Below are 126,086 nucleotides of genomic sequence, written 5' to 3' on the forward strand. Positions count from 1 at the left end.
GCCACCTAAGCCAAAAGGAAGATAAACTGAAGAACCAGAACACAGAAAGGGAAGAAGGGGGATGGTGGCAGAAGTTACTTTGAGAGAGAGATGTATCTTTTCCAAACATTTTATCTCTGCCTGTTACTTAATCAAGATTGGGTTCTTTGGGAAGAGGGTACGACTGGCCAGGGGAGACCAGGATACCATGAGTGGTAGCTTCCAGGCATCTGTCTACCAACACATGGGAAGGAAGCATGTCCCTCAAAGAAAGCCAGGATGCTGGCACCAGAAAAAAGGTGAAGGATGCTGAGCATGGAGAGGACAGAGATGTCTCTTCTCTCTCTGGGACTGTATCTTGTCACCTGTAAAATGGGGAAAACTGGCTACATTGTGAAAATTTAATGAGATAAAACAGCACAGTGTGGCTTATGGGAAGTCCCTAATATATAATAATTTTAAATAATTGTAGCTAAATAATTTTAGCTTATCATCTTAATTTTTGATTCAGCTCTCTCTGAATTTTACATCCTAGCACAGATCAATGATCTTGCAAGTCCAACCACACCATTTTGCAGTTCTGAACCTCTGCCTAAAGAAAGCAGTGGATATTTATAAGTTCGACACATCCCTTCCCTCTAGAGTAATAAAAAATAAACCTAGTTTTGCATAAGTCTTTTTCTGTCGGCTGGGTCTCTGGAGGAAGTGAGCCCCATGGACAATCCATTTGAAGTCAAGGTTAATAGGGCCATGATACTAAAGATGTGGTATTAAAGATCTCCCTCTGGTACTGCATTCTTTATCATGCATGGCCAATTGCCCACTAAGGAAGATATTGCAGCCAGAGCAATTTTATCCCAAAAGCATGTCATTTTGTTTTTATTCCCACTGACAAGCACATACCTCTTTAAAAAATAAAATAAAATAAAATAAATAAATAGATAAATAAATAAATAGCAAATAAATAAATAAAAAAGAAAGAAAGTGACTATTGGTCAAAGTTACATTTTGCCCACACACTTTTCAACTCTTGGGATTTTATATTCCAGTCTGGATATGGGCACTAACCAAGACATTGCCAAATTACATGTTTTTGCTTAGTTTTGACATCTTCTTTCCATCAAACTAGATATTTCTGTGGCTTTGCAATTTTTCTGCACCAAAAGCATGAAATTTGACCAGTTACTTACTGATAGAGTTATGGAAAGATGAAGCTGTGGCAGATTACAAGTTTCAAAATCCATCTCTGGTTAATTTGTTTGAAATAATTGACTATAGGATATGGTAGATATCAATTATATGACAAACATTTTAGGTTTTGTTTAATGTTAAAATTAAAGTGATAATGCTGGCCTTAGCATATTAATTAATGACTTTGGTTTTCATCCTAAAAACAAAGGGAACACATTAATCTTTTGCAGAAGATAAAGTGACCAGATTTGTGTTTTAACAGGTCTCTGTAGCTATTGAAAATGGACTGGAGAAGATGAGTTGGAGTAAGAAGAGACTAACAGAATCAGATAAAAATGTGCCATGTTACTATGAGCAGGAGATGAGGCAGCCTCAACCAATATGGTACAGAGAGAAGAAAATCGCTTGAGAGAATGGATTAAACTGGGTGGTTAGCACAGATAGAGCTGAATCAAAAATTAAGGTAGTAAGCTAAATAATTTTACACACAAAAAGGCAGAGCTGCATTCACAATTAGTCTCTTCGGACTGAATATTACAGTCAAATTATAACAATTGGTGCTGCAATCACTTCCTTTGTGTTTGTACCCAAGGTTAAGAACGTCAGCATCCAGAGGCCCAAATTCTTAATGTTTTTAGATGATAAAGTTTATTCAAGGTAGACTATCTGTGTTGAATAATTTAGCCTTCTACAAATTTCAAGAAAATATCTGTTGTCCTTCTTCTCCACCACAGACACACTTTAATTGAACATTAAGCATATTTATTAGAGAAACATTCTCTTTGTGCTTTTTCTCCCAAGATAGATGATGGTCTTATTCAGAGTTATAAGTGTCGGAATAAAGAATGCCCATGAGGTTGAATTGTACGGTGTTACAGTAAAGTGAAATAAACATTCTCAAAAACATGATTATGACTTACAAACAAACAAAAACCAACAAACCAATTTCTGTCGAGGAATTATGCTTTTGGGACAGAAACTTCCCTTTAAATTTGAACAGCTGCATGCAGATAAAGAATATGAAAAAGGCGCAACACACCAATTATGAAAACATGACTACACTTTAAGAGGACACAGACTTTTTCCCATCCATCTTAAATCTCAGAAGCTCTAGACCGAGACAGGAATGAGTGCTCTTGTTGCTAAAATCACTCTGATTTGCTTCTTGTTAAACAATTCACTCAGCAACATTACAGATTAGCACACACAAAAAAATTCTTTGTAGGTGAAAAATTGTTTGGAAAAGGACACCTTATTAGCCACGCTATCTACTTACAAATAAAAGCCGATTTTTGGCTCTAATCAATGAAAAGAAGTGTAATTGGCAGATATCTGGGGCTTACTAACTTGATTTTAGGCTAGGGGGTCCCAGAACCAGGGAGCTCCTGAAGAGGGCCATGTCACAGGAACTACCCAGTCTGAGCTTCTCCTCAGTCTGAGATGTACCATGGCCACTGCTTGCCTCATGTTTACAGGACTCAGATTCTTCAGGGAAAGTTGAGCCCAAGTGGTAGAGTCTTCTTCCCCAGCTGTGTTCTCACCTCCCAAAGCCCCACACAATGGAAAATCCCTCAGGAGGAGGCAGTCACAGAGAGAAGTGGAGGCCAGGAGGCCTCCAAATGATCAGTGTCATACAGGGCTCCTGTCCACTCTATGGCCACCTCTCAAGTTGTTCTTTCCTAGGTTCATTCTTAAATTTTATAGACTTATCCAAAACAGGTATGAATTCAGATCCTACCAATTTAATATTACAAGAACTCACCCAGGGAAAGGAACAGAGTTTATCAGTAATGTTGAAAAAGGAAAAGGAAGTTTTTAATAAATAAAAGGTATCAATAAAATGGAAGACTGTTTAACTACTTAATTAATTGTTTGGTGACCCAGATGAATTTAATCATAGTCAAACCATCTAAGTAGGTGAGCTACTGGGGCTGAAATTTTGGCTTTCTCTCTCTCTCTGTCTCTTTTTCTTTTTTTTTTTTTTTTTTAGAGAGGGTCTTGCTCCGTCATCCAGGCTGGAGTGCAGTGACATGATCAAAGCTCACTGCAGCCTCCAAATCTCAGGCTCCAGCAATCCTCTCATCTCATCCTCTCAGATAGTCGGGACTGCAGGTACATGCCACCTTATCTGCAATTTTTTAATTTTTAACTTTTGTAGAGACAGGGGCTCGTTATGTTGTCCTGGCTCAAACTTCTAGCCTCAAGGTATCTTTCCATCAAAGCCACCCACAGTGCTGGGATTACTGGCATGAGCCCCTGTGCCTGGCCTTTCTTTGTTAAAATTTGCCTCTAAGTGGCAGACCTTGAAATGTATTTCGAAACTGCTGTGAACAATTAAGTTTTATTTAAAAAAAAAAAAAGTAAGAAGGAACCCGATTATTCAGACCTTGCACTAATTCAGGCTTTCCTTCCTACCAACCAGCCCCTTTTAAGATGGTCTCATGAGTGCGCATCTTCATCAATGTTTCAACAAAAATGACTACCTACATCTGCACAACAGTTTTCAAAATATTTTCAGGTCATAATGCTCTTATCTGGCCCCATCCACATCCTGCTGATTGGTCCATTTTACAGAGAGCCAATTGGTCTGTTTTACAGAGAGCTGATTGGTCCGTTTTGACAGGGTGCTGATTGGTGGGTTTACAATCCCTGAGCTAGACACAAAAGATCTCTACATCCCCACTAGATTAGCTAGATACAGAGTGTCAATTGGTGTATTTACAAACCCTGAGATAGACACATAGTGCTGATTGGTGCATTTACAAACCTTGAGCTAGATAGTGGGCTGACTGGTACTTTCACAATCCCTTAGCTAGACATAAAGATTCTCCAAGTCCCCACCAGATTAGCTAGACACAGAGCTCTGATTGGTGCATTTACAAACCTTGAGCTAGACACAGAGTGTCGATGGGTGCATTCACAATCCCTTAGCTAGACAAAAAGATTCTCCAAATCCCCACCAGATTAGCTAGATACAGAGTGCCAACTGGTGCATCCACAAACAAACCCTGAGCTAGACACAGGGTGCTGACTGGTGTGTTCGCAAGCCTTGAGCTGGACACAGACTGCTGATTGGTGCACTCACAATCCCTTAGCTAGACACAAAGGTTCTCCAAGTCCCAACTAGACTCAGGAGCCCAGCTGGCCTCACCCAGTGCATCTTACACTGGGGCCAGAGGTGGAGCTGCCCACCAGTCCCTCACTATGCACCCACACTCCTCAGCCCTTGGGTGGTTGATGGGACCGGGCTCCATGGAGTAGGGGGTGGTGCTCGTCAGGGGGGCTCAGGCCATGCAGGAGCCCATGGCAGTTGGGGGAGACTCAGGCATGGTGGGCTGCAGTCCCAAGCCCTGCCCCATGGGGAGACAGTTAAGGCCCAGTGAGAAATCGAGCACAGCACTGGTGGGTCAGCACTGTTGTGGGACCTGGTGCACCCTCCATAGCTGCTGTCCTGGGTACTAAGTCCCTCACTGCCCGGGGCCGGCAGGGCTGGCCAGCCACTCCAAGTGCGGGGAACACCAAGTCCACACCCACACAGAACTCTAGCTGGCCCACAAGCACTGCATGCAGCCCTGGCTCCCGCCCATGCCTCTCCCTCCACACCTCCCTGCAAGCCAAGTGAGCAAGCTCCAGCCTTGGCCAGCCCAGAGAAGGGCACCAATGGTGCAGTGGCAGGCTGAAGAGCTCCTCAAGCATGGCCAGAATGGGCACCAAGGCCGAGGAGGCATCAAGAGTGAGTGAGGGCTGCGAGGGCTGCCAGCATGCTGTCACCTCTCAATCCACCCTCTAAACAGACACCCCAACTGCTGTTGGGAATTTGTCTGATGACCGCTCTAGGTACTTCCTGCTGCATAGGGGCAATGAAGGGGCCCTGCAGTTGTAGTGTCCTCTAGAGAGGAGTTCTCTAGGCCAGTAAAAGTGCCAGAGGGTCAGTCCAGGGGTCCTCAGTAGAAGTTGTTAGTTGAACTCATTTGAGGTTCCATTTGTAAGGCCATCTGTAGCTTGATGTCCTCAATTCTAGAGGAAATAAATTTGACAAGGTTAAAAATACAGGGCCCAAAGTTGAGTAACAGCAAGATGGCTTCCATGGGACCTAGAAAGGGGAGAAGCCATGTTGCCCAACTCCAGAGGTTGGTATAAGAGTTTCAAAGGCGTTGTCTGATTTCAGAAGCCTTTTCCTGTAAATGCCAGGCAGCATCTCGTACTATCCCTGACTGGTTAGTGTAAAAACAGCACTCTTCCCCTAAGTAGGTGCAGAGTCTTCCTTTCTCAGCAGTGAGGAGGTCTAGGCCTCAGCAGTTTTGGAGAGTTGCTGTTGCCAAAGAGTCTATTTGGGATTGTAAAGTAAGAATAGATTTCATATAAGGTGTAAGGAAGGGATCCAGTTTCACCTTTCTACATATGGCTAGCCAGCTTTCCCAGCACCAATTATTAAATAGGGAATCCTTTCCCCATTGCTTGTTTTTCTCAGGTTTGTCAAAGATCAGATAGTTGTAGATATGTGGCATTATTTCTGAGGGCTCTGTGCTGTTCCATTGATCTATATCGGTGATATGGTACCATTACCATGCTCTTTTGGTTTCTGTAGCCTTGTATACTTTGAAGTCAGGTAGCATGATGCCTCCAGCTTCATTCTTTTGGCTTAGGATTGATTTGGCAATGTGGGCTCTTTTTTGGTTCCATATGAACTTTAAAGTAGTTTTTTCCAATTCTGTGAAGAAAGTCATTGGTAGCTTGTTGGAGAAGCCATTGAATCCATAAATTACCTTGGGCAATATGGCCATTTTCATGATATTGGTTTTTCCCACCCATGAGCATGGAATGTTCTTCCGTTTGTTTCTATCCTCTTATTTCATTGAGCAGTGGTTTATAGTTCTCCTTGAAGAGGTCCTTCACGTCCCTGGTAAGTTGTATTCCCAAATATTTTATTCTCTTTGAAGCAACTGAGAATGGGAGTTCACTCATGATTTGGCTCTCTGTTGGTCTGCTATTGGTGTATAAGAATGCTTGTGATTTTTGTACATTGATTTTGTATCCCGAGACTTTGCTGAAGTTGCTTATCAGCTTAAGGAGATGTTGGGCTGAGACAGTGGGGTTTTCTAGATATACAATCATGTCATCTGCAAACAGGGACAATTTGATTTCCTGTTTTCCTAATTGAATACCCTTGATTTCCTTCTCCTGCCTAATTGCCCTGACCAGAACTTCCAACACTATGTTGAATAGGAATGGTGAGAGAGGGCATCCCTGTCTTGTGCCAGTTTTCAAAGGGAATGCTTCCAGTTTTTGCCCATTCAGTATGACACTGGCTGTGGGTTTGTCATAGATAGCTCTTATGATTCTGAGATACGTCCCATCAATACCTAATTTATTGAGAATTTTTAGCATGAAGGGTTGTTCAATTTTGTCAATGTCTTTTCTATATATATTGAGATAATAATGCGCTTTTTGTCTTTGGTTCTGTTTATATGCTGGATTAAAAATTAATTCAAGATGGATTAAAGACTTAAATGTTAAACCTAAAACCATAGAAACCTTAGAAGAAAACCTAGGTATTACCATTCAGGACATAGGCATGGGCAAGGACTTCATGTCTAAAACACCAAAAGCAATGGCAACAAAAGCCAAAATTGAAAAATGGGATCTAATTAAACTTAACAGCTTCTGCACAGCAAAAGAAACTACCATCAGAGTGAACAGGCAACCTACAAAATGGGAGAAAACTTTCACAACCTACTCATCTGACAAAGGGCTAACATCCAGAATCTACAATGAACTCGAACAAATTTACAAGAATAAAGCAAACAACCCCATCAAAAAAGGGGCAAAGGACATGAACAGACACTTCTCAAAAGAAGACATTTATGCAGCCAAAAGACAAATGAAAAAATGCTCATCATTCCTGGTCATCAGAGAAATGCAAATCAAAACCAAAATGAGATACCATCTCACACCAGTTAGAGTGGCAATCATTAAAAAGTCAGGAAACAACAGGTGCTGGAGAGGATGTGGAGAAATAGGAACAATTTTACAGTGTTGGTGGGACTGTAAACTAGTTCAACCATTGTGGAAGTCAGTGTGGCGATTCCTCAGGGATCTAGAACTAGAAATACCATTTGACCCAGCCATCCCATTACTGGGTATATACCCAAAGGACTATAAATCATGCTGCTATAAAGACACATGCACACGTATGTTTATTGCAGCACTATTCACAATAGCAAAGACTGGAACCAACCCAAATGTCCAATAATGATAGACTGCATTAAGAAAATGTGGCACATATACACCATGGAATACTGTGCAGCCATAAAGAATGATGAGTTCGTGTCCTTTGTAGGGACATGGATGAAATTGGAAATCATCATTCTCAGTAAACTATTGCAAGGACAAAAAACCAAACACCACATATTCTCACTCATAGATGGGAACTGAACAATGAGAACACATGGACACAGGAAGGGGAACATCACACTCTGGGGACTGTTGTGGGGTTGGGGGAGGGGGGAGGGGAGAGGGCTTGTATTAGGAGATATACCTAAGGCTAAATGACGAGTTAATGGGTGCAGCACACGAGCATGGCACATGTACACATATGTAACTAACCTGCACATTGTGCACATGTACCCTAAAACTTACAGTATAATAATAATAAAAAATTTAAAAAAAATAGAAAAGGAAATTATCGGAAATAAAGAATATGTTTTTCTGCTTCAAAAAAACAAGAATAGATTTCGTTATTTCTTGCATACTGTCTGAGAAATCCTTTGAGAGTGTGTGGTAGTAGGATAACGAAGTAGGTAAACTGGATATTCCAGTTCCTGTAGCAGTAGCCATTCTTAACCCTATAAGTAGGGGTATCAGTGGTATGGCTCTGCACTGACAGACCTGAGCTTTGAGGGGTACCGATAAGGTCTGATTTCCTGGGGCAATGTTAATGTTGGGACTTAGAAAGACTAAGGTGCAGGTGCCTGTCAAGTTAGTGGGGAGGCAGATATAGGTCATTGTTCCACATAAGAAGAATATGCCTTGTCTGGGTAGACAGAACTTTGCTCTGGCTTTTAAAGGAATAGGGTACACTGCTTTTTTCTTTACTATTTCTTTCTCTCTCTTTCTCTCTTTGACTCCTTCTTTGTCTCTTCCCCTCTTTTTAAGTCCCTCTTTGACTTTCTGTGTCTGTCCTTCTTTCTCTCTAACTCCTTCTCTTTGTCTCTCTGCTTCTTCCTCTGTCTCTTTCTCTGACTTTCTTTTTCTCTCCTTCTTGCTGGTCTTTCCCTACCTCTGCCAGTTGCTTATGCTGCTGTTCTCCCCTCTTCTTCCCATTTTGATGGCTGTGGCCATGTAAGAGTGCCACCTCCTTGTGTTTTTGCATTGCATGTAATAACTCCATGATTTCCTTGTGGTATTTAATGGGGGTTCCCCCAGAGGTTAGGAACTCCCTCTCTTTCCATATTGCAGCATGGGCATGCAGGATTAGATAAGCATATTTGTTATCTATATACACATTTATTCTTTTTCCCTTTCCCAGTTCTAAGGCTTGGTTAAGTGCCACTAGTTCTGCTAACTGGGCACTGGTCCCCAGGGAAAGAGGCTTACTTTCAGGTATGGATACATCACTAACTATGGCATAACCAGCCCTTTGTATCCCATTCTCCACAAATGAACTTCCATTGGTACATAGGTTAAGGTCAGGATTAGTTAAGGGGACTTCTAAGAGATCATCTCAGGTGGCATAAGTCTGGACTACAATTTGTTGGCAGTCATGCTCGATTGGTTCCCCATCCTCTGGGAGAAAAGTGTCAGGGTTGAGCGCCATGCACATGTGTATTTGAAGCACCAGTCCCTCAAGGAGTAGTGCCTGGTATCTAAGTAGGTTGTTGTCTGATAGCCACAGACTTCCTTTGGCACTTAGTATACCATTTACATCATGAGTAGTCCAGACACTGAGATCCTTTCCTTGTATTATTTTGATAGCCTCTGACACTAAGATAGCCACTGCTGCAACTACCCTTAAGCAGTGAGGGCAGCCTTTTGCTACTACATCAATTTCCTTACTTAGGTATTCCACTGGTTGTGGGGTGGTCCCACGAGTCTGAGTAAGGACTCCAAGAGCTATCCCAGCTCTCTCTGTGAAGTATAAAGAGAAGTTTTGTCCTGAAGGCTTAAAGCTGGAGCTTGTACAAGGGCCTGCTTTAAGGTTTTGAAGGCTGTTTCTGCCTCTGGTTCCCATTCTACTAGATGAGCATTTGCCTTCTGGGTTTCCTTGATTAGAGTATAGAGGGGCCTGGCTATCTTATTGCATCTGGGGATACATAGTCAATAAAAGCCGGTAATTCCAAGGAACCCTGGCAAATGTTTTAACGTTTTAGGGTGAGGATAAGCCAGTATAGGCTGTATCCATTCCTTGCTGAGGGCCCTGGTCCCTCTGGCTAAGATTTGGTCTGGATATTTGACCTGCTGTAGGCAAAGCTGGGCCTTCAACCTAGACACCTTGTACCCTTGATTAGCTAGAAAGTTCAAGAGATCTAGAGTAGCCTGCTGGCATGAGGCTTCCAAACCCATAGCCAAAATAAGTCATCCACGTACCAAAGGACCAGAGTGCCTGGACTTGAGAAGTGGCCTAGATCTTGGGCCAGTGCCTGATCAAACAGGTGAGGGCTATCCCTAAACCCTTCGGGTAAGACCGTCCATGTTAAGTTGGGACATGTGGTCTGTGGGATCCTCAAAGGCAAAGAGGAACTGGGAGTCAGAGCACAGGAGAATACAGAAGAAGGCATCCTTGAGGTCCAGAACCATGAAACATTCTGCTCCCCCTGGTATTTGAGAGCTGGGTATAGGGGTTGGGTACAACTGGATATAGAGGAATTACTGCCTCATTGATGAGTCTAAGATCTTACACTAGTCTCCACTGACGGTTCGGTTTTTGTACTCCTAGAATTGGGGTGTTGCAGGGATGGCTGCATTTCCTTACTGAGCCTTGAGCTTTCAAATGTTTAACAATATTCTGTAATCCTTTATTAGCTTCAGGCCCTAAGGGATGTTGTCTTTGATAAGGAAAAGTGGTGGGATCTTTCAACCTGATTTGGACTGTGTGGGCATTTTTTGCCCTTCCAAATTGTCCTTCCACTGCCCAGACTTCAGGGTTGATTCCCTCCTCAAGTAGGGGACAACAAACGGGTAACTTGTTCCCCATATTCATGTAGATAATAGCTCCAGCCTTGGCTAATATATCCCTCCCTAATAAGGGTGTGGGACTTTCAGGCATAACAAGAAAGGCATGTGAAAAGAGCAAAGTCTCCCAATTCCAACTCAGGAGATGGGAGAAATACCTGTTAACAGGCTGTCCCAGGATTCCTTGGATGGTAATGGACCTTGAGGACAGTCGTCCAGGACAGGAGATTAACACTGAGAAGGCCGTGCCAGTGCCCAGGAGTAAGTCAATTTCCAGGCCCTCAATAGTTAAACATACCCGGGGCTCAGTGAGGGTGATGATGAGCTGGCGCTTGCCCCAGGCACCCTCAGTCCTGTTGTTGGATCATCCGGTTGGGGGCTTCTGACCCGGGAAACTTTTGTCCTCTGGGGCAGTGCACCTTCCAGTGATTCCCTCAGCATAGGGGACATGGATGAGGGGGCAGCTTGTTTCTCACTGGACAATCTTTTTTAAAGTGTCCTAGCAAGCCACACTGATAACAAGCCCTACTGGTGACTGACCTGCTCCATTTTCTGTCCTCTCTGAACCACCAAGGTTTGTTTATCTCAGGGCCAGGACTAAGGCTGCAGCCCCTCTCTGATCTCGCTTTTCCTTTTGGGCCTGTTCCTCTTGGTCCCTATTATAGAACAATGAGGTTGCCAGGTTTCATAGTGCCTCTAGATTTTGTTCAGGGCCCAGGGCTTGCTTTTGGAGCTTTCTGCTGATATCTGTGGCTGATTGGGTAATAAATTTATCTTTTAGAATCAATTGACCCTTGAGGGATTCAGGTGAGAGGGGAGTATATATTCTTAAGGCCTCCCGTAGCTGCTAGAGGAAGGCAGAAGTATTTTCTTCCCTTCCCTGAGTTATGGTGGACATCATTGAATAATTCATGGGTTTTTTTCTAATTCTCCTTAGTCCCTCTAGAACACAGGTCAGCAGATGTTTACGACTCCAGTCCCCATGATCTGAGTCAAGGTCCCAGTGGGGATCCATACTGGGGATTGCTTGCTGACCAGTAGGGAATTTGTTCCTTTCTTTGGCTGTCATTCTTTCATTTGCTGACTAAGATACCAGGTATCTCCAAACTCTCGGGCTGCAGCTAAAGCCACATTGTTTTCATTAAAGGCCAGGGTTTGATCTAAGGGTAGCATGACATCTCTTCAAGCAAGGTCAAAGGTTTGCCCTAGACTCTGTAGGACATCTATGTACCTATCAGGATCATCTGAAAACGTCCCCAGGTCTGCCCTGGTCTGCTTTAAATCAGAGAGGGAGAAGGGGACATGCACCCAGGTTTGGCCAAATTTCCCTCCCCCTACAGCTTGAAGGGGACATAACCGATAGCCCGGAGGGGTGTGCGGTCCTTTGGAGATTTCTTTGCTTTTTTCCTTCTGGTCAGGGGAGATTAGAGGAGGATTATCACTAATAGGAAGGGGAGCTATAGGGAGGCTAGGATATAGGGGTAAGCTGAGAGGTCCTCCTGTGGGATGTAAATTGTAAGCTTTGCATAGTTGTGTATTCTCCCTCAATGAAAAGAAAGCTTGGACATAAGGTACTTCACTCCATTTGCCTTCCATCTTACAGAAAAGGTCAAGCTGCAGGATAGTACTGTAATTTCTATTTCCCCCAGGTGGCCATTTTTCCCCATCAGAGAGAGAATATTGGGGCCAAGCCATAGTGCAGAAAAACATGAGCTACCTCTTTTTCAGGGTTTATGGGTTAAATTGGTCCCAATGGCTTAGGATGCATTTCAAGGGTGAGCCTGTTGATGCCTGAGTGTTTCCCACCTGAAAGACAAAACCGCCTGTGGTTTTGGCTTGTTTTGTTTCTCCCCCTGCCCTAGAACCCACAACGGTCCCTGGACCCTGCTGATCAGAATACTTGCACTCACCAATGCAGCAACAGAAACCACCCCTGCCCAAGAACACACAATGCTCCCTGGACCCTACTGGTCAGAATAGTTGTGCTCACCAATGCAGCAGCAGAAACACTAGTTTTCCTCCCAGACCACATGGAGGACCGAGGAAGGTCGGTCCTTACCGACTCATTCTCGAAAACCTGCACCCTTGCCTGTCCTCCTAGACCACAAAGAGGACTGACCGAGAAAAATTGGATTTAGTGGCCCCTACCGACACATTCTCAAAAACCTGTTAGAGTCCTAAGCATTCACCTGTTGGTATTGGGACTTTACCCCTGTCCTATAAAGACGTTATGCCCCAAAAATGAAGTGGAGGGCCATACCCTGAGGGAGGGAAGGGATCTCCAGGGTTGGAAGAGTGATACCTTTTGTCCTCACTTACATGAATAGGAAGGATACAACTTCTGAGGCTCCCCATATCCTAGCTTCAGGAATAGCTTTGGTTAGGCCTATTAGTCTGAGAAGGGATCCTAAAATTCCAGGTAGTCCGCACTATGATGGGGCTTTGGGCAAAAATTATGTCTTTCTGATTGGTGAGGCTGGGTGCCTAAAGAAAGTAACAGAGTCCTGGAGTTTATACTAGAAGTCATTCTTATAGGAGAAACTAGAAAAGCACCAGAGACAGGTAACAATTTTTAGAAGCACGACTAACTTCAGAGAAGAGAGGCAAGAGGAAGTTTGTGTGGCAAGCATTTGGACCCAGGGGGCAAGGGTCAGGATAGATAAGATAGATGGGTGAGTCTCGCTTGGGTGACATGCCTTTGAGAGTTCCGCTTATGGCTGCGGGTCAACCAACGTGTTGTCGGGACCCCAGAGCTGCATGGCTTTCCTCTCTGTTGACCCTCGGCTCAGCCCAGAAGTACAGAAACAGCAGAAGCATGTTCTAGGCAGACCAACACTCCCAACTCCAAAGAGTTGGGGGTTGCTGGAGAGCCCTTTTCCAGAAAGCCTGACACCTGTGTCTTTAGTCTGGTGGCCGCACTAGTCACTTTTAGCTGGCTGACAGGTGCCTGGCATTTAGCCCTTGAATTCTAAGGAAAATAGGACAGAATAGCAAGCAAAAGAGGTCTGATGGTAGTCACTGCTTGGTGACAGGCGATAGTCCCTTGGTGGTCGCCAAAATGTGTCTGGAATTGGTGGGTTCTTGGTCTCACTGACTTCAAGAATGAAGTCGTGGACACTGGTGGTGAGTGTTACAGCTCATCAAGGCAGCATGTCCAGAGTTTGTTCCTTCTGATGTTCAGATGTATTCGGAGTTTCTTCCTTCTGGTGTGTTCTTGGTCTCGCTGGCTGAGGAGTGAAGCTGCAGACTTTTGTGGTGAGTGTTATAGCTCTTAAGGCAGCATGTCTGGAGTTGTTCTTTCCTCCTGGTGGGTTCATTGTCTCGCTGGCTTCAGGAGTGAAGCTGCAGACCTTCGCAGTGAGTGTTACAGCTCATAAAGGCAGTGTGGACCCAAAGAGTGAGCAGTAGCAAGATTTATTACAAAGAGCGAAAGAACAAAGCTTCCACAGTGTGGAAGGGGACCCGAGCAGGTTGCCACTGCAGGCTCAGGCAGCCTACTTTTATTCTCTTATCTGGCCCCACCCACATCCTGCTGATTGGTCCATTTTAGAGAAAGCCGATTGGTCTGTTTTACAGAGGGCTGATTGGTCTCTTTTGACAGGTAATTGGTGCATTTACAATCCCTGATTGGTGCGTTTACAATCCCTGAGCTAGACACAAACCTTCTCCACCTCCCCACTAGGTTAGCTAGATACGGAGTGTCAATTGGTGTATTTGAAAACCCTGAGTTAGACACAGAGTGTTGATTGGTGTATTTACAAACCTTCAGCTAGATACAGAGTGCCTACCGGTGCATTCACAATCTCTTAGCTAGACATAAGCATTCTCCAAGTCCCCACCAGATTAGCTAGACACAGAGCTCTGATTGGTGCATTTACAAACCTTGAGCTAGACACAGAGTGCCCACTGGTGCATTCACAATCCCTTAGCTCCACATAAAGATTCTCCAAGTCCCCACCAGTTTAGCTAGATACAGAGGGCCTGTTGGTGCATCCACAAACCCTGAGCTAGACACAGGGTGCTGATTGGTGTGTTCACAAACCTTGAGCTAGACACAGACTGCTGATTGGTGCACTCACAATCCCTTGGCTAGACACAAAGGTTCTCCAAGTCCCCACTAGACTCAGGAGCCCAGCTGGCCTCACCCAGTGGATTTCACACCAGGAGGCAGGTGGAGTGCCCGACAGTCCCTCACCATGTGCCCGCACTCCTCAGCCCTTGGGCTGTCAATGGGACCGGGTGCCATGGAACAGGGGGTGGGGTACATCTGGAAGGTTCAGGCCCTGCAGGAACCCATGGTGGGGAGGTGGGGGATGCAGGGGCGGGAGCCATTGCAGGGGGATGGGTCTGTGGGGACAGCGGCTTGGAGGGCAGTTTGGGGGCAAACTGGGGTGGCGGATGGGGTAGGGACCCCCGGGATGTTGGGGGTAGGGGTCGGGAGACTCAGTCATGGCAGGCTGCAGGTCTGGAGCCCTGCCCCGCAGGGAGGCAGCTAAGGCCGGGCAAGAAATCCATGGCAGTGCCGGTGGGCCAGCACTGCTGGGGGACCCGATGCACCCTCGCAGTGGCTGGCCTGGGTGCTAAGCCCCTCACTGCCTGGGGCCGGCAGGGCCGGCCAGAGGTTCCAAATGCAGGCCCGACAAGCCCATGCCCACCTGGAACTCTAGCTGGCCAGCAAACGCCCTGCGCAGCCCCGGTTCCCCCCCGTCCCCCCTTCCCCCTCCCCTCCCCGTGCCTCCTTCTCCATACTTCCCCACAAGCGGAGGGAGCCGGCTCCAGCCTCGGCCAGCCCAGAGAAGGGCTTCCATGGTGCAGCGGCTGACTGAAGGGCTCCTCAAGCATGGCCAGAATGAGCGCTGGGGCTGGGGAGGCACCGAGAGTGAGCGAGGGCTGCGAGGGCTGCCAGCACGCTGTCACCTCTCACTAAGACAGAGATTCCCAAGTTTTTCCAGATCACAGCTCCCCTAGTAGCTCTGTAATTTTTTCGTGGCACATGCAGGTCAAAAGAAATACCCCAAAATTTGTTTATGAATTGGGTCCAAATAATTTACCAATTATTTATGTCCTGAAAACACCTTGGCCACTTCAGGAAAAAATAACACAGACGGACTGAAATAAAAATACATTTACTTTATTTTCAAATGATTACAATTTTTTTTTTTTTTTTGAGATGGAGTCTGGCTCTGTTGCCCAGGATGCAGTGTAGTTGTGTAATCTTGGCTCAGTGCAAGCTCCACCTCCCAGGTTCACACCATTCTCCTGCCTCAGCCTCCCGAGTAGCTGGGACCACAGGTACCCACCACCACGCATGGCTTTTTTTTTTTTTTTTCTGTATTTTTAGTGCAGACGGGGTTTCACCGTGTTGGCCAGGATGGTCTCGATCTCCTGACCTCATGATCCACCCACCTCGGCCTCCCAAAGTGCTGGGATTACAGACATGAGACACCACACCCGGCCACAATTTCTTAGTAATGTGAGGTGTGTGCCTGTTGGGCCCTGAACAATTACTCAGACCTTGGACTCAGATTGGATACTGCCATTGTCATTTTCTATTTCACACTGATTTTTTTCACAATGCATCTTTTTTATCATAGCAACTATCTGAAACTCAGATAGTGTGCAAAACCATCAAAACCAGTGCTTTTGCACAGTATCTGACAGATGTTAATGAGCTTCCTTCAAAAGGCTAAACTATCTTGCAGTGTTCCGATGTGTTCACTGAGGCACCTCAGAGAGCCTTAGCACACAATTTGAGAACCATGGCATAAAAGTCACCATGCTATGCCTAGATATGGCTGTTGTGGAGGAGTAATGCCTTCTAACCTCCCTGGCAGCCACTTCCTCTGTCCTTCCCAGGCTCCTGTGTCATGCCAGGAGGACAAAGGGCTGATGATTTGACCAGCAATTTCCCGGCTACCATTCCCCACTCAGGAGGAACTGAGCTTCCCAACATGAAGCAAAACCCAACCCATTTAAAAAGTAAAGTTGATGATGGTAGGCTCCTGTATGTTTTCTGAAATTACCTATATTCCTCTTATCCTGTGCTCACAGGCGTATGACATAGATAAGACTGAAAACTGGATTGAATTGTGAGGAAAGAACAAGTTTCCCCAGCTCCCAAGCATGTTCCATCAGAATACCAAAAACTATATGTAAATCTTAAACAGCAGGATGTGGAGGAGAATCCATTCAAATTAGAGTCGAATGTTATGAAGACATCCCAGGATCCTCCTGGGGAAAGAGATCTGAACCATCAGGCATCTGCAGAACTGCTTGGTGGCGAGGTAGTGTTGAGGCATTTCAGTGTGGTTAGTGCTACACATAGCCTCCATGCAGATAGGTGAGAAGCCTGATTGTCTTTGACTAAGACTGAATTTGGTTCCACTTCAAACTCTTATTCTACTGCATGGTAGAAATGAAATAGCAGGCAGTTCAGGCTTTCCCATGATGTTACACAAAACAATGTGAAATTGCTGCTATTTGATCATTTCTAAACTATAAAAATCACAACTACATATGGCCCAGCTGATAATTTATCTCCATCACTCCCAGGGTTTGTGACAGTCATAATCCCAGGGGCCACCTGGTTTCCATCACCACCCACTCTGTTGTGCCTCTGAGATGCCCTTGCTCTCCTATGCTCTCCATCATTGGTCCACAAAGACCTCATCTGCCTTAGCCCCATCAGCCAGGGATTCCTGAGGCTGGAGTGAATCATCTCAGCATTTCCCACATCTCCCTTGGGTGCTGCTATGAAAGGTCTGTGGCAGGAATGCGGCACAGTCCCCTTTCTCAGTGACATTTGCCAACAGCCAAACTCTCGAGGCCCCTAGTCTCTCTTCTCTCCCGCTCTCTGGAGTGAGAAGAACCAGCTCTTCCAACTTTATTTACATCTTCCAAATCAAATGCTTCTGGCATCAACTTAGTACCTGAACTGTAAGGGTCAGGGTTTTAAGCTCCTGCATCTCAAACCTTTGGTGTGGGAACAGGAAACATGAGTGTCCCTTTATAGTCCCCAGCATCCCTCCTTTTAGACAGCACATATCTCCCAGTGTAGCTCCAATGGGAGAAAGCCCTTGGGGTGAAAATAGTGAGGAAATCAGGACCCGCACATCACCTTGGTGTGCAGTGGGTGTCTGGCTCCTCTCATGCCTGGGTCTTGTCCAGGTGTGTGGGATGCACCTGACAGGGAAAGTCCTGACCTCAAATTTCCAAGCTGTGTAACCCTGGGCAAGCCACTGACCTCTCTCCAAACATCAGTTTCCTCGGGCCCTCAGAGTTAGAAAACATACTGCCAGCAGGCCCAAGGCTCATCCTGTATGGTCAAATACAGTCAAGCAGAGAGAGAAAAGTCTTCCAGATTCAACAAAAATGCAACAACTTCCTGTTGCATTAGGAGTAGCAAGACTGGATGGCTTTCTAAAAGCTTAGAGATATTATTTTTGAAGCTATCTGTGTATACTTTATTCCCTTTCATATATCCCCTTCTGGCTGACCCAAATGAAAAAAGATATGAAACTCATTTCTGGCCCATCTCTTGCCTGATCAGATGGAATGTGTGGTGATACACCCATTTTTCCACTCAGTTGTATTCCTGTTTATTCCTGTGAACACATGGTCTCTGTAATTGACAATAATTTTTTTCTTTGGGATATTTACCTTCGTTTTATGGGCCAGCCCAGACTCTTGGATGGATCCGTTTCCCACTGAATTACCAGAAAAGGGCATAATGTGATTGGGAGAACTACGTGGAAGAAAGCTCAGTTCCCAGGCCCTCACACAAGGGACTCTGTGCTCCCATCTATGTCAGAGCCTGGGGGCTGTGAGGAGATTGAAACAGAACATCCTGTCCGCTCCACCAACATTCTTTCCCCACCAAGCAGTGGCATTTTCTTTTCTGTTCTCACACAATTCAGACTAGGTGGAGTAGCCTGTACGGCATGACTGGAATGACCCTACTGAGCAGAAGTGTTCCCCTTCTCCCTTGACAAAACTGTGGGCTGAGAGAGAGCCTGCCTGATAGCCCCCTGCTTTGGAGGTGTTTCTGTGGTGGTCCTTTTAAAAAGGTGTATTTGGGGCATGGGTTGAAACACCAAGGGGGCATGGGTTGAAACACCAAGCAAGTATAAATCACAGGCTTCACACACTTGGCTTTTGGGAGGCAGGTCAGCTCCAAGCTGCAGCAGCTGAGAAAGAATACATAGGGGTCCTTGAGGACAGAGAGCTTTGTCGATGACCAGCCTTAGGGCGTAGGAGAAAGAGAAAGGCTGGAGCAGCCACAACCACTTCTCTGTGCCCAGCAGTGTAGCCACCCGCCTAACAATGCTCCAGCCATGCAGAATGGGCCTGCCTCCTCTCTGCCCTGTCCTGAGGATGGAGATAACTCTGACCTGGAGTTCCTACGACCTCGCTTCCTAAATGTGTGACCCTAGATAAGTTGCTTAACCTCTACCAGAACCTCAATTTCATCATCTGTAAAACAAGAATAATCAACCCACCTACCTCATAGGGTTGTTTTGATATTTAAATGAGACAAAGCCCATGTCTAAGGGTTTTCTGATTCATAAAACATCACAGGCATATAAGGATTGTTCTCCTGACTTCTCCTAGGATCTTTTGAAAGAGACCTTCAATAAGAGGCCTTCAGTAAGTTCTCTAAGTTCAACCTGTACTATGCAGAATCCTGGACAAAAGGCCATCTGCCCTCTGTTTGAATCCTTTCTATTATGGGAAACTTACTACCTTTCTTTGAAGAAAAACTCACTACCACAAAGCCCTACGACTTGAGCTTCCTCTGGTTAAATCACAGCCATCTCACATGAGCTCCAGAGTAAATGGGAAGGCAGAACTTGACTCATCCAGAAATAGCAGAAAGATCATCATGTAGATTGGGTTGTTCAGCTATTTACAGATATTTGTGAAAAACCTGAAGTCAAAGTCATTCCTCTTCCCTTTTGAAGGTTAAGTGTGTTTGTTTTTGTTTTCATGACTGGAAATACATTAAAATTGGATTAGGAGCAATGTTCAGAAAAATTCACAGATGCTCAGTGCAGTGTATTCATTATATAAACATGCAGTGAAATATTTGTCCCAAGACTATTTTACTTTGTCCCCTTAGAAAGATTTCCTGTGACTTGCATAAATGTGGAAGAAAGCTTCTTCATTTCTTTTTAGCCAGGATAGTTTGATGACATTTTCAAATGTCAGGGAGACTCCTAACTTAAATCTGACCTACAAAGGGCGACTGAGAAGAGTGACGTGTGCCCCCAAAGCCAAAAACTTTGTATAGTTTTAATTTCAGTACAGAGGTAAATCGGCTTTTGCTTTTGGATTTAAGATTTGGCAAGCACGTGAAATTAAATATCACTTAGGGGGACTTTTTACAGTGGGAAGCTAGGAAATTACGAGTGTTAGTGCTTACAGTTTTAATCTGCAATTAGCATAAACATGCAAAGGTCACCCTAAAGAGATGCTTGCCCCTGTGATCTGTAGGGGTAGCTGTCAGAAGTAGAAAGAAATGGCGCACAGAGTTTTGCAAACAAATGTGTGGTGGGAATTCAGATTTCCTTGTACATGTTGCATCTGTGGCCTAGAAGATATCAGACACATGGCCTAGCAGAAATCAAGGGTGAGAAATCACCAGCCCACAGAGAAGATATCACTAACCTTGAGGCTAACAGAAGTAAATGACAATTGTGGCAGCAGCTGTTGGTCACCAACTCGACAGTGATTACCTCCTTCTTCTTTGTTAACAGAAAATGATTTCTGTTCAGGAACTGAGCAGCAGGTAGTTTTTAGAATCTGGACTCCACTGAAGTTTCAAGGTATAAACCTTGATTAGTCTGTGTCCAAAATTGTAGTTCTGTGCCCCTTGTTAGTGATTGGTTTAGGATGAGGCATGTGGCACAATTCTGGTCAATGAGAAGTCTGCTAGAGGTACTTCTAGAAGAGTTTTCCTTACTCTTAAAAAGGAAGAAACCAAAGAGACTTTCTGTTTCTGTCATTTGGATGTTGCTGGGAGAAAATATGATGCTTGGAGCTGTTGTAGCCATTTTGCAACCATGAGGGGAGGACCCTGAGGCAAAGGCAACGTGCTTAGGGTAACAGAATAGGAACATTGACAAATCTAGACTCCTGTATTAGGTTGAGCTGCTAAACCAATCAATGCCAGTACTGCCTCTCTGTAGACTTATTACCTGGTCACTCAGAGATGAGACTACGGAGTCAGACTTTCTAGGTTCAAATTCCAACTTTACCACTTACCAGCTGTGTGAGTGTGACTTTGGACTTCTCTGTGCCTGATATTTATGATTTGTATACCTACCCTGTAGTATTCTTGTTATAATTAAATGAATTAATATGTGGAGAATGCTAGAACCATACCTGATCACTCAAACATTTAACATTTTTCATCATTTAAGTCATTTTGAGTTGCATCTTCTAGTTGTTGCTTTTGAAAGTATCCTATGAAACACAGCAACTTTCAGTTAATTTTTTTCCTGTCAAAAAGTTAGGAAACTAACAACAAAAAGACAAACCATCCCTTAAACAATGGAAAAAGGACTTGAGTGGATATTTTCCCAAAGAAGATAGACCATGGCCCACAAACACATGAAAACATGCTCAGCATCATTCATCATTAGGGAAATGCAAATAAAAATGAGGCACAACTGCACAACCATTAGGATGGCAATAATTTTTTAAAAAGAAAACAGAAAACAGCAAGTATTGGGGAGGATGTGGAGAAAATGGAATTTGTCTATTGCTGGTGGGAATGTAATATGGTTCAGCTACTGCAGGAAACAGTTGGTGGTTCCTCAGATGACTCAACACAGAATTATCACAGGACCCTGCAATTCCACTCCCAGGCATCTGTACCCAAAAGAATTGAAAACAGGGATGCAAGTACATGCATACACATGTTGATAGCAGCACACTAGCCAAAAGGTGGAAGCAAACCACATGTCCATTGATGGATGAGTGGATAAATAAATTGTGATATATACATACAGTGGAATAACATTCAGCCATAATAAATTAGAAAAAAATGATGAGAAATGAGAAAAATATCCCATTTACAAAAGCAACCAAAATCATAGAATACTCAGAATCAAACACAGAAGAAATACAAAATGGCCTAAGGACACGGAAGAAGACATGAAATGAAGGGAAACCTCACACATGTGAATGAGAAGTCTCAGGCCTGACAAGATATCAATTATTTCCCAGTCACCCTGTGAATTTAGTCAATCTTTGATTTTTTAACTTAGAAAACTGATTTTTAAATTCTACTCAAAGAATACATTTGTAAAAGTGACTAAATTAATTTTTTTAAAGGAGTCAGGTGTGGTGGTGTGAGCCTGTAGTCCCAGCTACTCTGGAGCCTGAGCTGAGATAGAAGGGTTGCTTGAGCCCAGAAGTTTAAGACCAGCCTGGACAACAGAGTGAGACCCCATTTAAAAAATTAAAGGGGATAGCTCTTACTAGATAGTAAGACATATTTTTAAATTACTCTAATTTAGGAATTTGATACCAACATAGGAATGAGAAAATTGATTACTGAACCATAAATCAGAATTTATCATATACTGATTGGTATTTGCAATCGGCAGGAAAAGGAAAGATTAATTAAATAGTCTGGGAACAACTGCCTTGAAACTAATATACTAAAAGAAACTCCATGTGGATTAAATACAAAAATAAAACCACAATAGAACTCAAAGAAAATATAAGAAAATATTTTCCCGTTTACCGGAACTCATCCACATGGTTCAATTCAACTGCAGGGGAGGTTTGAAAATGTGTGTGGTTTTTTGGGAGGCACTCACTGTTATTGTCATAGATACATAACCTATTTCTAGGGATGAGGGAAAGGACAAAACAAAGGATTGAAACTGAAGGGCTTTCTGCCTATCCTTATGTTTATCAAAAAATTCCAATACCCAAAATACACCATCCCACAGTTATAATTGGTTGCATAGGCAAAGCTTCTCTTTCTCGTTTGTTGATCCTAATATATCTCTATAAGGACCACATCTTAGCTGATACTCCAGCTGCATATTGGAATTACATCTGTTCTCATTCTCATATTCATAATGAAGCTTGATTAATAAATTGCAAGGGCTAACTCTGGAGCTATTGGTTCAAAATTCCTTGCTAGTGAGGAAAACAAAAGAACAAATGTATTTTAAGAATAGATCCACCATAATAACATGCTGATGGTCAAAACTGATCAGGTGGTCTGGATGAAGCCTCACACCTTCCTACACTTTGCAAAAGAAGTAGCAGGTAAGGAAGGACTAGCCTGAGCTCCTGTTCAGCCCTGGGGAGGAAGCAGGTATGGTGGAGCTGGCAATGTGGTCATTCCTGCTGTGCTCAGCCATTTTGCTTGAACTTGAAACAGAAGTGCTAAACTCATGGTGTGCAAGTTCATCCATCCTCTGCTTTTGTCCTCCTTGGAGGCTTTCAGTGGCACACATTGGGGGAAAAGAAAGGTGCTTGTTCTCTTCTCAGTTGTACAGGGCAGCTGATCAGTGTCTGCAAGACTTCTTCAACAAAGAATATATTTCAGACCTTCTTATTGCTTGCTTACTTAATTTAACAGATGTCAGTTGTGACACACACATATGACTTTCTCCCTAGGCAATGGATTATGGCAAATTTCATTTTATGCCTGGCATGAAAGCCATGCAATATTGGGTATTGAAAGGGCTTTTTTTTGAGAGAGAGACAGAAAGAGGGGAAAAACCGTTCTGCCTTAAAATCCCTAATAACGCAAGAAAACCAATTTCCACAAAGGCATTGTCCTGGAAAGCTTTGTTGGTTTATGTTGCTACCTAATGGGAATGTGTCAGATTACACAAGGGCTGTTGTGTCAGGTCACACACCCTGTCACAATGAACACACTGGTGGTGTGTGGGTGGGAATGCAATTTATGGGGATGCCTGTGCCGGATGAGATGTTATCTTCACATTCTGTGTCTACTTCTAGTTATTTAACCTTGGGCAAGTCTCTCAACACCTCTTAACTCAAGGATCCTCACCTAAAGGAGAGTTCTGGATGCCAGCTTTGTGAGATTGTTGACAGAACTAGGAAAAGGTGTACTTAACTGGGCTAGGTGGCTCATGCCTGCAATCCCAATGCTTTAGGAGGCTGAAGCAGGAGGATCACTTGGGGCCAGGAGTTAGAGACCAGCCTGGGCAAGATGGCAATATCTCATTTCTTCAAAATAATAATTAAAAAATTAGCTGGGTGTGGTGGTGTGAGCATGTATTATATGCCATACCTGGATAACAGAGGGACTCTGTCAGGAAAGAAAAGAAAAGAAAAAAGAGAAGAGAGGAGGAGGAAGGAAGGAGAGAAAGGAAGGAAGGAATGAAGGGAGGGAGGCAGGGAGGGAGGGAAGGGAAGGGAAGGGAAGATGGAAGGAAAGAAAGAAGGAAAGAAGGAATATATTTTAAACTGAGGCATAGCCCAGGGCTTGTCAACTCAGGGTCCTGTGAGTCGATGTAATAAAATCATGAAGCTCTACATATTTTGTTTTTCTTCTTTTGGTATAAGCTTCGGTTTCAGAGGTATGTTTTTTGACACAAGTAAAACTTCCAGCATGGAAATAAACTGCAGTCAACGGCTCCCCGGAAAGTCGGAGAGGTGATAGGAAACTGCATTGAACTGGACTGCATTGAACTGGTTTGACTGGCTGCATTGATAGGCTGCATTGAACTGGACAACACTTATCTGATCTCAGGTGGATGACTGCTGTCAGCCCAGAATGGCCAGGATGTGTGGCAAGATTTTTCTGTTTATCAAAATCGACCAACCACTTGGGATATACTGCTTGTAAATGGTTTTTATCCTGCTTGTAAATTTTTTAAACACTACAGGGGCTAAACAAATCATCCCTGGGGACCAAGTTCAGCTTGCGGATCTCAGCTTGCACTCTGCTGTTCATTGCTATAGTCTTGCAAGTAGGTGGGTGCTAGGTGTGGAGCCTACTCTATCTGGGGTACTCTATATGTGGGGAAGGGGGGCTCAATGCTCCATGTCTGTGGGGAGGTTAGTGGGAATCTAGAGACAGAATCAGGATTGGGGACCTGAATTACTATGTTACTGGCCTGACGCCAGAGGCTCAGCCTGGTAGAGGTCTATGTAAGGCCTTCCCTGGTCGTCAATCCTCCTTCCTCGCCACCATGTCTTTCTCTCCTCTTCCTTGAGACAGCTCTCCCTGAAGCCTCCAGGCGTCCCTTGTGAGATCCCCCCAAGAGCTAAACAGTTCCTGGAGACCACTGAGAAGACTGCCAGAATGAGAGTCAGACTTGTGGATACACACTTGCTGTTTGGCCTTGAGCAGGAACCTCCATCCCTCTGAGTCTTTGTTTCCTCATTTGTAAAGTGAGGAGGAAGAGAAAAGCCTTTCCCAGCTTCGTCAGGATGGCACCTGGGTAGAGATCATAGAGATGATGCATGAGGCATGCTTTGTGAACTTGAAAGTGCTGAGCAGTACTTGGTCATTTTAAAACAATGACGTCTTTGAATAATTCTTAAATCCTGGTACAGAATTAAGAAAGGATCATCTATTCAATTAGTCAACTATTTGTTCCAGAAATATGTACTGAGCCTTCATTATGTGCCAGGTACTTCTAAGCAATGACTAAGACAGACATGGATTGCCTGTTGTGAAATGTCAATTCTAGAGTAGGAGGCAGAGAATACGGAAGAAAGGAGGGAAGGAGGAAGAAAGGAAAGGAGGATGTGAGAAGGAAAGGAAGAAAAGGAGGGAAGGACAGAAGAAATGAGGGAGGGGGGAGGAAACGCAGGAAGGAGGGCAGAAGGGGTGGAGGGAGGGATGGAGTGAAGGAAAGAAGGCAGCTTAAAATTGGCCATGATGAGTATTTATACTACTAACATTGAAAAACCCAGTTTCTTCAGGGCTGATGATCGGTTGTGTCATTCAACCCATTCTGCACTGACCACCATTTGACTTTGCTACTAATAAATAAGCAAAATATATTTCCCCACCCCTTGATGTGGGGTCTGGCCATATCAGTTGCTTTGGCTGAAAGACTGAGATGAATGGGAGTGACAGGGAACTCGTTATGAGATTTCTGTTTTAAAGGCTTTCCACATTTGCCATTGTCATCTGCCATTGTTTGCCACCAGAGGAGAATGAGAGACACACACTCCAGAGCCAGCCTAGCTAAGCCATGCCTAGGTCAGCCAAAAAGAAGCTGACCTGCAGACACGTGAGCAATTATAAATGATCATTGCTTTATCCTGCGGAGTCTTGAGGAGGTGTTTGCACAGCAACAGCTGAATGATGCAGGGCCTTACTGTGTGTCCCACAGTGTAGTTTGGCTTTTCCTCATTTGGTGTAAGTAGGGACTTCAATTACTTCTAAATGCTTTCCAAATGGTTGATTACTATTTATTTTGGTAGTACTGAAAGTGCCTTTGCAAAAATTGTATCCGTGAGAAAAATTATAACAGTAAGCTGAGCTAACTAGTTACACGTAGTTAGAGAGGCATGACTGGGGCAAGAGAGAGATCTTCCCCCTCCTACTAGGAATGTTAGGTGATGGTTTGAGAGCTATCACACTGTTTCTGAAAAAAAGATACTTTGGGGGTCTAGGCACGGCGGTTCACACCTATAATCCCAACACTTTGGGAGGTGGAGACCAACAGAGAGCTTGACCCCAGGAATTCAAGGCCAGCCTAAGCAACAAGGCAAATCCTGTCTCTACCAAAAATACAGAAATTAGCCAGGTGTGGCAGCACACACCTGTAGTCCTGGCTACTCAGGAGGCTAAGGTGGGAGGATCAATTGAGCCCTGGAGGTTGAGGTTGCAGTGAACCATGATTGCCCCACTGCACGACATCTGGGGTGACTGAGTAAGACCTTGACTCAAAAGAAAAAAAAAAAAAAAAAAGCTTTTGTTACCATAGGTAGTTAGGCAGACATGAGCAGGGAAGGAGATGGCCCTCTTCACCAGGAATGTCAGGCGACCATAAGGTGATAGTGAGGTGATTGTTAAACTGTCTCTAAAATAATAATTAGTTGCAGCTGGCACCAGGGAAAGTCAGTCTCCCAATAGATAGAAAACACCTGAAACTGATGATCAGCAGCTTCCTGATTAGAGCTCAGGAGTTGGGTGAGTGAACTCAAGCACGCACACTAAGAGGCAAAATGGTGGAATGAACTGGTATATGACCTTCCTTAGGGAATACTCAACCGGTAAGGGAAAAATGTTTCAAGGCAGCCTGCATACAACTTTAGTAAACACACTGCACATGTGGCCCCTACTAAGTGCTGGCAGGCCACTCAAAGGGAAGTATCAGGGGAGAAGGGCACAATCACCCCAGAAGCATAAAAACCCAAGTCAAAGGTCAAACCTTGCACTTGATCTCTCAAGTCACCCGCTTGCCCCTCTTCCAAGTCTACTTCACTTCCTTTCATTCTTGCTCTAAAACTTCTTAATAAACTTTCACTCCTTCCCTTAAACTTGCCTCAGTTTCTCCCTATGCCTTATTCCCTTTGGTTGAATTATTTCTTCTGAAGAAGGTAAGAATTGAGGTTGCTGCAGTCTTGTATGGATTCACCACTGCTAACAGTTAAAATGGTAAATTTTATGTTGTGTATATTTTATCACAATAAAAATTACCAAATAAGAGATAATTGGCTATTTAAACATAAATAATAACCATGTATTATTGGGGTTATGACTTATATAAATTGGAAAACAAACACAATAACATAAAGGCTGGTGGGGGAGAAATAGAAGTATACTCATCTAAGGATGTCATACCACATATGAAGAGGTATAATATCACTCAAAAGTATATTGTGATAAGAAAAGATGTATGCTACCACTAAAATAACAAAACAAAGAGTTATAGCTAATAACTCTATAAAGGAGATAAAATAGATCATAAAAATACTCAACTAATTCAAATCAATCCAGTTAATCTAAATTAATCCAATTAATCTAAAATAAGACAGAGAGGGAGGAAAAAAGGAACAAAGAACAGGTGGAACAAATAAGAAACAAATGCCAATGTGATAGAGTGAAAGTTAGCCATTACAGATGAAAAGTTTAAATAAAAATAGTCCAAATAGCCCCATTAAAAGGCAGACTGTCAGACTGGATAAAAATGCAAGAAAACTTTGTGCTGCCTGCAAGAGATGCACTTTAAAATATAAAGACACAAATGGGTTAAAAGTGAAAAAAAACATTTTTTTTTCTTGAGGCCAGTCTGTTAAACTCCTGCACTCAGGATCCACCTGCCTCAGCCTCCCAAAGTACTGGGATTACAGGCATGAGCCACGGGGCCTGGCCAAATAGTCTTATGTTTTGACAAGGGTATGCTATTGCTGACACTGGTCAAGAGGAAGCTGGAGGGGCTGAGCAGTTTTCTGAGAGACAAAACCCAACGCTGTGTGTGAGTTTTCAGCCATTACAAAGGCCTTATCATAGGGTTTGTTCCATGGGTGCTCCCCACCCAGCCTCGGTGCACAGAGCACACAGTATCCTAAGGGAGTTGTATCCAAGACTCAGTTCCCCCCGCACTTATGTTCTTACACATACCTGCATTCCCAGCCCAGATACTTCCTTGCAGAGGTCCCTGGATCAGGGGGGTCCTGGCAGAGGTCTTTCTTGGCTGCCTCTACTGGAGACCAACTTTTTGAGGGTAACCTGAACAACATGCTTTTCTCTGTTCTTCTTCTTCTTGTTGTTCTTGTTGTTGTTGTTGTTCTTCTTCTTCTTCTTCGTCTTCCTCTTCTCTTCTTCCCTCCCCCACGCCTCCCCCTCCCCCACCCCCCACTCCCCTCCCCTCCCCCTCCCATTCTTCCTCTTCCTCTTCTTCTTCTGGAGACGGAGTCTCATGCTGTCGCTTAGGATGGAGTGAAGTGGCGCGATCTCGGCTCACTGCAACAACCTCCACCTCCGTGGTTCTCAGTGTTAATTATCTTCCACTGCTAGCCGTCCCCAAACTCCCACCCTTCACCACAGGGTGCATAAATTCCCAGCAAGAACGAAATAGCAGGAGGCTCATGTTTGGCAGCCCCTCTCCCTAAGCCAGGAGATGATCACCCCCATACCCCAAACTCCCCTCCTCTGAGCTGCTCCATGGGGGAAAACATGGAACATTCTGGGAGCTGCCACTTATTCCTTTTTTGCTTCTTGCTTATACTACTGCACAAGTGAATAAAGTCTTGATGGTCTCTTTTTTTTTTTTTTCTTTTTCTTTTAAGTTTGGCCGTTTTCTTAACTGACCACGTTAAAACCTGGCAGCTCAGCTCTCTCTCCAGCTCAGCCCTTGACAGAGGCTATATTAATATACTAAAAGAAGTCAATCTTAGAGTGAAAAATGTTACTGTAGTCATTTCATCATGACAAATTGGTCAGTTAATGAAAATGTGACAATCCTAAGTGTTTATGTACTTCATAACAATGCTTCAAAATTCGTGAGGCAAAAACTAATAGACTGCAAGGAGAAATAAACACATCCATAATTGTAGTTGGGAATTTCAATAATCCTTTCTCGATAATTAATAGAACAAGTAGACAGAAAATCAGCAAGGGTATAATAGATTTGAACAATACTATCAAACAACTCCTAATTGACATTTTTACAACACTCCATCCAATGGAGGCAGAATACATATTATTTTCAAGTACACATGGGCCATTTACAAAGACCAACTACATTCTGAGCCATAAAACCATTCTCAATATACGTAAAAAGATTCAAGTCATACAAATATGTTCTTTGACTACAGTGAAATTAAATTAGAAATCAATAGAAGAGGGATAACTGAAAAATACCTAAATATCTGGAAACTAAATAACATGCTTCTAAATAACTCATAGTTCAAAGAAGAAATCAAAAGGGAAATTACACAATATTCTGAAGTGAATGAAAATGACAATACAGTATATCAGAATGCATAGGATGCCACTAATATTTGGCACCTAATACTAATACTAATACTAATGGAACTGTATAACACCAAATACCTATTTTACCAAAAAAAAAAAAAAAAAATGATTCCAGACAATGACCTCAGGATCCACATCAAGAAATAAATAATAAAAACAAGAGTTCACATTAAACTCAAAGGAAGCAGACAGTAAGAAATAATAAAGATCAAAAGAGAAATCAATAAAATAGAAGACAAAAATAGAGAAAATCAACAAAAACAAAGTTGGTTTCTTGACAAGAAAAATAAAATGGAGCTGGGCACAGTGGCTCATGTCTGAAATCCCAACGCTTTGGAAGGCCAGGGCAGGTGGATCACCTGAGGTCAGGAGATCTAGATGAGCCTTACCAATATGGTGAAACACCATCTCTACTGAAAAATGCAAAAATTAGCTGGGCTTGGTGGTGCACACCTGTAATCCCAGCTACTCAGGATGTTGACGCAGGAGAATCGCCTGAACCCAGGAGGCAGAAGTTGCCCCATTGAGCCGAGATCGACCCATTGTACTGCAGCCTGGGCAACAAGACTGAATCTCCATCTCAGAAAGGAAAAACAAAAACAAAGCAAAAGAAAATGGATAAGTCTCAAGACAGACTGATTAGGAAAAAGGAGAGATCAAAATTTTTCATATTAGGAATGAGAGAATAGGTACCACTAGTTTCTAAGATATTAAAAAGTATAAAAAGGGAATATCACTTTTAAAATTTTATGCCCATAAATTTTACAATGGAAATGAAATTAACAAATTTCCTAAAACACATAAAATATCAAAGCTCAGTCACAAAGAAACAGATAATAGCCTTATATTAAAAAAAAAAATCAATATAGGGTGTGCACAGTGGCTCATGCCTGTAATCCCAACACACTGGGAGGCTGAGACAGGCGGATCATCTGAGGTCAGAAGTTCGAGACCAGCCTGAGTAACATGGCAAAACCCTGTCTCTACTAAAAATTCAAAAACAATTAGCTGGGCATGGTGGCACACACCTATAATCCCAGCTGCAAGGGAGACTGAGGCAGGAGAATTGCTTGAACCCAGGAGACAGAGGTTGCAGTGAGCTGAGATCGCACCACTGGGCTCCAGCCTAGGTGACAGAGAGAGATTCCACCTCAGAACATAAATAAATGTACAAATAAAAATAAATTTAAAAATTTTCAATTTGTAGTTAGAAATCTTCCCACAAAGGAAATTCGAGACCCAGATAGCTTTGCCAGCGAATTCTCCCAAATATTTAACGAAGAAATAATACCAATTCTATACAAACTATCCCAGAGAATTTATGAGATGGGGAATACTTGTAAGAGACCAGAATTACCATGACACAAAAACCTTACTAAGATGTAACAAAAAAGCAAACTATAGGCCAAGATCCTTCATGAATATAGAAGAAAAAAATTAAAATTTTAGCAAGCTGAGTTCAAAATATGTAAAAAGGATACAATATCATGATAAATTGGGATTTTACTTCCCAGGAATTCAGAATGATTTTACACTGAAAATAAATCAATACAATTCTCCATGTTAGCAAAGAGATAAATCACATGATCATCTCAAAAGACACAGAAAAAGCAGGTGATGAAAATCTAACATGTATTATTAAATAAAAACTTTCAGCAAACTAAGCATAGAAAAGCACTTCGTCAAACTGATAAAGGGCATCTGTGATGGTTAATACTGAGTGTTAACTTGACTAGCTTGAAGGATGCAAAGTATTGTTCCTGGGTGTGTCTGTGAGAGTGTTGCCAAAGGAGATTAACATTGGAGTCAGTAGACTGGGAGAGGCAGACCCACCCTCATTCTGGGTGGGCACAATCGAATCAGCGGCCAGCACAGCTAGTATAAAGCAGGCAGAAGAACATGGAAGAACTAGACTTGCTGAGTCTTCCGGCTTTCATCTTTCTCCTGTGCTGGATGCTTCCTGCCCTCAAGCATCGGAGTGCATGTTTTTCAGCTTTGGGAGTCTCAGGCTTAATGCCAGTGGTTTGCTAAGGGCTCTGAGGCCTTCGGCCACAGACTGAAGGTGGCACTGTTGGCTTCCCTACTTTTGAGGTTTTGGGGCTTGGACTGGCTTTCTTGCTCATCAGCTTGTAGACGGCCTATCATGGGACTTCACCTTGTGATCAGGTGAGTCAGTACTCCTTAATAAACTCCCTTTCATACACACATCTCTCCTATTAGTTCTGCCCCTCTGGAGACTCTTGAATAATACAGCATCTATGAAAAATCTATAGCTAAAAACATACTTCATGATAAAAGACTGAATGCATTTCGTCTGTGATCAGGACTAAGACAAGGATGTCTGCTCTCACCACTTGTATTCAACCTTGTGCTGGAGATACTGGAACATATAATCAGACATGAAAAAAATGCATCCAGAATGGAAGAAATAAAACTATCTTTATATATAGCCAACATGACCATCTATGTAGAAAATCTAACAGAAACACAAAAAAGTTAGAAGTAACAATTGGTTTTAGCTAAGGTTTTAGGATAAAATATCAATAAAAAATCAATTGTATTTCTATAGACTAGCAAAGAACAATCACAAGTTGAAATTTTAAAAATACTTTGAATAACGTAAAACTATGAAATACATAGGGATAAATCTGACATAAAATGTGAAAGACCTGTACACTATAAATTATAATACATTGCCAAGAGAAATTAAAGACCTATATAAATGGATAGATAGACCATGTTTATGTATTAAAAGACTCATTATTATGAATATGCCAATTATCTCCAAATTATGGTTTTGATGGACTCACAATCAAAACCCTAGCAGACATTTTATAGAAACTGACAAGCTGACTCTATGATTTATGTGGAAATGAAAAGGACCTATACTAGACAAAAGAATAAACAATTTGGGAAAAGAAGAACTAAGCAGATTAACACTATCTCACTTCAAGACTTATTACTAAGCTATGGTAACCAAAATAGTGGGTATTGACATCACAATAGACAAGGGATATCATTAAAAAATATAGAGAGCCCAGAAAGAGACCTACATATATATGGAGTGTGTGTGTGTCTGTGTGTGCATGTGTGTGTGTGTGTTTACAAAGTGCAAATGTAATTAAGTGGAGAAAGGACAGTCTTTTCAACAAATGGTGCTAGAATAATTGGTTACCATATGCAAAGTCCATACTTCACACTATACCTAGAAATGAACTGAAAAATGGGTCACAGGCCTAAGTTAGAAACCAAAAACGATAACATTTCTAAAAGAAAATCTTTGTGACTTTGCATTGGGCAAAGATTTCTTAGCTATAACACCAAAAGCATGATCCATAAAAGAAGAAACTGATAAATTGGATTTCATCAAAATTTAAAACTTCTGTTCTTCAGATGATGCTATTAAGAGAACGAGAAAACAAGCCAAACTGGGAGAAAATATTTGCACAGACTGTGTCTGATAACAGCCTTCATCCAGAATGTTTAAGTACTCTCAAAACTGAGTTAGAAAAACAGTAAAACAATGGGCAAAATACTTGAACAGACACTTCCACAAAGAAGATACAGGGATGCGAAATAAGCATATGAAAAGATGTTCAAAATCATTAGTAGTTAGGAAAATACAAATTAAAAGCACTATGTGCCTGCTAGAATAGCTAAATTTAAAAAGATTGACAATACCAAATGTTGTCAAGGAGGTGGAGGAATTGGAACTGATATACTGTTGGAAACAAAAAATGGAAAACTGTTTGGCAGTATCCTTAGGTTCTCATCACAGTATTGGGCACAGAGATCAGATGTTAAACCCCCAGAAGTTAAGCAGCCTTCTCATAAAAGTGGCAAAGTGTGTTGAGTGAGTTATGCTACAAATAAAGAAAATAGTCCTAAAAGGTTAATATGTTGGAGATGAAAAAGAATCAAGCTAGTTCAACATCTATATTGTCTTTAGATAAAAATGGCTATTGAGGGGGTGGGAAACGAATAAAATAGTAACTCAATTCCAAAAAAAAAAAAGTCAGACGTATTTCTGCTACATGATCCAGCACTTGCACATCCAAGAGAACTAAAAGCGTATCATAAAATGACTCATATATAAATGTTTATAGCAGCTTTATTTGTAAAAGTCCCACACTGAAAACAACCCAAATGTCCATAACAGGTAACTAGGTAAAGAAACGTTGGTGTATTCATACAAACGTTGGTGTATTCATACAAAAAAAAGAAGGGTCTATGGATACATATAACAACATGAATGAATGTTAAAGTAATTATGCTGAATAAAAGAAGCCACACCAAAACAAACTACTTATTGTATTATTACATTTGCGTATCCCTCTAGAAAATTAAAACCAATCTGTGTGACAGAAAAGAGATCAGTGGTTGCCTGAGAAGAGGGTACATAGAGAGAGACAGGAAGGAGAGATTACAAAGGAGCACAAAGATACCTTTTGGGGTGATGTTTATGTTCACTGTATTGATCGGCTTCATGGGTATATACATACGTCAAAATTTATCCAATTGTACACTAGATATATATGCTGCTTATTTTATGTCACTTATACTTCAAAATGCTGTTAAAACCGTCACCAAATTAGGTATGGAAGGAATGTTCCTCAACAGAAAAAACAGAATATTTGACAAGCCCACAGCCAACATCATACCCGATGGTAAAAAGCAGAAAGCTTTCCTTCTGTGATCAGGAACAAGGGTGCCCACACTCACCACTTCTATTGTGCATAGTACTACAAGTGCTACCTAGAGCAGTTAGGCAAGAAAAAGAAATTTAAAAAGTCCAAATCAGAAAGGAAGAAGCAAAATTGTCTCTGTAGATGACATGACCTTGTATATAGAAACTCCACCAAAAAACTGTTAGACCTAAAAAAATAATTCAGTAAAGTTTCAGAATACCAAAATCAACATTAAAAATGAATTGCACTTCTTTTATTATTATTATTATTATTATTATTATTATACTTTAAGTTTTAGGGTACATGTGCACAACGTGCAGGTTTGTTACATATGTATGCATGTGCCATGTTGGTGTGCTGCACCCATTAACTCCAACAATGATAGACTGGGTTAAGAAAATGTGGCACATATACACCATGGAATAGTATGCAGCCATAAAAAATGATGAGTTCATGTCCTTTGTAGAGACATGGATGAAGCTGGAAACCATCATTCTCAGCAAACTATCACAAGGACAAAAACCCCAACACCACATCTGAAAAAGAAAGAAAGAAAACAATCCTACTTACAATAGCATCAAGCACAATAAAAATACTTAGGAATACATTTAATCAAGAAGTTTAAATATCAGTATATAAAACACTGAGAAAATAAAGTGAAGATGACATAAATAAAAAGAAAGATATCACATGTTCATGTATCAGAATTAATATTTTAAAATGTCCATACTACCCAAGGTGATCTATAGGTTCACTGCAAACACTATCAAAATTCCAATGGCAGCATTCTTCACAGATAGAGAAAAAATAATTCTAAGATTCATAGGGAACCACAAAAAAACCTGAACACAGCAATCTTGACAAAGAAGAGCAAAGCTGGAGGCATCACATTTCCTGATTTCAAACTACGTTACAAAGCTATATTAACCTAAGATTATGGTACTGGCATAAAAACAAACACATAGACTATTAGAACATCATGTGTTTGAATGGTACAGGTCTACTTTATGTGAATTTTCTTCTGTTTCTGCCACATCTGAGACAGCAAGGCCAATCCTCCTCTTCCTTTTCTTCCTCAGTTCTGCCCAATAGGAAGACAAGGATCATGAAGACCTCTCTGCTTTGACTTAAGGAATAGTAAATATATTTTCTTTTCCTTATGATTTTCTTAATAAACCTGTCTTTTCTATAGTTTACTTTAGCGTAAGAATACAGTATATAATACATATACAACATACATGTTAATTAACTGTTTATGTTATTGGTAAGGCTACCGGTCAATAGTAGACTATTAGTAGTTAAGTTTTTGGAGAATCAAGTTTTATGCAAGAGCTGGTCAAAGTGGAACACGCCTGTAGTCCTAGCTACTCAGGAGCCTCAGGCAGAAGGATCCCTAAAACCCAGTAATTCAAGGCCAATCTGGGCAACATAGTGAGACCCCATGTCTTAAGAAAAAGTTACATGCTGATTTGTGACTATGCAGGGGTCAGTGCTCAAATTCCATGCTGTTCAAGGGTCAACAGTATATTATATGCAGAATATAAGAGAGTTGAACTCATCAAAACATACAGTACAATGGCAGTTGCCAGGGAATGGGGGTGGGGGAAATGGGTAGATTTTGACCAAAGGGCACAAACTTTCAGTTATAAGATGAGCAATTGCTGAGAATCTGATGTATAGCATGGGTGATAATGTATGTATTAATTAATTTGATTGTAGTAATTATACAATGTATTAGGTTGGTGCAACCTAATTGCATGTGCACAACTAATTGCACCAACCTAATTTAGGTATATCAAATAATTACATTGTACACCTTGAGTATATACAATCTTCATCCATTAAATAAATAAAAATAAAAATGGTCAGATGAGTTTAATAATTAAGGATCTGAAAGAGGAAAAAGTCAGTTAAAATTTTGCTTGTAGTTACAGAATAGAGCCAAATATGTGAAATTTCCTTGTTCAATTAAAAATCACTGAAAAACTAACACTAATATGAATGTATGCTAATTGTGCAATGGTTTTGTACAGTATGGTAATCTGCAAGTTCAAATGCTACACAAGTATTCAAAAAATTATTGTGAAAATGTTTATAGTCTCATGCTAAGTGAGTAAAGGAGACTGAAAAATTATGCCTGAACCTATGGGTGACAACTTTCCTTCTCACTATTAAAACTTGTTTCCAGCAATAATTTGTAATAAAATAGGAATGGAAACATTTTAAGGCTGTTAATTTTTAATCAATGACTTAAAGACAGTCACTTTTTTTTTTTTTTTTTTTTCTAAATGATTCAAAACCTAAACAGGTGGTATGGAGGAAAGCCCTGCACTTTTTGAGGAGTTTGAATAATCAGGCAATTGACCGAATCAAACAAATTAATCTCTAGGGAGAGGTTGAAAATCCCTTCTCCAAAATGCTTGAAACCAGAAGTGTTTTGGATTTGGCGGGGTTTTTTTGTTTGTTTGTTTTTGATTTTGATTTTGGTTTTGGAATATTTGCATATATATATAATGAGATATCTGGGAGTGAGACCCAAATCTAAACATGGAATTCATTTATGTTTCATATATACATTAGGCACACAGTCTGAAAGTAATTTTATACAGCACTTTAAATAATTTTGTGTATGAAACAATGTTTTTGTACACTGAACCATCTGAAAGCAAAGGTTTCACTATCTCATGTTAGCACTGAAAAACTTTCAGATTCAGGGGCATTTTTGGATTTGGGATTTTTGTATTAGGATGCACATCCTGTACTGATTTTAAAAGAAGGCTTTCCTGGGAATGATGCAGCCCAATAGAAAAGGCAACTGCCATTAAAATCAAAAAGCTAGATTGAAATATTATCAGAATAAGTTGCCACATCACTGATTATTCACTAAAACAGTTCTATTCAAAAGGCCCAATTTTTGTAGATTCCTGAAGTAGGACTTGACACTAGGTATCACAAATTTACAAACTTACCACTTCAGCGTTTTAAAACTTTCTTACCAGGATCCCTGGTCTTCCGGGTGCCATGGCAACTCCAACTAGGAAAAAAAAAAAAAAAAAAAAGAAATTCCCCTCAGCTGGAAACTCTGTTCATGTCATTCCTGAGCCCCCCTAGGTGTCTAATGTAGATTATATAAGCTACAGTTGACAAATGCATTTTGCATTTGTTCCACAAACCCTGCTGAACACCCGTTTTGTAGGAGGTTCCACATGCTGGGCAAAGAAGAATGAATATAACACAGTCTCTGCCCTGGAAGAATTTACAAAGAAATAGTGGTACTACAGGTGCTGTGGAACAGCAAAGAGTATGTAAGTGTTAGCTTAATGGTATCTTTCTAACATCAAACTTTTTTATGTCTTCTGTTTTCACACTCTCATTGCAAAAAACTCAAATAATTCAGAAAAGAATAAAGAAGAAAATTTAAGACTCTTTGAAATCCTACCATCAAGTAATAAGCATTGCTAACATTTGATGAGTATCTTTCTTAAGCATTCATGTATTAAAAAAATGAGAATTATACTCTAAATGCTATTTTTATAAACTCAGTGCTATGTTTCAACATTCCTTTTCCTAATCAGGAGCATGCAGTAGATCTCATGAGATGTTGCATCTTTTTTTTAACGTGATGTCAGCTATTATCATTTATATGCATTGGCCTGACATAAAATTCTGCAGAATCTAACTCAGGCAACCTACGTTCATTCACCTCTACCTTATCTTGTAGGTGCTGCCTCTTGTCCCAGTGTGGAAGGAACCCTGACCTTGCAATTGAAAGGCCTTTCTTCTGGTGCTGACCATGTTCTGACTCTCGGCCATCCCTTAAACCTCCCTAAATTCCAATGTTCTCTTCCGTAAAATGAGGGTTGTAAATATTTGCCCTGCCTGCCTTCTTCCTACCGGCTATTCCCTCTACCAAAAACTGGGCTACTTGACCTCCAGGAATCTACAGGCCAGTGGGGGATACAGGTAAGAAAAAACAAAATTGCAAAACACTGTCAAGGGCTACCTCTACCCTAATACCCTAACAGTTTGTTCTCAACTCAGTATCTAGAGTGACTCCTTAAATACATAAATCAAATCTTGCCACTTGTATTAGTGTGTTCTCATGCTGCTAATAAAGACTGGATGATTTATAAAGAAACAGAGGTTTAATGGACTCACAGTTCCACCTGGCTGGGGAGGCCTCACAATCATGGTGGAAGGCAAAGGAGGAGCAAAGGCATTTCTTACATGGTGGCAGGCAAGACATTGTGTGCCGGGGAACTTCCCTTTATAAAACCATCATATCCCATGAGACTCATTCACTATCACGAGAACAGCATGGCAACCACCACCCACCCCCACCATGATTCAATTACCTCCCACCAGATCCCTCTCATGACATGTGGGGATTACGGAAGCTACATTTCAAGATGAGATTTAGGTGGAGACACAGCCAAACAATATCAATACTGCTCTATTCAAAAATATTTCAGTGGCTAAGAACTCATTCGGAGTTAAAAACAATGTCCTCACTATGATCTCTGAGGGCCTTTGTGATCTGGCCACCCATTACCAATCTGTCCTCACTCCTGCCACTGTGTTCTTCCCTCACTCCACTTCAGCCACACCAAAAAATCAACAGACTTGCTGTTCCTTAAGATCACTAGGCATGCTTTTCCCTCAGACCCTATGCACTAGCTGTCCCCACTGTCTGCAATGCTCTTCCCCAAGATATCAGTATGATTTCCTACTTGACCTCTTTCAAGTATTTGCTCATTTGTAACTTTCTGAGTAAGGCCTGCTGCCACCATTCTATTTAAAATGGAAATCTCACTCTGCTGAAGCCATGTGGATCTCCCTTGCCACCTTGCTCTATTACTACTTGTTAACCTTGCATATGTGTCACTGCTTATTCTCCTTATCATCTTTCTCCTTCACTAGAACATACGCGCTATAAGGGCAAACATTTTTATATGCTTTGTTTCCTGATATTTCTGTCTAGAACAATGTCTAGTGTAGTAGATGCCAAACAAATGCTTGTTGAATTAACTGGATAGAGCTGAACAGAGAACGGGAGGTGGGAAGACTGCCTCATCACACAACTCTGGAGGCATCCTTCACATTGTAGTCCACGTGATGGCATCTCCTTGAATTGTGCAACTACACAGGCTTCACAGCTGTGCGGCAACCCCAACAACAACCATGGAAGTACTTTGTCAAAGAGTATGAATTATTAAATAAAAATATTTTTTCTAGTAATGAAAAAATGTGAAAACAAAAAAAGGAAAAAAAATCATCTCAAATTCTTCAACCTAGTGATAATATCTTCATTAATATTTGCTGAACATCCTTTGGACACTTCTGTACTGATATATATACGTAACAATCTTCATTTTGCATAAGTGACATCGTACCATAAATGCTATACTGATATCTACTTTTGTTTTTACCCAATAGTATGTTACAATCAGCTCTCTTTGTCAGTAAATACAAATCCATATCCTCTCTATAAACCAGGGGTCTGCAAATTAAGGCTCACAAGCCAATTCCACCTGGGTTTTTTTTTTTTTTTTTTGTAAATAAACAAAGTTTTATCAGAACATGAATGTGCTGATTCCTTTATGTACTATCTATCACCATTTCTGGGCTACAATAGCAGAATTGATTATTTCTGACAGAAACCACATGGCCCACAAATCTACAATACTTACTATCTATTCTTTTCCAGAAAAGTTTGCCAGCCCTGCTTCATAGCTGACTATTAAATGGTATGAAAATACTCTATTTGAATTATTCCTCTATTAGAACATATTTAGCTTCTTCCAATTTTTGTTGATGAATACGTTGTATACACATCTTTCAACTCATGTCCAGTATATCACCTTAAGATAACTTCCCAGAAGTGGATTGGCTGGGCCAGACATGAACTCTATAAAGGTTCTTGATACACATGATTAAAATGTCCATGGCATGGAACCCTCATCTATTTCTGTGCTTTTGTATTTTCTGTGCGTATATCAGTTTTGTTTAGTTGGCTCAAGTAAAATTAGTTCCTTTCATTCAGCTTGTATGAACTCAACTAAGGGTACCAGGAATTTCCATCCACAACCCAGCCAGGAGTTTGCCAGAGGCCAGGAGAGCTCCTGTCCAGGCAGCTCCAAAGAGGCCCAGGGCCCAGTGAGGAATGGAGAAGAGCAAGACTGAAAACTTAGAAGACAGCAGCCAGGGACTGATGCCAGATCCTTTGACCCTGTCAAAAGATCTGAACTCTGGCCCACATTTGTCCTTTTGACCCCATCAAGTTAACCAAGAGTTTAGCCATCCATGCTCCACACAACTGTAGCTTTTCTTCTTCTTCTGAGCACCTATAACTCTGTCTCATTAGGTTGCTCTGAATTTTGTTACTGATTATCTAGGAAATAAATACAACCAACTTTTTGCCTATTTCCCAATTGTTGCAGCTGGTAGAAATAATCAGCATAAAATAAAACTGACAACAGGTGGTACCATACATGGCAACAGTGCTATTGATTAAAAATGGAAAGAAGGCTCACATCCTTTCAATAAAATTCATTCAAATTTTATTTTTTGTTTTGTTTTTACTTTTTATTTTGATAGCTTTAGGGGTACACGTGGTTTTTTGTTACATGGATGAATTGTGTAGTGGCGAAATGTGAAATTTTAGTGCACCCATCACCTGAGTAGTGTATATCGTACCCAAAATGTAGTTTTTAGCCCTCATGCCTCACCACCTTCTCCCCCTTTTTGAGTCTCTGATGTCCATTGTAGAACTCTGAATGTCTTTGTGTCTTTATAGCTTAGCTCTCACTTGTAACTGAGAACACATGGTTTCTGGATCTCCATTCTTAAGTTACTTCATTTAGAATAATGGCCTCCAGTTACATCCAAGTTGCTGCAAAAGACATTTTCTTTTAGAAAGACATTTAGACTTGCAACATTTGATGTCAGGGAGATTTGGATTTGGAAAACAAAAGCAAAAATTGCAGTGGTTGAAACTAAATAAGGAAAAATTAATGTGATACAGAAAACTGATCAATGAATCTAATTTGTATAAAACCAATGGAAATAAGGAAAGAATTGCAGTGAAAAGAAAGTTCAACGAAATAAAAATGAACACAGCAAACATGGAAACTGTCTTTGCTGCACGGTACAGAATACAATCAAGGGATTAAATTGGCTTGAGATTGTGCTGGAAAATATTTTCTTGATGAAAAGCCACCTATGTTGGGGATGAAATTTCTTTAAACCAACAGCTAGACAAATAACTTTCTACACATTATTGGACTTCTTTAGTCATTTTTTCACAAGAATGTTGGGGTCTCTGAAATCACTAAAGCCCCAGTAAAAAGGAAAATGGAATCTCCTATCAGTTGCTGTATGTAGAACCTCTTTTGTAAGCAAGTGGCAGCCAATGTTAACACTTCTCACACTGACCTTAACAATTCTTAGAATATTAAAAAAATTCTGCACAGAAATTAAGTATTATGTACTTATTTCTAATAATTCCAAGGAGGTAAACATTATTGTACAATTTCAAAGTCTTAAAAGTGCACATTTAATAGCAAATAAGAGAATATTTTACAGTTTGATTACATAATTTTACATGTGAGTTTTGTAGGGTTTATAGGCCATATTATTTTTTACCCATCTACTATACTTATTTAATAGGCTTCTGGAGAGGATTTTATAATGTTACACTAATTTGTCTTATTTTTATTAGAATACGCTTTTTATTGAAGATTTCCTATATCAAAGAAACAAAGGAGAAAAATAAAATACAAAAATTAGAAATCAGCCATAGCCTCTATGGAGTGCAGTCACCAATATGCCAATTCCGGAGGCAAAGTATTTTTGTTTTATTTATATTGTTATGGCTCATGTGGTGACTTCATTTAAAGACACTGTTCCCAAAGCTGAATTATGTATGAAAGCAAATACGGGAGACAGGAAGCAGGGAAGGAAAAGAGTAAAATCAAGAAAGCAACATCTCAAATACCATGAATGATCCCGTTACTTTTTCCCCCTCATCAGGACTGACTCAAGGCCAGGGCTGCAAAATACTGAGAAAGACCAATTAAAAACTAAACTGTCTGAAATGACTGTGGTCACACAGGTGAAATTTTGTTTTCTTAATAGAAAAAAGAAATTTGTCAGCTTCTTGAGGGCAGAAATATTGTTGTAGATCTCTATGTTGCCGACACTTAGTAAAGAGCTAGTATAGTTCTTTTTGAATAAATGAATGGGTAAGAAAAAAATGATGCACAAATGAAAATATGTCATTATTTAAATACCTGGGACTTGTCTGTCTAGTCTTGCTCAGTGGTTCTCGGTGGTTCTCAACATTGACTGCACATTACAATCATTTAGAGAGTTATTTTTTCTTCACTTTGTACTATGTATTATATACAGAGAAGTACACATTTCTAGGGGAGCTTTTAGAAACCGCTAATGACCCCTATAATGGTTTAATTTTAAAATACTGACAATATTGGTGTTGTGGCAAAAATGTAGGACAACTGAACACTCACAAATCACTGGTGGATGTGCGAAACAGTACAACTACTTTGAAAAATGGTTTGGAGGTTAGGCACAGTGGCTCGTGGCTGTAATCCCAGCACTGTGGTAGGCCGGAGAGGGTAGATTATGAGGTTAGGAGTTGGAGACCAGCCTGGCCAACATGGTGAAACCAACGCCTCTACTAAAAACACAAACATTACCTGGGCATGGTGGCATGTGCCTGTAATCCCAGCTATTCAGAAGACTGAGGCAGGAGAATTGCTTGAACCTGGGAGGCCAAGGTTGCAGTGAACCGAGATCACGCCATTGCACTCTAGTCTGGGAGACAGAGCAAGACTCTGTCTTGGAAAAAAAGAAAAATGATTTGTAAGTTTCTTATAAAGTTAAACAGACACTTAACCATAAGACTCAGCAATTCTACTCCTACACATTTACCCAAGAGAAATGAAAACATATCTCCACACAAAGACTTATATGAACGTACACAGAAGCTCTATTCATGACAGTCAACATGTGGAAACAGCCCAGATATCCATCAACAGGTGAATGGATAAACAAAATGTGGTACCTCCATACAATGAAATACTAATCAGTAGTGAAAAAGAATAAACTATGGACATATGTAACTATATGATGACTCTGAGCCAGACTGTTAGATTCTGTGTATACAAAATTCTCAAATAATCACCATTAATCTATAGTAACAAGCCAGATCGGGGTTGCCTGAGGTGAAATGTGGGGTATTTGAAGATGATGGAAATATTGTATACTTGATTAGAGTGGTGTTTATACAGAGGATATATACTTGTCAAAACTCATTGAACTGTACACTTAAAATAAATGCATTTTGTTGTATGTAAATCACTACCTTTGAAAGATTGATTTAAAAAAAAAAAAACAAAAAAAAACTATTGACACCCAGACTCCACCTCAGACCAATTAAATTAGAATCTCTAATGGAATCCAGACATTAGACCTATTTAAAAGAGCTTCCTGAGTAGTCTGATGTGTAGGAAGAGTTGAGAACTAGTGGCCTTAACTTTAAGAGAATACTGGAGAGAAAATAAAACAACAAAATAATTTTTTAAAGAGTGACATGAAGGATCATGGATGATTTTTATTTTCTTCTTTAAGCTACTCTTTATTTTTGGATTTGTTTCCATCATGAATTATGTGCATAATTTTCAAAGACAGTGTTATTTTATTTATTTACCTATTCTACTCCTTTCATCCTCTCCAATTTTGCCCTCTCATTCATTTTGGTTCAGATAAGCCATTATCTGACATTCGTTCATCCAAAGCTGATTAGCCATCCTTTTATGCAAAGGACTGTTTTAGGAATTGAAGGTGCAAAAAAGAACAAATAAATCTACTCCAGGCAATCAAACGCATGGGCGACAAAGATGTACACATTTATTTTTAAAAGAACCTCCAAATATTACAGTAGCACAAAGATGACAAGAGATAAGATTATGTTAATTTATTCTTGTGTGTTTCCAGAAAACAGTGTGGAAATTTCTTTAAAAACTTAAAATGCACCTAACATAGGACCTTGCTGTTCAATTCCTGGGTGTTTGCCCAGAAGAAATAAAAGCATACATCTACACAAAGACTTACACACTAATGTTAGTAGCAACTTTATTTGCAATAGCCCCAAACTTGAAATAGCCCAAATGCCCATCAGCATAAGAATGGAAGCACAAGTTGTGTAAAATCCTTATTATGAAATACTACTCAGCAATAAAAATGAAGAAACTATTGATACATGCAACAACACAGACAAATCTAAAAATCATTATGAGAAATGAAAGAAGTCACAGATCAAAGGGTATATACTGTATGATTCCATTTATATAAACTTCTAGAAAGCTTGAAGTAATTCACAGTGACAGAAAACAGATTATTAGTTGAGGGTGGGTTGGAGAATGAATTACAATGAGATGATGGGAATGTTTCTTATCTTCACTGTTGTGATGGTTTCACAGTTGTATACATATGTCAAAACTCAGCAAGGTGTACAATTTTAATATGTGCAGTTTATGTACTGCACATATTAAATAACAGCAATGAAGCTGTTAAAATTAAAAGGAGGAAGGAAGAAAAAGTGAAACCAACAAGGCTGTGAATGGGCCTGAATGAGACCCATGGCATCCAATTTGTATCCTTGCTAACAACAAAGAACCATTTCGTGGGTCTGGACTAGGGAGAAGAATCTGGTGACTTCCTAAACTTTAGAGTCTGTTACTAATAGGAGAAGCAGCCAGTGGAGAGGAGGACACTTGGGATAGGCCTTCTTTGAACCTTGAGAAGAACCTGCATGGATGACAGACATATCAAGAAAACATGGGGCAGAGTCCCAGCCCTTCCTTGTCTCATTGATTCTTTGGATTAAGCTAAAGTGATTTCAATCACTATTCAACAAACAAAAAGGTATCAAGACCTTTTAGTGGGGGAAAGAATTGTTTTTAATGATGCTGGGACCACTGAATATCCAAATGCAAAAGAAGGAAGACAAGACCCTACTTCATACTATATAAAACGTTAACTCAAGATGAATCAATAACCTAAATATAAAAGCTAAAACTATACCCCTTAGAAGAAACCATAGGTGTAAATCTTCTTGAAAGTGGATTTAGCAATAGATTATTACATATGACACCAAAAGCATGAAAACAAAAATAGATAAATTATATTTTGTCAAAATTTTAAAATTTTATGCATCAAAGCAAGGACATTACCAAGAAAGTAAAAATCCAGCCTACAAAATGGGTGAAAATAATTGCGAATCACATTTTTGATAAAGATCTGGTATTGAGAACATACATATAAACAACTTTTAACAACTCAACTACAAAAATACCTAACAATCCAATTTAAAAATGAGCAAAGGACTGAATAGGTATTTCTATAAAGAATATATACAAATGGCAAACAAACATGATTTACAAATGTTCAATATCATTAGTCATTAGGGAAATGCAAATAAAAGCCACAACAAAGTATCATTTCACAGCCTCTAGGATAGCCATACTTTTTTTAAATGGAAAATTAACAAGTGCTGGTGAGAAATTAGAACTTGTACATTGCTGGTTATAATGCAATATGGTTCGGCTGCTGTGGAAAGCAGTTTGGCAATCTCTCAAAGGATTAAACACAGAATTACCATGTGACCCCCCAAGTTCATTTCTGTGTATACACCCAGGAGAATTAAAAATCAGAACTCAACAAAAAATAATAGATGCTAGTGAGGTTGCAGAGAAAAGGGAACCCTTATACACCATTGGTGGAGCGTAAATTCATTCAACCCTTATGAAAAGCGGTATGGCAATTCCTCAAACAGCTAAAAGCGGAACTACCATTCCACCCAACAATCCTATTACTGGGTATATACCCAGAGGAATACAAATCATTCTGCCTTAAAGACAAATGCACACAAATGTTCATTGCAGCACTATTCACAATAGCAACAACAAGGAATCAACCTAAATGCCCATCAATGACAAATTGGATAAAGCAAATGCGGTACACATACACTATCAAATACTATGTAGCCATACAAAAAGAACAAGATCATGTCTTTTGCAGGAACGTGGATGGAGCTGGAAGCCATTATCCTCAGCAAACTAGTGCAGGAACAGAAAACCAAATACTGCATATTCTCACTTATAAGTGGGAGCTAAATGATGAGGACTTATGAATACAAAGAAGGAAACAACAGGCACTGAGGGGCACTTGAGGCAGGAGGGTGGGAGGAGAGAGAGGAGCAGAAAAGGTAACTGTTGGCTACTGGGTTTAACTCCTGGGTGACGAAATAATCTGTACAACAAACACTCCCATGACACGAGTTTATCTATGTAACACACCTTCACATGTGCCACCAAGCCTAAAATAAAAGTATTAAAAAAGAAGAAAATAGGGACTCATAAATAAGTACATGTGCACACATGTTTATAGCAGCACTATTTACAATAATCAAAAAGTAGAAACAGCCCAAAAGTCCAGCAGGGGGAATGGATAAACATAATGTGATATATTCATAGAAAGGAATGTTATTCAACCATGAAAAGGAATGAAGTATTTGATACCTGCTACAATGTATGCTAAGTGAACAAAACATACTAAGTGAAAGCAGATAAAAGGTCACATACTGCATGATTCAATTTATACAACATATCCAGAAAAGGTAAGAGTGCACATTGGTGGTTTCCAATGATTGCAGTTGTAGTGGGATGGGGAAAAATTGCTTAAAGGTATTTTTACTTTGGCATGATGAAAACATTTTAGAACTAAGATAGAGGTGCTGTTTGTATGACATTATGAATCTACTTAGTGCTACTTTAAAATGGTTAATTTAATTATTTTAATTTCACCTCAACAAATTAATTTTTAAAAAGATTCTCCATATTCTAAAGAAATCAGATCTGTTCTATGTAAACCACTGCCTTCTAAGAAAAGGGCATGGAGTGAGAAAGGATTGAAGTTTAAGTGACAGAGGAATTTAGGGTGGTAAACTGGGGGGCTCTGCAGTCAGACCCCTGACTCTGTAGCTAACTACCTCTGTGACATCAGCTAAGATATTTTATAGTATAAGTATTTGTGTTCTCACATACAAAAAATAAGAATAATATCTAACTTCACTAGGGTGTTGTAAGGATTAAATGAGGGGAGTTACTGAACGCAATTTCGTACAGAGCCTGCTGACACATGGTAAATTTTAGCTCAACCTATTCTAAGTAAATTTTTTTCTCCCTCAAATTTTAAGTTGCCCATTTCACATTATAGTCCTGGTTATAGCTTTTATAAAGCCCAGTCAAAAATATTTCTGTCTCTTGGATTAATTAAGAGCAAGGCTGACTAGAAGCCCCTAGAGCTTGTCTCCACCACAGATGCCAGAAAGACTAAAAAAACACGACATTTTAATGAGAGTAACTGAAGGAGAGTTCCAGAGAAACTCAGAGGAATAGCAGGAACCCTGATGAGCACAGAAACACGACATTTTAATGAGAGTAACTGAAGGAGAGTTCCAGAGAAACTCAGAGGAATAGCAGGAACCCTGATGAGCACAGAAACAGAACAGCCACAAAGAGAATGGAAGGAAATGCCAAGCCTTCACCACTCCATCCCCAAATTGAGATAAGCTAGGAAGAAAGAGGAACTTCTTCATACAGTGAGGAGGTAAGCAAGAGAACACCAGCAACCCCGATCAACACCTTGGACATCCACAGACCTCACCATGGCAGAGGTGCCCTACGGTCCTCACAGGCACTACCTAAGCCCACCTGAAGGAGCTGTCTAGAGTTCACAAAGCTGTGCTCCCTTCAGAGAAGTAGCTAAAACTATGTTCTCCTCTGTGGCCCACATGTCTACTGTGCTATATACCATCTTGCAGCTAGACCTACAGCTGGAGTGTGTTGTGCTCAGGGTTCAAGTAGGCACAGGTCCCCTTCACCCCTGAGGCTAAACTGCCACCACAACACCCCCAGCCTAGTGACTGAACATCCCCAAGGTGAGCTATAAGCAGCTGTTACACACTTCTCCTGGGGCCAAGTGGAGGTGGAGCTGATCCACCTACTCTTCCCCTGACTCCTCAGGCCAGATCTGAAACAGTACCCTGTCTCCAAGAAAACAATACCTTAGTCACTTTGAGCAGTCATGCCTCCCTGTGCCTAAGTTTTAGCAGTGCCCTGTGTCCCAGAAAATGGTGTCTGGGCCACCTGGGGAATCAGTGCCCTGGCCAAGCTGAACTAAACTGCTGTAGTACCTTGCATCCCAGAGAAGCAAAACCGTGGCTGAACTGAGACAGTCAGCCCTACAGGCCAGACAACTCTAGTATCCTAACTCCCTGGAGAGCTGGACTAGCCACCTAGAGCTGGAGCTGCTGAGACACCCCTCTCCCTGGAAAGTAAAATCATCACGGTGCTGTTTCCTGCCTAACACGGCCCAAAGGACAGCTGTGCTCCACTTGCTACTTGCTACTGCTACACCTGGCCTCAGGGTACTTGCTACTGCTACACCTGGCCTCAGAGAATCTGGACTACTGCTGACTCCACCATCACAATGTCTAGAGTCACTACTACTGCCACTACAACAACTACTACTACTACTACAACTACAACAACTACAACTACAACTACTACTACAACTACTTCTACGACAGCTACAACTACTACCACTACTACTACTACTACTACTACTACTACAATGGGACCCACATTGCCACTGATACCTATGGGCTTAGGTTCCCGAATTGCAGCACTACCCTGCCATCCCTAGGTCCAAACATCCAGAGCACCCCTTCTTCACCAGAGTTCGTCCAGTGCTGCTCCCTGGCCACTAGGGATAGAATCACAGCTGCAACCCAAATCCCTGTAAACAAGCTGCTAGGGGGTACCTCAGAGTCACACATCTTTGGGCAACCTGCATTCAACCTCACCACAGAGAATAAACAAGCACCCCAAGATCCAAGTGCCACAAACAGTTCATGAGACCTTGAGCCTAGGAACCTAGCACCATAGCCATTTGGAATACCTAAACCTGGAACCCAGCACTGCTATAGCTACTTAAAGGCCATGTCAGACTTGAATCCAGAAAGGATACTCTAGTCTAAATCTACCCAGTGTGTGGAAAATGAGAATGAAGAAAACCCCCAAAGCCTTTGATATGGAGGATATTAACAACTTATGCCACCATCACTACCACAGATTTTTATGGTCTAGGCAACTGAGGTACCCACAGCTACTGCTGATATTGAATGTAGCCAAAGAAGCTGCATGAGGCCATACCATTTCACCTATTTTGAAAAAGAGTCACTACACCCTTCTCAACTGGCACACTAAAACTCAGATGCACATGAAAGTCTTTGTCTACAAAGGCAAGAGAAAAGCATCAAGTCACATTTAAGGGAATCTCCATTAGACTAGCAGTGGATTTATCTGCAGAAATCTTACAGGCCAGGAGAAAATGAGATGATATAACTCAAAGTGCTAAAAAAAAAAAAAAATCAGTCAAGAATGCTATTCCCAGCAAAGCAATCCTTCATAAATGAGGGAGAAATAAAGTCTGCGTAAGGCAAGCAAAAACTGAGGGAGTCCATCACTGCTAGATTGGCCTTACAAGAAATGGTTAAGGAAGTCCTACATCTGGAAGTAAAAAGATGTGTCACTATTTTTTTTTCTGTTTTTTTGTTTTGTTTTGTTTATTATTATTATTATTATTATTATTATTATAGAGACATAGACAAGTGTAAAGATCATTGGTAGAGCAGATATACAAAAAAAGGAATAATAATCAAATCTTATCACTATGGAAATGACCAAACTGCAATGATAAACAATGAGACAGAAATAAATGAACAAAGGATATACAAAACAACCAGAAAATAATTAACAAAATGACAGGAGTATGTCCTCACCTGTCAGTAATACCTTGAATGTAAGGAGATTAAATTCCTCACATAAAAGACTTAGGCTAGCAGAATAGACGGAGAAAAAAAAAAAATGACCCAACCGGATGCTGCCTACAAGTAACTGACTTCATCTGTAAAGACACTTGTGTGATTACATAGACTGAAAGTGAAGGAACAGAAAAAGATATTCCATGTGAACAAAAACCAAAAGTGAATTAGAGTAGCTATGCGTATCAGATGAAACAGACTTAAAGTCAAAAACTGTAAAAAGAGACCAAAAAGGTCATTATGTAATGATAAAGGGTCCAGTTGAACCAGAAGATATAACAATTGTGAATATATATTCACCCAACATCAGAGCACCCAGATATATAAAAACCAAATATTATTAAATCTAAAGGGTGAGACAGACTTCAATATAGTAATTGTTGGGGACTTCAACACTCACTCTCTGCATTAGACAGATATATATATACAGAAACCAACAAAGAAATGTTGAACAGGAAATGAATCTCAGACCAGACAGACCTAACAGACATTTCTAGAACATTTCATCCTATAGTTGCAGAATACACATGCTTTTCATCAGTAAATTCTGCACATGGAATGTTCTTGAGGATAGACCACATGTTCATCCACAAAATGAAGTTTCAACAAATTTAAATAAACTGAAAACATGGTAAGTATCTTCTCTTACCACAATGGAATAAAACTAGAAATTGATAACAAGAGTAACTTTTGAAATTATACAAATACATGGAAATTAAACAGCATGCTCCTGAATGAGAAGTAAGTCAATGAAAAAATTAAAAAGATAATTTAAAAATTTCTGGAAACAGATGAAAATAGCAACATCTGAAAACCTACGCCATACAACAAAGCCATTTTAGGAGGGAAACTTACAGCAATAAATACCTATATCTGAAAAGTGGAAATAAAATTAAAAACCTAACAATGTATATCAAGGAACTAGAAAAGTAAGAGCAAACCATGACCAAAATTAGTAGAAGAAAAAAATAATGAAGATCAGAGCAGAAATAAAATGGGAGCTACAAAAATACAAAAGATCAACAAAAGAAAAAGTTGGTTTTGTGAAAAGATAAAATTTGCAAATGGTTAGCTACACAAACCAAGAATAAAAGAGAAAAAGACCCAAATAAATAAAATCAGAAATGAAATAGGAGACTACCAGAGAAATATAAAGGATCATTAGAGACTATTCTGAACAACTATACACCGAAAAGTTAGAAAACCTAGCAGAAAGAAATAGACAAATTCCTGGACACATAAAACCTACCAAGATTGAACCAGTGAGAAATAGAAAACCTGGGCCGGGCGCGGTGGCTCATGGCTCTAATCCCAGCACTTTGAGAGGCCGAGGCGGGCGGATAATGAGGTCACGAAATCGAGACCTTCCTGGCTAACATGGTGAAACCGCATCTCTACTAAAAATACATAAAATTAGCTGGGCATCGTGACAGGTGCCTGTAGTCCCAGCTGCTCAGGAGGCTGAGGCAAGAGAATGGCATGAACCTGGGAGGAGGAGTTTGCAGTGAGCCAAGATCGCACCACTGCACTCCAGCCTGGGTGACAGAGAGAGACTCCGTCTCAAAGAAAGAAATAGAAAACCTGAACAGACCAATTATGAGTAACAAGACTGAATCTGTAATAAACAGCCTCTCATCAAATAACTGAGGAGCTGAGGGCTTCAATGCTGAATTACACCACAAATTTAAATAAATAATAGCAATTCTTCTCAAACCCTTCCAGAAAGTTGAAGAGGAGAGAATTCTTCAAAGTTCATTATTTCAGGTCAGCATTACTCTAATACCAAATCCAGACAAGGACACAACAAAAAAACAAAACTATAGACCAGTATCTCTGATTAACATAAATGCAAAAAACCTCAACCAAATACTAAGAAACTGAAACCAAATACTAAGCACATTAAAAAGATCATTCCCCATGACCTCAAGTGGGATTTATCCCAGAGATGCAAGGGATTCATCCCAATAGAGCAGACATACAAGGGAGAAAGGAAAAAGAATCAAACTTTGTCACCACAGGAAAATACTAAACTGCAATGATAAACAATAAGAAAGAAATCAACAAACATTATACAAAACAACCAGAAAATAATTAACAAAATGACAGGATATTTCAACATATGCAAGCCACCTTAAATATGATACATCACATTGACAGAGTGAAGAACAAAAACCATTTGATCATCTCAATAGATGCAGAAAATGCATTTGATAAAATTCAACAGGACTTCATGATAAAAACTCTCCACAGGTCAGAGGTAAAAGGAATATATCTGAACACAATAAAGGCCATATATAACAAACCCACAACCAACATCACACTGAACAGGGAAAAATTCAAAGGTTTTCCTCTAACATATGGAACAGACAAAAATATCCACTTTCACAACTTTTATTCAGCATAGTACCAGAAGTTCTAGCCACAGCAATTAGGCAAGGGAAAAAAAAAAAAAAAAGAGCATCCAAATTGGAAAGGAAGAAGTCAAATTGTCCCTGTTTGCAGATGACATTATCTTATACACACAAAACCCTTAAAACTCTACCAAAAATCTTTCAGAGGTGATACATGAATTCTGTAAATTTGCAGTACACAAAATTAATATACAAAACCAGTAGAATTTCTGTGTACCAACAACAAGCCAGCAGGAAAAAATAATCAAGAAAGCGATCCCATTTACAATAGGTACAAAAAATAAAATAAAGTATCTGGGAATAAATTTAACCAATGAGATAAAAACCTCTACAAGGAAAACTATTAAAAAAACTTATGAAATAAATTAAAGATTACACAAAAAAGTAGAAAGACACCCCAATCTCATGTTCACAGGTTGGAAGAATTAATATTGTTAAAATAACCAATTCTGCCAAAAGTGATCTACAGATTTCATGCAATCCCCGTGAAAATACCAAATACTTCTTCATAGAAATTAGAACAAAAAAAAACTCATAAAATTCTATGGAACCACAAAAGACTCCAAGCAGTGAAAGCGATCCTGAGTCAAAAGAATAAAGCTGAAGGCATCACACTAGCAAATTTCAAAATGTACTGCAAAACTGTAGGAGTAACCAAAACAGCATGGCGTGTTGAAGGGATCTCTGCACTCTCATGTTCATTGCAGTACTATTCACAATATCCAAGATTTGGAACCAACCTAAGTATCCATCAACAGATGAATGGATAAAGAAAATGTGGTACATCTACACAATGGAGTACGACTGAGCCATTAAAAAGGATGAGATCCTGTCATTTGCAGCAACATGGATGGAACTGAGGACATTATTTTAAGAGAAATAAACCAGGCACAGAAAGACAAATGTCGTTATTCTCACACATATGTGGGAGCCAAAATAGTTGATCTCATGGAGGTAAAGTGTAGAACAGTAGTTAACAGAGCCTATAGAGAAGGAGTGTTGGGGTTGGGGGAGGGGAATTAAGAGAGGTTGTTTACTGGATACAAAAATACAGTTAGAAGGAATAAGTTCTAGTGTTTGACAGCACAGGAGGGTGACTATAGTTAACAATAATTTATTGTGTAGTTCCAAATAGGTAGAAAATGCTCCCCACACAAAGAAATGATAAACGTTTGAGGTGATGGATATCCCAATTACCCTGTTTTGATCACCACACATTGTATGGAAGTATGAGATTGTCAGAGATATCCCATAAATGTGTATAATTATTATGTATTAGTGAAAATATTTCTGTATTTTGATTTGGAGAGTCTGCTATCTATGAGATAGTATAAAAAGCAATGGCCCAGATGTAAAGTCTCAGTTTCTTATTGCATAAAAAGCAATGGCCCAGATGTAAAGTCTCAGTTTCTTATTTATCTGAATCCCAGAGTGTGCACATTTAAGAAAATCACACCTAAAACCTAGACATGTCAAGCACTTCAAAGGAGTTGATGAAGACTGAACAAAATCATATATATGAAGCAGCTCTGAAAACCCTAAAATCCTATACAAATATCAGGGAGTATGCATGTGATGAGAAGACTGGGATATGAAATCCTGCCTGCCACCTCCAGCATTCCATGAAGGAAAAACAGAAATTGTGCTTAGGGAATGCTGGCCTATGTACCGTTATTTCACTCATTTGTTAGTGTTCTACTCATTCAAGGCCCTCTCAGAAAAAGGGAACTATTCTAGAAAATATCCTGAAGAGCCTAGCATAATGAGCTTCTTCCTACCACCAAAGAAGATACACAAAAGACTACATTTCAGGACACAGTAATTCACCAAACCATGGCTACTCTGTACATAGACCACTTGTGAAGTTCTAGTTACTGAAATGTAAAGGCTACAGAAAACTTAGGTGGGTTTGAGTGGGAGGCAGGTGGGTAGATTTGTGGATGGGAAGCTAACCACATTGATGCGTTGCCCAATATAATCTCATAGTAACACTATAAAGTAGATATTAGTATCGTTGTTTTAAAAAGGAGGAAACCAAGACTCAGGGAGAAGCTCATCCAAGCTTACTCAGGAAGTATTTGGGGCTGGGATTTAAAGTTCACTCTTTATTGTGACATTCAAGTACCTAAGTGATCAGAGGCATTTAACAATGTTCGTAGGAGCATAGTTTGTAACAGCAGTCAACGAATCAACACAATTTACATTTAAAATTTTAAAATGAAGAATAAAATTCAATTGTCCCTCAGCAAGGGAAATAATAAGCCATAAAATATTCAACTGATACAACTAAAAAGCAGTGAAAATAAATACAACCTCCAAGTCAACACGGATGAGTCTAACAATGTGCCAAAAAAAAAAAAAAATCAGTATATGTTCTCTTAAAGTTCAAAATCTTGTGAAAAGAAACATTTTATTCAGTAGATGATTAAACCAAAATTCAATTTAGTGGTTTCTTCTTCTTGGGGAGGAAGAGGGTGTGATCAGGGAGGGCACTTTTTTTAATTAATGAAATTTTCTATTTCTCAAGCCAACTTGGGTATTTATTATTCTTTAAATAAATATTTTTATACTTTTGAGTGAATTTAATGTGAAATTTTAAAACACAAAGACACATACAAAAAGAATATGGGTATCAAATGCCTAAGGCTGTCTCTGGAACTTGATCTCAACATATTTTTTGATATTGATTTGTTATTATCATTCTTGCTTAAAGATGTAAAAGGTAGTAGTAAATTCCACAGCAGGAAAAGGAGCAATGACATGCCATACTTTTCTAAGAACCATGGGTAATACTATTTGTGAAGTTTGTCAAGTGAGTCAAAGGCATAGTTCTTCACTCCAGGAGGCAAACAGTGTTTCTGTCCTCACGATATCCACTCTGCCCCCTCCCACTGGAGCCTAGTCCCTCACCCTTGGCTTGCCTGCTCTTGGCCTTGGAACCCAGCTTTGCCTCTGTAGTCACTCCCTCCTGTCACTGATTTCTGGCCACAAGTCTTGGTTTTCAAACTTTTTGTTCCATCTATTTCAGCCCACTCATGAATTACTCTTGCCTGGGGACAGATGGCATTCCCAGGCACGGGCTTGGCAGGGAAAGATGAATTCGGTGAATTAAGCCAATGGAATCCTTTCTGAAAGTCATAATTGACCTGACAGGGCCGTTTCTATCCTAAATCCAGGGGTAGCTTGAGATGATATAATGAGAGCTCCACAACTGAGGCCATATTTCTCAAAGTATGTTACACTGGTCAGAATCACCTGGGGCACATGTTAAAAATGCAGATTACTGGGCCCATCCAGAGCATTAGCACAGGAGCATCTGAGAGTGGGGCCCAGGATTTGGCCTCTGAAAAACACCCCTTATGATAGCTCTGATGCTCTTTGACTTCCCTGTAAAATTGGTATCTTGAGGAAACCTGCCCTATCAAATATTGAACTGATCTAAACATGGACACAACTTTGGATGCTGAGCATATGGGTTTGTGAAAGACACATCACCAACCAAAATGATGAGCAACCACCAAGTCATGTTCAGGGGGGAAAAAAAAAAGTGCAGGTCACACTTTTCTCAATATAGCCATTTTACTGCTTAAACACTGTTCAGATTTTACTCACAGTGAAGCTGCTCCAACACTAGGTAGGGGATCAGCATAGGTAAAAACGAAGAGAAAATGTCCTCTGCCTTTTAAATTACCTCTCTCCATTCTTATTGGCCTAGTCAGATTTATGGAGGGTGTGAAGGAGGCGGGGAGAGTCATATCAAAATTTTTACACAAATGTAGAAGGGCAGAGGGGACATGTCCACTTAAACAGCTGGCCTGGTTGTATCATTATCAACTGCCTTTCTTCTGAAGTTTCATCTAAGATTGAGCCAGAACAGAGTGTGTGTCTATCCATTTTATTTTGGGCAAAGATAATAGATGTGATTAGAACCTTAGTGTATTTTTGCTAGATTTTTCTATAAAAAGATCTGATTGAGGATTATGAAACCTCCAGTTTTCCAAAGTGCTTAAAATGTTATACTATTGCTTCAAATTTATAAGGAGTGTTCATGACCTGATTATCTCAGTCATGCAAGTATTTCTTCTATTGTTAAAGACCTAGTGAACTGGTTGGTATCTTGAAGTTTCATGTGGAAAAAGGCACATTCCTGGCATACAGCATTAATGAAGGTGCACATAAGATACAAAGCCTTGTCTTGGGAAAACGAACTAGAGACTTTAACTAGAAAACTGTTTCAGATCAGTTAAAAATGTAAAATATAGCGACCATAGAGTTTAATTGTACAGTGGTAGTTTCAACTTCTGTACCAAGAGACAATTTTTTTTTTTTTTTTTTTTGCATTTTCTTGGGATTGGCCCACAGCTACAGCCATATTGGACAGATGTTTTTAACTCTAAGTGCAATGTTGAATTACCTATTATTTATTTGCTATGCAGATTGAATATTTTGCATGAGCATTCAAAAACATCTGTTCATAGTTTGAACTTATGTCTATTGTTTTCTACTACAAAATGTACTGTCTAAAGATGGAAAGTCCTGTCTTTAATGAGTGGTAAGAAATTTGCTCACAACAACCAGTTACATACAGAGACATACTACCCATGTTGGGAAGGGATAGATTACAGTTATCAAAATATGTACATGCTACTTTTCTCTCCCTTATGTTTCCCCACTTTCTCTATTGGCATCTTTGTGAAAGCAGGGTGGCATGCTGCCTTATCGTTGCTGCTCCTTATTACCCTCAACTGACAGCAAGGAAAGTAGGCAAGGCGATTAAGCAATGTGGCAGCCCATTTTTATCAGTTTACCTTCAAAAAAAGCCAAGAAAAATTTCGTGAAGAAGGGCTAGAGGTGCTTTATAACGAGGGAAGTGCTGTGGAGTATTTATTTTTAAGAGTCAATGACTTCCCTGCAAGACAGGTACTATCAATTTTGAAGTTATTTTGAATTAAAGGTAATCTGATTTTACATGAAGAAAAAACCAACACGCAGAATACACTCTTGGAGGTGACCAACCTTTTTAGAGCTGCTTGATTTCGCCATAACTTGAACTTTTTACAAAAAAGTGCTCAACTGTTATTTTTCAATTCCAAAGATTTTTGTGTTAATAATTTAATACGAAACTAGAAACAAGCTGGTGTAAAGCAACTATCTTAACGCATATGTAATCTAGTTTTGGGGTCTGAAAATACTGAAAACTTACTAGCTTCATCAGCTAGAACCAAATATTCTGGATAATCGGTAGTATGTATGTAACCAGATATATGCAATCATAGATATATGCATATATAGACACATGTATACATATAGACACATATGCACATAAAAGAATTACCAATTTTTAGCCTATTATTGGACACTAAACATCACAATTTAATCTTTGGTGATGCACAAAGCACTGTTTGCTATCCTGCAGATCCTTGGAGTCAACTTTATGGTTATGAATCAGCAAGCTTACTAAGTAATGAAATACGAGAGTGTCTGAGGAGAGTTTCCTCTCCATTGGACTCAGCTTATAGAACTGAGTACCAACACTAGAGCTAGAAGAAGTGGTACTGATTTTTTTGATTGTATCCACATGAAGTACATGCAATATAAAAAATTTAAGCTCCATTAGGCAACTGCAATACCCCGAAATAAATGATCTAGAGACTAGGCCCAAAGTGTACAGTAGACAAAATGCTTCATAGCATCCAAAATGTGAGGGACCTTAGCCGTGAGATAGCAGAGTTGGATGTGTTCATCAGCATTCCTATTCCGCACTGCTGTGGATGCACCTCTTAAATTTATCTTTGTACCTACATTTGATTTTATGGGCTAACTCAGACAGATTAGTAAATTGAACTTTATACTTCTGCATTTTAAGAATTTAAGCTTGTTATACGAATTTAAACCTTGTTACACAGTTCCCACACAACTCCCCACCATTTTAGATTATTACATCAGAAAGCCAGAAACACTTTTGAAGAAAAAAGTTTATTTTTATTCATTTATGCAAAGACAGTATCAGCAACAGGTAGCAGAAACATTTTTCTAAGTTCAGAATTAATTTTCCATTTTGAAAGGTTTAGGACTTAGTATCTCTTTTACCTTACGCTTTTAAATACTTCACTCCAACAAAGACAAAAATTTATTCCCTTACTTTTCCTTAAGGTCATATCGGAATAATCTGAATTAGCTCTTTAGAATATAGGTATCATTTATAGAAATCTGGAGATTTAATCACAGAATGATGTACATCAGAATGTTAAAGCACTAAAAAAACTATGGGTGATTTTTAATGGACAAATTCATGGTGCTTTTGATTTCTGAGGTGTAATAAAGCCCTCTTGAGAATTCTAAAGTTAAAATACTCTCTCCTTCAGATTCAGAATGAAAATGTTGAGAAATCATAGACCCCAGTGGGCATTACTAATATGGCCCATAGTAACTACATTAACTTAAGAGTCTCCATGTTTTAGGGAAGAAGCCATTGAAAGAAGGGCCAGAAAGCCACTTTAAACTCATGTCCATGGCAGATCAAATGATACTGATACAAATGTTTCCCTCAGAAAGGTATTATATCCCATTGCTACCATTCCACGGCTTGGCCCTTGAACTGCTCATACAGCTACTTCCATTCTTTACATCACCAGTCCTAAGAGCAAACCTCCTGAAAGACTAGTAAAAGAGGCTGGGAAAAAAAGACTGTGCGTATAGCAAAAGGGCTCTGGTGCTCTAGCTGTGTGGTCACAATATAAAATGAGGACACTACCTAATCTAGAAACAACATTAACTTTAACTCTAGCAGATTCTTAAGATATACTTACTAAACAACTTTCGTGATTTAGAAATATCAAAACTACCTATTTTGTCTCCTCTGGACATATTTTATTTTACAAAATGAAATATAACAGGCTAAACAACAAAAATAAAAATCTATTTATAGCAAGTAACTAATACTTCAATGTTTTTATAAAAGCAATTCCTGATTAATCTTTGAGTGACATAAAAAAGTTGCAGCGTTCTTTAATACCAGTTATTTTGCAAATTTCACATACAGCCATTAAGTTTAGCATTTCAAGGAACAAATTTTTTTTTAATAAAAACGAAGAATGGTAACTCATTGAGAAGGTTATATACCTAGTAAAGTTTAGTTTGTCTCGGATTCTTTAAAAAAGTAGGCCCAGAATTTTAGTTACCTAATTACTATCCCAATCGAATTGGATATATATATATATGGATTCTAGATAAAAGATAACATACTTTGAACAAACATTATGATTCACTGACTGGACTGTTTGCTTAGAATCTGTTTTACTGGGTTTGGATAAGAAGACTTCAATAAAGCTAATTATACATTGAGTTCCACTGATTAAAAATGCAGTTTTAAAAATTCTGCTTTTCAGGTAAATTTCTAGATAAATCATAAATGCAAAGCTCAATACTGAAATACTGTACTGTTCACAGGTACTTCTTGGAGAAGTGAAATGCTTGTGTTCGGACTATCAAAATTCTTAGCTTTCAAATCAGGTTTTAAAAACTTGTTTTTGAAAATCAGTATTTGCTTTTAAACACTTAAAATGCAAATTTCATTTTTTTAAAAATCCTTGCAGATAAATCTTAACATTCTTTCAGTCTCAATTATTTGTTACTTTAAACTATATATTAAACACAGAACCAGGTTCTAAATAAACATCTAAGGAAGAACAGTTTCAATGTAAGATAAAACTAGAGAGTCTAATAATACAACTTATACAGAAAGTTTCAGTGTGATTTACCAAAATTCAGAATTTCTGTAACAGTGGAAAACTTTTAGCTTAATATTCAAAACCACCAACTTCCCACAAAACTAGACAGCTGAGAGGATCAAACAGATTTAAATACTGTCAAACTTCTTCTGAAGCGATGCACTCTTTTATCCTGGAAAAGACAGAAATAGTCCTTTTATTTTACCGAAAATTTCTGATGACTACTATGGGTCTGAAAGTCGTCAAAACTTAAACCGTTTGTTTTGAGTTTAAAAATTACAAATAATAAGAAAAAAAGATGATTCTTTTCAGGAAGCATATTTGAACACTGGGATGATAAATGTACCAAGATGGCTAGTTTTATTAAACAGTTAAAAAAGAAATCAATAATTAAAGAAAACAAATTCCAGTAAACTCAGAAATAACAGGACTTAAACTCAGTATCATTTTATGTACTTCTTAGTTAATAATTTTGCAGTGATGTCCCAAAGACAGCTGGTAGAAAATGTAATTGTAAAAAATACTTTTTTTCACTAATTGAACTGCATTTAATAGCAACTACAGCTTGCGAACAGCTCTCCAATCTGAAAGTTCATGTTTTTAGATTAAAATATGTAAGTTTTGGCATTTAAAGACGTATCATTAACCTGTGAAGACGTGCCATTCTTTAGAAAGGAAGATAAAACTTTAAAATACATGCAAAACTTTATTTTCACTCTATGTTGCCTACAGACATGCAAAGAGAAGTGAGAGGCCTTACAAGGAGGAATGGGAATGAGTAAACGAGTAATAACATTTCCTTTTCTACAAAGCTGTGCCCTTTTTTTAAGACTTCAGTTTCATTTTCAGCCTTCATTTTTAAGGCTTCAGTTTCATTTCAAGCCATAAAAGTGGCTTCTGGAAGTTACCTCATCTGTCAAAAGAGTGATAATCTATTTAGGTTAAAATCTAGAAAACTGGACACCAACATGTATCTTCAGAGGTCATGTAGGAAGCAAGATTGTGAAAGGGCTGGATAATTAAGACAATGAAGAGTGAAATCAGCTATGGAAATTGTAAATACATTCAAAAATATCTCAGGCATTCTAATTCAATATAACAACATGCAGTCAATCAAAATAGGTCTAGATGTTAGACAACTGCAGGATGCCAACTTCTGATTCCTCTCCCAAATAAGCAGAAAACTCTGCAAGTTTCAAGGGGAGTCTTTTGTCTAACACCAGACTTGAGTTCTCAAGTTTTAAACTTGAGAACTCAAGTTTAAAAAAATATTTTCTGGGCCGGACATGGTGGCACACGCCTGTAATCCCAGCACTTCGGGAGGCTGAGGCAGGAGGATCACTTGAGCCCAGGAGTTGGGCACGGTGGCTCACGCCTGTAATCCCAGCATTTTGGGAGGCCAAGGCAGGCATGTCACAAGGTCAGAAGATCGAGACCATCCTGGCTAACAGGATGGAACCCCATCTTTACTAAAAACACAAAAAATTAGTTGGGCGTGGTGGCAGGTACTTATAGTCCCAGCTACTCGCGAGGCTGAGGCAGGAGAACGGCATGAACCTGGGAGGGAGCAGAGCTTGCAGTGAGCCAAGATTGCACCACTGCACTCCAGCCTGGGTGACAGAGTGGGACTCTATCTCAAAAACAAAAACAAACAAACAAAAAAAACTTTTTAACTAGCTAAGTGTGGTGGTGCATGTCTGTAGTCCTAACTATTCGGGACGCTGAGGCAGAAGGATCCCTTGAGTGCAGGAGTATGAGGTTGTAGTAAGCTGTGATTGTGACACTGCACTCCAGCCTGGATGACCAAATGAGGTCACCTCAAAAAAAACAAAAAAACAAAAAAACACAATCTTTTTAACCAGCTAAGTGTGGTGGTGCAAGTCTGCAGTCCTAACTATTTGGGACGCTGAGGCAGAAGGATCCCTTGAGTGCAGGAGTTTGAGGTTGTAGTAAGCTGTGATTGCGACACTGCACTCCAGCCTGGATGACCAAATGAGGTCAACTCAAAAAAAAAACAAAACAAAAAAACAAAACAAAAACAAAAACAAAAACAAAACAAAACAAAACAATAACACACGAAAGACTGTTTTCTGCTTTGAACATCATTTAAGTACTACTGCAGACACCAATGTAATCAGAACTTTGGGCAAGGTAAGCTGATGTACAATTCCAGTTCTTTCTTTTCTAAATTATACTATCTATGTAGAATGAAGCAACAAGAGAACAAATGTCAAATTTAAATATGTTTACTCCCTGTTGCAAAGATGTTAAGAACTTAATTCTGCTATGTGCCTCTACTCTTCTACATTATACAGATGATCCATAATACAACCTTTTAAAAAGTCTTAAGCTTCATCCCATATCCATTCACAGATGAAAAAAAGCTGGTTGTGTTTTAAGACACAAAGCGATGGTTAAACATTTTCTTTCTAATGTAAAGTGTGTAGCCAGTTTTGACAAATCTGGCAGTTCCACTAAAGGTTGAATATGACTTAGCAATTCCATTCCCAAGTATATACGCAAGAGAAGCAAGCACGTATGTCCACACAATAACTTGTACGTGAATGTTCACAGCATTATTTATAACAGCTAAAAAATGGAAATAATCCAAATGTCTTTAACAGATGAATGCATAAACAGAATAAAGTAATATCTACAAATGAAAAGAAATGATGAAGTTCTGATAAGTGCTAGAATACTGATGAACCTTACAAACATTATGCTGAGTGAAAACATCCAGTCACAAAATGCCACATCATTATGTGTGATTCCATATACAAGAAATGTCCGCCACAGGAAAATCCTTAGAGGAAAAAAGTAAATTAGTGGTTGCCTGGGGATACACAAGTTCTGGGAAAATAGCAGGTGACTGCTAAGGTAGTGGGGTGATTTTTGGGGTGATTTAAATATTCTAAAATTGATTGTGGACATGGTTGCACAACCTTGAATATACGAAAAAACAGTGAAGTGCACACTTTAAATACATAAATTGTATTACTGCTATTATTTCAATAAAATTGTTACTTAAAAAACACCTTCCCTTTATTAACCATAGTATTTTTCTCCCACTGGGCTGACCAGGTTAGTTCTTTTTCATATTTATAGACTTAAAACCACAAGAACCCAGAAACCTTTAGTCCTGTACCTTCTCATTCTAGACTTGTAAAAACTAGAACCTTAATAAAAGATTTATCTATCCAACATGGATAGAAAGTGGGATCAGAAATCAGATCTTTCTGGAATTCAACTAGCCACATTCTCTTCCACTTCACCAACTCTGAATCAACCTTTCTTTCTTTCTACTGAACTTTTTACTGCTTCATTTTACCCCTTTTCTCCCTTCACACTGTTCAGGTGTATCATCTGAATAAACCATTTCTTTTCTTCTCTTTAGTCCAATACGCATGTATTAAGTTCTACTTTTCTTCTCTTTTTTTTATTTTTATTTTTTTTGAGAGAAAGGTCTCTCACTCTGTTGCCCAGGCTGGACTACAATGGCACGATCACGGCTCGGTGCAGCCTCAACTTTCCAGGCTCAAGCAATCCTCCTGCCTCAGACTCCTCTGGAGTAGTTGGGACTACAGGCATGTACTATCACAACTGGATGATTTTTGTATTTTTTTGTAGAGATGGTGTTTTGCCATGTTACCCAGGGTGGTCTCAAACTCCTGAGCTCAAGAAATCCACCCACCTCAGCCCCCAAGTGTTGGGATTACTGGCGTGAGCCACTGTACCCGGCCAAGATCTGCTTTCTGTATCTAAAATTTTCTTTTACTATTTGGTCATGGTAGTCAACTAACTCTCTTCTCTAGTAAACCCTTTCAATTACAAATTTCTGCTGCAGGGTTCTTCCCTAAATTCGACTACATATATATATCAAGGTTTGGCAGCAGAAAATATACTGCCAAGTAAAACCCATACTGGTTTACTGGGTTACAGTCAAATGCCAACAGTTCAATTAAATGCTCTAGGCCGAGCGCGGTGGCTCACGCCTGTAATCCCAGCACTTTGGGAGGCTGAGGCGGGCAGATCACGAGGTCAGGAGATAGAGAACATCCTGGCTAACACGGTGAAACCCCGTCTCTACTAAAAATAGAAAAAAATTAGCTGGGCGTGGTGGTGGGCGCCTGTAGCCCCAGCTACTTGGAAGGCTGAGGCAGGAGAATGGCATTAAGTAAACCCACGAGGTTGAGCTTGCAGCTTGCAGTGAGCCTAGATGGTGCCACCGCACTCCAGCCTGGGTGACAGAACGAGACTCCGTCTCAAAAAAAAAAAAATTCCTCTAAGAAATCTCAAAATACATGTACCACAAGGAAAACAGCTAACTTGAGAGGGAACAAGTGGGCTTTTTAATTATGCATACCATTCCTTTCATACCTTGAAGTAGTCATCTTGAGTAACAACAGAATTTATCAGTCTGCTCTCTGGATTAAACAGACAAGATACCACCATCTGTATGCTTCGGTCCACAGATTTCTGAAACACACAAGTTTTCAGTAATGTAAAGACAACTCGTTCTTTCACTCGCTCTTAATAAGGGTGTGTGTTTCTTTTATTTTGATGGTTTACTGAACATATTAGTTTATTTCTAAAGAAACGCAAAAAATGCTAAGAGAGGCTGGCAACAGTGGCTCACACCTGTAATGCCAGCATTTTGGGAGGCCGAGGCAGACAGATCACCTGAGATCAGGAGTTCAAGACCATCCTGGCCAACACGGCGAAACCCCTTCTCCACTAAAAAATACAAAAATTAGCTGGGTGGCGGGCGCCTGTAATTCCACCTATTCAGGAGGCTGAGGTAGGGAGAATTACTGGAACCTAGGAGACGGAAGTTGCAGTGAGCCGAGATCACACCACTGCACTCCCAGCCTGGGTGACACCGGAAGACCCTGTCTCAAAAAAAAAAAAAAATTTTTCATAAAAATGTGATTTGTAATTCCTACCACATATCCTCAGTATGTAAGTTTTCTGACAAATCAAAGAATTATTTTAGAACCTTAGTGATACAATACTGGTTTAAAAAGCTCAGTTTGTTAAATCCCTAAGTGAACTCCAATGTTTCAAGAAAAAAAAAAAAAAAAAAACTCAGGACAAAACCTGCCAATTACACTGTAAGAGTATGTTTTAATATTTATTCACTATTTAAAATCCAATATCAAATCAAGGAATTTACACTCCAATGGGATTTCTTGGGTATTATACCTATTACCAGTACATCAACTACTTCCACACTCCCACCTATTTAACAGAACATATGTGATGCAAGAGTGACAGTATTGTTATTACAGAAATTTGCAGCAATGATAAAAAACAGAAACAACGCTGTCTATTTCAGTATTTGAATAATTACTCCTGACTTCACCACTGTTGGATACTTCTGCCACATATAATGTTATGGAGAGAATGCTTATTTAAATAATATTTTTCACTGCTTAAGATCAAAACTGTGGTAAAAGAAAAGGGACATATAATTCATAGGAATTCTTCTTTTGAGTAGAATTCTAGAGGAAACCCTCCCATAGCATTCTTCCAAATCATATTAATACAGTATTTATTAAAGAATGGCTTTTTAAAATTAGTGGAACTGAAATACAGGAAACGACTGCTGAATCAGAAACTTTATGTATATACTGAATATTTGGGGTATCTGAAATTTCAACAACCTTCACATTAACTTCTGAGTATCGGTCCATTATTTAAGCTCCATGATTTATGGCTAACATCTTAAAATTTGGGCAAAAATGTTTGCTTCTCAAAAAAAGTTATTAAAACTAGAAAAAAACACAAAATACATATTTAAAAAAAATTCAAAGTTAGATGTTTGCCTTCTGTGGGCCATTTCCAGAGGGTGTGGTAGCTTCATGAATTGAGCATTCATTTGGCACAACATCACCTCCTGTATCAACTTCTCCACAGTGATAGTTAAGCGCTGAATAAGGCCTATATTTAAAATAATGAAAGTGTAATTAAACAGATACACAGATACGTTTAAAAGCTACTTATTTATTCCTCAAAAAGGTGAGCTGGTATCAAAAGCTTCAACGTAGGTTGTGTTGAAATTCAATTGGGCTACTTCAGAAACCTTGTTTTAAACGAAAAGTCGAAATACATTAAGGCAGCCTTTGGTTTTAAAATCTCTTCCAGGCATCAACATAATCAGAGGTAGAAGGATTCTAAGAAACAAAGGTAGTACGGGAGTGTTTGAGAATTTTAACACTTATTATATCCTTCAAATATCCGGTCGTGATGTAAGACAGCAGCTCTGGTGTATTCGAGGTAATACTCTAATTCCTCTTTAAGAGGAATTAATAGCAAAACATTTTATTCCGATTCCTCTTTAAGAGAAATTAATAGCAAAACATTTCGGTTTCTCTTCAACAAATTTTTTATGGCTAGTAAAGCCAGAGGCATATTCTAGGCAGATACATGCTAATTCTAAAGCCAAGTTAATACTACCATTCCTGGATTATATGGTCTATCAACAAGTAACAGAACACTTATCATTATGTGGACCAGCTACTGTTTCAGCACACAAAAACCTGAGAGACAAAAAGGCACTGTTGCTCCCATGGGAGTTTACAATTGGGTTAAAGTAACAAAACATAAAACATTAATATAAAGAACCATTTAAAAATATCTATAGGCATATATGGCATAGAAAAAAAAGTCAAGAAAGATGAGGAAGTATATGTTTCATTAATTTCACTTTACTCCATAACCCCTTTTGCTCCCCAACAGGCCATTGTGGTGGCATCTTAAAAAAAAAAAAAAAAAGAAGGAAACCAAAACTATTAAAATATTCTTACACATTTTAAAACACTCATGAGATACACAATATTGAAGCACTTACCATGCTGGCTCCTTTGTTACTAAAATGAAAGAAACAGAGTAGAAAAAAGAAGTACTTTATGTTTCTAACCCCTGACGTTCTTGTTACTTTTATATGTAAAACCTCGCCATTTTCCCAATTTTCTGGAGTTGGCATTGTGGAAATCTCAAGGATACGAGTTCTTTCAATTTATTACTTATCACCATAGATATGATTATGGGTCACAGATATAGTCACATCTATGAAAAGAGGCCCAGAGAACTACTATCATGAAGCAGCAAGCTAAAATAGAAATATAATTGGAATTCTGTGCTCTAAGAATGGGATGATAATTTTATTTCACTCTATCTCCCTAAACAATTGATGAAAGTCAGTCTGAATGTTTCAGCTATTTGACAGTGAAGATGAAAAACTACATGCTGAAATACAGAAGGGGACAATGAATCTCAGAAAACTGTTTCACAGAGAATCTCAGAAAACTGTTTTACAGAAAAGTTATCGCTAACTATATTCCTGTCACAATGTTAATCCATTACTTCTAAATAATACAGAGGGCTTCATTCTAGACCAATTGCAAGTGTTTTCCTAAATTTTAGGTACACTTCACTAGTTTAAAATGACACACTATTCAGGAAATTTGTATAAACAACTTAAAGGGCTCAACAGTATCTGAAAATAAATCATTTTACTCCCTCTTCAGTTACCTGATAATTATATACAGGCAACTGATACCCAGTGGTGACCTGACCTGGTGAATCTGGGTAAGATATGTCTGAAAGTAAGTTTACAGAAAGAATGAATACGGTAAAACATCTTTTTAAATTAGAAAGAAATATTATTCCCAAAATTTAAAAAAAAAAATGAAAAACTTTAAAATATTTGTTACTTTTCTAAATACAACAATGCGGAATTCTAAATGAATGAATCACATTAGGAAGAAAGAAATATTCTCTATCAAGTGCTAAGCCCCTTTGGGTGGGGCAGGGGAACACACAAATGACAAAAGTAGTGACTATTTCACCAGGCAAAGTTTACCTAACTTACACTGTCTACTTACGCCCACCCAGAAGTTATTTCTTACACTGCTGATAAGGCTCCATTAAGACAGATGTCAATGTAAGTTAAGTTAATACATTTGCTATTTCTTTGTCAATATACTTCCAGATAGTTTTGTGTTTGACAATACTACACGGTAATATGTAGTTCTCCTACAGATGTTATGTTTTTTTCTGTACTTCATTTCAAAAAACTAAGGGCAGTATACAATCCAAAACTGGAGAAGGACAGTACAATGTCTTATATGTTTCAATAAATACTTATTGTTTGAAAACATATAGGAAGCAGCATACATGAATACACCCAGATTCAGTAACGGCTCACTGTAAATGTTAGAAACAAGTAGGGCTTTTTCTCTAGCCATTGTTCAGAGAAGAAAAAAGAAGAAGAGGTATAATCCTACACATTTCAAGTACATGCAGAATGTCAATAAATGAGAGACACTGAAGAACTATTTCACTACTATTTTGTTACTTTATTTTCCATCAAAGAAAATGTCTTTTCAACTAACACATAAAGAGAATGGACTAAGAAGAAAATAAACGTTATTTATCACCAATAAGTGATAGAGTATGTCAAATCCTACTTTAAATATCAAAGTAATCAGGATCGGAGAAATTACATGCCAGAAATTCACAGGATTTATAGGTATAGTAAACGACATCAGAAATCTATACATTCCAGAACCAGAATATACCCAGAAGTCAGCAGTTTATATGAGGTGGCATCTGGAAATCATTGCAAGTAAAGAAGAGCTAGATTAATTGCTATCCTTAAAGAATAAACTAGGCAGAAACATCAGAACAGCTGCTTTCTAATATTTTCGGAACTAGGTATAAGGGGGGAAAGAAGCTCAGGTGTTTTAGAGGTAATACTCTTTTTTATTCCTACTCTTATTTAAGAGTAATTAACAGCAAAACATTTCTGTTTCTCTTCAACAAGTTTTTTGTGGCTGGTAAAGCCAGAGGCAGACCCTAGGCAGATACATGCTAATTCTAAAGTAACATTAATACTATCTTTCTTAGATTACACAGTCTATCAACAAGTAACTGAACACTTATTATGTGGACCAGCCACTGCTTAAGCACACAAAAACCTGAGAGAGAAAAAGGCACTGTTGTGCCCATGGGAGACTGCAACTGGGTTAAAAAGAAAGTAACAAAATGTAACACATTAATATAAAGAACCATTTAAAAATACTTATAGGCATATATGATATGGAAAATAATCCAGAAAGAACAGGAAGTGCATGGTAGGCTAATTCACTTTACCCGAGGTACAACCTACCTCCTTTGCTCCGCAACAGGCCACTGCAGTGGCATCTTAAAAAAAAACAAAACAAAAAAAACAAAACAAAAAAAAAAACAGGAAATCAAAATTACTCAAATATTCCTAAACATTTTCAAAAACACATGATATATATAATATTGAAGTACTTATACTGGCTCCTTTGTTATTATAATAAAAGAAACGGAATGGAAAAAAGAAGTGCTTTATGGTTCTAATCCCTGATATTCTTGTTACTTCCACATATAAATATAAAACCTCACCTTTTCCCCAATTTTTTGGATTTGGCATTGTGGAAATCTCAAAGATGTTACTACTTTCAATTTATTATGACAGATATGATTACTGGTCATAGATAGAGTCCTATCTACTATGAAAAGAGAACCAGACAACAACTGTGGTGAAGCAGCCTGCTAAAATGAAACTATAATTTGAATTACGTGCTCTAAGAATTGGGTAATAATTTTATTCACTCTATATCCCTAAAAAATTCATGAAAGTCATTCTGGATGTTTCATTCAGCTATTTGACAGCAAAGATGAAAACTATATCCTGAAATATAGAAGGGCCAAATCTCAGAAAACTCTTCTACAGAAAAGTTATTGCCAAGTATAGTCCTGTCAAAATATTATTCCATTACTTCTAAGTAATACATAGGTCTTCATTCTAGACTTATTCTAAGTGTTTTCTTAAATTTTACCTATACTTCACTAGTTTAAAATGACAAACTATTCAGGAAATTTGTATCAACAACTTTAAGGCCTCGATAATATCTGAAAGCAAATATTTTACTCCTTACATTACCTGATAATTATATACAGGCAACTGATATCCAGTGGTGACCTGAATTGGTGAATTTGGATAAGCAGGAAATGCCTGAAAATAAAGGTTACAGAAAAAAATGAATACGGTAAACCGTTTTTTAAAATTAGAAAGAAATACAATTCCCAATATAACAAAAATATGAAAAACTTTGAAACAGTAATTGTTTTTCTACGTACAGCAACGCATATTTCTAAATGACTGACTTTATGAAGAAATAAAAATTCTCTTGTCAAGTGCTACCCTTTGGGTCGGGAGGGGGAAGAGACAAATGACAAAAGAAGTGACTATTTCACCAGCCAAAGTTTACCTTATATATACCGGGTACTTATGCCCACCCAGAAGTTATTTCTTACACTGGTGATAAGGCTCCACTTAGACAGATTGCAATGTAAGTTAAATTAACACATTTGCTATCTCCCTGTAAAAATATTGCTAGACTGTTTTGTATTAGACAATATTATAGGGTAACATGTAGTTCTATAGATGTTATGGCTTTTATTGTACTTCATTCCGAAAAACTAAGTGCAGTCTATAATCCAATAGTGCAGAAGAGAAAGTATGTCTTGTATGTTTCAATAAATTCTTATTGTTTGAAAACATACAGGCAGCAGCATACATGAATACACCCAGATTCAGTAATGGCTCACAGTCAATGACACAAACAAGTAGGGCTTTTTTTCTAGCCACTGTTCAGAGAAGGAAAAAGAAGAGGTATACCATACATGTTTCAAGCACGTGGAAAATGTCAACAAATTAGAGACACTGCACAACTGGTTCACTATTATTTTGTTACTTTATTTTCCATCAAAGAATATGTCTTTTAAACTAACGCATAAATAAAATAGACTAAGAAGAATACAAACGCTATTTATCAACAGTAAGTGATAGAGTATGTCAAATCCTACTTTAAATATCAATGTAAGCAGGATCAGAGAAATCAGATGCCAGAAGCTCACGCGATTTATATACATATATCAAACCACATCGGAAATCTACCCATTCCAGAACCAGAATATATCCAGAAGTCAGCAATTTACATGAGGAGGCATCTGGAAATCATTTCAAATAAAGAGTAGCTAGATGAACTGCTAAACTTACGGAAGAATAAAGTGGGCAGACACGTAAGGAGAGCTGCTTTCATGCACTTTAGGAACTGGTTATAAGGGGGGAAAGCAGCTCAGGTGGTTTAGAGGTAATACTCTTGTTTATTCCTATTCTTATTTAAGAGTAATTAACAGCAAAGCATTTCTGTTTCTCTTCTACAAATGTTCTATTGCTGGTAAAGCCAGAGGCAGATTCTACGCAGATACATACTAATTCTAAAGCCACGTGAATACTACCTTTCTTTGATTATATAGTCTATCACTATGTGGACCTGCCATTGCTTAAGCACATAAAAACCTGAGAGCAAAAAAGGCACTGTTGCTCCCATTGGAGTTTATAATCGGGTTAACAAGAAAGTAAAAAAACAAATAAATAAAACATTAATATAAAGAATCATTTAAACATATTTATAGGCACACATGACATGGAAAAAAATCAAGAATGAACAGGAAGTGTACGTTTGGCTAATTTACTTAATGTCAAGTACAACACAATCCCTTTGCTCTCCAACAGGCCACTATGGTGGCATCTTTAAAAAAAAAAAAAACAAACAAACAAAAAAAACGGACACCAAAACTATTAAAATATTCCTACACATTTTCAAAAACACATGAGAAACACAATATTGAAGTACTTATCCTGCTGTCTCCTTTTTCATTATAATAAAAGTAACACAATGGAAAACTTAAGTACTTTATGTTTTTAGTCCATGACATTCTTGTTACTTTTATATATGAAACTTCACCTTTCTCCAAATTTTCTGGAGTTGGCAATGTGGAAACCTCAAAGATAGTAGCTCTTTCAGTTTATCACCATAGATATAATTATGGGTCATAGACATAGTCCTATCTATGAAAAGAGATCCAGAGAATTACCACCGTGAAACAGCCAGCTAAAATGAAAATATAATTGGAATTCTGTGCTCTAAAAAGTGGATCATAATTTTACTTCACTCTATCTCCCTAACAAAATTCAGCAAAGTCAACTTTGGATGTTTCATTCAGTTATTTGACAGCAAAGATGAAAACTACAATCCAGAAATGAAGAAGGGGACACCAAATCTCAGAAATCTGTTCTACAGAAAAGTTACTGCCAAGTAAAATATTACTTCATTACTTCTAAATAAGACAGAGGTCTTCATTCTACTCTAATTCTAAGTGTCGCCTTAAATTTTAGGTACACTTCACTAGTTTAAAATGACAAATTATTCAGGAAATTTGTATAAACAAGTTAAAGGCCTCTATAATATCGGAAAGCAAATCATTTTACTTCCTCTTACATTACCTGATAATTATATACAGGCGACTGATATCTAGTGATGACCTGAACTGGTGCATTTGGATAAGTACGATATGCCTGAAAATAAATTATACAGAAAGAATGAATTAATAAGGTAAAACTTTTTTTTAATTAGAAAGAAATATTCACAGTAGAACAAAAATATGAAAAACATTGAAATACTAATTATTTTTCTATATACAACAATGCAGAATTGCATATGACTGACTGAGTTATGAAGAATGTATGATTCTCGGTCAAGTCCTACGGTTGGGCGTGGAGGGGGAACAGCAAATGACAAAAGAACTGGCTATTTCACCAGGCAAAGATAACCTTACTTATATTGTGTACTTATGCCCACCCAGAAGTTATTTCTTACACTGGTGATAAGGCTACATTAAGACAGAGTTCAATGTAAGTTAAATTAATACATTTGCTATTTCCCTGTAAAAATGCTTCCGGACTGATTTGTGTTTGACAATATTATAAGGTAATATGTAGTTCTACAGAATTTATGGCGTTTTCTGTACTTTATGTTGAAAAACTAAGTGCAGTATATAATCCAATACTGGAAAAGAGACAGTATAAAGTCTCATATGTTTCAATAAATACTAATTGTTTGAATACATATAGGTACGCAGCAGGCATGAATACACCCAGATTCGGTAATGGCTCACAGTAAATGTTAAAAGTAGGGCTTTTATTCTAGCCATTGTTCAGAGAAGGAAAAACAAGATGAGGTATACCGTATGTGTTTCAAGCACAGGGAAAACGTCAACAAATGAGAAACACTGAATAACTATTTCACTACTATTCTGTTACTTTATTTTCCATCAAAGAAAATGTCTTTTCAACTAAGATATAAATAAAATGAACTAAGAAGGAAATAAGCGTTATTTATCACCAATAAGTGACAGAATATGTCAAATCTACTTTAAATAGCAAAGTAACAAGGATAAGAGACGCTACCCGCTAGAAACTGATGGGATTTACAGATATCTAAAACTATCAGAAATCTACCCATTCCAGAATCAGAATATATCCAGAAGTCAGCAATTTATATGCAGAGGCATCTGGAAATCATTTCAAATAAAGAATAGCTGGATTAATTGCTAAACTTAGAGAAGAATAAAGTAGGCAGACACATGAGAAGAACTGCTTTCAAATATTTTAGTTACATGGGGGAAAGCAGCTCAGGTGTTATAGAGGTAATGCTCTTTTTAATCCTACTCTTCCTTAAGAGTAATTAACAGAAAAACATTTCTGTTTCTCTTTATCAAATTTTTTATGCTTGGTAAATCCAGACGCAGATTCTAATCAGATACATGCTCTTCTAAAGCCAAATTAATACTACCGTTCTTAGGTAAAGCCACATTAGGACTACCTTTCTTACATTAAATAATCTACCAACAAGTAACTGAACACTTGTCATTACGTGGATAAGCCATTGCTTAAGCATACAAAACCTGAGAGAGAAAAAGGCACTGTTGCTGCCATGGCAGGTTAAAAAGAAAGTAACAAAACGTAACACATTAATATAAAGGATGATTTAAAATATTTATAGGCACATATGACACACAAAAAATCAAGAAAGAAGAGGAAGTATATGTTTCACTAATTCGCTTTACCAGAGGAACAACATAACTCCTTTGCGCCCCAACAGGCCAGTGCAGTGGAATCTTTTTTTTAAAAAAAAAAAAAGTAACCAAAATTATGTATATACTCCTACACATTTTCAAAAACCCGTGAGTTACATAATATTGAAGTATTTATCATGATGGCTCCTTTGTTATAATGAAAGAAACAGAATAGAAAAAAAGAAGTACTTTAGGTTTCTAATCCCTGAAAGTTCTTGTTGTTACTTCTACATGGAAAACCTCAATCTTCCCAATTTTCTGGAAATAGAATTGTAGCATCCTCAAAGATATTAATTCTTTGAATTTGTTACCACACATATGATTACGGGTCATAGATAAGAGTTGTATCGTTGAAAACAGACCCAGAGAACTACTACCATGAAGCAGCAAGCTAAAATAAAAATACAATTGGAATTCTGTGCTCTAAGAATTGGGTAAAGCTTTTATTTCACTTTATATCTCTGCAAGATTCATGAAAGTCAGCCTGGATGTTTCAGCTCTTTGACAGCAAAGATAACAAAATACATGCTGAAACAAAGACGGAAACACAAATCTCAGAAATTGTTCTACACAAAAGTTATTGCTGAGTACACTCCTGTCAAAATCTTATTTCATCACTTCTAAGTAACACAGAGGTCCTCATTACACGAATTCTAAGTGATTTCTTAAATTTTAGGTACATTTCACTACTTTAAAATGACAAACTATTCAAGCAATTTGTATAAACAAGTTGAAGGCCTCAATAGTAGCTGAAGGTAAAACATTTTACTCCCTCTTCAATTACCTGATAATTATATACAGGCAACTGATATCCAGGGATGACGGAATTTATAGATATAAATTGATCTGGTGAATCTGGATAAGTAGAATAAGCCTGAAAATAAAGTTGACAGAAAGAATGGATTAATACGGTAAAACATTTTTTTTAATAGAAAGAAATATCATACCCAATATAACAAAAATATGAAAAACTTTGAAACAGTAATTGTTTTTCTACGTACAGCAATGCAGATTTCTAAATGACTGACTTTATGAAGAAATAAAAATTCTCTGTCAAGTGCTACCCTTTGGGTGGGGAGGGGGAAGAGACAAATGACAAAAGAAGTGACTATTTCAGCAGCCAAAGTTTACCTTATATATACCGGGTACTTATGCCCACCCAGAAGTTATTTCTTACACTGGTGATAAGGCTCCATTAGGATAGATTTCAACGTAAATTAAATTCATACATTTGCTATTTCTTTGGCAAAATACTTCTAGATTGTTTGGTATTTGACAACATTATAGGGTAATACTGTAGTTCTTCGACAGATGTTACGGCTTTCTCTATACTTCATTTCCACAAATTAAGGGCAGTATATAGCCATAACTGGAAAAGAGACAGTATAACGTCTTCTACGTTTCAATAAATTCTTACTGATTAAAAACATACAGGTAGCAGCATTCATGAATATACCCAGATTCAGTAATGGCTCACCGTAAATGCTAGAAACACGTAGGGCTTTTCTTCTAGTCATTGCTCAGAGAAGGAAAAAAGAAGAAGAGGTGTACCCTACACGTTTCAAGTACATGGAAAATGTCAACATATGAGAGACACTGAAGAACTATTTCACTACTATTTTGTTACTTTATTTTCCATCAAAGAAAAGGTGTTTTAAACACACACTGAAATAAGAGGAACGAAGAACAAAATAAATGTTATTTATCACCAGTAAGTGACAAACGATGTCAAATCTCACTTTAAACATCAAAGCAACCAGCATCAGAGAAATGACATGCCAGAAACTCACGGGATTTACAGATAGAGTAAAAGAGATCAGAAATCTACCCATCCCAGAACCAGAATATATCCAGAAGTCAGCAATTTATATGACGAGGCATCTGGAAAGCACTGCAAGTAAAGAATAGCTAGGTTAACCGCTAACCTTAGAGAACAATAAACTAGGCAGACACATAAGGAGAGCTGCTTCCAAATACTTTAGCAACTAGTTACATAGGGTGAAAAAGGAAGAGACAGGAAGAGATTTGTTCATGTGTCTAAAGAGGTCATTTCTGAGAGAAAGCCTTGCAAAGTATATAGAAGATTTTTAGCTCAAATAACCAACACTAAGAGTAAGAAATTTCTAACAAAAGTAACAAATTTCCCATTACTCACACTGTTTAAAGAGGGATTCCATTGCCACTTACTATGGAAAGTGTAGATACAATTCCACAGACGCAAGGATGACTACAATAAACAAGAGAACAGGACCATAAGCACTTCTTACCTGAACATACTGAGTTATAGGATTCAGCGTGATTAGGGGCTGCAGGCAAGTTTCAGTGTTTGCATTTCTCCAGGTGTTCTGAAACTGTGGTGGAGGAGGAGGATTTAATACCAAAGGACGTGGCTGCACAAGACGAGCGCCTTTTTGAAAAGCAAGAAGAAAAAAGCCTATTTTTAGTTATTTGAAAAGCTACCCGGGTCAAAAAAGAACAATTTCTTTTCCTACTCACAGAACTTTTGTTTCCTGATTGCAGGGCCCAGCTTCAGCTTTTTACCCTGGAGATGTATCTGTGACTGAAAAGAGAACAGTAACAAAACTAGAATCCATTTTCAAGTCTTAGCTTCCAAGACTTGGGTAAACACCTAAAGCTTTCTAAGGTTCCTATCATCATAGACGATCAGTGACAACTACGCACCAAATTAAATGTTGTCATCATGAAGCCACCTTATTTACCCTTGCCACTCTAATCAGTGTCAAGAGGCATCAAGTGAAAGTTGATCAAAAACTTTTCATCACCCTGTCTCCAACCTTTCCTGTCTGTAGTTCATGAACCTAGGTGTCCACTCAAAAATAAACATGATCTATCAAGTTATGGGAGGTTACTCTGAGTTTGGATTTTGCACAGGAAGTCTAACTTTCTCAAAATTTTACACAAGTCTGAGTATATCACTAACACTAAACGTCGTATCAGTAAGATAAATAAGAGACTTTTCCATTGAATTACTTACCTCTACTATCTTCTGGACATCCACGTCATCAACAAATGAAACAAATCCATAGCTATAAAGGCAGATAAATGAAGCATAAAATCACCATCATACAGTACATGGTTCAGAACTTCTACTATTCTATATACAGACGTGATCATGACCAAAGATGAATAATATACCATGATAAGTATTTGCTAACATGCACATGACAGATCCTCTACAAATACTACTTTTTCTTAAGTAGAACTATGTCAAAATGTGCTAGGATTAGGGTACTGTGAAAACTTCACTGATTAACAAAGAATTCACATCTGTGAACCTGAATTTAACTTACTATCTAAGACAAGGTGGTTAAAATTAAAGATGCTGTGCAGTGTATGAAGAAAACAACTATTTGAGAAAACTGATTAACTCATCTGTATGAAATAAAAATTGCAGACATTTCAAAACAAACATTAGAAAAATGATTAAATAAAAGAACTGGTAATAACCTTTTATCCCCTACGTGAAAGAAATTAACACCGCAAACAGTTTCATTTATACAAGGGTCAGAATATCAGTTTTGAAGTCTTGTCTCATACCTATAGAACAGGGGACTAGAGTTCAGATATTTTTGATAAAATTACTCACCCTTTGGACACACCACTTCGATTTGTGATTATCTTCACTTCTTTCACTGAACCGTATCTACCAAAGCAGCTTCTGATCTCAGTTTCATCCGTCTATGGAACAGAATGGAACGTCAGAGTAAAAATTCAGCATTCAAAAATTTCAACTTTACTACAATTTTACTACCATGAGAGGGAAATTTCTTCCCCATTTATCCCCAAATGACCAGTAGCTCTTTGTTAAAGATATTTTTAGTACCTATGGTTCAAACCTGAAAGCAATTCTAAACCTCCATGAAGTACAAAAACACATTAAGTTTGTAACAGGGCCCAAATCCCACTGTTCATAATGTACTTTAAGGTAACAATGAGGTATGAATACAATACCCTATCATCAATTCCACCAACGAAAACAGTGTTTGGCATGATTTTGCCTTCTGGTAAAACCCAGCCTTGGCTAGCGGCAGCTGACGAAGACTGGGTGCTGGCCTCTCTGCAGATGGTTGAGTTGGGAGTCTCAGGATTTGCAGCAGACTGTAATTTGGAAAGCAGACATCATAATTACGTATGCAGGCAAAACCCATACACAATGTGAAATATCATTTTGTATTTTACGTATATTTTATATAAATTACTTTCATTGTAAATTAGTCACCAGTGCAGCTCAGTTCAGGCTCAGGATTTAAACTAATCAGAGGACATCAGCATGGAATTTTAACCAAAGGATATACTACTTTCTTAAACCTAGTGTCGCTCATCACCGTGTCTTGTATAATGCTGTGGAAGAATACTCATTCAGTATTTGTGAAAATACTCTGTGAAGTAGTTAAAAAAGACACCCAAAACTAGAAAGTTTAGATTTGTAAAAATTAAAGTTTTAAAATCATCCTGTTCTACATTCATAAGCAACTTTTCACTTTACTGAGTAGACTAAAGATAAACCTTAAAAAAAAAAAAGAAGCCGCACCAAAAACAAAATAAACCTCAATGTTTTAAACCAATTTCTTATAATCTTCTTCCCTAACGCTAGGGTGTTCAAAGCATCTTCTGAAATAACATTTTTCTTCCTGAGTAACATGAAATCAGTCCAAGTGATAATTCTAATTTTCACAGTGGCCTGATAGATATAAATGAGTGAATTCATTTTGTACGTATAAAGTGGTAAAAGTGGAAAAGTGGTATGCCAATGTAAGTTAGTGTCCTGTTATTTGAATTTATTTTCAGCAGATTTGTTTTCAAGTTTCTTTTTTGGCTCCACTATTTAGCTGACTTATTTTGAAAAAAAGTTTAATTAAGAACTAATCGAAACACCAGGAAACTATGACACATCATTAATTTAAAAATCACTGGTGAAGTGCTGTTGACTCTGAAAGCACAAAAAGCTGCCTAAGAGAAAGCTATTACACATACAGCTGTCTGAAAGAAGACAAAAGACGAAAGAAACTGTGTATCTTTTTGAACAACACAATAATGTTATAGTAGTAAGAAAGGAGTTCCTACTTTGTTAATTAGATGCTAGAAGTTACTGATTCTACACAGCTTTACTACACATGAAATCTAAATTGTGAAATCAACTGAAGCCGAGGTTACTGCACTTCTCTTTTCTTTCCTGCCTGTACTTGCTATTTTGGGTTTGTAACTAATGCCTAATGCTTTCCTTTAACAGCTTTATTTCATGACAGTGTTGTGGAAGAAAAATTTACAACACTATTTTTAAGTTTTTCCTTTCTAAAAATGTCTTCCATTATTGTTTTTTCCAAATGACATTAAGCTGCATTATCTTGAACTATTAGGAACCTGATTAGATTTCCCTTCCCTATACACAATTCACCAATTCCTTCTCAGTTCATTCAGAAATCCCAAACAGAATAAAACAAAAGAAATTCTGAAATTCTTGTAGTTCTTCTCTTTTTCAATTCCCCCTTGATTTGTGGATGAACTTTGGCTATCTTTTTCTTTGATAAACAAGCTACATTACAGTATTGTCTCTGCACCATAGTGTTTGGATGTATTTTAATTTAGAAATCTAACATCTGGCAGAAACCTGTATCAGATTATGAGAGGTTATGGAAATGCACTGATTCTCAACTGGGCAAGATTTTTGAGCCCCAGGGGCATTCAGCGACGTTCAGAGATTGGCTGTCACAGCTTGCAGATTGTATTCCTGCAATCTGATGGGCTGAAGCCCAGCCACGCTACTGCACATCCTACAATGCAAAGACAGCCTCCTACAATAAAGAATTATTTGGTGCCAAATTTGCAAAGGGTCTGGTTAAGAAACCTTGTGACAGTGACACAAGAATTGAAGAGGAAAATTCTTGTTTGGGAAGAACCTGATTTCCATTGCTCACGAAAGTGAATCTTTTCATGACCTCAGTTTCAGTTTCCTAGCTTCAAAACAAATGGCTGGAAAAGATCTCTGGTGCCTCTTCTGATTCTCATACTCATTTGGATACCCGAAACAACCGTAGTTTGGTAAAGAAGAAAAAAAAAGCATTTGGTTTTATAAGAAGTTTGACTTTAGCTTGGATCTTATAAACTGGCTGCCTGCTTAACTGGAATCGTACATATAAAATTCACCGAATCTCTTTAATAGAGTCATCATATTTTAAATTAAGGAAGTAATGATCATGTCCTAGTCCTCGGCCAGCAGGTGGCGATCAAAGCAAACAAAGTAAGCAATGTACTTCATTTTTTGCAATGTACTTCATTTTTGCCATGGCTTGATTAGCAGGGATTGTTCAATTCCCACTGTGTGTGTATTTATACATAATTATATAATGTATATATAAAAATCCACAATCAACAGACAACCTTTGGTTACTTCTAAACTATGGCCAAAAATATAAATCAATGCTTAGGATAAGAAAAGTTTAAGTTTAAAGAAAGTGCCAACGTAACCGTTAATGGCATCCTGAAAACAAACTGCATTAAAGAAGTAATTTTCTTAATCATATCTTCAAGCGAGTTGTTGAATTTTGAAATGAGAAATGTTGGAATAGTAAACAGGAGTGAGCTTCAAGACCATCATATACACAACTCTCATTGCCACATAGAGCAAATACATTCCTTGTTACATGTGGACAACCAAGTGACGACGACAGCTAAAAGCTGCAAAAAAATTATCGTTATTTAAACTCCTGGGAGGTCAGCTCCTTTGCCAGTATTATCTAATTCAATTACTGTGTCAACATGTAAGCAAACTGGTATTTATATAAACTGACCAGGAAAAAGCCTATCATCTGTAGTCAGCAAAGTTACATTGGCAGCAAAAGAGGAGGAGCAAATAAAGAGAGTGATAAAATTTAGAAAATACGACGTGAAAATCAGAATGAAAACTTTAGTAAATCAAAGCGCAGATTCTCGGGGAGTGGTGCGTGGGGAGGATGAAATTCAAGCAATAAACAATCCTGGCAAAACAAAGCAAGAAAACACAAGAAAGCAAAAGTATATATGAGACCTGAAAAATGGGTTGTGGCCACAGATAATAAAAGAATGCTATGCCGAAACTCTGTTTTCAAAGAGGAAGAAAGTATTTCTCAAAGCATTTTACAAAGCTAAAAGCATATAAGCAACAAAGCCTCACCCAGATGATCCATCCCTGCCCTCAACACAAATGGGAAATTCCAGCAGTATATAAAGAGTCTAAGTTTATATTGGGAATGCAAGAATACTCAATTTGCAGGACACATTACTTTAATTCATCACTGAAAATCATTTGACAAAATACAGCACTCATTTTTAAATTTTTTTAAAACCCAAGTAAAATAGAGATAAAGGAATCTTCTTTTCGATCAATCTCATTCTACCCTATCATCAAGCTTACAATTGAACTAGCTGAGTCAACTGAACTGAAAATAGGAATAAGGTTAGGGCACCAGGGCACCTCCTTATTACTCCTATATATTTTTTCCACTATGTATGAGAAAAGTGAATACCAATACAAAGTCTTCTATGAATCAGTAAGAAAAATGAAATTAAAAACCTAATTTAAAAAGCTAAAGATCAATGATCAACTTCAATGATGATTTTAAAAAGTGGGCATCAACACAATGTAATATTTTCCAGCTATTAGGCTGACAATTTAAAAAATACTAGTAACTTTCACTGGAATGGGTGTGGAAAAGAGAGCGCTCTACACACCGTCAATGAGAAAATACCAATACGTGATTTACCAAGAGTACTGTGGAAAAGGTGCATCATGATTTGATAAGCGGGGATACTCACCAGTATACTAAAAAGGAGAAGTAGTTATAAAATCGTTATAAAAGGGGCAAAGTGCTTTCACCTAGCTATTTCACTGATAGCAATTCATCTCAAGAAATTAATAGCAGAAGCGTGCCAAGATATTTACACAAAGATATTCATGGCATCGCTTTTTTTAAGACTGAGTCTCTCTTTGCTGCCTAGGTTGGAGTGCAGTGGCACAATCTCAGCTCACAGCAACCTGCGTCCCAGGATCAAGTGATTCTGCTGCCTCAGCCTCTCGAGTAGTTGGGATTACAAGTGTGCGCCACCATGCCTGGCTAATTTTTTTGTGTTTTTAGTAGAGACAGGAAACAAAAATCATTCAAATATTCCTTCACATTTTCAAAAATACATGAGATAACACAATATTGAAGTACATACGCTGGCTCCTTTAATTTGTTATTATAATAAAAGAAATGGAACAGAAAAAAGAATTACTTTAGGTTTCTAATCTCTGACGTTCTTGTTGTTAACTCTATTATGTAAAACCTCAACTTTTTCCCAATTTTCTGGGGTTGGTATTGTGGAAATCTCAAGGATATTAGTTCTTGGAATTTATTACCACAGATATGATTATGGGTCATATACACAGTCATATCTATGAAAAGAGACGCAGAGGACTATTATTGTGAAGCAGCCAGCTAAAATACAAATATAATTCAAATTCTGTGCTCTAAAAGGTGGGTAGTAATTTTATTTCACTCTGTCTTTCTAAAAAATTGATAAAAGTCAGTCTGGATGTTTCAGCTATTTGACGGCAAAGATGAAAAAAAACCATGCTACAATATAGAAGGGGACACCAAGTCTCAAAAAACTGTTCTACAGTGAAGTTTTTGCGAAGTACATTCCTGTCAAAATATTATGCAATTACTTCTAAATAATACGGAGGCCTTCATTCTAGACTAATTCTAAGTGTTGTCTTAAATTTTAGGTACATTTCACTACTTTAAAATGGCAAACTATTCAAGCAATTTGTATAACAAAGGGCTCAATAATATCTGAAAGTAAATCATTTTACTCCCTCTTAAATTACCTGACAATTATATACAAGCAAATGACATCCAGTGATGATGTGAACTGCTGAATTTGGATAAGTAGGATATGCCTATAAATAAAGTTTACAGCAAGAATGTATGAATACGGTAAAACATTTTATTAATTAGAAATACTATTCCCAATATAAAAAACTATGAAAAAGTTTTAAAACATTACTTTTCTATATACAGCACCGCAGATTCTAAATGAGTGACTGATTTTATGAAGAAAGAAATATTCTGTCAAGTGAGGCCCTTTGGCTTGGGAGGAGGAACAGACTAATGAAAAAAGAAGTGACTATTTCACCAGACAAGTTGACCTTATTTATACTGTGTACTTATGCCCACCCAGAAGTTATTTCTTATTCTGGTGATAAGGCTCTATTAAGACAGACTTCAATGTAAGTTAAATTAATGCATTTGCTTTCTTTCTTTCTTAAAATACTTCCAAAGGGTTTTGTATTTGACAAGACCACAGGGTAATATGAAGTTCTCCTATAAATGTTACGGCTTTTTCTGTACTTCATTTCAAAAAACTAAGGGCGGTATATAATCCGCAACTGGAAAAGAGACAGTATAATGTCTTCTACGATTCAATAAATACTTAGTGATTGAAAACATATACATAGCATCACACATGAATACACCCAGATTACGTAATGGCTCACAGTAAATGTGAGAAACAGGGCTTTTTTTCTAGCCATCGTTCACAGGACGAAAAAGCAGCAGAGGTATACCCTACCCGTTTCAAGTACATGGAAAATGTCAACAAACGAGAGACACTGAAGAACTATTTCACCACTATTTTCTTACTTTATTTTCCATCAAAGAAAATGTCTTTTAAACTAAGACATAAATAAAACAAACTAAAAAGAAAATAAACGTTAGTTATCACCAGTAAGTGACAGAGTATGTCAAATCCTACTTTAAATATCAAGGTAACCAGGATCAGAGAAATTACATGCCAGACACTCACGGGATTTATAAATATAGTAAAACACATCAGAAATCTCCCCATTCCAGAACCAGAATATACCCAGAAGTCAGCAATCTATATGAGGAGGCATCTGGAAAACACTGCAAGTAAAGAATAGCTGGATGAATTGCTAACCTTAGAGAAGAATAAACTAGGCAGACACATGAAGACAGCTGCTTTCAAATATTTTTGGAACTAGTTATTTGGCGGGAAAGCAGTTCGGGTGTTTTAGAGGTAGTATTCTTTTTTCTTCCTATTCTTATTTAAGAGTAATTAATAGCAAAACATTTCTGTTTCTCTTGAACACATTTTTTTTTTTTTTTTTTTTATGGAGGGTAAGGCCAGAGGCAGATTCCAGGCAGATACACGCTCATTCTAAGGCCACATTAATATTACCTTTCATGGACTGTATAGTCAATCAAAAAGTAACTGAATTCTTATCATTATGTGGACCAGCCATTGCTTAAGCATGCAAAAACCTGGGAGAGAAAAAGGCACTGTTGCTCCCATAGGAGTTTAAAATTGGGTTAAAAAGAAAGTAACAAAATGTGCCACATTAATACAAAGAACGATTTAAAAAAACTACAGGCACGTATGAAATAGAAAAAAATCAAGAAAGAACAGGGAGTGTACGTTTGGTACATTCACTTTACCTGAGGTACAGCATAACTCCTTTGCTCCCCAACAGGCCGCTGTGGTGGCATCTTGGGGGGAAAAAAAAAAAAAAAAAGGAAACCAAAATTATTCGAATATTACTACACATTTTCAAAAACACGTGAGACAGACAACATCGAAGTACTTCTCATGCTGGCTCCTTGGTTAATAGAATAAAAGAAACAGAATAGAAAAAATAAATACTTTAGGTTTCTAATCCCTCAACTTCTTGTTCTTCCTTCTACATAGAAAATCTCACCTTTTTCCCAATTTTCTGCAAATCGCATTGTGAAACTCTCAAAGATACTAATTCTTTGAATTTGGTACCACACATATGATTATCGGTCATAGATATAGTTGTATCATTGAAAAGACACCCAGAGAACTACTATCATGAAGCAGCAAGCTAAAATAAGAACACAATTGGAATTCTGTGCTCTAAGAATTGGGTAAAGCTTTTACTTCACTCTGTATCTCTAAATTCATGAAAGACAGTCTGCATGTTTCAGCTCTTTGACGGCAAACATAACAAAATACATGCTAAAACAAAGATGGGAACACCAAATCTCAGAAATTGTTCTACAGAAAAGTTATTGCCAAGTACCCTCCTGTCAAAATATTATTTCATCACTTCTAAATACTACAGAGGCCTTCATTACGCTAATTCTAAGTGTTTTCTAAAATTTCAGGTACAGTTCACTAGTTTAAAACGACAACCTATTCAGGCAATTTGTATAAACAAGTTGAAGGCCTCAATGGTAGCTGAAAGTAAATCATTTTACTCCCTGTTCAATTAACTGATTATTATATAAAGGCAACTGATATCGAGTGATGACCTGACCTGGTGAATTTGGGTAAGTAGAATAAGCCTGAAAATAAAGTTTACAGAAAGAATGGATTAATACGGTAAAACATTGTTATTTTAATTAGAAGGAAGTATCATTCCCAACGTGACAAAAATAGGAAGAACACTGAAATAGTAATTGTTTCTCTACCTACAGCAATGCAGATTTCTAAATGAATGACAGACATTATGAAGAAACAAATATTCTCTGTCAAGTGCTACCCTTTGGGTGGGGAAGGGGAAGAGACAAATGACAAAAGAAGTGCCTATTGCACCAGCCAAAGTTTACCTTATTTACACTGTCTACCTATGCCCACCCAGAAGTAATTTCTGACACTGGTGATAAGGCTCTATTAAGACAGATTTCAACGTAAGTTAAATTAATATATTTGCTATTTCTTTGGCAAAATACTTCCAGACTGTTTTGTATTTGACAATATTATAGGGTAATACTGTAGTTCTTCGACAGATGTTACGGCTTTCTCGGTACTTCATTTCCACAAATTAAGGGCAGTATATAAGCCACAAATGGAAAAGAGACAGTATAATGTCTTCGACGTTTCAATGAATACTTACTAATTAAAAACATACAGGTAGCAGCATTCATGAATACACCCATATTCAGTAATGGCTCACCGTAAATGCCAGAAACAAGCAGGGCTTTTATTCTAGCCATTGCTCAGAGAAGGAAAAAGAAGAGGAGGTGTACCCTACACGTTTCAAGGACATGGAAAATGTCAACAAATGAGAGACACTGAAGAACTATTTCACTACTATTTTGTTACTTTATATTCCATCAAACAAAAGGTCTTTTAAACACACACAGAAATGAAAGGAACGAAGAACAAAATAAACGTTATTTATCACCAGTAAGTGACAGAGGATGTCAAATCCTACTTTAAATATCAAAGCAACCAGCATCAGAGAAATGACATGCCAGAAACTCACGGGATTTATAGACAGAGTAAAAGAGATCAGAAATCTACCCATCTCAGAACCAAAATATATCCAGAAGTCAGCAATTTATATGAGGAGGCATCTGGAAAGCACTGCAAGTAAAGAAGAGCTACAGAAATCTACCCATCCAAGAACCAGAATATATCCAGAAGTCAGCAATTTATACGAGGAGGCATCTGGAAATCATTGCAAGCAAAGAATAGCTAGGTTAACTGCTAACCTTAGAGAACAATAAGCTAGGCAGACACATAAGGAGAGCGGCTTCCAAATACTTTAGGAACTAGTTATATGGGGTGAAAAAGGAAGAGATAGGAAGAGATTTGTTCATATGTCTACAGAGATCATTTCTGAGAGAAAGTCTCACAAAGTATATAGAAGATTTTTAGCTCAAATAACCAACACTAAGAGTAAGAAATTTCTAACAAAAGTAACAAATTTCCCATTACTCACACTGTTCAAACAGGGATTCCACTGCCACTTACTATAGAAAGTGTAGATACAATTCCACAGACGCAAGGATGACTACAATAAACAAGAGAACAGGAACATAAGCAGTTCTTACCTGAACGTACTGAGTTACAGGATTCAGCGTGATTAGGGGCTGCAGGCAAGTTTCAGTGTTTGGATTCCTCCAGACGTTCTGAAACTGTGGTGGAGGAGGAGGACTAACTACCAAAGGACGCGGCTGCACATGATGAGCACCTTTTTGAAAAGCAAGAAGAAAAAAGCCTACTTTTAGTTATTTAAAAAGCTACCCGGGTCAAAAAAGAACAATTTCTTTTCCTACTCACAGAACTTTTGTTTCCTGATTGCAGGGCCCAGCTTCAGCTTTTTACCCTGGAGATGTATCTGTGACTGAAAAGAGAACAGTAACAAAACTAGAATCCATTTTCAAGTCTTAGCTTCCAAGACTTGGGTAAACACCTAAAGTCTTCTAAAGTGCCTATCATCATAGACGATCAGTGACAACTACGCACCAAATTAAAATTTGTCATCATGAAGCTACCTTACTTACCCTTGCCACTCTAATCAGTGTCAACAGGCATCAAGTGAAAGTTGATCAAAAACTTTTCATCACCCTGTCTCCAACCTTTCCTGTCTGTAGTTCGTGAACCTAGGTGTCCACTCAGAAATAAACAGGATCTATCAAGTTATGGGAGGTTACTCTGAGTTTGGATTTTGAACAGGAAGTCTAACTTCCTCCAAATTTTACACAAGTCTGAGTATATCTCTAACACTAAACGTCGTAGCAGTAAGATAAGAAAGAGATTTTTCTATTACTTACATCTACTATCTTCTGGACATCCACATCATCAACAAATGAAACAAATCCATAGCTATAAAGGCAGACAAATGAAGCATAAAATCACCATCATACAGTACATGGTTCAGAACTTCTACTATTCTATATACAGACGTGATCATGACCAAAGATGAATAATATACCATGATAAGTATGTGCTAACATGCACATGACAGATCCTCTACAAATACTACTTTTTCTTAAGCAGAACTATGTCAAAATGTGCTAGGATTAGGGCAGTGTGAAAACTTCATTGATTAACAAAGAATTCACATCTGTGAACCTGAATTTAACTTACTATCTAAGACAAGGTGGTTAAAATTTAAGATGCGGTGCAGTCTATGAAGAAAACAATTATTTGAGAAAACTGATTAACTCATCTGTATGAAATAAAAATTGCAGACATTTCAAAACAAACATTAGAAAAATGATTAAATAAAAGAACTGGTAATAACCTTTTATCCCCTACGTGAAAGAAATTAACACCGCAAACAATTTCATTTATACAAGGGTCAGAATATCAGTTTTGAAGTCTTGTCTCATACCTATAGAACAGGGGACTAGAGTTCAGATATTTTTGATAAAATTACTCACCCTTTGGACACACCACTTCGATTCGTGATTATCTTCACTTCTTTCACTGAACCGTATCTACCAAAGCAGCTTCTGATCTCAGTTTCATCCGGCTATGGAACAGAATGGAACGTCAGAGTAAAAATTCAGCATTCAAAAATTTCAACTTTACTACAATTTTACTACCATGAGGGGGAAAATTTCTTCCCCATTTATCCCCAAAATGACCAGTAGCTCTTTGTCAAAGATATTTTTAGTACCTATGGGTCAAACCTAAAAGCAATTCTAAACCTCCATGAAGTACAAAAACACATTAAGTTTGTAAGAGGGCCCAAATCCCATTGTTCATAATGTATTTTAAGGTAACAATGAGGTATGAATACAATACCCTATCATCAATTCCCCCAACAAAAACAGTGTTTGGCATGATTTTGCCTTCTGGTAAGACCCAGCCTTGGCTAGCCGCAGCTGATGAAGACTGGGTGCTGGCCTCTCTGCAGATGGTTGAGTTGGGAGTCTCAGGATTTGCAGCAGACTGTAATTTGGAAAGCAGACATCATAATTACGTATGCAGGCAAAACCCATACACAATGTGAAATATCATTTTGTATTTTACGTATATTTTATATAAATTACTTTCATTGTAAATTAGTCACCAGTGCAGCTCAGTTCAGGCTCAGGATTTAAACTAATCAGAGGACATCAGCATGGAATTTTAACCACAGGATATAGTACTTTCTTAAACCTAGTGTCGCTCATCACCGTGTCTTGTATAATGCTGTGGAAGAATACTCAGTCAGTATTTGTGAAAATACTCTGTGAAGTAGTTAAAAAAGACACCCAAAACTAGAAAGTTTAGACTGGTAAAAATTAAAGTTATTAAAATTATCCTGAGTTGAAAATTTAGGGGAGGAGCCAAGATGGCCGAATAGGAACAGCTCCGGTCTACAGCTCCCAGCGTGAGCGATGCAGAAGACGGGTGATTTCTGCATTTCCACCTGAGGTACTGGGTTCATCTCACTAGGGAGTGCCAGACAGTGGGCGCAGGTCAGTGGGTGCGCGCGCTGTGCGCGAGCTGAAGAAGGGCGAGGCACTGCCTCACTCGGGAAGCGCAACGGGTCATGGAGTTCCCTTTCGTAGTCAAAGAAAGGGGTGACAGACGGCACCTGGAAAATTGGGTCACTCCCACCCGAATACTGCGCTTTTCCGGCGGGCTTAAAAAACGGCGCACCAGGAGATTATATCCCGCACCTGGCTCAGAGGGTCCTACGCCCACGGAGTCTCGCTGATTGCTAGCACAGCAGTCTGAGATCAAACTGCAAGGCGGCAGCGAGGCTGGGGGAGGGGCGCCCACCATTGCCCAGGCTTGCTTAGGTGAACACAGCAGCTGGGAAGCTCGAACTGGGTGGAGCCCACCACAGCTCAAGGAGGCCTGCCTGCCTCTGTAGGCTCCACCTCTGGGGGCAGGGCACAGACAAACAAAAAGACAGCAGTAACTTCTGCAGACCTAAATGTCCCTGTCTGACAGCTTTGAAGAGAGCAGTGGTTCTCCCAGCATGCAGCTGGAGATCTGAGAATGGGCAGACTGCCTCCTCAAGTGGGTCCCTGACCCCTGACCCCCGGTCAGCCTAACTGGGAGGCACCCCCCAGCAGGGGCAGACTGACACCTCACACGGCCGGGTACTCCAACAGACCTGCAGCTGAGGGTCCTGTCTGTTAGAAGGAAAACTAACAAACAGAAAGGACATCCACACCAAAAACCCATCTGTACATCACCATCATCAAAGACCAAAAGTAGACAAAACCATAAAGATGGGGAAAAAATAGAGCAGAAAAACTGGAAACTCTAAAAAGCAGAGGGCCTCTCCTCCTCCTCCAAAGGAACGCAGTTGCTCACCAGCAACGCAACAAAGCTGGACGGAGAATGACTTTGACGAGCTGAGAGAAGGCGGCTTCAGACGATCAAATTACTCTGAGCTACGGTAGGATATTCAAACCAAAGGCAAAGAAGTTGAAGCCTTTGAAAAAAATTTAGAAGAATGTATAACTAGAATAACCAATACAGAGAAGTGCTTAAAGGAGCTGATGGAGCTGAAAACCAAGGCTCGAGAACTACGTGAAGAATGCAGAAGCCTCAGGAGCCGATGCGATCAAATGGAAGAAAGGGTATCAGCGATGGAAGATGAAATGAATGAAATGAAGCGAGAAGGGAAGTTTAGAGAAAAAAGAATACACAGAAACGAGCAAAGCCTCCAAGAAATATGGGACTATGTGAAAAGACCAAATCTACGTCTGATTGGTGTACCTGAAAGTGACGGGGAGAATGGAACCAAGTTGGAAAACACTCTGCAGGATATTATCCAGGAGAACTTCCCCAGTCTAGCAAGGCAGGCCAACATTCAGATTCAGGAAATACAGAGAACGCCACAAAGATACTCCTCGAGAAGAGCAACTAACTCCAAGACACATAATTGTCAGATTCACCAAAGTTGAAATGAAGGAAAAAATGTTAAGGGCAGCCAGAGAGAAAGGTCGGGTTACTCTCAAAGGGAGGCCCATGAGACTAACAGCGGATCTCTTGGCAGAAACTCTACAAGCCAGAAGAGAGTGGGGGCCAATATTCAACATTCTTAAAGAAAAGAATTTTCAGCCCCGAATTTCATATCCAGCCAAACTAAGCTTCCTAAGTGAAGGAGAAATAAAATACTTTACAGACAAGCAACTGCGGAGAGATTTTGTCACCACCAGGCCTGCCCTAAAAGAGCTCCTGAAGGAAGTGCGAAACGTGGAAAGGAACAACCGGTACCAGCCGCTGCAAAATCATGCCAAAATGTAAAGACCATCGAGACTAAGAAGAGACTGCATCAACTAACGAGCAAAATAACCAGCTAACATCATAATGACAGGATCAAATTCACACATAACAATATTAACTTTAAATGTAAATGGACGAAATGTTCCAATTAAAAGACACAAGACTGGCAAATTGGATAAAGGGTCAAGACCCATCAGTGTGCTGTATTCAGGAAACCCATCTCACGTGCAGAGACACACATAGGCTCAAAATAAAAGGATGGAGGAAGATCTACCAAGCAAATGGAAAACAAAAAAAGGCAGGGGTTGCAATCCTAGTCTCTGATAAAACAGACTTTAAACCGACAAAGATCAAAAGAGACAACGAAGGCTATTACATAATGGTAAAGGGATCAATTCAACAAGAAGAGCTAACTATCCTAAATATATATGCACCCAATACAGGAGCACCCAGATTCATAAAGCAAGTCCTGAGTGACCTACAAAGAGACTTAGACTCCCACACATTAATAATGGGAGACTTTAACACCCCACTGGCAACATTAGACAGATCAACGAGACAGAAAGTCAACAAGGATACCCAGGAATTGAACTCAGCTCTGCACCAAGCGGACCTAATAGACATCTACAGAACTCTCCACCCCAAATCAACAGAATATACCTTTTTTTCAGCACCACACCACACCTATTCCAAAATTGACCACATACTTGGAAGTAAAGCTCTCCTCAGTAAATGTAAAAGAACAGAAATTATAACAAACTATCTCTCAGATCACAGTGCAATCAAGCTAGAACTCAGGATTAAGAATCTCACTCAAAACCGCTCAACTACATGGAAACTGAACAACCTGCTCCTGAATGACTACTGGGTACATAACGAAATGAAGGAAGAAATAAAGATGTTCTTTGAAACCAACGAGAACCAAGACACAACATACCAGAATCTCTGGGATGCATTCAAAGCAGTGTGTAGAGGCAAATTTATAGCACTAAATGCCCCCAAAAGAAAGCAGGAAAGATCCAAAATTGATACCCTAACATCACAATTAAAAGAACTAGAAAAGCAAGAGCAAACACATTCAAAAGCTAGCAGAAGGCAAGAAATAACTAAAATTAGAGCAGAACTGAAGGAAATAGAGACACAAAAAAACCCTTCAAAAAATTAATGAATTCAGGAGCTGGTTTTTTGAAAGGATCAACAAAATTGACAGAGAAGAATCAGATAGATGCAATAAAAAAAGATAAAGGGGATATCACCACCGATCCCACAGAAATACAAAAGGAATTTGTATTTCAATTCCTAGAAATTTCAAAAGAAATGTGAAAGGATCAACAAAATTGACAGAGAAGAATCAAATAGATGCAATAAAAAATGATAAAGGGGGTATCACCACCGATCCCTCAGAAATACAAACTACCATCAGAGAATACTACAAACAGCTCTACACAAATAAACTAGAAAATCTAGAAGAAATGGATAAATTCCTCGACACATACACTGTCCCAAGACTAAACCAGGAAGAAGTTGAATCTCTGAATAGACCAATAACAGGATCTGAAATTGTGGCAATAATCAATACCTTACCAACCAAAAAGAGTCCAGGACCAGATGGATTCACAGCCAAATTCTACCGGAGGTACAAGGAGGAACTGGTACCATTCCTTCTGAAACTATTCCAACCAATAGAAAAAGAGGGAATCCTCCCTAACTCATTTTATGAGGCCAGCATCATCCTGATACCAAAGCCGGGCAGAGACACAACCAAAAAAGAGAATTTTAGAACAATATCCTTGATGAACACTGATGCAAAAATCCTCAATAAAATACTGGCAAACCGAATCCAGCAGCACATCAAAAAGCTTATCCACCATGATCAAGTGGGCTTCACCCCTGGGATGCAAGGCTGGTTCAATATACGCAAATCAATAAATGTAATCCAGCATATAAACAGAACCAAAGACAAAAACCACATGATTATCTCAATAGATGCAGAAAAGGCCTTTGACAAAATTCAACAACCCTTCATGCTAAAAACTCTCAATAAATTAGGTATTGATGGGACGTATCTCAAAATCATAAGAGCTATCTATGACAATATTGACCCACAGCCAGTGTCATACTGAATGGGCAAAAACTGGAAGCATTCCCTTTGAAAACTGGCACAAGACAGGGATGCCCTCTCTCACCACTCCTATTCAACATAGTGTTGGAAGTTCTGGCCAGGGCAATTAGGCAGGAGAAGGAAATAAAGGATATTCAATTAGGAAAAGAGGAAGTCAAATTGTCCCTGTTTGCAGACGACATGATTGTATATCTAGAAAACCCCACTGTCTCAGCCCAAAATCTCCTTAAGCTGATAAGCAACTTCAGCAAAGTCTCAGGATACAAAATCAATGTACAAAAATCACAAGCATTCTTATACACCAACAGACAAACAAACAGAGAACCAAATCATGAGGGAACTCCCATTCACAATTGCTTCAAAGAGAATAAAATACCTAGGAATCCAACTTACAAGGGACGTGAAGGACCTCTTCAAGGAGAACTACAAACCACTGCTCAAGGAAATAAAAGAGGATACAAACAAATGGAAGAACATTCCATGCTCATGGGTAGGAAGAATCAATATCATGAAAATGGCCATCCTTCCCAAGGTAATTTACAGATTCAATGCCATCCCCATCAAGCTACCAATGACTTTCCTCACAGAACTGGAAAAAACTACTTTAAAGTTCATATGGAACCAGAAAAGAGCCCGCATCACCAAGTCAAAAGAACAAAGCTGGAGGCATCACACTACCTGACTTCAAACTATACTACAAGGCTACAGTAACCAAAACAGCATGGTACTGGTACCAAAACAGAGATATAGATCAATGGAATAGAACAGAGCCCTCAGAAATAACGCCGCATATCTACAACTATCTGATCTTTGACAAACCTGAGAAAAACAAGCAATGGGGAAAGGATTCCCTATTTAATAAATGGTGCTGGGAAAACTGGCTAGCCATATGTAGAAAGCTGAAACTGGATCCCTTCCTTACACCTTACACAAAAATCAATTCAAGATGGATTAAAGACTTAAACATTAGACCTAAAACCATCAAAACCCTAGAAGAAAACCTAGGCATTACCATTCAGGACATAGGCATGGGCAAGGACTTCATGTCTAAAACACCAAAAGCAATGGCAACAATAGCCAAAATTGACAAACGGGATCTAATTAAACTAAAGAGCTTCTGCACAGCAAGAGAAACTACCATCAGAGTGAACAGACAACCTACAAAATGGGAGAAAATTTTCGCAACCTACTCATCTGACAAAGGGCTAATATCCAGAATCTACAATGAACCCAAACAAATTTACAAGAAAAAAACAAACAACCCCATCAAAAAGCGGGCGAAGGACATGAACAGACACTTCTCAAAAGAAGACATTTATGCAGCCAAAAAACACATGAAACAATGCTCACCATCACTGGCCATCAGAGAAATGCAAATCAAAACCACAATGAGATACCATCTCACACCAGTTAGAATGGCAATCATTAAGAAGTCAGGAAACAACAGGAGCTGGAGAGGATGTGGAGAAATAGGAAAACTTTTCCACTGTTGGTGGGACTGTAAACTAGTTCAACCCTTGTGGAAGTCAGTGTGGCGATTCCTCAGGGATCTAGAACTAGAAATTCCATTTGACCCAGCCATCCCATTACTGGGTATACACCCAAAGGACTATAAATCATGCTGCTATAAAGACACAAGCACGTGTCTGCTTATGGTGGCATTATTCACAATAGCAAAGACTTGGAACCAACCCAAATGTCCAACAATGATAGACTGGATTAAGAAAATGTGGCACATATACACCATGGAATACTATGCAGCCATAAAAAATGATGAGTTCATGTCCTTTGTAGGGACATGGATGAAATTGGAAATCATCATTCTCAGTAAACTATCGCCAAGAACAAAAAACCAAAATCCGCATATTCTCACTCATAGGTGGGAATTGAACAATGGGAACACATGGAAACAGGAAGGGGAACATCAGACTCTGGGGACTGTTGTGGGGTGGGGGGAGCGGGGAGGCATAGCATTGGGAGATATACCTAATGCTAGATGACGAGTTAGTGGGTGCAGCGCACCAGCATGGCACAAGTATACATATGTAACTAACCTGCACATTGCGCACATGTACCCTAAAACCTAAAGTATAATAATAATAAATAAATGAATAAATAAATTTTTTAAAAAATCATCCTGTTCTACATTCATAAACAACTTTTCACTTTACTGAGTATACTGAAGATAAACCTTAAAAAAAAAAAAAAAAAGGCGCACCAAAAAGAAAATAAGCCTCAATGTGTTAAATCAATTTCTTATAATCCTCTTCGCTAACGCTAGGGTGTTCAAAGCATCTTTTGAAATAACACTTTTCTTCCTGAGTAACACGGAATCAGTCCGACTGATAATTCTAGTTTTCAAAGTGGGCTGATAGATATAAATCATACCATCTTTATTTTCAGATCAAAAAAACACATACATATAACTCATTCATTTTCTAGATTCTGATCAGAACTGTCTTTATTCTTTCCACTGTTGACTCTAAGGTTAATGTAAAATTTTCTGAAGTAGTATTCATAACTAACATATATGTTGGACAAACAATATAGCACAGTGAAACAAAAATTAATTTAGTCAGGAGATCTAGGTTTATGTCCCTTACAGATAAGTGGTTATAAGCCACCTACTTACTTACCAGCTATGTATCTGTGGGCAAACTGCTTTGAGAATGAAATGAGATAACCTCTGTGAATTCATTTTGTATGTATAAAGTGGTAAAAGTGGTAATGCCAATGTAAGTTAGTGTCCTGTTATTTGAATTTATTTTCAGCCGATTTGTTTTCAAGTTTCTTTTTTGGCTTCACTATTTAGCTGACTTATTTTGAAAAAAATTTTAATTAAGAACTAATTGAAACAACATCAGGAAACTATGACACATCATTAACTTAAAAATCATTGATGAAGTGCTGTTGACTTTAAAAGGTAAGTACAAAAAGCTGCAAAAGACAAAACTATTACACATACACCAGTCTGAAAGAAAACAAAAGACGAAAGAAACTGTGTATCTTTTTGAACAACACAATAATGTTATCGAAGTTAATAAGAAAAGTGGGTTCCTGCTTTGCTAATTAGATGCTAGAAGTTACTGAGTCTAATTAGATGCTAGAAGTTACTGATTCTACGCAGCTTTACTACACACGAAATCTAAATTGTCACATCAACTAAAGCCGAGGTTACTGCATTTCTCTATTCTTTTGTGCTTGTACCTGCTATTTTGGGTTTGCAACTCATTCCTAATTCTTTCCTTTAACAGCGTTATTTCATGACAATGATGTGGAAGAAAAATTTACAACACTATTTTTAAAGTTTTTCCTTTCTAAAAATGTCTTCCATTATTGTTTTTTCCAAATGACATTAAGCTGCATTATCTTGAACTACCGGGAACCTGCTTAGATTGCCCTTCCCTATAGACAATTTACCGATTCCTTCTCACTTCATTCAGAAATCCCAAACAGAATAAAACAAAACAAAACAAAAGAAATTCTGAAACTCTTGTAGTTTCTCTCCTTTTCAACTCCCCCTTGATTTGTGGATGAACTTTGGATATGTTTTTCTTTGATAAGCAAGCTATATTACGGTATTGTCTCTGCACCACAGTGTTTGGATGTATTTTAATTTAGAAATGTAACATCTGGCAGAAACCTGCGTCAGATCATGACAGGTTATGGAAATGCACTGATTCTCAACTGGGCAAGATTTTTGAGCCCCAGGGGCATTCAGCGACGTTTAGAGATTGGCTGTCACAACTGAGATGTATTCCTGGAATCTGATGGGCTGAAGGCCAGGCATACTACTGCACATCCTACAATGCAAAGACAGCCTCCTACAATAAGGAATTATTTGGTGCCAAATTTGCAAAGGGTCTGGTTAAGAAACCTTGTGACAGTGACACAAGAATTGAAGAGGAAAATTCTTGTTTGGGAAGAACCTGATTTCCATTGCTCACGAAAGTGAATCTTTTCATGACCTCAGTTTCAGTTTCCTTGCTTGAAAATGAAATGGCCGGAAAAGGCCTCGGGTGTCTCTTCTGATTCTCATACTCTATACACAAATAGTAAAATGGATACTTAGTTTGGTAAAGAGGAAAAAAGGCATTTGATTTTATAAGAAGTTTGACGTTAGCTTGGATCTTACAAACTGGCTGCCTGCTTAACTGGAATCGTACATATAAAATTCACTGAATCTCTTTAACAGCGTGGTAACATTTTAAATTAGGCAAGTCACCATCACGTCCTAGTCCTCAGCGAGCAGGTGGCGCTCAAAGCTAACAAAGTAAGCCACGTACTTCATTTTTTGCAATGTACCTCATTTTTACCATGGCTTGACTAGCAGGGATTGTTCAATTCCGACTCTGTGTGTATTTATACATAATTATGTAAGGTATATATATCTATATAAATATTATATATCTATACAAATATTATGTATATATAAATATTATATATATAAATATATCTATAATTATATATATCATATAAATGTTATATATATAAATATTATATAAATGTTATATATATTTTATATAAATGTTATATATATAAATATTTTCTACATCTATTTTTATATATATTTATTTATATATAAATATTTTATATGTATATATATGTATATATATAAATCCACAATCAATAGATAGCCTTTGGTTATTTCTAAACTATGGCCAAAAATATAAAGGAATGCTTAGGATAAGCTAAAGTTTGATTTTAAAGAAAGTACCATCGTAACTGTCAATAGCATCCCGCAAACCAACTGCATTAAAGAAGTAATTTTCTTAATCATACCTTCAGTGAGTTGGTGAATTTTGAAGTGAGAAATGTTGGAATAGTAAACAGGTGAGCTTCAAAACCATCATATACACAACTCTCACTGCGATTTCTAGCAAGCGTATTCCTTGTTATATGCCGACAATCAAGTGACAAAGACAGCTAAAAGCTGGAGAAAATTATCATTAAACTCCAGCGATGTCAGCTCCTTTGCCAGTATTATCTAATACAATTACTAAGTGAACATGTAAGCAAATTGATATTTACATAAACTGGCCAGGAAAAAGGCTAGAATTTGTAGTCATCAAAGTTACATTCACAGCAACAGGAAGAGGAGCAAATAAAGACAATGCTAAAATTAAGAAAATATGACGGGAAAATCAGAAGTTAATGCAGCAGCAGATTCTTGGGGAGTGCTGCGTGGGAAGGATGAAATTCAAGCAATACGCAATCCTTGCAAAACTATGCAAGAAAAAGCAAAAATATATACGAGACCTGAAAAATGAGTCATGGCCAGTGGTTACAAAAGAATGCTACGTGCAATCTCTATAGGAATAAATTTATATTATATATATTATTTTTCTATAGGAATAAATATTTACATAAACTGATCAGGAAAAAGCCTATCATCTGTAGTCAGCAAAGTTACATTCACAGCAATAGGAAGAGGAGCAAATAAAGAGAGTGATAAAATTAAGAAAATATGACGTGAAAATCAGAATGAAAACCTTAAGTAAATCCAAGAGCAGATTCTCGGGGAGTGGTGCGTGGGGAGGATGAAATTCGAGCAACAAACAATCCTGGCAAAACAAAGCAAGAAAACACAAGAAAGCAAAAGTATATATGAGACCTGAAAAATGGGTTGTGGCCACAGATAATAAAAGAGTGCTATGCAGAAACTCTGTTTTCAAAGAGGAAGAAAGTATTTCTCAACGCATTTTACAAAGCTAAAAGCATATAAGTAACAAAGCCTCATCCAGATGATCCATCCCTGCCCTCAACACAAATGGGAAATTCCAGCCGTATATAAAGAGTCTAAGTTTATATTGGGAATGCAAGAATACTCCATTTGCAGGATACATTACTTTAATTCACCACTGAAAATCAATTGATAAAATACAGCACTCATTTTTAAATTTTTTAAAACCCCAAGTCAAATTTCAGAGAAAGAGGAATCTTCTTTTCGATCAATCTCATTCTACCCTATCATCAAGCTTACAAGTGAACTAGTTGAGTCAACTCAATTGAAATTAGGGATAAGGTAAGGGCACCAGGTCACCTCCTTATCACTCCCATATGTTTTTTCCACTATGTATAACTAATAGTGAATACTATTAGTATTAGAATAGTGAATACTAACAAAAAGCTTTTTATGAATCAGTAAGAAAAATAAAATTAAGAAGGTAATTTAAAAAGCTAAACATCAATGATCAACTTCAACGATGATTTTAAAAAGTGCCCATCAACATAATGTAGTATTTTCCGGCTATTAGGCTGACAATTTAAAAAATACTAATAACTTTCACTGGAATGGGTGTGGAAAAGACAGCATTCTACACACCATCAGTGAGAAAACACTAATACGTGATTTACCAAGAGTATTTTGGAAAAGGTGTATCATAATTTGATAAGCGGGGATACTCACCAGTATACTAAAAAGGAGAATTAGTTATAAAATTGTTATAAAAGGGGCAAAGTGCTTTCACCTAGCAATTCCACTGATAGCAATTCATCTCAAGAAATTAATAGTACAAGCGTGCCAAGATATTTACACAAAGATATTCATAGCATCTTTTTTTTTTTTTTTTTTTTTTTTTGAGACTGAGTCTCTCTTTGCAGCCTAGGCTGGAGTGCAGTGGCACAATCCCACCTCACAGCAATCTGCATCCCAGGATCAAGTGATTCTGCTGCCTCAGCCTCCAGAGTAGCTGGGATTACAAGTGTGCGCCACCACGCCTGGCTAATTTTTTTGTACTTTTAGTAGAGACAGGAAACAAAAATCATTCAAATATTCCTTCACATTTTCAAAAACACATAAGATACACAATATTGAAGAACATATGCTGGCTCCTTTAATTTGTTCTTCTAATAAAAGAAACAGAACGGAAAAAAGAATCACTTTAGGTTTCTAATCCCTGACGTTTTTGATGTTACCTCTGTATGTAAAACCTCAATTTTTTCCCAATTTTCTGGGGTTGGTATTGTGGAAATCTCAAGGATATTAGTTCTTGGAATTTATTACCATAGATATGATTATGGGTCATATATACAGTCACAGCTATGAAAAGAGACCCAGAGGACGACTAATGTGAAGCAGCCAGCTAAAATACAAATTTAATTCAAATTCTGTGCTCTAAAAGGTGGGTAGTAATTTTATTTCACTCTGTCTGTCTAAAAAATTGATAAAAGTCAGTCTGGATGTTTCAGCTATTTGACAGCAAGATGAAAATAAACATGCTACAATATAGAAAGGGACACCACATCTCAAAAACCTGTTCTACAGTAAAGTTTTTGCTAAGTACATTCCTGTCAAAATGTAACGTAATTACTTCTAAATAATACAGAGGCCTTCATTCTAGACTAATTCTAAGTGTTGTCGTAAATTTTAGGTACATTTCACTACTTTAAAATGGCAAACTATTCAAGCAATTTGTACAAAAAAAGGGCTCAATAGTATCTGAAAGTAAATCATTTTACTCCCTCTTAAATTACCTGATAATTATATACAGGCAAATGATATCCAGTGATGACGTGAACTGCTGAATTTGGGTAAGTAGGATGTGCCTAAAAATAAAGTTTACAGTAAGAATGAACGAATATGATAAAACATTTTGTTAATTAGAAATACTATTCCCAATATAAAAAACTATGAAATAGTTTTAAAACATTATTTTTCTACATACAGCGTTGCAGAATTCTAAATGAGTGACTGATTTTATGAAGAAAGAAAGAGTCTGTCAAGTGCTGCCCTTTGGGTGGGGAGGGGGAACAGACAAATGACAAAAGAAGTGACTATTTCGCCAGACAGGTTTACCTTATTTATACTGTGTACTTATGCCCACCCAGAAGTTATTTTTTACGCTGGTGATAAGGCTCTATTAAGACAGACTTCAATGTAAGTTAAATTAATGCATTTGCTGTTTCTTTGTTAAAATACTTCTAAAGGGTTTCGTATGTGACAATATTATAGGGAATTATGAAGTTCTCCTACAAACGTTATGGCTTTTTCTGTACTTCATTTCAAAAAACTAAGGGCAGTATATAATCCGCAACTGGAAAAGAGACAGTATACTGTCTTCTACGTTTCAATAAATACTTACTGACTGAAAACACATACGCAGCATGACACATGAATACACCCAGATTACAGAATGGCTCACAGTAAATGTGAGAAACAGGGCTTTTTTTCTAGCCATCGCTCAGAGGACGAAAAAGAGGCAGAGGTATACCCTACCTGTTTCAAGTACATGGAAAATGTCAACAAACGAGAGACACTGAAGAACTATTTCACCACTATTTTCTTACTTTATTTTCCATCAAAGAAAATGTCTTTTAAACTAAGACATGAATAAAACAAACTAAAAAGAAAATAAACGTTACTTATCACCAGTAAGTGACAGAGTATGTCAAATCCTACTTTACATATCAAGGTAACCAGGATCAGAGAAATTACATGCCAGACACTCACGGGATTTATAAATATAGTAAAACACATTAGAAATCTACCCATTCCAGAACCAGAATATATCCAGAAGTCAGCAATCTCCATGAGGAGGCATCTGGATATCACTGCAAGTAAAGAATAGCTGGATGAACTGCTAACCTTAGAGAAGAATAAACTAGGCAGACACATGAAGACAGCTGCTTTCAAATATTTTCGGAACTAGTTATATGGGGGGAAAGCAGTTCGGCTGTTTTAGAGGTAATACTCTTTTTTCTTCCTATTCTTATTTAAGAGTAATTAATAGCAAAACATTTCTGTTTCTCTTTAACAGATTTTTCTTACGGAGGGTAAAGCCAGAGGCAGATTCCAGGCAGATACATGCTCATTCTAAAGCCACATTAATACTACCTTTCATAGATTGTATAGTCTATCAAAAAGTAACTGAATTCTTATCCTTATGTGGACCAGCCACTGCTTAAGCATGCAAAAACCTGGGAGAGAAAAAGGCACTGTTGCTCCCATAGGAGTTTATAATTGGGTTAAAAGAAAGTAACAAAACGTGCCACTTTAATACAAAGAATGATTTAAAAAAATTACAGGCATATATGACATAGAAAAAAATCAAGGAAGAACAGGGAGTATACGTTTGGCGCATTCACTTCACCTGATGTACAGCATAACTCCTTTGCTCCCCAAAAGGCCACTGTGGTGGCATCTTGGGGAAAAAAAAAAAAAAAAAAAGAAAGCAAAAAAAAAGGAAACCAAAATTATTCAAATATTCCTGTACATTTTCAAAAACACAAGAGATACACAATATTGAAGTACTTCTCATGCTGGCTCCTTGGATAATAGAACAAAAGAAACAGAATACAAAAAAGAAGTACTTTAGGTTTCTAATCCCTGAAGTTTCTTGTGGTTACTTCTACATACAAAACCTCACCTTTTCCCCAATTTTCCGGAAATGGCATTGTGGAACTCTCAAAGATATTAATTCTTTGAATTTGTTACCACACATATGATTATGGGTCACAGATATAGTCGTATCGTTGAAACGACACCCAGAGAACTACTAACATGAAGCAGCAAGCTAAAATAAAAATACAACTGGAATTCTGTGCTCTAAGAATTGGGTAAAGCTTTTATTTCACTCTGTATCTCTATAAAATTCAGCAAAGTCAGTCTGTATGTTTCAGCTCTTAGACAGCAAACAGAACAAAATACATGCTGAAACAAAGACGGAAACACAAATCTCAGAAATTGTTCTACAGAAAAGTTATCGCTAGGTACCCTCAACAGCAAACATAACAAAATACATGCTGAAACAAAGACGGAAACACAAATCTCAGAAATTGTTCTACAGAAAAGTTATTGCTAAGTACCCTCCTGTCACAATACTCTTTCATCACTTCTAAACGATACAGAGGGCTTCATTACGCTAATTCTAAGTGTTTTCTTAAATTTTAGGTACATTTCACTAGTTTAAAATGACAAACTATTCAGGCAATTTGTATAAACAAGTGGAAGGCCTCAATAGTAGCTGAAAGTAAATCGTTTTACTCCCTCTTCAATTACCTGATAATTATATACAAGCAACTGATATCCAGTGATGACCTGACCTGCTGAATTTGGGTAAGCAGGATAAGCCTGAAAATAAAGTTTAAGAAAGAATGGATTAATACGGTAAAACATTTTTTTTTAATTAGAAAGAATTATCATTCCCAATATAACAAAAATACGAAAAACTTTGAAATAGTAATTACTTTTCTATACACAGCAATGTAGAATTCTAAAAGAATGACTGACTTCATGAAGAAACAAACATTCTCTGTCAAGCGCTACCCTTTGGGTGGGGAGGAGGAAGAGACAAATGACAAAAAAAGTGACTATTGCACCAGCCAAAGTTTACTTTATTTATACTGCGTACTTATGCCCACCCAGAAGTTATTTCTTACACTGGTGATAAGGCTCTATTAAGACAGATTTCAACCTAGGTTAAGTTAATACATTTGCTCCTTCTTTGGCAAAATACTTCCAGACTGTTTTGTATTTGACAATACTATAGGGTAATACTGTAGTTCTTCGACAGATGTTACGGCTTTCTCTGTACTTCATTTCCTAAAAGTAAGGGCAGTATATACACCACAAATGGAAAAGAGACAGTATAATGTCCTCGACGTTTCAATAAATACTTACTAATTAAAAACACACAGGTAGCAGCATTCAAGAATACACCCACATTCAGTAATGGCTCACCGTAAATGCTAGAAACAAGTAGGGCTTTTCTTCTAGCCACTGCTCCGAGAAGGAAAAAGAAGAAGACGTGTACCCTACACGTTTCAAGTACACGGAAAATAACAACAAATGAGAGACACTGAAGAACTATTTCACTACTATTTTGTTACTTTATTTTCCGTCAAAGAAAAGGTCTTTTAAACACACACAGAAATGAAAGGAACGAAGAACAAAATAAACCTTATTTATCACCACTAAGTGACAGAGGATGTCAAATCCCACTTTAAATATCAAAGCAACCAGCATCAGAGAAATGACATGCCAGAAACTCATGGGATTTATAAATAGAGTAAAAGAGATCAGAAATCTACCCATCCCAGAACCAGAATATATACAGAAGTCAGCAATTTATATGACGAGGCATCTGGAAAGCATTGCAAGCAAAGAATAGCTGGGTTAACTCCTAACCTTAGAGAACAATAAATTAGGCAGACACATAAGGAGAGCGGCTTCCAAATACTTCAGGAACTAGTTATATGGGGTGAAAAAGGAAGAGATAGGAAGAGATTTGTTCATGTGTCTAAAGAGGTCATTTCTGAGAGAAAGCCTTGCCAATATATACTTGGCAAGATTTTTAGCTCAAATAACCAACACTAAGAATAAGAAATTTCTAACAAAAGTAACAAATTTCCCATTACTCACACTGTTCAAACAGGGATTCCATTGCCACTTACTATGGAAAGTGTAGATACAATTCCACAGACGCAAGGATGACTACAATAAACAAGAGAACAGGAACATAAGCAGTTCTTACCTGAACGTACTGAGTTACAGGCTTCAGCGTGATTAGGGGCTGCAGGCAAGTTTCAGTGTTTGGATTCCTCCAGACGTTCTGAAACTGTGGTGGAGGAGGAGGATTAAATACCAAAGGACATGGCTGCACGTGACGAGCACCTTTTTGAAAAGCAAGAAGAAAAAAGCCTACTTTTAGTTATTTGAAAAGCTACACGGGTCAAAAAAGAACAATTTCTTTTCCTACTCACAGAACTTTTGTTTCCTGATTGCAGGGCCCAGCTTCAGCTTTTTACCCTGGAGATGTATCTGTGACTGAAAAGAGAACAGCAACAAAACTAGAATCCATTTTCAAGTCTTAGCTTCCAAGACTTGGGTAAACACCTAACGTCTTCTAAAGTGCCTATCATCATAGACGATCAGTGACAACTACGCACCAAATTAAATTTTGTCATCATGAAGCTACCTTACCTACCCTTGCCACTCTAATCAGTGTCAAGAGGCATCAAGTGAAAGTTGATCACAAACTTTTCATCACCCTGACTCCAACCCTTCCTGTCTGTAGTTCGTGAATCTAGGTGTCCACTCAAAAATAAACAGCATCTATCAAGTTATGGGAGGTTACTCTGAGTTTGGATTTTGAACAGGAAGTCTAGCTTTCTCCAAATTTTACACAAGTCTGAGTATATCACTAACACTCAACGTCGTATCAGTAAGATAAATAAGAAATTTTTCTATTAGACTACTTACTTCTACTATCTTCTGGACATCCACGTCATCAACAAATGAAACAAATCCATAGCTATAAAGGCAGATAAATGAAGCATAAAATCACCATCATACAGTACATGGTTGAGAACTTCTACTATTCTATATACAGAAGTGATCATGACCAAAGTTGAATAATATACCATGATATGTATTTGCTAACATGCACATGACAGATCCTCTACAAATACTACTTTTTCTTAAGTAGAACTATGTCAAAATGTGCTAGATTAGGGCAGTGTGAAAACTTCATTGATTAACAAAGAGTTCACATCTGTGAACCTGAATTTAACTTACTATCTAAGACAAGGTGGTTAAAATTTAAGATGCGGTGCAGCGTATGAAAAAAACACTTATGTGAGAAAACTGATTAACTCATCTGTATGAAATAAAAATTGCAGACATTTCAAAGCAAACATTAGAAAAATGATTAAATAAAAGAACTGGTAATAACCTTTTATCCCCTACGTGAAAGAAATTAACACCGCAACAATTTCATTTATACAAGGGTCAGAATATCAGTTTTGAAGTCTTGTCTCATACCTATAGAACAGGGGACTAGAGTTCAGATATTTTTGATAAAATTACTCACCCTTTGGACACACCACTTCGATTTGTGATCATCTTCACTTCTTTCACTGAACCGTATCTACCAAAGCAGCTTCTGATCTCAGCTTCATCCGTCTATGGAACAGAATGGAACGTCAGAGTAAAAATCCAGCATTCAAAAATTTCAACTTTACTACAATTTTACTACCATGAGGGGGAAATTTCTTCCCCATTTATCCCCAAATGACCAGTAGCTCTTTGTCAAAGATATTTTTAGTACCTATGGGTCAAACCTAAAAGCAATTCTAAACCTCCATGAAGTACAAAAACACATTAAGTTTGTAACAGGGCCCAAATCCCATTGTTCATAATGTATTTTAAGGTAAAAATGAGGTATGAATACAATACCCTATCATCAATTCCACCAACAAAAACAGTGTTTGGCATGATTTTGCCTTCTGGTAAGACCCAGCCTTGGCTAGCCGCAGCTGATGAAGACTGGGTGCTGGCCTCTCTGCAGATGGTTGAGTTGGGAGTCTCAGGATTTGCAGCAGACTGTAATTTGGAAAGTAGACATCGTAATTACGTATGCAGGCAAAACCCATACACAATGTGAAATATCATTTTTGTACTTTAAGTATATTTTATATAAATTACTTTCATTGTCAATTAGTCACCAGTGCAGCTCAGTGCAGGCTCAGGATTTAAACTAATCAGAGGACATCAGCATAGAATTTTAACCAAAGGATATAGTACTTTCTTAAACCTACTGCCGCTCATCACCGAGTCTTGTATAATGCTGTGGAAGAATACTCAGTCAGTATTTGTGAAAATACTCTGTGAAGTAGTTAAAAAAGACACCCCAAACTAGAAAGTTTAGATTTGTAAAAGTTAAAGTTATTAAAATCATCCTGTTCTATATTCATGAACAATTTTTCACTTTACTGAGTAGACTAAAGATAAACCTTACAAAAACAAAACAAATAAACAAACAAAAAAAGCCGCACCAGAAAGAAAATAAGCCTCAATGTTTTAAACCAATTTCTTATAATCCTCTTCCCTAACGCTAGGGTGTTCAAAGCGTCTTTTGAAATAACATTTTTCTTCCTGAGTAACACGAAATCAGTCCATCTGATAATTCTAATTTTCACAGTGGGCTGATAGATATAAATCATGCCATCTTTATTTTCAGATAAAAAAACACATACATATAACTCATTAATTTTCTAGATTCTGATCAGAACTGTCTTTATTCTTTCCACTGTTGACTCTAAGGTTAAGGTAAAATTTTCTGAAGTAGTATTCGTAACTAATATATATGTTGGACAAACAATATAGCACAGTGAAACAAAAATTAATTTAGTCAGGAGATCTAGGTTTATGTCCCTTACAGGTAAGTGGTTATAAGCCACCTATTTGCCAACTGCGTATCTGTGGGCAAACTGCTTTGAGAATGAAATGAGATAACATCTGTGAATTCCTTTTGTACGTATAAAGTGGTAAAAGTGGTAATGCCAATGTAAGTTAGTGTCCTGTTATTTGAATTTCTTTTCAGCCGATTTGTTTTCAAGTTTCTTTTTTGGCTTCACTATTTAGCTGACTTATTTTGAAAAAAATTTTAATTAAGAACTAATTGAAACATCAGGAAACTATGACACATCAATAACTTAAAAATCATTGATGAAGTGCTGTTGACTTTAAAAGGTAAGTACAAAAAGCTGCAAAAGACAAAACTATTACACATACACCTGTCTGAAAGAAAACAAAAGACGAAAGAAACTGTACATCTTTTTGAACAACACAGTAATGTTACAGAAGTTAATAAGAAAGGTGGGTTCCTGCTTTGCTAATTAGATGCTAGAAGTTACTGAGTCTACACAGCTTTACTACACATGAAATCTAAATTGTCACATCAACTAAAGCCAAGGTTACTGCATTTCTCTATTCTTTCGTGCTTGTACCTGCTATTTTGGGTTTGCAACTCATTCCTAATTCTTTCCTTTAACAGCGTTATTTCATGACAATGATGTGGAAGAAAAATTTACAACACTATTTTTAAAGTTTTTCCTTTCTAAAAATGTCTTCCATTATTGTTTTTTCCAAATGACATTAAGCTGCATTATCTTGAACTACTGGGAACCTGCTTAGATTGCCCTTCCCTGTAGACAATTTACCAATTCCTTCTCACTTCATTCAGAAATCCCAAACAGAATAAAACAAAACAAAACAAAAGAAATTCTGAAATTCTTGTAGTTTCTTTCTCTCCTTTTCAACTCCCCCTTGATTTGTGGATGAACTTTGGATATGTTTTTCTTTGATAAGCAAGCTATATTACGGTATTGTCTCTGCACCACAGTGTTTGGATGTATTTTGATTTAGAAATGTAACATCTGGCAGAAACCTGCGTCAGATCATGACAGGTTATGGAAATGCACTGATTCTCAACTGGGCAAGATTTTTGAGCCCCAGGGGCATTCAGCGATGTTTAGAGATGGGCTGTCACAACTGAGATGTATTCCTGGAATCTGATGGGCTGAAGGCCAGGCATACTACTGCACATCCTACAATGCAAAGACAGCCTCCTACAATAAAGAATTATTTGGTGCCAAATTTGCAAAGGGTCTGGTAAAGAAACCTTGTGACAGTGACACAAGAATTGAAGAGGAAAATTCTTGTTTGGGAAGAACCTGATTTCCATTGCTCACGAAAGTGAATCTTTTCATGACCTCAGTTTCAGTTTCCTTGCTTGAAAATGAAATGGCCGGAAAAGGCCTCGAGTGTCTCTTCTGATTCTCATACTCTATACATAATTAGTAAAATGGATACTCAGTTTGGGAAAGAGGAAAAAAGGCATTTGACTTTGTAAGAAGTTAGACTTTAGCTTGGATCTTACAAACTGGCTGCCTGCTTAACTGGAATCGTACATACAAAATTCACTGAATCTCTTTAACAGCGTGGCAACATTTTAAATTAAGCAAGTCACCATCACGTCCTAGTCCTCAGCGAGCAGGTGGCGCTCAAAGCTAACAAAGTAAGCCATGTACTTCATTTTTGGCAATGTACCTCATTTTTACCATGGCTTGACTAGCAGGGATTGTTCAATTCCGACTCTGTGTGTATTTATACATAATTATATAATGTACATATATATATATATAAAAAAACACACAATCAATAGATAGCCTTTGGTTATTTCTAAACTATGGTCAAAAATATAAAGGAATGCTTAGGATAAGCTAAAGTTTAATTTTAAAGAAAGTACCATCATAACCGTCAATAGCATCCTGCCAACAAACTGCTTTAAAGAAGTAATTTTCTTAATCATATCTTCAAGTGAGTTGGTGAATTTTGAAATGAGAAATGTTGGAATAGTAAACAGGGGTAAGCTTCAAGACCATCATATACACAACTCTCATTGCAAATTTCTAGCAAGCACATTTCTTGTTATATGCGGACGGACAATCAAGTGACAAAGACAGCTAAAAGCTGGAAAAAATTATCATTAAACTCCTGCGACGTCAGCTCCTTTGCCAGTATTACCTAATGCAATTACTATGTGAACATGTAAGCAAACTGATATTTACATAAACCGGCCAGGAAAAAGCCCATCATTTGCAGTCATCAAAGTTACATTCACAACAACAGGAAGAGGAACAAATAAAGAGAATGCTAAAATTAAGAAAATACGACGTGAAAATCAGAAGTTAATCCAAGAGCAGATTCTCAGGGAGTGCTGGGTGGGAAGGATGAAATTCAAGCAATAAACAATCCTTGCAAAACTAAGCAAGAAAAAGCAAAAATATATATTGAGACCTGAAAAATGGGTTGTGGCCCGTGGTCATTAAAGAATGTTAGGCACAAACTCTATAGGGATAAATTTTGAAATCAACGACATGGTCAACTTCTACAGAAATTTTAATTTTTCCCAAACAATCTTGAAAAAGAACACCCAATGGTATTTGGCTTAGTTTCCCTGGGAGTTTTTTCAACTTGTGAAGAAACAGGCAACTTGGGTGTATGTGGTGTTTCAGAGAGAGGTGCACACAGATACCAGAAACCTGAAGTAAAGACAGAAGACACAGAAGAAGAGATTAAGAAATTTAAACTCTTTTCTTCAATTTTCAAAGAGGAAAAAAGTACTTCTCAATGCATTTTACAAAGGTCAACAGCATATAAGCAACAAAGCCTCATCAAGATGGTCCAACCCTCTCCTCAACACAAATGCAAAACTCCAGTAGTAAAGAATACAGTTTATATTGGCAATGCAAGAATACTCCATTCGCAGGATACGCTACTTTAATTCATCATTGAAAAAGTATTTAATAAAATACAGCATTCATTTTTCAATTTTTTAAAAACCTAAGTAAAATAGAAATAGAGGATTCTTATTTTCTATCAATCTAATTCTACCCTATCGTTAAGCTTACAGTGAAATACTACAGCCATCTCCACTGAAAATAGGAATAAGGTAAGGGCACCACGGCTCCTCATCGTTACTACTATATGTATTTTCCCACTATGTATGACAACTGCGAATATTAATACAGAGTTTTTATGAGTCAATAAGGGAAATAAAATTAAAAAGGAAATTTAAAAAGCTAATGATCAATGATCAACTTCATTGATGATTTAAAAAAGTGCACATCAACATAGTGTAATATTATCCAGCTATTAGGTTGACAATGTAAAAAATCCTAATACCGTTCATTAGAAAGGGTGTGGAACAGAGATCACTCTACCCACCATCAGTGGGAAAATACTGACACATGCTTTACCAAGAGTACCTTGGAAAAGGTGTATCATAATTTGATAGGGGGATACTCACCACTATACTAATGAGGAGCATAACTTAAAATTGTTATGAAATGGCAAAGCACTTCCACCCAGCAATGCCACTTACAGCAATTCATCTCAAGGAATTAATAGTACAAGTGTGCCAAGATATTTACACAAGGACATGCACAGCATTTTTTTTTTTTTTTTTTTTTTGAGACTGAGTCTCCCTTTCTTGCCTAGGCTGGAATGCAGTGGCACCATCTCAGCTCACTGCAACCTGCTTCCCAGGTTCAAATGATTCTCCTGCCTCAGCCTCCCGAGTAGCTGGGATTACAAGTGCACGCCACCATGCCTGGCTAATTTTTCGTATTTTTAGTACAGATGGGGTTTCACCATGTTAGTCAGGCTGTTTTCGAAATCCTGACCTCCAGTGATCTGCCCACCTCAGTCTCCCAAAGTGTTGGGAATACAGGCGTGAGCCACGGCGCCCAGCCCATGATAGTTTCAATACTGAAAAAGTATTCATCATAAGGGAATTCAGTAAAACAACAGCATAATTTTTAACATGATATACTGAAAGTTATCTTCAGAATAATACCCACATTAACTGAAAGCTGCAAGTTGTAAAATAGTATTAAGCAGTACTATGTGACTTTTGTAAAAGTTGGCCTATCTATATGCAATCGCAATACACGCACAAAAATAAGCTGGAAGGGCATTCATGCATCAAAATTTAACTGTGGTTTTATGTGTTGGTATTAAGATGGACTGCTATTTTCTTACTGTGATTGTTTTCAAATGAGTAAATATACTACTTTTATAATCAGGAAAAAAACCTAATGAAACTGTAAGCATTTCTTCCCTTTACCTCTAAAAATGAAAAGTATTATTGTAAATAATTGTAACTTATAAATCAAGGTGACTTTTTATTAGCATGGATAACATGTTGCACACTTATGACACATAATAGTTGCTTATATATACTTAATGTTTATACATGGTAATATAAACCGTGTGTAAAACTCCTTTTATCTCTAAAAATGAAAAGACAGAATTATCAATGCAGACACACACACACAGAGCATGTAACACGTGTGTTTGACTCAGTGTTTGGTCAGCGTATTCAGAGCCACATCTGTGACGGCGCTCAACGAACGCTGGGCATTTACCAAACTCGCAGGAATGCACACCCAACATTATCTACCAATTGGACATTTTGTCAAAGATTCCTGGTTTATCTAGAAGGGAAAAATTGTGCCTGGAGTTTAAAAATTCTAAAATTCTCAACGGTAACTACTGAAGCCAACCTCTTGCCACAAAGATAGCGTCGAGTGAGCTTTTGTGCCTGTCGCCGCCGCAGGAGGGAGCCGCCATCAGCAAGTCCCCAGCAGCCGCTAGCCGCGAAAGGACCAGAGGCACTTCCCACCCAGCCCCCTCAGCTAGTGGGCCATGCCTTCAGGCCCCCACAAACCCCACCAACCCACCCCACCCAGTACAAGCACACTCAGGCCCCCACAAACCCCACCAACCCACCCCACCCAGTACAAGCACCAGGAGGGAACCACTTCCTGAAGAAGTTCCGGCCCTCCCAATTGAAGGGAGCCAAGTCCCTCAGCAGGCCCGCGGCCATCTTGCAGAGCCACCGGGAGAGCGTCAGAAATGAAGTTGGCGGGGTGGGGGCGCATGGGAGTGGGGGAGGGGGAAAGGGCGCCTAGGAGTGGAGGTGGGGACGCGTGGGGGTGGGGAACCCACACCCCAAATCGCTACCAGGAGAGAACCTGGGGCAGGAAATGGGTTCTGCACGAAGGCTGTGGCCCTTGCAAGCGAACTGTGAGGCAGCGCGTCCTGGGGACCCACGCCATGCTCGCTGTCCCGCCACTTCTGTGCCTGCCTCTCTCTGTGTGTGTGGGCCGCACTGCTGCCAGGCCGCCTCGCCCCACCCTGCGGGTCACGGCTCCTAATGCGTCCAGGCGGGTGGCCCCGAAACAGGAAAACCGAGGATAAGGCGCAGCCTGGTTTCACCCACCGGTGAAAACCCCACAGGCCTCGCCCCTCAGGTCTTTCCTTCAACTCACCATGATGGCGGCAGGCAGCAGCTCCCCACAGGCTCAAGGAGGAACAGAGGCTGTGTTTCACCCACCACTTCTGGGTCCGCTGGTGAAGTCCGCTGGAACCCGCTGTGGGGCTTCGAGTGGTCAAAGGAGCCAAAGGCGAAGGTGTAAGGAAAACCAAGGGCGGGTGAACCCTCGGAGGTAGAACCGCCAGGCTGAGGCGCGCAGGCCGACTGAGGCGTGGACCGGGGGCCTCTGGGAGGTGGCTCCTGTGCCGGGTATCGGGGCGCGTGGTATCGGCCTCAGCCAATGGGTGGCAGCGCTCACGCCCCCTGGAGGGTGGAGGCCTGCGGGGGATGACGGCGTCCCCCACGCTGTGGGTGGGTAGAGGACGCAGGGTACGCAGTGCGTGTGTGCTGGTCCCAGGCAGGCACCGCCCTCACGTAGACCGACAGGCACACGCATCGCCTCCAAAACACCCTTGAAATAAGTATGCATACTGAAATATATGGTGTAGTTTTAAAAAACGAGAATGTGTCTGGGCTGTAGTTTCAAAATGGCTTCTGGAATGCACAGGTTTAGCACAATCACTGTTAGCGTCACACCCACCCCAAAATCTTTTAAAGTACCTACAGAAATAAATAGTAGCAAGTCTGTGGAAAAGGGAGGGAGACATCAACAGGCCAGAAACTTGGACTCCTTTCTGTCAAGTTTGAGATACAAGGGATTGGATGGGAGGAAATGCCAGTTTTGACATTCAGGGTGTTCGTTCTTTCAAGAAGTAGTTACTGAGTGCTTGTGATTACCAGCTACTGCAGATGCAGGAGTGAACAGAATAAAATAGTGTCTCTTTGCTCAGGGATTTTACATTTTGATGGGAGAATTCACCTTCTAGGACTTACAGGAAGACGCTAGGCCTGCCTAGAGACTTATAGAACATTCTCAAGATCAGAGCAAGGGCCTAGAGCGGGAGCAAGCTGTGGGGCAGGTGGTGGAGCCAATCACATAACTTTGGGGACCACTCCAGCACCCTGTTATACACACAGGGCTAAGTGGCTATGACCTTTATCCTCAAACTTCACTTCTGTACTGACGGAAAGAATTAAAACGTGACGTTTTGAACTGGCAAAATGCTGGACTTCTATAACGTGGGAAGTGTCTCACTACTGACATCTAGTAATGCGGGATAAAAAAAAATAATAACGTTTTGTTTCCAATAGGCAGATAAACCCATAAAAAAAGGAGGGAAATTCCAAGTACCAAAAATAAACTGAAAACTAGAGCAATGAATTGTTCAACTGATTCTTCTCCTGCCCTGGATATGGGGGCTGGGTTGTAGGGCAGCCGGTCATACTGGTTTGCCCAGGACTTACTGGTTTTAGCACTGAGAAATTCCTGCGTCCCTAAGGAAACCAGAAGGATTGGTCCTCCTAGGTGTGGGCAAAATGTTACTCTCTCTAACTTGAGTTCTGGATGTTTAGGGGCAGGAGGTTAAGGGCTCAAGGTGGGAGCTGGAGCTGAGTACTCTGCGAAAAGCCGTTGTCCCTAAAATCCTTAGGAAAAGGATAGAGTGGGGAAAATGTAAATCATCACCCATGAACGAGCAGATGAGGAAGCCTGCCCCATCTCTGGATGAAGAAAATACGTATTTAACTCTCATTAAATTTTGAAACCCTAGACCTGCATTTCATCAAAGTTTGGGGTTTAAATCTATAACGTGTTATTGGAATCTGCAAGCCAAGAAATGGGTCCTCCTACACCATCACCCTCTCTCCTGCCTAAAGAGGTCCTAGACATGGGGCATCTAGAATGCCTGGCAGAAGCAAACGTAAAGCCGACTTGGATGAATCCTTCTACAACCTAGGCTGAAAGAAAGTGATCCTTTAAGGACACGCTCACAGTAAAAATTTGTAGAACACTACTTACCTTGAATAAGAATGGCATACAAACAAGAAAGTTAAAACTTACAGAAGAAGCTTCTCAGTAGCAATAGAAACTAGAAGATAACAGTAATATGCTCACGTGTGTACGCGTTTTTTTGGTGTGTTTTTTTTGTTTTCTTTTTCTCACGTTGTTTTTTTCCTCAACTTATTTGGAGTAATGCAGTCTATATTTTTAAGTGACTGTTGTACTATTTTAAAATGTAAACTTAAAATATAAAGCTAATACATAGCTTTACTCTCCTCTTGAATAATACAAAGGCTTTCAGGATGTTTTAGCTCTAGACACCCTCCCCTCTCTCAGTTTATATGTTATTCACTATTTTAGCTCTATCCTGGTTTCGTCATATAAATTAGACATCGTTTTTTAGACGCATCCACATATGTAATAACATTTTGCTTACCATTCCTTTGCATATGTCAGATCTGCCTTCTGAATCATTTTCCTTATGCCTGTAGCAAATTCCTTATAATTTCCTTGTGTGACAGTGTGATGTGGTAAACCCTTGGGTTTTTTTCTACCTAAAATATTTTGATTTTTCCCTGTTGTTTCATAATTCTACTGAATACATAATTCTAGGTCTAAAAGTATTTTCCCTCTCAGAATATTGAGCATATTACTCTGTTATCTTCTAGTTTCTATTGCAGCTGAGAAATCTGCTGCCAGTCTTTTTGCTGTGTAAGATCAGTTTTTCTTTGGTGTTCTGAACTTTCACAATGATGTAAGTAGGTGTGGAGTTTTAAAAAATGTCTCCTGCTTAGGAGTTTTAACGTTTTCTGGATTTGTGTGTTAGTTCTTAACAGTTCTGAACAGTTTCACCCATTTTCTTGTTAAAGGTTAGCTGGTCAAGGGATCAAACATTATTTCTATTTTATATTTCATAAGTGATTCTTAGAATTTACTTTTCTTTAGATCATGAATTTTTCAAAGGCTGGTGCTGTTTTCTTGAAATCTTATGAAATCTCTTAAAAAATTTTTGGGATCAAAACTGATTGTATCCATTTCAATGTGTTAAGTAAGATTAGTGGCATAATTTGTATCAGCTCAGAAATAAATCTCTATATTTCTTTCTTATACGTTGGGGGAGAAGATGTATACATGCTGGTGTCTTTGAACACCTCTGCCAGTTCTTCTGTGCTCCTAAAGCACAGTTGGGAAACACTGGATTGGCAGAACTCTATAGAGCTTTAGGTATGCAAAGTTAGGCCCAAGGGACTAAAGAGTAGAGTTTCAAATTGTTCTGCCTAATAAATGAGAATAATCAAATTACAAGGGGAGAAACCAAGCAAGGGGGTGGGGGGAGAAGTGGAAGTCCTGGAAGCTGGAGAAAAGAAGTAACCTTGCAGGTAAAGTAACCTTTACCACTTCCTTTTGGACCATAAGACATATCCTTGGTTAAAGGAAAACCAGATCATGTTCTCGTTATTTTGGAATATTCCAGTACCTACATTAATGGTATTAATACCACTTTAAAACTCTATCAAACACTACTGTCAATATATCACTTTTCAGCTCTACTCAGAAACCTTCCAGGGTACCCTAGTAGCAATTTTATTATATTGAATATAAGCTTTAAATTTAAGCTGGCTCCTACAACCCTTCAATATGACCCCATCCTTTCTAGCTCAGCATTGTCTTCTCATACAGCGTTCCATGTTCCTTCCATTTAAAATGCTCTTCCAGCTTTTCTTTTATTCTCTGAATTCTACCTCTTACAGACAGTCCAATCAAGTTTTCCCTTCTTTGTGAAATTTTCTGTCTTCTCCACTTTATCTTCCCCTCTTATGGCCATTTCAGTACCCACAGTATGTAATGTGCCATTTTGGATGGCAATACCTGTGAAAATGGGGAAAATGTTTGGATTTGCATTGGGTTTGCATTGTCCCTAGCATTGCACTTAATGACACTGGTTTTCCTTTAACCAAGGATATGTCTTATGGTCCAAAAGGAAGTGGTGAAGTGGAAAGGAAGATTTGTTAGATAATCCACTTAAAGAAACTTGTTGGCCTGATATGATGGGATACAGTTCTAACACTTTGATATGCAAAGGTTGAGGACTGCTTGAGACCAGGAGTTCAAGACCAACCTGAGATCCCATGCTAGTCAATTTTCATACCGATATAAGGAACTGCCCAAGACTGGGTAATTCATAAAGAAGGATGTCTAATTTACCCATGGATCAGCATGGCTGGAGAGGCCTCAGGAAACTTACAACCATGGCAGAAGGCAAAGGGGAAGCAAGGCCCCTCCTTCACAAGGCAGCAGTCAGGAGAAGCGCCAAGTGAAGAGGGAAGAGTTCCTTAGAAAACTATCAGATCTCATGAGAACCCACTCACTATTATGAGAACAGCATGGGGGAAAGTGACCCCCATGTTTCAATCACCTCCACCTGGTCTCTACCTCAACACGTGGGGATTATGGGGATTACAATTCAAGATGAGATTTGGGTGGAGACCCAAAGCCTAACCATGTCACTCTGTCCCTGGCTCCTCCGAAATCACATGTCCTTTTCACATTTCAAAACCAATCATGCCTTCCCAACAGTCTCCCAAAGTCTTAATTCATTCCAACATTTAACCCAAAAGTCCAAGTTCAAAGTCTCACCTGAGACAAGGCAAGTCTCGCCTATGAGCCTGTAAAATCGAAAGCAAGTTAGTCACTTCCTAGATACAATGGGGGTACAGGCACAGAGTAAATACACCCATTCCAAATGGGAGAAATTGGCCAAAATGAAGGTGCAGCAGACCCCATGCAGTCTGAAATCTTCAGGGCAGTCAAATCTTAAGCTCTGAAGCGATCTCCTTTGACTCCCTGTCTCATATCTAGATCATGCTGATACAAGAGATGGGTTCCCATGGCCGTAGGCAGCTCCACCCCTGTGGCTTTGCAGGGTACAACCCCCTTCCTGGCTGCTTTCACAGACTGGCATTGAGTGTATTTTGTATTTTCCAGGAGCACAGTGCAAGATGTCAGTGGATCTGCCATTCTGGGGTCTGAAGGATAGCGGCTCTCTTTTCACACCTCTACTAGGCAGTGCCCCAATGGGGACCATGGAGGGGCTTCAACCCCACATTTCTCTTCTGCACTGCCCTGGCAGAGGTTCTCCATGAGGGCTCCACCCCTGAAGCAAACTTCTTCCTGGACATGCAGGCATTTTCATGCATCCTCTGAAATCTAGGCAGAGGTTCCTAAACCTAACTTCTTGGCTTCTGTGCACCCACAGGCTCAACAGCACGTGGAAGATGCCAAGGCCTGGGGTTTGCAGCCTCTGAAGCAATAGCCTGAGCTCTATGTTATCCCCTTTTACCCATGGCTGGGATGCAGGGCACCAAGTCCCAAGACTGCACAAAGCAGCAAGGCCCTGTGCCCAGCCCATGAAACCATGTTTTCCTGCTAGGCCTCCAGGCCTGTAACAAGAGGGGCTGCTATGAAGTTCTCTGACATGCCCTGGAGACATCTTCCCCACTGTCTTGGTGACCATCATTTGGCTCCTCGTTACTTATGCAACTTTCTGAAGCCAGCTCAAATTTCTCAACAGAAAATGGGTTTTTCTTTCTTTTCTATCACATCATGAGGTTACAAATTTTCCAAACTTTTACACTCCATTTCACTTTTAAACCTAAGTTCCAATTCCAAACCATCTCTTTATGAATGCATAAAACTGAATGCTTTTAGGAGCATCCAAGTCAATTCTTGAACACATTGCTGCAGAGAAATTTCTTCCACCAGATACCCTAAATCTTCTCCTTCAAGTTCAAAGTTCCACAGATCTCTAGGGTAGGTGCAAAATGCTCCCAGTCTCTTTGCTAAATTATAGCAATAGTCACCTTTACTCTGCTTCCCAACAAGTTCCTCATCTCCATCTGAGACCACATCAGCCTGGACTTCATTGCCTATATCACTAGCAGCATTTTGGTGAAAGACATTCAAGAAGTCTCTAGGAAGTTCCAAACTTTCCCTCATTTTCTTATCTTCTTCTGAGCCCTCCAAACTGTTCCAACATCCACCTGTTACCCAGTTCCAAAGTTGCTTCCACATTTTTGGATATCTTTATAGCAGCACCTCACTCTCGGTCGTACCAACTTACTGTATTAGGCCATTTTCATACGGCTATAAATAACTGCCCAAGACTGTGTAACTCATAAAGGAAAAATGCTCTAATTGACTCACAGTTCAGCATGCCCAGAGAGGCCTCAGGAAACTTACAATCATGGTGGAAGGTGAAGGGGAGGCAAGGCACCTTATTCACAAGGTAGCAGGAAAAAGTGCCAAGGGAAGGGGGAAGAAACCCTTATAAAACCATCAGATCTCATGATAACTCATTATCATTAGAACAGTATGGGGGAAACTGTCCCCTGTGATTCAATTACCGCCACCTGGTCTCTCCCTTGACATGTGGGGATTATGGGGATTACGATTCAAGATGAGATTTGGGTGAGGACACAGAGCCTTACCATATCAGACCCCATCTCTACAAAAAATACAAAAATGAAAACAAAATTAACTGGACACGGTGGCATGCACCCATAGTACTAGCTACTAGTACCCATAGTACTAGTACTCCCAAGTACATAGTACTTGGGAGGCTGAGGTGGGAGGATCCCTTGAGCCCAGGAATTTGAGACTGCAGTGAGCTATGACAACACCACTGTACTCCAGCCTAGGTGACAGAACAAGATCTGTCTCTTAAAAACAAAACAAAACAAAATAAAACTTGTTGACTGACTAGGTATTGGAAATAACAGAAAAGGTTTCCCTCAACTTCCTTCCTTTTTATAAAAAGTATGTATATTATCTCTGTGTCTGGTTTTTCTTTATTCCATGGTTTTCCTTTGACTATATTCTCAAGTACGAGTCTTTTCAGTTCCTCGTACTTGCTCATGCTGGCTGAAATGCTAGGTATAGGTACACAGAGTTTTTGCCAAAAGGGTTTTGAAATTGTGGACTTTTTTTTTTTTTCAGTCAATTCCACATAAGTCACAGAAAAAAAAAATCCTTCATGAGAAAAAAAGAAACATTTCAGCTTCTCGTTTTTTATGGTGATCAGAGATTAACTTAGTTTTGCATTAATCAAGTTGTTGTCAGAACCGTTCCTGAGAATCTGTGAATACTGCCCCTGTTAATGTGTATTTACTCACCTGATGTCTCACCTCATTTCTCTACAGATAGTCTCATTGTAAATTAAGGGAATCGGGGCAAGATGAGAAATTTAACAGTTGTTAGACCACAACACAATGTTGCCCTTAGCAAAGTGCTTTGAGATTGTCGCATTGCCTAAAAAATGCAATCAATATTTAGGAAAGCACTTTAGAAATCACAGCTGACAGTTCTCCTTCTCTGTGGCAATTCGTTGAGCTCCTGAAAAAAAAGTTTGAAAGTACTAAAGGGCTAACTGACTCGAGTAACAACTCTCATCTGTTTTTTAGAAAGAGGTCCAGCAGAGTTGACGGGTTCAAAGACATTGAAAGGTTAGTGGTTAATGTCTACACCAGAGATTTCCCTTTCTCTCTGATTCATGGCTTAAATTTCTCCAGTTTAGGAAAAGAAATTCTTGGAAATAAATGTAACTGTAGTTCATTACACTGAAGTGGAACTTCAAAGAGGCACCAATACCACTGCACCTTTGCCTGAAGGACTGAGAAGGAAGATAAAGAAGGAAGGTGGCTGGGTGTGGTGGCTCATGCCGGTAATCCCAGCACTTTGGGAGGCTGAGGTGGGTGGATCACCTGAGGTCAGGAGTTCGAGACCAGCCTGACCAATATGGTGAAACCTCATCGCTACTAAAATTAAAAAAATTAGCCAGGCATGTGTTGTGTGCCTATAGTCCCAGCTATGCTGGACACTGAGGCAGGAGAATTGGTTTAACCTGGGAGGCAGAGGTTGCAGTGAGCCAAGATCACGCCACTGCACTCCAGTCTGGGCAACAGAGCCAGACTCTGTCTGAATAAAGAAAAACAAAACAAAACAAAAAAACAAAAAAAACGAAGGAAGCCAGATTACCACAAAACAATATGATAAAGACAAGCAACTCAAATGAAAAATGACCAGAGGCTATGAACAGGTCTTTCAACGATGAGGAATCCAAACAGTCAACAAACAGTAGAAAAAAGTTTAACTCCATGAGCAATCAGGGAAAACCAAAGTAAAATGAAAATGAGATGCCACTTCTTGACCATCAGGTTGGCAAATTAAAGAGTAGTGATATCAATATTGGAAAGCGAATAGACAAATGAAGACTCTAACTAACAAATGGTGGGAGTGTAAATTCGTACATACTGGCACAGCACTTTAAAGGGCAATTTTCTGATATCTATTAAAATCTGAAATGTGCATATCCATGAACCGACAGATATATCTCTTGGTGTTCACCCCAGAAAAAACAAATACTCATTTGGCTCCAATGAGAGAGGTTCATTGTATGTTATTAATAACCATGACAAAGTACAAATGACCTAAATGTCCATTGACCAGGGAATGGCTAATAACGGTGGCATATCCATATTATGTAAAATTATGCCAAAGTTAAAAGGAATTAAGTAGATATATATGCTGACATTACAAATTTCTGAGTAACTGGGTGTGATGGTGTGCCCCCCTAGTCCCAGCTACTCATAGGCTGAGGTGGGAGGATCACTTGAACCCAGGAGTTCCAGGCCAGCCTGGGCAACATAGCAAGACCCCATTTCTAAAAAAGAAAAAAAATCTACCTATTAATGTAGATATTTCTGAGTCATGTTCCTGGAGGAAAAAAAATCAAGTTACATACATTTTAATAGCATTTTTGTTCGAGAACATATACCCCAAAATAATATATATTCCCTCTATATACCCTTTAAGTATAAATATATAGTGTAAGCATATATTTTCTACACTATGTGTATATATATATACATATTACTTATTATATGAATATAATTTCTCTATTACAAGTATAATAAAAATACCACATATTTTATGTTAGTAAATATGTTCTGTACGTTCAAATATCAAATGTTGTGTATAAGTGTATAAAAGGAAACATATAGAAAAATATCTGAAAGGATTTACACCAAACTACCAATCTCTGGGAATGGATCTGGGATGTAGAGCTGGTGGTCAAAAGGTAACTTAAGCCTACCTTAATGTTTTTAGTATTTTAAAGAAAGGGACATATATTGTCTATTACTCGTATTGTCAAAAATGGATAAGAAACAAAAGATTAACATAGAAAGAATAAAACTATGGAAATGAAGGTTAGCATGATTAGGGACGAGGAAAGGAAGAAGAGTGAGTTATACCAGCTTTTTCTCTCCGCTTCCTCCACAAGTGTTCAACTTGTGATCTTCAAGAGTTTGCTCAGTGGTGATGCCTCCTGATGCAGAAAAAGCAGTTTCAAAGCAACTGGGAGAAGTATGTGTGTGAGTAGGGAGTCAGTCCTGTAGAGGTAAGATTGATTCCAACATTTGAAAAAAGTACTGAAAGATTTGTTAACAGGCAAAATTCAGAAGGAAATGTGGAAATTTCACTTTTGTTAAGCAGATAGTCTCCTCAAGGGCCAATTGTTTTGGAGCAATTCATTAGTGTAGATAGATGTATTATCTGTTCAGGCTGCTATAATAAAAGCAATACTCCACAAAACAATAGTACGTGAACATGATTTATCCAAGTTTGTTGCTACTTTGTAACAAGGATTGTCTTTCCTCTAGTTTCCAATAACATGTTCCTCATGTCAGAATGGTCTTTACTGTCTGTATTTCTACGAAGTCTGTTCACAACTACTTAGGTACTCGCTAAGAAGAGTCAAGCTTTCTCTACAGCTCTCCTTTTCTCCTTCTGAGCCCTCATCAGAATCGCCCTTTATGGCCTGGTCTGTTCACAGCAGTGTAGGATTTTTCCAGGATACATGTCAAAACTCTTCCAGCCTCTACCCTTTACCCATTTCCAAAACTGATTCCATAGTTTTAGGCATTTATTATAGCAGCACCCCTCTCCCAGTACTACCTTTCTTAATCTATTCAGGCTGTTACAATAAAAATATCTGAACCTGGGTGGCTAATAAACAACAGAAATTTGTATCTCACAGTTTCGGAGACTGGCAAGTCCAAGACCAGGGTGTCAGCATGGTGAGGTTCTGGTGAGGACACTTTTCTGGGGTGCAGACTGCCAACTTCTTGCTGTATTCTTTCATGGTAGAAGGAGTAACTAAGCTCCCTGAGTCCTCTTTTATAAGGGCATCAATCCCATTCACCAAAGCTCTGCCCTCATGACCTAATTCATCTCCCAAAGGCTTCACTTCCTAATACCATCACTCATTCACGAAAGCTCTGCCCTTATGACCTAATTCATCTCCCAAAGGCTCCACTTCCTAATACCATCACCTCAGGGACTAGAGTTTCAACGTATGTACAGGTGAAGGGTTGAGTGGGGGCAAACATTCACACCATAGTGTTGTTTAGGGCTTAGATTTGTGGTTCTGCTTCTTTGTTTAGCTACTCTCACGGGAACAAGAGATTTAATACATAAATTTGTCCCACTATATTACCGCTTTCTTCCTCCATGCAGTTTGCTAATATAGCATAATGGTTGAGAACTCAGATTTTAATGTCTGACTGGGTTTAAATCACAGCTCTGATGCCTACCAACTATGATCTCAGGCAAGTTATCCAACCTCTGTGTACCTCTACGTCCTTCTCCGTAAAATTGAGATAATAATAGCACCTAGTATTGTTATGAGGATTAGATGAACTAGAAGTAAAATGATTACAATAATGCCTGGTACATAGTATGTACCATATCAGTATCAGTGCCTTGTGTCAATATTATTATTTTTAACAAATCAATAATTTTTCAGTTAAATATTTAATATTTAGTATCAAGAGGCCATCACGAAGATTATGTAAGTTTGCTTCAGACCAATCCCAAAATGCAGACAATCTGCTTAGGAGATTTAAGTTTTGACTGAATAAACTATTATTGCAGGTAGTAGGGTTAAAGGTGAATAAGCAGGGCTTAAGCCAATGTTGCTCAGTTGATAGACATATCTGTAAGTATGCACAAGTGTACATGAGATGTGTGTTGCCATGCTGGACCCCATGAATACAGGCCCAATAGAAGATGAGGCACCATACCCTGAGATTTAAATGGAATTGGTTTAAACATCTGCTAACATGCAATGGGAATAGCACATAGTTCTTTCTATCTTGCTGGGCATACTGAGCTTACGATTTTTGCTTTTCCAGGTCACTTTTGGCTGTAAGCTACTGTTTCTGCCGAATTATTTCATCTACGTATCATCTTGCTGTGAATCAGCATGCCGTCCCTGACCCATGTTGCAATGGACAGTGTCCTTGACACTCCTCACAAAATACCACTGACATAAGGCATTTGTGTGTGTACTGGAAGCTTGGTAAAGGTTGGACACAATGGCAGGACAGAATGCTACATAATCACAGTAAAGAGTCATAAATCTCAAAGCTGTTAACCTTCTTTTTAAAAGCAGTTTGGCTAACCTCACTCATCACCTAATGTAGTCAAGATGCCTTGTTGCAAGCAATAGTCACAGAAGTTTTGGCTGGTTTAAACAGGAAAACAACTTATTAAAATGTATTGGATAACTAGCTCACAGAATCTCAAAATGAACCAAAGAGCCAGGCTGTCTCCAGGAATGACACACAAAACCATGCCGCAGAACTTGTCCAGTGAAGACACCTCAGCTGTCACCACTGGGCACTGAGTTACATCATGGCTTGCACAACTGACAGTAGTGGCCATTGCCGCTCTAACCGATACCACGGCTGCTGCTGCTGCTGCTGTTGATACTCTTCTCCAGAAAGTATTCTCTGCATTCCCTTCTTTACAGCATCAATAGTCCCCTGTTAAAAATTTGGGATGGGTGCATCTCACTGATGTTTGTAGGTTACCTGCCCAAGATGTAGCTGCAAGACAGGCTGAGAAAATAAGACTATTTATTCATAAGGTGAAGCATTCTCAAATCCAGAGGGGTGCAACTTGTTTATGACAAGCGCTCTCTATGGCAATGTTTCTCGACCGTCAGTGTGCACATGGGCCATTTGGAGATCTTGTTAAAACGCAGATTCTGATTCGGTAGGTTTGGCATGGGACCTGAGATTCTACAGCACCCACGTGATGTGAAGTTGCTGATCTGAGGATCATACACTGAGTAGCAAGCCTCCATAGCACCAATAGCACCAATTTTCAAATTTGGCTCCATATTGGAGTAACAAGAGAAACATTTCCTTAAAAAAAAAATATTGACTTCTGAGCCCTGCCCTCAGCTGATTTAATTGGTCTGGGGTGAGGCATGGACACACAAATTTTTTAAGTTTCTAATATACTCAGATAGCTTTCACTGCAGGATCCAACTTCTTGTCTCTTTGCAAGGTTATTTTAATTTCATTTTTCTGAGAAGGAGTCTCACTGTGTCACCCAGGCTGGAATGCAGTGGGGGCAATCTTGGCTCACTGCAACCGCCACCTCCCAGACTCAAATGATCCTCCCACCTCAGCCTCCTGAGGAGCAGGGACCACAGGTGCACACTGCCACACCCAGCTAATTTTGGGTATTTTTGGTAGAGACAGGGTTTTCCCATGTTCCCCAGACTGGTCTCAAACTTCTGAACTTAGGCAATCCATCGGGCTCAGCCTCCCAAAGTGTGAGAATTACAGGTGTGAGCAAATAAGCCCACCTGCAAGGTTACTTCTTTTCTCCAGCTTCCAGGACTTCCACTTCTCCCCCCACCCCCTTGCTTGGTTTCTCCCCTTGTAATTTGATTATTCTCATTTATTAGGCAGAACAATTTGAAACTCTACTCTTTAGTCCCTTGGGCCTAACTTTGCATACCTAAAGCTCTATAGAGTTCTGCCAATCCAGTGTTTCCCAACTGTGCTTTAGGAGCACAGAAGAACTGGCAGAGGTGTTCAAAGACACCAGCATGTATACATCTTCTCCCCCAACGTATAAGAAAGAAATATAGAGATTTATTTCTGAGCTGATACAAATTATGCCACTAATCTTACTTAACACATTGAAATGGATACAATCAGTTTTGATCCCAAAAATTTTTTAAGAGATTTCATAAGATTTCAAGAAAACAGCACCAGCCTTTGAAAAATTCATGATCTAAAGAAAAGTAAATTCTAAGAATCACTTATGAAATATAAAATAGAAATAATGTTTGATCCCTTGACCAGCTAACCTTTAACAAGAAAATGGGTGAAACTGTTCAGAACTGTTAAGAACTAACACACAAATCCAGAAAACGTTAAAACTCCTAAGCAGGAGACATTTTTTAAAACTCCACACCTACTTACATCATTGTGAAAGTTCAGAACACCAAAGAAAAACTG

The 126,086-nt window shown here is 38.6% G+C and overlaps 1 protein-coding gene across 1 annotated transcript; it reads right to left on the minus strand.

Annotated features, from left to right (window-relative positions):
• Nucleotides 1–58,304: 58,304 nt before the first annotated feature.
• LOC129025960 (deleted in azoospermia protein 1-like) lies at nt 58,305–113,035 on the minus strand. Its single transcript, XM_054473495.1, has 24 exons — nt 112,825–113,035; nt 106,382–106,528; nt 106,017–106,108; nt 105,407–105,458; nt 104,908–104,971; nt 104,679–104,818; nt 103,205–103,276; nt 100,681–100,752; nt 88,656–88,802; nt 88,289–88,380; nt 87,677–87,728; nt 87,183–87,246; nt 86,954–87,093; nt 84,590–84,640; nt 78,066–78,212; nt 77,701–77,792; nt 77,089–77,140; nt 76,590–76,653; nt 76,361–76,500; nt 74,878–74,967; nt 72,463–72,534; nt 70,054–70,125; nt 64,455–64,553; nt 58,305–60,249 (listed from the first exon to the last, which is right to left on the minus strand). The coding sequence occupies exons 1-24, from the start codon at nt 112,825–112,827 to the stop codon at nt 60,196–60,198; spliced, it is 2,070 nt and encodes a 689-aa protein (XP_054329470.1). The 5' UTR covers nt 112,828–113,035; the 3' UTR covers nt 58,305–60,195.
• Nucleotides 113,036–126,086: the final 13,051 nt, after the last annotated feature.

The sequence above is a fragment of the Pongo pygmaeus genome, chromosome Y (assembly GCF_028885625.2).
Source record: "Pongo pygmaeus isolate AG05252 chromosome Y, NHGRI_mPonPyg2-v2.0_pri, whole genome shotgun sequence".
Taxonomy (NCBI): domain Eukaryota; kingdom Metazoa; phylum Chordata; class Mammalia; order Primates; family Hominidae; genus Pongo; species Pongo pygmaeus.

Coding starts and splice junctions, on each gene's coding strand:
- LOC129025960 (XM_054473495.1), bottom strand. Junction 104,819..104,907: donor AATCAGGAAACAAAAGTTCT/GTGAGTAGGAAA, acceptor CTTTTCAAAAAG/GTGCTCGTCACGTGCAGCCA. Junction 74,968..76,360: donor CTATAACTCAGTATGTTCAG/GTAAGAAGTGCT, acceptor CTTTATTTTCAG/GCTTATTCTACTTATCCAGA.